This window comes from Alosa pseudoharengus, unplaced genomic scaffold (assembly GCF_046254945.1).
Source record: "Alosa pseudoharengus isolate Yale_2024_CS ecotype anadromous, Long Island Sound unplaced genomic scaffold, YU_APseudo_1.1 YU_APseudo_1.1_scf_24, whole genome shotgun sequence".
NCBI lineage: Eukaryota > Metazoa > Chordata > Actinopteri > Clupeiformes > Clupeidae > Alosa > Alosa pseudoharengus.
In genome coordinates, this window is record NW_027468689.1 from 23,718,124 (window position 1) to 23,845,623 (window position 127,500).

General features: G+C 43.6%; 3 protein-coding genes and 3 long non-coding RNA genes across 7 annotated transcripts in view; 4 read left to right on the plus strand and 2 right to left on the minus strand.

Moving 5' to 3' along the window:
• Positions 1 to 3,749: 3,749 nt before the first annotated feature.
• Positions 3,750 to 19,384, plus strand: ptpn4b (protein tyrosine phosphatase non-receptor type 4b). 2 transcript variants are annotated; one of them, XM_076303525.1, is made up of 12 exons: positions 3,750 to 4,117; positions 4,507 to 4,590; positions 5,128 to 5,184; positions 6,697 to 6,853; positions 7,208 to 7,374; positions 8,910 to 9,000; positions 9,331 to 9,392; positions 10,254 to 10,400; positions 10,723 to 10,851; positions 14,678 to 14,826; positions 15,751 to 15,886; positions 16,661 to 19,384. In XM_076303525.1, exons 1-12 carry the CDS (start codon positions 3,935 to 3,937, stop codon positions 16,772 to 16,774), a joined length of 1,476 nt encoding a protein of 491 aa, XP_076159640.1. In that variant the 5' UTR covers positions 3,750 to 3,934; the 3' UTR covers positions 16,775 to 19,384. The 2 variants fall into 2 exon arrangements, with proteins under 2 accessions (XP_076159640.1, XP_076159641.1); XM_076303526.1 differs by lacking the exon at positions 3,750 to 4,117 and adding an exon at positions 4,287 to 4,314.
• An 8,151-nt stretch (positions 19,385 to 27,535) lies between these two features.
• Positions 27,536 to 49,732, plus strand: mrasb (muscle RAS oncogene homolog b). Its single transcript, XM_076303527.1, has 6 exons — positions 27,536 to 27,717; positions 32,066 to 32,301; positions 43,194 to 43,347; positions 44,621 to 44,720; positions 47,058 to 47,137; positions 47,521 to 49,732. The coding sequence occupies exons 2-6, from the start codon at positions 32,109 to 32,111 to the stop codon at positions 47,618 to 47,620; spliced, it is 627 nt and encodes a 208-aa protein (XP_076159642.1). The 5' UTR covers positions 27,536 to 27,717; positions 32,066 to 32,108; the 3' UTR covers positions 47,621 to 49,732.
• Positions 49,733 to 57,723: 7,991 nt separating this feature from the next.
• Positions 57,724 to 60,578, minus strand: LOC143142562 (uncharacterized). Its single transcript, XR_012990945.1, has 2 exons — positions 60,510 to 60,578; positions 57,724 to 58,838 (listed from the first exon to the last, which is right to left on the minus strand). It is a non-coding gene; the product is annotated as an uncharacterized LOC143142562 (long non-coding RNA).
• LOC143142563 (uncharacterized) lies at positions 59,763 to 60,662 on the plus strand. The gene is made up of 2 exons (XR_012990946.1): positions 59,763 to 60,455; positions 60,543 to 60,662. It is a non-coding gene; the product is annotated as an uncharacterized LOC143142563 (long non-coding RNA).
• A 3,464-nt stretch (positions 60,663 to 64,126) lies between these two features.
• pth2rb (parathyroid hormone 2 receptor b) lies at positions 64,127 to 112,267 on the minus strand. Its single transcript, XM_076302528.1, has 12 exons — positions 111,973 to 112,267; positions 107,296 to 107,406; positions 106,577 to 106,698; positions 106,142 to 106,239; positions 102,516 to 102,699; positions 101,340 to 101,493; positions 98,119 to 98,179; positions 95,986 to 96,052; positions 84,258 to 84,352; positions 82,625 to 82,763; positions 80,676 to 80,717; positions 64,127 to 64,734 (listed from the first exon to the last, which is right to left on the minus strand). The coding sequence occupies exons 1-12, from the start codon at positions 112,265 to 112,267 to the stop codon at positions 64,294 to 64,296; spliced, it is 1,809 nt and encodes a 602-aa protein (XP_076158643.1). The 3' UTR covers positions 64,127 to 64,293.
• Positions 112,268 to 122,195: 9,928 nt separating this feature from the next.
• The window catches only part of LOC143142014 (uncharacterized), a 10,531-nt gene continuing 5,226 nt past the window's right edge, over positions 122,196 to 127,500 (plus strand). The window contains exon 1 of the long non-coding RNA XR_012990856.1: positions 122,196 to 122,278. This is a non-coding gene — a long non-coding RNA (uncharacterized LOC143142014). The remainder of the gene's footprint in view (positions 122,279 to 127,500) is intronic.

Here is a 127,500-nt window from a genome sequence, read left to right on the forward strand (position 1 = left end):
GTGCTATTTCCCTTCCCTGTCTTAGCTCTGTGTGTGTGTTGACAGCAGGAGTTGAGCTGAGCCTTCATCCTGTCAACCCCCCCCCATGTGTGTGTTCTATGCAGCTTTTTAGGTCATCCAGTGCTGGCTATATGCTGCCTGTGCAATCATGCGTACACACACACACACACACACACACACACACACACACATGAAACGCACACATTTAATCGGGCTCCATATGGGGCATGTAGACAGTTGTACATGGTCAAATGGCATCACCTTGTTAGTGGACGTGAATGTGTGTGTAAACATAAGCATTAGCTGAGTCTGATTTTAACTCTTGCTGTCACACACACACACACACACACACACACACACACAGACGCACACACTTACTGCCATTCTTGCCATGGAACTTTCTGTGTCATCATAGGCATGTAGCAGAATGCCTTCACTCCTCTTCTGTCCTTTCCTCCCCCCCTCTTTCTCTCTCTCTCTCTCTCCTTTCCTCCCTCTCTCTCTCCCTCCTTCCCTCCCTCTCTCTCTCCCTTTATTTGTTCATCTTTATCATTTTCTGCCCTGTTTGTCTTTTTTATCCCCTATTATCACACTTCCATCCTCCCTGAGTTCTCCTGCCTCTTCTTATTGTTTGCTTTTCCTTCTCTCTCTCTCTCTCTCTCTCTCTCTCTCTCTCTCTCTCTCTCTCTCTCTCTCTCTCTCTCTCTCTCTCTCTCTCTCTCTCTCTCTCCTCTCTCTCTCTCTCTCCTCTCTCTCTCTCTCTCTCTCTACCTTTCTTTTCTTACAATCCCTCCATACCTACCAATTTCTCTCCTTCGTTTCTCTCTGCACTCTCACTCTCTCCCCATCCTTCCTCTATCCCTCCCTCCCTCTGTCTCTCTCTCTTCGTCCCTCCCTCTCTCCCTCTCTTCCATCCTCCACTCCACCATCCTTCCTCTGAAGCTGTTGTTTGCGTGTGATGTGCTCATCCATGAGATGTGGCTTTGAGAGGACAAACATTTACCCTCCTACCTGCCTCTGCACTCCGGGTCATTATTTCCAGAACCTTCCGCCAGAGATAACAGGCAACAGAGACAAGCAGCAAGCAGCAAGCAGGCAGGCAGGCAGGCAGGCAGAGAGAGAGAGAGATGACTTGCAGTTAGTCCACTCATCAGAGGGATAGAGCGAAATGGAGGAAGAGTTAGAGGAAGGGGGGATGGAGAGAGAGGGACAGATGGAGAAGGGAGGGAAAGAAAGGAGAGACGAAGTGAATGAGAGGGAGAGTGGGAGAGAATGAGAGAGAGGGGGAGGGATAGTTAGTCCATTCATTAGTGTAATCACTGGCCAGAGGAAGCTGATTCCTATGGTCATGATTCTAACCCCTCTTATCCTGAGGCCATGCATGACCCATAGATGGACTCTCTCCCACACACACACACACACACACACACACACACACACACACACACAGCCCAACTCAAACACATACACTTTTTACACCCTCAAACACACACACTTCATGACCTATAGATAGATTAGCACACACACAGGCCAACTCCGCCTCAAACATTCACACTTACACACCCTCCATACAGCACAACTTGGTCTCGTGCACACACACACACACACTGCATAGGACCCAAGTCCGCCTTAGCCACACACACACGCTCACCCTAATTGTTGCCCAAATTGTGCGCGTGTGTCATATCTGTGTTACCGGCTGGACCACCTCACTGCAGGCCAAATATGGAAATGATCACTGCATTCGTGTGTGTGTGTCAAACTTGGTGTGTGTCAGGCCTTGTAGTGTGTGTGTGTGTGTGTGTGTGTGTGTGTGTGTGTGTGTGTTTGGCCTGGTAATGTTTGTGTGTGTCTCAGGCCTGGTACTGTGTGTCAGGGACGTTTAGTATTGGCCCATCTGCTTGGCCTGGCTGGGCATCTCTGATGGCAGCACGCTGCCAGTTCCAGCAGACGTGTACTTACACACACACACACACACACACACACACACACACACACACATGGATAGATGGTTTGTTGTGATGGGGCAACTTTGGCTGCAGTTGACCTCGGGGTGTGTGTGTATGCTCAAGGGTCAGGGAGGAGAGTAGGAGTATGTGTCTGATTTGCGTGTGTGTGTGTGTGTCAGAGAGAGAGAGAGCAAGGGGATTGAGTGTAAAGTGTGTTCAATGAGGCTGCAGAGGGCATGAACTCTGCAGTAAGACATTTGATGTGCTTTGCTGTGACAGGGCTTCTCCATGGGCCTGACACACACACACACACACACACACACACACACACACACACACACACACATACACACACACTTTCTCAGTAGCTCAGCACCACGTCCATGCTTTGACTCTCACTAATACCCCACATGCATCACATAATCTACTGTAGATGAATTACTGTGTGTCCCTCACAAGGGGACACACACACTTTCTCTCTCTCTCTCTCGAAGATGCTTTTAGCGCTGTGTCCCAGATGGGAGCTGTGGCTTCCCCTCAGCTCAAAGCTCAGACAGCCCAGTGCTGCAGGCCTCCTGCGGTTCAAGAGGGGTCCGTACCACACAACTGGACTGAGTGCCGTTCTGCAGAGTTCCGTTTTGGTCCATTTGCTCCCTGTTCTGTTTTGGAGAGGCTTGTCACAGTCTCTTTAGGTCCGGTACTGTTTTGGAGAAACAGTGTTATTGGGCGTTTTTTTTTTTTTTTTTTTTAGCTGGCCCATTCCAGTTTCGTTGGTGCGGTCGTTCTTGTCCCCATCAGCTCGATTCGGTTCTGCAGAGACTCGTTCTGGTCCCTTCGGTGCGGTTTTTCTAAAGGACGTTTCCCGTCTCCGTGGCTCTGTGCTGTACCCATCCCCTCGGCCCGACGCTGTTCTGCGGAGCTCCGCTGGGACGACAGGACTTCCTGCTGACTCAGCCGGCTCTCTCCCACAGCCACCCAGGGGCTCTGATAAAGACGGGCAATTAAAGAAAAAAACGAGAGCCTAAAATTAGAACGTGGAGCCAAGAACCGAAACTCTAGTCATCCTTTTGTGATGTCATGTAGCTTTTTTGAAGTCTGCAGAGTTTGCCTTCTTGGAGAAACTTGAAAAACAGATCAATTTTCCACTCGCTTCAAGCGCGTCAGTCATCCGATACACGATGAGTCAGGAAGACAGTTGTTTTCTTGTTTCTTTTGTGTAGCATTAGGTTTTAAACATCACCATCGATTCAGAGCAATAAAACCATGCAGCTCCTGCGTGCGTGCGTGTGTGGGGATTGTATTAGTCAGCAGGCTCCAGCGTTTTTTGTCTGTCAAAGTTGGACCTCAATAAACAAATTGTGTTGTATTATAACTACATCACATACAGATAATGTAGGCATGTGGACATCAATAAACAGATTGTGTTGCATCATAATTCTTTCACATGGAGATAATGTAGGCATGTGGACATAAATAAACAGATTGTGTTGTATCTAGGGGCGTTGCTAGAAAATTTGGGCCCTATGATGGACAATAATTCTAGGCCCCCCGTTAATATATAGTATTATTACACGGCTCTTCATAATGCTGAAGAATGCTCCATTCACTTGAAGGGGCCTTTCCAACGTTCGGCGGTCTGCTAGCAGTGCCAGCAGTGCCCCTGGTTGTATCATAACTCTTTCACATGGAGATAATGTGAGCGTGTGGGTTAGAAGGTCCAGAGCAGATCATTTTTATCATCGCTTTTTAAGCCGCAGTCCTGCTGTGCAATTACTAAATTAAAATGAAGACTCAGACAGACAGAACATTGATTGTCAGTGGATTATCTTTTCTGTGTGTCTGTCTGATTTTTATTATTGTTGTAATGCGGTAAGTCTCGTTGGGTGAAGCAATGTAATGCTTTTTTGTTCTTCCATTCCATTTGTGTCCGATAATTCCTCCAATAATTAAAATAGGCCAATGCAAATAAAAATAGGTTTAATAACATGGTGTTAACTCCTCTCTCCTCTCCTCTCCCCAGGTCTCCCGATGTGGACGGTCAGCCCCCGGCGTTGCCCCCTAAGCAGTCCCGTCGGAGTCAGCTGAGCCACTCACCCTCGCAGCAGGAGCTAGACAACAACCACGTCAACGAGCTCTACGACACACCCGCGCCCATGGACAAGAGCATGGTGAACAGAACACACACACAGACACACACACACATGTGCCCTCCGAAAACGGCATGGTAGTGGAATACACACACAAACAAACAACGAGGAGTCTAGTCTCTTTTTTTTTACGTTTTTCTCTCTATCTCCTGTGTGCGCACACACACACACACACACACACATACACACACGCACACACACACTCTGACAAGAGCATGGTGAGTAGAACACACACACACACACACACACACACACACACATATATGCCCTCTGACAAGAATACGGTCACATTTCTGTCAAAGCCACAGACAGACCTATCTCTGCTAAAACCAGTCAAAGTAACTGAGACTCGGGTGCTAAAGTTGGTGATTGTTAGTTATAAGGGTGGGTGTGTATGTGTGTGTTTCCAGTTGAATGGAGTGGTCCCTCATGACAACCTGGTCCTGATTAAGATGAGGCCGGATGAGCATGGGCGGTTTGGATTCAACGTCAAGGTGTGTGAACCATAAAGTGTGTGACATGGCTGTGATGTGTGGCTGTGTGTGTGTTTGTATGTATGTGTCTGAGGTATTGAAGAACGCTGTTCTTCTCATTCACTCATTCGTGTGTGTGTGTCTGTCTGTCTGTCTGGGCTGTGATCAGTGTCCTTTATAACACTCTCATCTTCTTCTCCTCCTCACCCCCTCTCTATCCTCCCATTCTCTCTCTCTCTTCCTCTCTCCTTTTCTCTGCCCTTCACTCCTTTTCCTTCCACCCTCCTCCTCTTCTCTCCCCTGTGCTTCCCCCTCTTCTTCACCTCTCTTCCTCTTCCTCTACTTTCTCTACCGGTTACCTTTTTTCTTTACCTCTCCTTCTCTCTATCCTTCCATCCCTGCCCTCTTCTCTCTCCTCCTCTTCTCCTGTGTTTCTCTCCTTCACCTCTCTCCTCCTCTCTCTCTTCTCTACTTCTATCTCTCTCCTCCTCTCCTTCTCTCTCTATCCACCGTTCTCCCCTCTTCTCCTGGTCTCTTCCTCTCCTCTCCTCTCTGCAGGGCGGAGCGGATCAGAAGATGCCCATCATCGTGTCGCGGGTGGCCCCTGGAACCTCGGTGGGTACCTAGCACCTGTAACCACGGAAACCGCAGTGGCATGGCCAGTTGTAGCTCAGCCTGCTGTGCCCATGAACTCTAGTCTGGTTGGGGTGTCGGCCCACCACACACACATACCCACACACACAAGCACGGGCGCCGGATACACACACACACACACACACACACACACACACACATACACACACACACACACAAAATCACGGGCGCTGGATACACACACACACATACCCACACACACAAACGCGGCCACCAGATATACCCACACATACACACACACCCACATTTCCACATGCCTACCAAATATGCCCACACACACACATCCATACACATCTGATATATACCCACACACATACACTCCTGTCAGATATACCCACACACATGCATCCTCATGCCTACAACGTGTATACACACGCACACACACACTTGCATGTTACACATTGCAACCCCCTCTGTATGCTCTCCCTCCCTGCCAGTCTCTTTCTCACTCGTTCTCCCTCACTTTCTCTCATTCTTTCTCCCTCCCTCTTTCTCTCACTCTTTCTCCCTCCCTCCCTCTCTCACTCGTTCTCCCCTCCCCCACTTACCAGCATTCTTATGTACCCTCCCTTGCATGTACAGTCTTGAGCACTTTCTCCTTCACTTCTCTCTCTTGCTTTCCTTTCCTTATCTTCTCTTTTTCTTTCCCTCTCTTTTTCAGTCACACTCTTGTGCTCTCTCTCATACCCCCTCTCTATCTCTCCTTCATTCTCTCCCTCTCTCCCTTTTTTCTCTTTCCCTCTCCCTCCCTCTCTCATTTGCATATTCTCTCTCTCTCTCTCTCCTCTGGGGTGACGGGTTTCGGCAGGCCGAGCGGAAAGGTCTTGTTTTGTTTACACACTCTCCCCTGTGAGAGCCATAAATATTGGCCCTCACTGCTGCTGGCAAGGGAAACACCACACACACACACACACACACACACACACACACACACACACAGCAGAGGGGAAACTCTGACCCCTACAGGTGTACAGAAGCATAGCAGGCCCTCCGGGATAGGTTGTTAAATAAAATGCATAATAAAAATGATTCCAAAACGTATCATGTTATTTGGAAGTGGCCTTGTGATTGCTTCTGATTATTTGCAGAGGTTGCAAGGGGATTTATCTGAGTCATCCTCAGCCAGAAGCGACCTTTAAGAATACAATGCACAGCTAAAAGTCATATGGGAAGAGTCTCCAGTTAAGGAGTGAGATAAGAGAATACATGCCCTTCTCTACCCTGTGCGTTCAATAACCCAGTCTGACACCATTAGCCTACTTTAGCATAACTCACTGGAAGTGTATTGGACCTATAGTTAGCCTATAGCTTGCTTTTTGTAAAAAGGCCTAATGGAAGCCTGTCCTGCTTCCATAGAAAGCTGAAGAGGACAAGGCCTGATGGGGATTCACTCCACTAGGTTGCTGATTGAGGTTAAACTGAAATGTTTTGGTTGAATGTTGTTGACCCCTGACCTTTGCCCCCCCTATGCAGGCGGACCTGTGCGTGCCGCGGCTGAACGAAGGGGACCAGGTGGTTCTGATAAACGGGCGGGACATCTCTGACCACACGCACGACCAGGTGGTCATGTTCATCAAGGCCAGCTGCGAGGGCAATGCCGGAGAGCTCATCCTGCTGGTGCGCCCCAACGGTGAGCAACGCACCTGGTCCCACTGCATGCTGGGATGGCAAACAGACGGGGTCGGGGGGTGCAGGGTTGGTCGGTAGTACTGGTCCCATTGCATGCTGGAATAGCAGGATAGGAAGTAGTGTTGGATAAGAGCGTCATCTGAATGAATTAATGTAAATGTGAATTTGGCAGGGGTGGGGGTGACTCGCCATCCCACCCTTTTGGCACAATGACCTTGACATGATTGGGATGACCTTGATGCACCGAAACATATAAATACACCTACAGGAACCCCAAGACTGTCGTGTGTGTTTTGCTTTCATATCCTAATATATGTGTGTGTGTTTGTATATGTGTGTGTGTGTGTGTGTTCAGCCATCTATGACGTGGTGGACGAGCGTCTGGACTCTGAGCCGGACTTCCAGTACATTCCGGAGCAGGCGAGTGGCGACCGGTCAGCACTGGACCCCGAGGCCTGGAGGATCTCCATGCAGCAGCTCCGAGAGGGGCTGACCAGCGGAGCTATACTCGCACAGTTCGACGTGAGTAAACACACACAAACACACACACACACACACACACACTGACACAGCTCAGAAAGGGGCTTACCAGCTGAGATGTGCTCACACAGTTTGACGTGAGCACGCACACACACACACACACACACACACACACACACACACACACACACACACACTCCTACTGCTCTGAAAGGGGCTTACCAGCAGAGATGTGACGTTTGACGTGAGTTTGCACGCACACACACTCAACTCAGAGAGGAGTGTGTACACACACACACACACACACACACACACACTCAGCTACATAAGTACATTCTGAGAAGACTGAACAGTGGAGGCATGTTCGCACAGTTTGAGTCTGAGACATGAGTCTGTCTGCACACACACACACACACACACACAAGGTAGTCTTGCATATCGCAACACAGAAACATACACCTTCAAAGATGCTTAGTCGTCAATCATAAAGCCACATGTCACACCTTTTGAATTGTGCCGTTTCTGTCAGATTCTATATTCATATGTCGCACGCATACACACCCACGAAAGAATGCGCCACACCTCATATGCTGCAGAGCATGCACGCACACTCCTTTACATGCACCTGTGTGTGCGCGCGCACACACACACCACTCAATCCACTACAGGTCATGCATAGGACGCTCTAGGAAACAAGACGTGCAAGACAGTATGGCAAAGCTAACATACATTCAACATTTAACAAGATTCAAGGGCAGTAATAATGAGGGGCATTTGAAGTCTTGCACCTGTGATCCATGCGCTTTGTTTTCAACCTGCAGTACGGCTCATGTAATTGGCTAGGACATTCTCAGCTGAGATTTTGCTGTTGCACACAGTTATTTGGGGCGCTTTTCGTTTCTCTAAGACTGCATTTCCAAGAAACTGCAAAAGTGTGCTTGCTCAGCTGTAGGTCACCAACAGGATCAGGATCCAATATTGGAATTGGAACAGTTCTGAGCATTGTGTTGAACAAAGCATGGTTGAAAAGAGTGGTGGAATCTGGTCAAATGGTGGAATTGGGTCTTGAGCATTCTAGAGCCTGGTCCTTATGCAGCAGAACACAGGGGAGGGCGATGAGATGAGACGACCCAATGAGCCGCAGCCTGCGGTCACAGCCAAGTGCTTCCTGTTATTCATGTCAAAGCCCCAGGCACTTCCTGTTTACCAGGGTGAGCGTTACTAGTGAGGCTGCGGTTTGAGACACACACACACACACACACACACACACACACCGAAACAGACAATGCTGACGAGGCGTTAACCACTGCCTACCTGAGAATGTGAAGCATTTCCATGGAACTGTTTGAAAGTGGCCTTCTAGTTTCCGTTAGCTGCAGGTTTGGGGCATTTATTTATGGCACTACACACAGATATGTGCACGAGTGGTAACCATGTCTCAGCCTGACTACACTGCAGGCATACAAATGTTTACTGCAATAACATGGGGCTGGGGGGTAGATTTGTCCCAAGTTTGAATGAAAATCGCATCTTGAAACTGTTGAGTACTTTATGGTTTGTTTCTCTCTGTTTTTCAGCAACTGTACCGAAAACGTCCTGGAATGACCATGTCTTGTGCCAAATTACCTCAGAACATTTCCAAAAACAGATACAGGGACATATCTCCATGTAAGTGCTGTAACACACACAGCATTCAGTCATCGGATGTGTCTGTCCCCCTCTGCCCATCTGTCTCCCTTCCCTCGTTTCTCTCTCTCACTCTCTCTTTTCTCTTTCTCTTTGTCCATTAGTTGTATGTACATGCAGAGTCTTTTTTACAGCCTTGGTATTTAATAGAAACGGATGGGAGGGGGGGGGGGGTTCAATTACATCGTTGTTAAAGTGTTCCACAGAGCCCAGTCTTAACCTTACCTCTGAACTGTGTGTGTGTCTGTGTGTGTGTCTCTGTGTGTGTCTGTGTCTGTGTCTGTGCGCCTGCGTGTGTGTGTGTGTGTGTAGATGATGCAACGCGGGTCATCCTGAAAGGTGGTGAGGATTACATCAATGCCAATTACATAAACGTGAGTCTCCCATCCTCTTTCACATCTTCACCACTTCCCTCACTACACACACACACACACACACACACACACACACACACACACACACACACACACACACACGAGACGCTGAATTATGCCAACTTTCTCTTTCACACACGCACACACACACATTCAAAGACACTCCAGTATGCCCACATGCATATGCTTGTGTTCTCTCTCTCCCTCACACACACACACACACACACACACCTGCCTGGGTTCCCGTATTTACTTGCAGCCTCTTTCACCTGTAAGCACTCACTGAACACCTGCGTACCTTTGAGATGATTTTGGGTGTGTGTGTGTGTTTGAGGTTACATCTGTGCTGTTTGTCTTTCTGTTCCCTTTTTTCTTCTCTCTTTTTTTTCTACTTTCTTTCTCTCTCTCTGTCTCTCTCTCTCAAAATGTTTCTGTCTCTGGTCTTTCATGCTCATCTCTCTTTTTCTTTGTCTCCCCCTCTCTGTCCCCTCTCTCCCATCCTTCTTACCTTCTCTCCCTCTCTATCTCACCTGTCCTTTCTCTCTCTCCCTCCTCTCTATCCTTCTCTCCCCCTCTACATTATGGTCTGTGTGCTAATATTGTCTGTATGATTTTATGTTGAGGCTGTAATACTTGTGGCTGTTATTGTTTTGCAGTGATTAAACACCTAAATACTTGTTTAGTAAAGGAGTGTAAAATCTCTCTCTCTCTCTCCCTCCCTCCCCCTCTCTCTCTCTCTCTCTCTCTCCCTCTCTCTCTCTCCCTCTCTCTCTCTCTCTTTCCCTCCCTCCCCCTCCCCTCTCTCTCTCTTTCCCTCCCTCCCTCTCTCTCTCTCTCTCTCTCTCTCTCTCTCCCTCTCAGATGGAGATCCCTGCGTCGGGGCTGATAAACCGGTACATAGCGTGCCAGGGCCCCCTGCCCAACACGTGCAGCCACTTCTGGCAGATGAGCTGGGAGCAGGGCTCCTCTCTGGTGGTCATGCTCACTACACAGGTGGAGCGAGGCCGGGTAAGTGTGACACGCACACACACAAACACACACACACACACACACACACATAAACACACACAACAAACATCCAACTTCACACTCAATACAAACCAGCACACAAACACATTTCCACCATAAACCAATACCTCAGACACACAGACACTATTATCTAACACCCACACACACACCATTTCTCTTTTCCTTGTCCAACCAATTAAGTACAGCCTGCTAAATTTATCCTCCAATTATAGCTCATTTTACCACAATCTGCCCTGTGATGGCTAATTTGGGTGTGCGTGTGTGTGCGTGTGTGCGTGCATTTGCCCTTGCTTATCCACAGGTCAAGTGTCATCAGTACTGGCCCAATCCTTCCTCCAGCGCTACCTATGGCTGTTTCCAGGTCAACTGTTTGTCTGAGGAGGGCAACTCTGCCTACACAGTCAGAGAGATGACCCTCACCAACACTGAGGTGAGTTGGGCACTGGGTCCACCACTACATTAGGCCTATGCGTAGGCGACGGACCATACAAGAATAGGCTATGTAGCACGCAATGTAGGCTAACAACGCAGCCTAGACTACTAGCACCCGTAACAGCAACACACTTCTACCCTCTCAATACGAACCTCCAGATTTTTCATTGGTCTGCCGTCAGATTTAATTTGAAGTCGTTGTTGAAGAGGTAGTTGACCAAAATTGTTTTGTTCTAACAATTCCAAATATCTACCGTCCATAATGGCACTTGCTAACGTGATCTGATCTCAACAAAACTCAAAATGGCACCTAACTAAACGACAGATCGAGTGGAAGGGATAGTCGAGGAGGATGGCTCTCCTTTCTAAGGTGCTCACGGTTTGACAGTATTTCTAAGAATCACAGTTTGACAGTGACCGTGACTATACCTAATTTGATTGGTTGATCATCTTTTTATTTACACATTGCTTTAGTGGTAAGGATTCCAACTCGGGCTGGGTGCCACTTGGAGACGACGGGAGTGTAATACTGTGTTTCACCACATTCTCTACATAACATCTATGGGGGCGATGTTTCACCCATTGCAAAATACTAAATGAAAACAGGAGATGACAGCGTAGCAAGAAAGAGCAAAACCGTGAAACGATTAAATAAAATGTTTTATTTACAATAACAATGATTGTCAGACGAGATGGGGGAAGCCTGGCTTCCCTTGGCCTCCGGGAGAAAACGCCACTGGATTTAACACAAGGTTAAACACTACCACAGTGTTGGGTTAACACCAGGTTTAACACTGGCACTGAGAGGTCTCCCATAGGTTTAAGACTACCACAGTGTTGGGTTAACTCCCAATTTAACACGGTGCGGTGAAGGTAGTTTGGCCATTGGTTTAACACTAGCGCTGCAGTGCAGTGAACAGAGTCTGTAGAGTGCAGCTACAGTGCTACACTCTGGGGGCATGTCTGTGAACTCCAGTACATGCCCCCAGAGTGTAGCGCTGTAGCTGCCTGGCTGCGTTAATTGACCCTTCGCTAAGTCCCGCCCCCCTTAGTTACTGTTGCTAGTCCGACAACCTTGGACCGGAGTTAACTAGAACTTCAATGATGGGTAGATTCTAGCTATGAGTCTGTCTGTAAAAGTTACATCCCAAGAGGCTCTTTTGGAGAGCCACGGACCTGATTTAATTTAGAATCCGTCGAAAGACTCCAGTATGACATGGAAACGTATAAAAAATCATATCTAGCTTTGTTGGGTGACAAACTTTGATGGGAAGCGTGTGATTCACTGATATTAATATTAGCTGTGCTAGATAGACATATGTGCCAGATAAAACATGGTACTGCAAATAAACGGAAACATAGTCTACATTGCAGAGCCACTCCAACTTTATTAATTTATAGTGAATAAATGTTACACTACTGTGCACAGCCCTATGCTTTTCTGACGGATGATGCTAGCACGTTAGCAGCGTTTAGCTAACTATGCTAACGTTATTTATCTACAAGTCTCCTCCAAGTGACAATCATATTATACAATGCTGGCAATGCTGAGAACAATAAACATCCTTGTTTATCTTACTTGCATTGAGTTAGCTGTGTGGCTTAATCTACAGATGTGGTGGTGGAGCACTGTTTCATTATGGTTTGCTAAGGAGTAAGTTAACCCTTTGCTTAAAATAGGGGAGAGCTGGGAGAATAGAATTGAATCTAATTTAACATAATTACAGAAAGCATAATCAAGATTGAAAGCCATTATTCTGTGTATCGGTGTTGCCTTAATCCCATACATTTCGTTTGGCCGTACTTTTCAACTCACATCACTGTAAAAAAACAGACAAAAATCAGCTGCCCCCAATGCATTTCTATGGAACCGTAAATTGAAGCTGTCGGAGAGCTACTGAACTGTCATTGGCTCATCTGCGTTCGATGGGCGGGGCTTGCAATCGGTCAATTGCTGTCTGTAACAACAAAGTTTAGAAAAATTTTCTATCTCTTGAGCAGGGGTCTCAAACACCCGGCCCGCGGGCCAAATCCGGCCCAATTCCGGCCCGCGACGTATGTCAAAATAATAACATAATCCGGCCCTTCAGACTTTTTAATTGCGGCAAACAACGATACTGATTAAAATAGACGATAGTTCCAAGTACGGTGACAAATCTCATTTGTACTCTGCTCCACTATGTGCTAGACATCCAGAGCTTCATTCAAACCCAAAATCGCTGCGCAAAGTTTTCAGGAAATACACAAAGACGTGCATTTGTAATGACGCGGAAGCGATTTAAGCAGAAATAGGCCTACACCAAATGTTGAAAAACGTTTACGTGTGATGAAGTCTTAGGTAGGCTATGTTATTCACCTATTCTAAATCTGAAGGAGAAGATCCTTTTGGAGATTATGGTCGATCGTCTATTGAATGGAGGTGCGTCTGCGTGTACGACGGTGTCCACTAAGCATACCATGCTTATTTCGACCCTCTGCCCAACATAGCTTGGAGGTTGCAGTGGTAATCGTGATGATAGTGTCCGTAATGGACGTGGTACAGACAGCAGGGCTAGTAGAAATAGGGCTCTAAACTACAAAGTCACCCGCAATATGATGCAAACTTCTGGGTACTCAGATTACCTGCGATAGGAACTGATTTGACCAGAATACTTTATTGTAGGCCTTGTGGTTTAGAAACCATATACATCTTAGGGGTTGGTATACATCTTAGGTGTTTTCCTGTTAATTTGTTATGTGGGTAATATGAAAAAAGGAAAGTAAACCTGCTCAAATATGTTCATCCAGTATTTACTGAAAGGTGCATAATTTGAGGTGCTTGCCATCCAGTGGCAAATTAGATGGGTAAATGTACCCCCTTCATAAACTTTTGTTTTACTCAAAGATTTGTACATTTACAGTAGGACTTTATCTCTCACCACTTTCAAGCCATGGCCTTTTGAAATTTTGATATAAAAATCCAATGGTGTTGCTTTCTTAACCCTGACGCCTATAGTTTGCCAGGTTTAAAAAAGTTATGAGAGGAAAATATTTTTATTTGGTGTGAAACACACACATACCTGTTTTTATGCTTTTCATTTGTTTTATAATTTGTATTAATATTTATTTTATCATTATTTTATTTAGAAGCTAAGGTTGCTAGCACAGGTGTCTAAAACTAGATAAAAACACTTGCACTTTCTGTTTGCAGTTTTGTGTGGTATTTGAAAAAAAGAACATTGCATTTTCAAAAATAGCCGGCCCTCCAATGAGATGACGTTGGCCGAATTGGCCCCCAGCTCATTTGAGTTTGAGACCCCTGCTCTTGAGCATGAAATCCATAGACGTGAATGACACTGCCAGTGGGTGTTGGCCTTAAGACTGGTTGTCCAGAGTGGTGAGTTGAAATGAGTGGCTGTAGGTTTGAGGTTGGCACCATGGGGTGAAGTGCCTCTGAAACTTGAGTGCAGGTCTCCAGCGATGTGTGAAGTGTTGTTGCTGCTCTGATGACACACCTGGTTTTGTAGTTGGGATGCATCTAAATGCCTATAGCCAAGGGAGAGAGCAGTCACTTCCCTTATGTAGCCTTGAAACCAGGTCTGGGGCACCAAACCTGCAGCTTGACCGCAACGCCAAAGAGCCAAGCTCACTGGTATGGCAGTCAGAAAGCATACTCAAGTGTCATCACAATGCATTACCATGTAATTGGGATCTATCTGGAAATGAAGCTCAGCGCTACTCTACTAACAAGATAAACAATTGTCCTCACACATTCCATCCTTATCTAGAGGTGTGTTGGGGGTGTTGGTGGTGTTGTTGTTAAACTGACCCCGTCGTCCTCTCAGACCCAGGAGGAGCGGCCACTGACCCAGCTGCAGTACATGGCCTGGCCGGACCACGGCGTCCCCGACGACTCAACATACTTCCTGGACTTCGTGGGTCTGGTGCGCGGCAAGAGGGAGGGCAAGGACCAGCCGGTTGTTGTGCACTGCAGGTATTATTGTTTGTTTGGTTGGTTTATAAGGGACCAAGTACACTTTGAAACGTAGATGTTGCCATTTGATGCATTGTGCCAGTGTTAGCCTTAGGCTAATTTACATAGGTAGGGTCATAGGGGTCTGTTTGTCTTTGGTAGACAGTCCAGTGGTATTGCCCAGCTTCAACCCCCCCCCCCCCCTCTCTCTCTCTCTCCTTTCTTTCTTTCTTTCTTTTTTTCTTTCTTTCTTCTTTCTTTCTTTTTTTCTTTCTTCTTTCTTTCTCCTTTTCTTTCTTTCTTTCTTTCTTTCTTTTTTTCTCTTTTTTTCTTTCTTTCTTTCTTTCTCTTTTTTTCTTTCTTTCTTTCTCCTTTTCTTTCTTTCTTTCTTTTTTTCTTTCTTTCTTTCTCCTTTTCTTTCTTTCTTTCTTTCTCCCTCACTCTCTCTCTCCACCCCCCCCTCTCGTCTCCCTTCTCTTCTAAGTATCTCTTGCTCATTTTGTTTGTCACTTTGTCTCCCCCTCTCTCAGTTTGGCTCTTTCTCTATTACTCTGTCTGTTCTGTCTCCTTTCATCTCTACTTTCCTTTCTCTCCTCTCTGTCTCCTCTCTTTCTCCTCTTTCTTCTCTCTGTTTCTCCCTCTCTCCCTCCGTTTCTCTCCTGTCCCATGTCCAGTGTTTCTCAGTGGCTTGTGGTGCTGCTGGAGGATTTAAGGGCAGCTCTGAGCGCTTACTCATCCGCTCTGCCAGCAACAGAAATGCAGCCAATCTCACACACACACACACACACACACACACACACACGCCTCGTGCTAAATCAATATTTGATAGTCCTCTGCCATTTTCCTCTTTGAGTTTTTTTTAATCCCTCTTTTTCAATGCTTCTCTTTCTGCACCTCCTCCCCCTCTCCCCCAATCTTGCTCCTCCTCATGCTCCTCCTCTCCAGTGCTGGGATTGGCCGGACGGGAGTTCTCATCACCATGGAAACAGCGATGTGTATGATCGAGAGCAATCAGCCTGTGTACCCATTAGACATCGTGAGAACAATGAGGGACCAGAGAGCCATGATGATTCAAACCCCAGTAAGTGTGTGTGTGTGTGTGTGTGTGCGTGTGCGTGTGCGTGTGCGTGTGCGCACAAGCAAGATCCTTAAGGGCAAAATGAGGAACTAACGCCCCCATAAAAACTGCAACATAGCATTTTTAAAGGCTGATTTGCACATCGATGTCGTTTTTTTGTTTTGTTTTGTTTTGTTCTGAGCACCAGCATTAAAGAGCAGCTCTGTTGATGTAAGGGTTGGAGGATATGTGCCCCCCCCCCCCCCCCCCCACAACCGCCCCCCCCACACACACACACACACACACACACACACACACACACACACACACACACATGCTGTAAAGGCGTTCCAGATTATGCAACTGTGTCTTTTGTATGACTTCACTGCACTCGTTGCCATGCCAACTCTGAGGCATTGCCGTGCATCCCGGAACCTTCTGGCAGAACAGATTGTCAGTGAGCTCACTGTCTCTTCCTGAACGTTTGGCTAGTTGTGTGTGACAGATAGAACACTATTAGGTACAGATATATCATTTTCACCGTAACATACCTCTGTCTCTCTCTCCCTCTCTTTCTCCCTCTTACTTCCTTTCTTTTACTCCCTTTCCTTTTTTTTCTTTCTTTCAACCTCTCTCTCTTCCACCCTCCTTTCTATTTATCTCCCTTTCTCTCTCTCTCCCCTTCCCTCCCTCTCTCTCTCTCCCTCCCTCTCTCCTTTCTATTTCTCTCTCTCTCCCTCCCTCCTTCCTTCTCTCTCTCTCTCTCTCTCTCTCTCTCTTTCTCTCGTCCCTCCACAGAGCCAGTACCGGTTTGTATGTGAGGCGATCCTGAAAGTGTACGAGGAGGGCCTGGTTTCTCCGCAGTCGACCCCGGTCGAGGAGGAGCCTGGAGCGGCGGCAGACCAAGCCTGACCGGCCTGCGGTACCACTGACCCATGTGCAGCGCCCCCTGCTGACTGACCATGTAGGGGGAGGACACTGACTGGAGGGGAAAGCGAGAGGGAGAGAGGGGTAGGGAGTAAAATACGAAACAAAAAATCTAAGCACTGATGCACTTTATGTTAACAAGAGAAAAAGAAACAGTCATATGTGGAGATTTATGTTTAAACAAACAAAAACAACAAAAAAAAGAAAGAAAATAAGTGGGGGGTGGGGAATTACATAAGGTTGCATAATTTGGTATTTTCTAGAATTAACAAGCTTTTCAGGGTGATGTTGAGTATGTGTGGATCGCTGTAGTGCCATAAATTAGGACAAGCCCGGTGGAACAACATACCAGAGAACAATCGGACAACAAGACAAGACATCAGCGCTCCTTACTCTCACGGCAGGCTGTCTATTTTAAAAGGATATTTATTATATTTTATTTGTTTAAAAGAAGAAAAAGGCTTATAGATTCTTTATTCTTTATTTTTTTCTTATGCTGACCTTCTAAATTGGGGAAATAAGTATCACTTCTTTTTTTAATTATTATTGTGATATTCTTTCAGTTTTTTTGTTGTTGCATTTCCTGCAATACAGTTGTCACTCATGTGATCATTGACAATGTGGTCATGTGACCTGTATGATCATGTGATCAGGATCGGAATCTCTGCTGAAAGGACGTGAGCTGTTTTTGGGCAGGGAGTGATCTTGTTGTTTTTTGTTTTGTTGTTTTGTTTTTTTGTGTGTGCTGCATAAACTGGATCCTTCTGAAACTGGACCGGAGACTTGTCTCCTTCCTCGTGCTCACTCTTCTCTCTCACACACACACACACACACACACACCAGTCATACCTGCCACTCTCTCTACAGGGAGCTTCACAATCCACCCATTACTTGATGGGCACTATATGTGTGCAGTTTCTTTTTTTTTTTTTTGTGTGTGTGTGTGTGTGTGTGTGTGTGTGTGTGTGTGTGTGTGTGTGTGTGTGTGTGTGTGTGTGTGTGTGTGTGTGTGTGTGTGTGTGTGTGTGTGTGTGTGTGTGTGTGTGTGTGTGTGTGTGTGTGTGTGTGTGTGTGTGTGTGTGTGTGTGTGTGTGTGTGTGTCGGCGGGGGGGGGTTGTGAGTGATAGTGCTAGCCTTTCAAGTGCTCATGGTTTTTTTATGGTGCAAACATCCTCTGCCAGTCGCCTTCAACTTCCACAATGCTTTGTAACGATTCCCCGCCCCACCTAAATTACCAACAAACAAACTGTAGATACACACATCTTGATTTGTTTTTGAAAATTTTCCATTATTTTTTTTACACATTTGCTTTCAAGGTACACAAGCTTAAAAAGCAAGTACTAGCTTAAAAACAACAACGATAATAATAATAATAATAATAATAATAGTAATACGATAATGAAGACAATGCAGTCAGCAACAGCGGTATGACTTGGACTCTAGTGCCGTGGTGCATGTGTACTGTCAAACTTGTGAAAATGTTTCTTACGCTGCCAAAAACCCCCTTTATATGTATAAGCTGTGTCCTGCAATGTAAGCTGATTGGCTACAGCTGACATCTGTGCTTCAGGTGCTGCCGTCTTGCCATTTGTTTAGCTTGTTTATTGTTTCTTAATTTTTGTTTTAATTTGTTTGTTTTTTGGTACAGTGAGTTTTGTGAGGTATGCCTTGCCACAGGGAAATGAAACTTTTTTTTCCCTAAATGTATCTAATTTATCTTATCTTTAAAAGAAAAAAGAAAAAAATATGAATAGAATGACCGTCAATTCTAAAGAGTCTTACTGAGCTGGGTGAGAGGGTATTCGTGTTTTTTCTCAGACAAACATCACCACTCTCACCAAAGTTCTATCACACCCAGAGGGCGCTTCTGCGTCCCTGACTCCCCAATCCCTGTAAACCTGACATGAGTTTCTCACACACACACACACACACACACACACATATATACATATATATGCACACACACGCTTTCTCTCTCTCTCGATCAAACACTGACCCGAGTTGGTGCCGATGCCCAGATAGTGGGCACACGTGTTGAGTTGGCACTGAGGATGCCCCCAGTTCTGCCGGCAGAGCTTCATCCTCAGGGTGTCAGGTGGTAAGGCCTCTGGAAACCTGGTCCTGTCATCTTTAGCTGACTAGTATTATTTTTTTATTTTATTTTATTTGGATTATTTCAACTGTCAATCACACAGACACTTACGTGAAATAAAATAGGAGTGAACAAGTGATACATGACACATGCAAGTCAATAATTCAGATGACTTTAAGGACATTTGCCTCTTGTTTTTGTTTGCTAGTTTTTTTGTTTTTTTTTTGATGGTGGTACAGTACACGGAGTAGGACTGGGGCTTCCAGGACCAACATGTTTTTCATCCTCCTGAATGTTCCGTAACGAGACTTGCTGGGCTTAACTAAGTGTTGTAATGGCTCCTGAGCTAGAGATTTGCTATTGATATCATTTAGTGGGGGGGTGTCGGTCGGGGCTATTTTTGTAAAAGAGACCCTTTTGTGCGCCCCTGGAATGGACAGCACTTTTGCAGCTGACTATGTAGACGACAGCTCTACGTGAGAATTCAAAGTTTGAGAGTGTGTGTGGGGGGGAGGGGGGGGGGGGGGAGTACGATTTTGAAATTTTATTTATCATTAAAAAAATTGTGAAATAAAGACACCTGTAGGGGATGGGGGGTGGGGGAGTCTGATCTACATAGTGTCACATGTTAAATATCTGTAAATACTATGTTGTATATTAAAAAATCTCATGAAAAGAACGAGTGTGTTTAAATGTTGTTTTTATGAAGACCACATGGGGGAAAGTGGTCAAGAGACCTTTTTTAAAAGTTGTAGTGCCAGAGACTTTCTAAACATGGCAGTCATCTATACATATTCCGCCTCTTCCGCCGCCAAAAGTTGACATGTGAATACATCATGCCAATCGTGGTATGTTCTGAATACATCATGCCAATCATGTGTTGTGATGTCGCAGCTGAAGCCATGTTGGTGTCTGGTTGGTGAAGCCTTGCGCACGTGCAGTTCTGCCCGAAATAGATCCCCGATTAGTGCCCAAAATGCGTTGCAATAAGGCCGCCGAGTGGAGGGACTTGCCTAAAAGGACTTTGGTAGAGCTGAGTGGCTCAAAGTTGGGAACGCCTTCACTAGCAAAGAGGAAATGTGGCTATTCCACTATCAGCCTCAGTATTACTACATTGGGTATGTTTGTTTCTTTTCCCTGTTTTATTTTTTGTTAACCCTTAAATGAGTGGGTTTTTGAACATTCTAACATAAGATTCCATTCTGCAACAATTCAAGGTTCTAAAATTCTATGTTGAAATCTTAGAACGTTCATTTTCCAACATTCCCGTCAGGACACCGTTAATGCCAGATAACTGCCTGCATACACATCAGTGTTGGACTAAATCAGTTGGTTGACCTTTGTGATTGAATTTACATGGTTTTATTTCTGATACAGCTCTCCAAAAATGAGTGTGTGATGTACAGTCCATGTGCTGAGACTACTGATAATGTTGGAAGTTTGGACACGCTTAAGATGCAGAGGCTGCTTCCTTAGATTAGCTCTGGCTGTACTGTGGACTTGTGTTTCAGTTCTGGCATGGATCCACCTGTAGGCTGCACCCGATCCATCTCACGCCAGAATCAGAACTGCTACGAAGCCAGCCGCTATTGCTTGACTAGAACCAGATGAGATGTTCCAACTCATGGTGAGATGGGTGAATCTGAGATTTTGTAGACCAGTTGGGTATCTTCCATTATTGTCTGGACAAGACATGAAACAAGACCTCAGCACAACTGTGGTTTTGACAGTGCTTCAAGCAGTGGTGTCATCTTTTGAAGGTGCTCTTTATGAATAGGCATTTGCAATACTCTTTACAGAAACTGAATGTATGGGTCCTGTACATCTATGTAGAGATTGTGTAGTGTGTGTGTGTAGCCTATATATACATATACTCTGTGTATGTGTGTGTGCGTGTGTATATATATATATATATATACATATACACACACACACACACACACATATATATATATGTATGTGTGTGTGTGTGTGTGCGTGTGCGTGTGCAAATAAAAAGACCCATGCCTTACACCTAATGACCGACAATGGGCGTCACCTCACACTTTTTGGGGGGCACGTCCAGGATTTGTGCAAATGTATGTTTTTCTTGTAAATATGAGCAATATCATGTGAGTCGAGTGCCGCTGTTGTGTAAGTGAAGTCTTTGGTTTGTGCTTTCTCTCTGACCTTGACTTCTTTTAGTCTGAGTGGTAGTGATGACTAATGATGAATCACTCTAACTGCCTCCTCATTATCTTTAGTTGTCCCATTTGGTGTGATGTTTGTGTGCATTTTGTTAGCAAAGCAAATTCATTGGCTTCTCTTTGATATTTGACTCAGCTGCAGTGTATTTGGTTTGAGGGCAGTATAGCTGTTGTTGATAGGCTTTAAGGTCTGTGTTCTCACAACAACCTACAGTATACCACTCTGTTAGGCTACTTAACATTGGAAGGACTAGAATCTATGCATCTCAGTGACATTCTTTAAGACCAGTGCTACTGACTGATCACAAGGGAACTTGTCATGCATGCTTGTCATGAGTTGAACATGAAAGAAGCCATGCTATGATTATCTCTTTTAATTTTCGCAATCTCTTAGAAGTGGAATATTGTGTTCAGTTTCAGCCTAATGGACTGTAAATGGTCACACTTGGGTTTTTAAGTGATAATTGTCATGTCCCAGATGTTGTCAGTAGTGTGTTGTCTATGCTGCTTTACCTACTCAAGAGAGAAGTCTAAGCCTAGCCTAGGCTACTACTATGCATCTCCGGTTTCTTGGTTCAGCATAGACCGACGATTTTTTTTAGGTTGTGGGGAAGATCCTTCCTGTATTTACATAAAACTAATGTTCGCTGACAAAAATGCATTACTCTGTTTATTTTTACAACGGAGTCAGTCAGTCAGTCAGACAGACAGCATAATAGACTACGGGCAACCCTCCCCTCTCGTATCCCTGCCCCGCTCTCCGCTCTCGCTCAGTGTGGGTCCCCGCAGCAGAAGAAACAGAAGCTGCGCCGCTAACATGCACATCCAGGTCAGAGCAGTGAACTGGAAACCGCAGCGGAGCCTCCTGCTCGCGCTCCCCCCACTCGGCTTCACTGGATGGGAATGACACATCCGCCACTGCGAGCGCGAGCAGAAGAAGAACTACAACAAAGGGCCACTGAGAGAGAACGCTCGGGCAGGAAACAGCCCTGTGTTCACACGACTGGGGTCAAGGATTTCTAGCTGCACATGAGAAATGTCAAACTTTTTTATGTAGAAAATGAGCGAAATGAAAGTCTCATTTTTGTTACAGATTGTCTTATCTCGTGTAGGCCTATGTCTCCGGTAGTTCTGAGACCCCAATGCAATTTTGGTTTTAAAAGCACAAAAGCACTTGCAGGGGGCCTCTGTAGTGATGCTGGATTAGACTAATGCTGGAGTGGTAGGCCTAGGCTAGTCCAGGCTTATTATTGATCTGAAGTAGGCTCAATGTAGCACCAATGTAGGTGCTCTTTCTTTGAATCTCTTTTTGAGATTGTAACTTCTTTATGAATTAATTCATTGTCTCCTAATTTGATTGTTTTAATTAAGCTATTACGACATTTTGATTTGAAAAGCTTAATTAAATTCAAGGGTAGCCTACGCATGGATTCATTATGATGTGAAGGGATCTTAACATGGATAATGTTTTCCCACATGCTATCTGAAACCGTGTGCTTGAATGAGTATTCGAATTCTGAGAAATATTGTAGGTTAGGCCAGGCGCGCCTGCAGGTGTACGTCCGTAGCACTGTGCGTACCATCAGGCTACTCAACAGCGAGAGACCATACCTTCCCAACTATGCACAGTATCCCATTAGCTGCATGCCATCAGGCTATTTACCATTTTCTATTACGTAAAGTTAGTGAACACGTTATCAAAATTAACGTGCACACATTTTGTTTGAGCAGGAGAGAGAATACGCACGCAGGCACGCAATAGGCTACTTGTTGTTTTCTTTTACTCGGCTATCTATATATGGTTATCAGCACACAATGTTGAGCTAATTCACTAACTCAATACTCATCATGGATATCACAAGTTTTAAACAACGAAAACCGAAAGGATGGAGGCAGCAAAGCTAGGAGTTATTCCAGATGGACAAGAACAAGGTAGGCAATTGGTGTGCTTGTCAGAACGTTAGACTGCACACTGGGTTAGGCTTTCTACTTGCTGCTAAAGAGCTGTGGAAGCGCTGTTGCAGAAAATAGTGAGTCGTCGTGGTGAATTGGAACAGAACGAACAGTGCCATCTACTGGAAGATGTGCGGTGCTCCTTTCGTGTTTTTTCCCCCCTCTCTTCTGTTTGGCAAAATGGTTGAAGAAATAGTGTCGGTCATGTAATTGCATCAACCTAGATTTTTTTCCAATTTATTGCGAGTAGGCCTGCTTAGAAAATGTTATTCCACAATTTAAAAACACCACGATTCAACTTGGCTTCAATGGCACGCGCTACTGTCAGCCAATGCTTGTTGCAGTTCATTAGGCTATCACCAATATCTGTGCCGTCAGCTTTTAATCAGTGTATACTGCCACCTGCTGGTCGCGAAATCTCACCGTTGTCTGGTGTGAATATTTTTTCCTGCGCCGACAGACTGGTTGGTCTTCTCTGTTGTGTGTTCTGAGGTTGCTAACGCTTAGCCCACCACTCTGTTCCCTAGAGACTCTGACACGACCTCTATGAAATCAAACCGAACAGAGCTGATATATTTTCCTATCACAGGTGCCTCCAGAAGTCCTCTCCTGCAGCCCATGGATCGGCTCAGACCATGTGAAGGACAGTGTGTCAGTGTGTGTGCACCACTGCTTATCAATGAACGGGCAATCCATGAATGAATCCGTCAACCAGGGGGTAGAATCTGACCGTCTGAGTGATACTTCCACAACAGAAATATACTATTGGTCGTCAAATGCGTTAGATTTAATGAATGATTTAATCTATTGCTTTGAACATTTATATCCCATTACATAGAATGAATGAGGAAATAGTAATGCTTCTTAAGACACAGTAGCCTAATCTGTATATGTAGTTATCTGAAATCCTACCTCTGAGTCTGAATGCTCCTGTGAAGACCTACTGTGTTTTGCCCTTCTATAATGCGTCGAGACTACCTCTAGACCAAAATCTGAAAGCTTCAGCCTCTACGGGCCAGGGCTTTCATCATTGCTGTTGCCCCTAGTAACAAGGTGTAGAGAGAGGGGATGGAGTCCTTTTCATCATCAGCACCAAGTCAACTGCAGGAAGAGGGAAGCGCATCACATCCTGTGGATGCGGCACGCAGCCACAATCTGCCCAGACAAAGGATCCCAGTTTCGACTTGAGTGCCCTCGTAAGGATTGGCTTTGTGTTGGATTGCTCTATTGTGCCATGCATCAGCACTGTGAAGTGGATAGAGAGCCGTGGCTGCTTCCACTAACAAAGACAAGCACTTTGCATCAAGCACAGATTGTTCCAGCTGTAAGATTGCACTCTGTCGCTTCTCATCACAGACCCTGCATCCAGTGAGGCACAATAGCGTTGTGGGTCCCCCACCCTCAGTGTTCTCTGAGAACACCTAAAGGGTGCTTATGACCGCTGGGAGACGCACTCGGGGGGGGGTGGGGGGTGGGGGATTGTTGGTGTGTGTGTGTGTGGGGGGGGGGGGGGTCTGTTCTGAGAAATCTCTGCGAGAGGCAGCTCACATTCCAGCTACTGTCATGGGGGGATTTGGAGAGAAGCAGCCGTTTCCTAGCAACCCCACACTCACCTCGGTGTAAAGTGGATCTTTTTAGCCGTGCTGAGTCTGTTTCCCGGAGAGCCGGCGGCACACGGTGATACTGGTGCAGATAAATACACTCACCCAACCAACAGCAACACATTTTTTGTGTGTGAGTGTCTGTGTGTGTATGTGTGTGTGTGTCTCTGCGTGTGTGTGTGTATCCACGTGCTTGTTGCATTTAGCAGTACACTTCCAGTGTGTGCTCATTGCATGTTGCCTGATTAATGTGATAGTCATATGTTCCCATAAACCAAGGCTTGTCAGGGTGACATAGTACATCACAAGAGATGTATCCAGAATCAAATGGCCATTTCAGAAGCAAGTGTTTGCCAGATGCGGCCAACTGAAAAGCAATGCACCAAATTTCAAATCAATTCTGTATTCACTTCTTATCGCAGTGGAACAATGATACAAAGAGAAGCGAGAATGTAATATTTAGCAGCAGCCAAACTAACTTTACAAAAACTGCATACAGATTCGGGCCTAACAGAACAGAAGCAAGAGCCAATGACTAGTGAAAGGAAACATGACACCTTTGATGAGACTAGGCTAAATCTTGAGCTATTCTATTATCTTCAGTTCTATGCTATTCCATCATGTTGTTATTGATTCAGAGAGGACCATTAGAGAAGAGAGCATCCATTATACAGCCCTTAATCTAATTTTCACTTTGTAAAGACTTAAACTATACAACATTAGTGCTGGACGCAGAGGAAGTATATGGTTAACAGGTTTTTAAAAAGCGAAAGGGCCAAAAGCAGACCAGCAACGCTGTTATAACCGGGGCAGGACACGACACTAACACTTTTTATTTTTACATTGACATTTATTCATTTAGCAGACGGTTCTATCCAAAGTGACACAGATGAGTAATAACATTCAATCTACAATGCATGAGAAGACCTTAGGTAGCAATTAATACAACATCAATCAATACTATTACCAGAGGGTGAGAGTGCAGAAGATTTAAGTACTAGTCAAAGTGCGACCACTGCACATTTTTCTGATGTCATCCTACGGTTGCTGAGTAGCATTCGAATGACTTGACAGTCATGTTGAAATTTCAAATTTTTAATGATACTCAAGTGCAGCTCAAATGTGATGGTGATGCGGTATTGTTGATTTAGTGCAGTTCAAATGTGTCGGTGATGTGGTATAGTTGATTTAGTGCAGTTCAAATGTGATGGTGATGTGGTATTGTTGATTTAGTGCAGTTCAAATGTGATGGTGAAGTGGTACTGTTGATTTAGTGCAGTTCAAATGTGATGGTGATGTGGTATTGTTGATTTAGTGCAGTTCAAATGTGATGGTGAAGTGGTACTGTTGATTTAGTGTGGTAACTTGATGCAGTAGTACTTGGTAAGTGGTAGAAATACACAAAACACTAAAACAAAGACCCACACACTCAATACTGAATCTGTGTAAGATTGTAAATAGACCAACACACCCCTCAGTATGAATAAGATCATATAGATCCACACACTCGGTGCTGAATCTGTGTAAGACTGTAGATCATATCCACACACCCCTCAGTATGAATAAAATCATATAGACCCACACACCCCTCAGTATGAATAAGATCATATAGATCCACACACCCCTCAGTATGAATAAGATTATATAGATCCACACACTCGGTGCTGAATCTGTGTAAGATTGTAGATCATATAGATCCACACACTCGGTGCTGAATCTGTGTAAGACTGTAGATCATATCCACACACCCCTCAGTATGAATAAGATCATATAGACCCACACACCCGGAATAAGATAATATACATTACATTTACATTTATTGATTTAGCAGACACTGTTGTCCAAAGTGACTAACATATGTGAACTCTATAACAAGGGATTACATATAATATAGACCCACACACTCAATGCTGAATCTGTGTAGGATCATTGTCAGTCTGTGGTTAATAGTTTGTTAAACAGAAGAGCCATACACCATCTTACCTATAACCTCTCAAATTGGGGTCAAACTTGGTGGTGATTGTGTGCTTATTTTAAACAGTGGTTTTATTATATGACATTTTAAAATACTCTTCAGTTCATCATTGTCAGTTTCCAACATCTATAGATATATAGATAGATCTATAGATATATATAGATATATCTATCTATATGCCTATAGATAGATTTAGTTTTCTCTTTTTAAAAAATCTTCTGCTTGTTTTGCTGACAGGTTCATACTGAGGAAGTTGGAAGCGAGCCGCTCAAAACTAAACCAAGTGCAAAACAGAAGAGAAAACGCATTTACAAGAAAGGAACCTATTTCTGAGTCTATTTCTCCGGGGACTATCTGGTCACAGCAACACCTGTTCATAGGCCTGGGGAGGTCTAGGTCTTTACCTTGAGACATTAGGCTACAGCATTTGTGCAGAAATGTTCTGACAACAAAGTAACTGTTTTCTTGAGACACCAGGTAAAATATTTGCCTGCAAGCATGTTCAATATCTGCTGTTCAAATGACACTGGCAGAAGACAACTACAAAAATGTTTCCTTTAAAAAATGCGTTGAAATATTATGGTCCAGTTATACTAAACTTGTATTTATTCGACTTCCACTTTTCCATGGGCTGGACTGCGCCTGTTTCACTTTAAAAGTAACGGGTTGCGTTGAAGGGTTTTGGAAGAGTCCATTCAGCTCTACCAAGGGATCCTCGAGTTAAAAACACTCACATTTCTATCACGCCATCGTTCTTTCTGCGTCGTTTAAAATTACTAAGCATTTTGATACTGTAGAAAAACAATAATGGTGAATTAAAAACTACAGTTTTGGTTGCGCTGCCCGACTTTTCAAAAGAAACGAAACCTTTCCCCCCACAAAGACCTTCTATTTATAGTATCAGCTGTTGCGATATAAAGAATTGGTTACAGCAAGAGTTTTGTTGTGTAGATGAGCTTGGCCTCAGACTTAATCGGGGCATGAAATATGATATTATTTAAACGTTTGTGTTTGGGCCAAAATTGGACGTCTAAACGGAAGCCGTTCAAAGGAAATGGTGAGACAAGAGGCGAGTGAACGCTGAGAGAGGCTGCAGTACACGCGTCGCACATCATCAGTTGGTAAGTTTTGACCATTTCCTCTCATCTCATCAGAAACACAAGACATTTCTTCTCGACATGTAACATCTCATTTTAATAAGACGAGCAGTAAGGGAACCGGCCTTGTGTTTCGACTAACGAGACACATTTACAAACAATGGCATTCGGTGCAAAATCGGATAGAAATCCTTTTTTTAATGTGTTGCTAATTGCGGACGGAGATGTGAAGTAACAGAATGAGAGACGCCCTTGCTCAACCAATGTCATTTGTAAACATTTACATCATTTACAGTCATGTGTTTGACCTGATGCAAGTGGCAGCGGCCTGTCAAACCGCAGGTCTTTACTGCTGTGAGCGCAAAAATGCATTTTTCCACCTCCGGGAAATTCTAATTCTGAATCGGCAGCAGCCTCCCCAAAGAGGCAGCGACATGGCTATTATTTGGCTGCCCAGCCTCAGCCCAACTGTAGGGCAGTGTGACGCGGCCAGTCCCGTTGACTCACTTTTTGCAGTTGTAGACGTCTCACCACCAAAATATGCGGGCCCCTCTTGCGCTGTGGTACGCCAAGCGGCGGGGCTTTGTGAAAGCGATATTGTAGGCTACAGTATATTTTAGTACGAAGATGAGGTCACCATCAAACAGTCTGCCTGTCTGAATGCAGGCACTTTCTTGGCTGGGGCGGGAATAGTGGATGTTCGCTGTCATAATACGGCGGTTGTGGCAAGAATTGAGTTATTGACTCGTCATTTAACCATTTACCCCTCCAACAATCCCCTCATTGATTCATCTATGAGCTATATTTACTACAACCAGCTATGCCAACATCCTCTATAGCATTAGTGTCATATCTGTCTCTTTAAGTTGGAAAGATTGCCACGCCTGAGTTAACAGCAACCTCAATGTAACCTCAAGTGCTGAAGGACATACACTTGAGTGACTTGTGATGTTCTTGTAGCTGAGAAACGTGAATATCGTATTTACACAAAGTGTCACAATAGAGTTAGGCTACTTTAGAAGTTGGAGGAAGGAAGGATTTTTTTAGTCATCAACGTGAGGTTGTATGGCCACTGCTCATCCTTCGTGAGGCTCGTCTTCTGTCCCAAACTTTGCTTAAATGTCCCGATGTCTTGGCTGTCTGTCTCCATGCTGGTATTTGTTACTTGTTTATACTCTGACACTGGGTCCAGACACGGCCCAACCAAGTCCAGCCAGTAACAGAACCGAAACGGCAGCATTGAACTCTGCTGACCCGGATCTCAGATGTGAGAGTGAGGCGTCCAGGAGTGGAGGGGTCGTCGAGGCCTTTTTAACAAAGAGCCTCAGGAGTCTGTGGAGTACTAAAGGGAGGGGTGCAAAGGGTTTCAGAAGAGGGACTGTCCCTCTCCCTGTTTGGCCTGTTCTGGCCTCGTTAGGTCTGGTCTTGTCCTGTTTGTTATGATCTAGTGTGGTCTCGTTTGATTGGTCTTGTATAACTTAGTTTGGTGTCATTGTTTAGTCAAATGTTGTTTGGTTTGGTTTGGTCTGGTTGGATCTGGCGTCGTTTGGTTTGGTCTAATATGGTCTGACTCTGCAGTTGAGTAGCGTTTCTGGGCCTGCGTGGTGCCTGTTTGAGTTGGCTGTGCTTTAGGGGACTTTGTTGGGGACGGCGGGGGGAACACTGAGCCTTGCTCTCCCCCACTGGAGCGTCTTGAGCCTGGGCCACGCCGAAGGAAGCGCAGCGCAGTTTCCTGGTTCGCAGCTGCGAGCCAAGCGACTGATACGCGCAACCGGAGAGGAAATGAACAGCTTCCCTCCATTGTGGCTCACAGGAAAGGCCCCGCTGCCACAACCCGACGCCCTGTTTCCTACCAGCACAGGCCATTGTGCCGTGACTGGGCCTCCAGGGAACAGGGGTGCTGCCAGGCCCCCGTGCTCATCCCACAAGCCCACAGGGGTCACACTGAAATCGGGTCACACTGGGACCGCTCGGGGGTCAGCTGGGGGAGTGAACTCCTCCTAGGGTGTACCAACACACTCAATTAGTTTTGTTTGAACTCAGTTCTGTGCAAATGTTTTTTTGTTTACAACCCTGACTAGTTTGTAAATGATGGTTTCAGTTTGAGAAATTGCCTGCACTTTGCACTTAGGCGAGAGGCCATTCTGAAGACAACGACTACACGTCAGCCTTGGTCTTTGTTTCTGCATCATAGATCCAGAAGAGAGATGAGCAGCATTCATCTGTGCTCTCTCTCTCTCACACACACACACACACACACACATTCACACACATGCACACACACACACACATTCACACACATGCACACACACACACACACACACACTCTGTCATGCCTGCAGTCAGTTTTAGGAGCAGTCTGTGAGAAGTAGAACTAGCAAAACAAAAACACGCTGCTGTGCCGATGACGTTGGCTGATGACCGGCCCTTGCGTCAGTCCTCCACAGTCGTCACGTGGGGGCCGGTTAAAATGAGTCTGCCCGTCGGACACGCAGGCACCCTCAGTGGCCAGCTGAAGCTCTAAAGGTGCTAACAGGTGTCTGCGTTTACCCGACACACACACACACACACACACACACACATACATACACACACAGCCACAGCATCCCGATGCTGCTGGCTCCATGCTCACATAATAGCATTGGTTTGTTGTTGTTATTATATAGGGAGCTGCCCTCTCCATAGGCCGTGTGTCCATTTCATACATTTACATTTATTCATTGAGCAGATGCGGTAGGAGTTACTACTGCATCAATCAATACAATCACTAGAGGATGAGAGTTCAGACGTTATAAGTACTAGTCAAAGTGTGGTACGAGGAGAAAGTGGTCAAAGAAAGAGGTAGAGTAAGGAAGAGATGAGAGGGAAGTGCATGGTAAATGCAGGGGAAGTGCATGGGAAGCGCATGTTAGGTGTGTTAGGTTGTTGAAAGTGTTAGGAGAGGAGATATCATTGTTGTTATTATTGTATAGGGAGCTGTCCTCTCCATGGTACGTGTCTGCTTTAGCTGGCTGTCTGTTTACTTTATTGAGTTGTGTCTGAACCCTGGAATTAGCCCAGGCTGCGTCCCAATGAGCACGGGGGGGGGGCAATGAGCACGCTCAGTAAGAGGCGAGGGGTGGTGGTGATGGGGGGGGGGGGGGGGGTTAGTATTTCTGTCTATTTGGTGGGGTGGCTGTAGTGGTGGTGCAGGAGAGTATTTATGTTTTTGTTTTGCGCCTGTCTGTCTGTCTGTCTGTCGTCTGGGAGACGAGGCGAGGAGACGCTGGCCTGGACGAGGAGCGCCGTAATCCCCGCGTCTAGACCGTACTTCCTGAGTGTGTGTCTCTGAGTGTGTGTGTATGTGTGTGTCTCTGTGTGTGTGTGTGACGGTCTCACGGCAGGGAATGAGGAGGAGAAAAGACTGCGGTCAGCATCTTTCCCTCACTTCTTTCTCTCCCTTTTTCTCTTTCTCTCTTAATCCCTTTCTGTCGCTCTCTCTCTTTGTCTTTGGCTCTCTCTCTTTCTCCTTTTCTGGCTCTCTCTCTCTCCCTGTCTGTCTCTCTGGCTTCCTCTCTCCCTCCCTTTCTGTCTCTCTCTCCCTCCCTCCCTCCCTTCCTCTCCTCTCATTCCCTCTGTCTGTCTCTCTGACTCTCTCTCTCTCTTGAGAGTTGTTCTGTGTTAGCTTTATGACATTGTTTGCTGTGTAAGCATAGTCAGTCCTGCAATTTTGACTTGGCTTTCTGCTCAAGCTTGATTTAGCTGCATACATATATGGGTGTATGTGTTTGTGTGTGTGTGTACTGTATTTGTCCGTGTGTGTGTGTGTTTGTGTTTGTTTATTTTCAGAGGCCTGCTTTGTTTATTGTTTTGGAGCTGATGACTGTTATTGTTTTTGAGCCGTGCTCACACCTTATCTGATCCTCCAGAGATAGAGAGAGGGAGAGAGAAAGAGAGAGAGAGAGAGATGCAGCTCTGGTAGAAGGATGCAGAGATATTTTTCATCTCTTTAGAACAGTCTAAGCAGATAGACGCTCTCCTCTCCTCCTCTCCTTCTCTTTGTCTCTCTGGTCTGCTCTCTCTTCATCGCCTCCTTCATGTTTCTTACCATCTTTCGCTTTGATGGATTCTTTTTTTCTTAATTTTTTTCCTTGTTGAAGGAAGAAGGGGGCGGTGATTGGGGGGTGAGGGGTGTTGGACTGTTGTCATGGAGACACCATGAGCATAAGTAGCAGCATCAGCAGCACCAGAGTCTGACTCTCCTCTCCGTTTCTCTTTCTACATCATTTTCTTTCTTTCCTCCTTTCTCTCTTTTTTTTCTCCCTCTTTTTCTTTTCATCTTTCCTTCCCCCTCTCTGCCTCTCTCTCTCCTTCATCCTCCTCTTTGGTCCAGGTTTTAGGTGTAGCTGTTGCTGCTGCCTGCTGCCGACGTCGTCATGGCGACCAGCGCGGTGCCCAGCGACAACCTCCCCACGTACAAGCTGGTGGTAGTGGGTGATGGGGGCGTCGGCAAGAGCGCACTCACCATCCAGTTCTTCCAGAAGATCTTCGTGCCCGACTACGATCCCACCATCGAGGACTCCTACCTGAAGCACACAGAGATCGATGGCCAGTGGGCCATCTTAGATGGTGAGAAACACTGTCTCTGTGAGTGTATTTGTGTGTGTGTGTGTGTGTGTGTGTGTATTTGTGTGTGTGTGTGTGTGTGTGTGTGTGTGTGTGTGTGTGTGTGTGTGTGTGTGTGTGAGAGACTCCTACCTGAAGCACACAGAGATCGATGGCCAATGGACCATCTTAGATAGTGAGGAACTCTCTCTCTCCGCTCTCTCTCTCTCCCTCTGTGTGTGTGTGTGTGTGTGTGTGTGTGTGTGTGTTTGTGTGTGTGTGTGTGACTCCTACCTAAAGCACACAGAGATCGATGGCTAGTGGACCATCACATTGTAAGGGAACACACTGTGTGTGTGTGTGTGTGTCTGTGTGTGTGTGTGTGTGTGTGTGCATATACATGTACAAGTATGCAAGTTTGATTGTGTAAGTGTTTATGCATGCAAGTGTGTGTTTGTGTGACTGTCTTTGTCCACATCATGACCCATGTCTTATTTATCATTAGACAAGGAATGGAATGTGACATTTTGGTCTGGCCCTGTTCCACTCCGAGCTTATCTAGTTCTGGCTTCTGTGTGTGTGAGTGTGAGAGTGTTTGAAACATTGTTTTCCTCCACGTAAAGGGTTTGAGAAAGTGATTCAGCCGTTGCTATTATCTGTATGAATCACATCCGGGCCTCATTGAGGAGAGAGAGAGAGAGAGAGTGTGTGTTTGGATGGTGTGAAGTGCTGTGAGGTAGAGAAGGAGGGAGAGAGAGAGTTTGGATGGTGTGGAGTGTTGTGAGGTAGAGAGAGTGTTTGGATGGCGTGGAGTGTTGTCAGGTAGAGAGAGTGTTTGGATGGCGTGGAGTGTTGTGAGGTAGAGAGAGTGTTTGGATGGAGTGGGGTGTTGTGAGGTAGAGAGAGTGTTTGGATGGTGTGGGGTGTCATGAGGTGCTCCAGCTGTACACCCGTGTCCTTTTGAGTAGTGTTGCACGGTGCAATACCCTGAAATTAAAAATGTCACGATGCCTAATTTTATTAGTATCGATACTTTTGAGAATGACCGTGTTCTTTTGAAGTAACATGCGTGTGCACAAGGCATGCTTCTAGTGCCTCCTCCCCTAACCTGTGGCTGTGCGTCTTTTCTCCTCACACACGTAAGCGCAGCTTTCGTGCTATAAACAGCGAGACATGCCTGCTAGTTCAAGTGATGCTATAGTAACACATCATAATAGGCTAATATCAAGTTGATTTGCTCACTTGCATCTCACAAGTTTGTGTTGCTAACCTACCTAGGCTGTGGGATTTTGGTCATTTAGGCCTACTATTTGGGTTCAATGTAATTTAGAAATAGGCTAAGCAACCATGGCAAACTTTTACATCTGAAGAGAGATCCTTGCTAACTATCCCGCTAGCTCAGGTCACATTTGACAATTATTGCTCGCTAAAATCATTAATGAACTTATCTCTTCTATGATCCCAGAAAGATTATCTTCGACTTGTACATTTTTTGAACATTTATTTTATCTAATGACATACAAAACATAATTAATTGCATCCACATATCCTTATGCGCTATGTGCAACTTTTATTCACTAGACTAAAACCGTGAGACAAGTTCAATTACCCTCACGTATCTCTTAAAGTGACAGGCACTCAATTGACCTGTCGCTAAGCCCGCCCCCCATTGTTACCGTGTGAAAACTCGGACAAACAAACCAGACTTGATTAGAAATAGATTGTGGACAATGGCAGCTGACAGTATATGAAAGCAGGCTTTGAGGACTTTTTGGTCGAAAAAGGATTTACTTTCCTCCAGAAGCTATCAAAAGGGACTTAATTATGCTATGGAGGGGTGTATTCAAAACTTTAGAATACATACAAGGTGACAAGCAGTTGTGGCGAGTAGCCGTGCAAATCACTGTGCAAAAAATGACTGACGTTAATGCTAGCTAGCTAGCTAGCTAGTGGAAGATTTATACTAAGATATGTTAGGTTACGTTAATATTTGATGTAGTAAGAATATAGTAGTTGGTTAATGAGCATTTTCATCTTGGGATTTAACAGGGAACCTGTGCCCATGTTGTTAGCTTAGTAGCCTACATTACGTCGAGCTGTTGCAAACGCGAGAGACGTCCTGTAGGCTACTGTTGATGAAAATATACCCCGTTTTCTAGCCTCTCATTATTACACGTCCCCCTGCAAAATGTTTGACCATGGTTATCTGTCGGGTTTTTTTGAGTTAATAAACTCCATAAATAACCATTAATTTGTCATTTTATGCCTCCTCCCTGTTGTTTCCAATAGAGTGTGCCAGTGACTTCTGTTTTACTTCCGCTACAAGGGACCTGTCTTTAAAAAAAATATGAACGGGAGTTAATGGAGAGATAACAATTATTTTTTGGTCCAGTTTGAATTGTGCCACGAATTTCACATATGATGTGTGTGAATTTAAAAGATAATTTTTCACGTCAAGAAAGTACTGTTGTTCGATAGACTTCAAAAGTTATGTTGGTTTTGTACGAATCCGCTCAGTGGACTACATCTCTCGTCTCGAACGATGTACGTCACCAACGTAATGAAACGATAAGATTAGAAGCTAGCTGATAGCTGTTATGCTAGTTAACGGTTGCATCTTGCTGCCTGCTGTCACTTAACAGTATGTAATGTACAGTCTATGGACGAATACAACTTACCTGATGTGTTTAATCCTCTGACTCATGGTATTTTCATCGGCAAGGAAAGCCCAATTAAGACCTGTTGCTGGTATGCTTGTACATCTAGTGGCTGTGAATGAGCTAACGTCACTAGCGCGACTGATGGGTTTGTAGTCGTTGGAATTACGATCTTTCACAATGTTGTAATTCAATAGTTACGAAACAAACTGCAAATGTCTTTACATGAAAAATTGTCTTTAAAATTGACAAACATCATATGGGTAATTCAAGGCACAAGTCAACCGGGACCAGAAAATAATTTATTTTTCGCCATAGACTGGCGTTCAAAATTTTTTGAAAGATAGGTCCCATGGAGGCAAGTGGAAGTGGCGTCACTTGCACACTCTATGGAGTTGTCCGAGCTGATGTCATAGACAGTAAAAGAAATGGACGAACAGACTCCGTCGTTCTCAATGGGAGGGTACTGAGTCATTTTTCAGTTGGTCCCCCCAGTACTGCGCAGACTCGCACTTAACTTCGTGACGTTAGCCATCGAACTGAATCTTGTAACTCATATGATAGATAGGCTACACAGAAATTCTTCTCACACTTCCTTCGCCTTCAAAGTCATCAAAGTTAAACATTTATTTATGTATTATTATTAATATCATCCTCACAAGTGATATCAAGTCGTGTTAATGTTGAAACTACCACACATGATCATCTTCAAAAACAGTCATGGTAAAACTAAACAAAAAAGTTATAGCCTTGAGGCTAATCTTCTTTCCACTTTTCTGACCTACGTCAATCCATCGAAAACCTCTGAAATGATTATCGTTAGACTACCTAACGGTAAAACTACTGTTTTTCCATTAGGTTTACTTGCCTCTATGCTTTACCTTAACATAGGCTACAATGCTATTGTAGGCTACATAGCAGTGGCGGCTGGTGGTATTTTTTTTTAGTGAAGCAGTTATGAAATTATGACCCCCCCCCCCCCCCCCACGGAAACAAACATTGTGCCTAACACACCTGCCAAAGTTGGTGAGGTTGCATGTATGAGACACACGATGACATTGAACTGTCTGCAATGGCATAAACAAAAGCTATGTTGTTTGATCAGTCAGAGAGCTCAGAGTAATTTGTTGAGAAATCAAGACCTGTTTACCACCATCTCAAAGTACAGGCCACAAATGGGGTGTAGTAGGCCTAAGACTGGACAAGACAGTAAACAAGGTTTATGTATTATTATTATAATTATTATTATTATAAGTTTGCATATTTTTGTTAGACATATTGCTTGCAAAGACTAGGCTATCTATGGCCATGCCCCCAAAAAAGAGCATCTCCACTTTAGCACTAATTAGTGACTAGGTAAGTCTCTATACTGAAAACAATACCAACTATATTTTCTGATCTTGATAAGATGGATAACACTTGGTTAGACTGTATTAGATAAGCAGTTTTTGCAGTGTAGCCTATTAATGCCAAGTTGTTGATATCCACATCTTGAAACAACAACCTTCCAATAGGCCCTATTCTAAGCTACTAATTATGCCCCATAAGCAATGTCAAATTCAGTAGCCTATTGAGACACATTCTTGCCTCTGGGATACATTATACCATGACTGCTGCTCTGGCATATGTTTGACCAACCGGTTTGTTTCTGTCACAGCCTTCCTTCTATACAGAAGTAAAAATCCACTTGACATTTGCCTCCTGATACACTGAAGAATCCTAGAATTTTTTTCTGAATCAATCAGTGTCTATTTCGTTTTTAAATGGTAGTTGAAATTTAGCTTCAAGTAGATTGTTCTGAATTGTCTTTGACAAAATTGAGGATTTAAAATGGGAAGCCAAGACGTTATAACACATCCATAACATAGGCTAATGTTATCATAACACATCAGTGAACTTACAGGATGGCTACGTTGAGAAGCTGCACTTACTAATCAATGCATAGCCTACTTGGAACAAGTTTATCCTTACCGTAGCACCCACGAACTGTGTTAATTTCACAGGAAGTCTCTTGGTCTCCCCTCTGCGTTCACTCATAGGTCCTCATTTCAAAAAACTGTAAAGAATCCTGTAAATTGCGGTCAACGATGTTCATCGCCTGAAACTTCCGTCGAATCCATTTTGCTAGGACTTAGCGAGTCACTAACGTTAGCTTTGGGGAGACCGCTAGCAAGCTTTCCACCTAGCTTATGTTCGAAAACACAGAGCTACACACAATACTTCTAAATAAAACGTTCTCCCCTACACAGAAAAAAATCCGATGTACCTTACAAAATGAATGTAAAACAAACTATGTGAATGAGTTACACAATTTATAATGAAACTCTAGTGAGGTCACTGAAGGCAACTGAAAAGTGATGGCAAGCTAATGGAGACAGTGATTAGCCAGAGTGTTGCGTCAATCATATTCAACGGCAGGAAGTGTGAAATTCTGCCCAATCGGTCACTGCTTCACGGGTGGGACTTATCTGCCATAAGGATCAATTGAAACGGAAAAAATCCACGAGCCGCCTGGGGTTTCACTCGATTTACATTGAAGTCAATCATAGATATATACACTAGATGTCGCCTTCTGCTTCTCAGCATGCGTCAACACCGCCGCCATCTTTGTACAGGGATCTGAATCGCTAAACTAGTTCTCCTGTATTGTCAGCGTTACCTATTTAGCGACGTTTGGCCATCCCCAGCGATAGAAAACCTTTTTAGCGATTAGCGACAAATTTGGGAACTTCTCACAATGATGGCAGATCGGCTTCTTTGTTGTTGAAACGTAAGAAAATCACCTTTCTCATGGCTTTGTCATTTATGAATTCAGCTACATCTCGTTTGCCCATGGCACTGACCCATGATTATAAAAGTAACGACTGGCGTAGCCTATGTAGTAGCAGAGGTAAATGTTCTACAGATCTACAGCAACTTCTGGTGAGATTACAACTTACATGAGTAAACGAGACGAGGGGTATGTGGCCTCAACCAGAGCCTGTCTACGAAGAGCCTGTTTACTTTCATTGTATCGAACCTGGTTGCAGTTTACTCATTGTTCCTCTAGGGGCCGCCGCTAGCTAGTGCAGAATGAATGGGAGTCTATGGGGCTAGACGGGTAAAATGTATCTTTATTATCGTCTTAAGCTTAGTTTTCTGTAGACTCAACCATAAATACATGCCTGTCAGTTGGAACAACCCAAAAAATTAGATAATTGCTTGAGATTTTGACGATTTATGGTGATTTTATTTTCGCTAGATCTTTGCCCAGATTGACGCTAATGCATTATAGAGGAGTGGATCACTGAAGCAAGATGGCGTCTCGATTGACGCATTCGTTCCAATGAACAGCAGTAGTCAAGGCGACATCTAGTGTATATATCTATGGAAGTCAATGGGGAAAGATATCTATGGTAGTGAAGCAAAACGAAAAGTTGGTGAAGCAGTCTGATTCACTGTAATTCTCTGTTCCACCGCGGGTGACTGATGGCGCTGTTGTCACTCACAGAATTGATTTCAGGAAAACAGTTCGTGTTAGTGACTGTATTTCTGTTTCAAAGGAGTAAAATTGGGATTATTATAAGATTTTTTTTGTGTTTTGTTTTTTACTTTTTTTTGGTGAAGCACTGCTTCACCTGTAGTCTTATAGAAGCCTCCTCTGCGATAGCTTTGTTCACGAGTTTCCGTGCTGGCTGGACTACGCTTATCCAAACAATACGGTTATCTCCCTTCAGTGCGTTAGCTTCCCTTCAACCGGACATGCTAAACATTCTTCTTACGGGAACCTAACGTTACGTACGAGGTAGTTGAGTCTTGTTTTGCCTTTTATTGTTTATGTAGATAACACAGAAGCTAAAATATCGGCACATGATATATGTTATATGAAGTTATGGGAGTTCAAAAAAATCCTAAATGGATGGGCGTTCTATGGGGTTAGCAGAGAGTTGATAACCACCGCTACATCGATGCTTTTACTTCCGGGAATTCGCCTGCCCCCTTGGCTGATGTCCGAGTCCCGTTGAGGCTGGACTGTCATTGGCTCATCAGCGTTCTAAGGGTGGCGCTTAGCGACAGGTCAATTACACCTACACATCACCAATAGGGAGGGAAAGTAATCTCATCGCCATCTAGTGGTTGCGTTCCTAGAGTTTAGCGGAGGGGATGGGATTTTTTTTTAGCAAAAATATATCTCGGTGCACATTGGGATCTTAATGTAATGCCTTCCATATGTTAGGCACTGGGGTCACCTCTATTGCTTCAAGTGGTCATACCTTATTTTTAGGATCAGTTGAATTGTTTTGAGTTTTTGTCGTAACATGGTGATAACAAACTACAGTTGCATGTGACGTCACAGGTTTGGGCGCTATCTCTAACTGATCAATACGGCAATTTGCTTAACTGGCTTACATATTTTTGTAATAACGGAAGGTGATGTAAACCGCGTGGTGATAACCTTTATGTCTGGAAAACTGGTGTTGTGCTTCTACTCGCATGAAGAGCTGGCAGTAAGTGTTATGTGACAATGCTAACCAGGCTAATAAACAAACCATGCTACCGTGAGTAACGTTGAAGGGTAAAATCACGTGGCTTTTTTGTAGTTGTTTATGAAACAAAAGGAGCAATTTCGATTTTTTTAAATAAGGCAAAATAGGGTCTGACATTTTCACAGTTAGAAGATTATTACTGTATAGACACTGAAAAATATTTTTGGTGGATAAGATTTGGCTTCACAGTATTTTTTTTTAAAATAGGTCTATGGGACTTAACATTGGAGCTGCTCTTCGATAGGAACGCAACCACTTGGGGCGCTGGTTTTCACTTTCCCTCCCTAGGTGCACTCAATAGAGCATCACAATCCCGCCCACAGCCGATGCCTGAAGTAAAAATACAATGCAATTTCTCCATTGACAATTGCGGTATAAGCCATAAAAACTTAACTGCACGTGGTAGACTTAAAACCAGCTACGGCTGTACTAAGCGATTGTATGCTCATATAGACGCCAAAAGTTCATGGGGCACTAACCTTGTTTTGAGATAAATGTCTTTTAATCGCGATCTCTTGGATAAGTACTTCATTACTCACAATCCTGAACAATCCCACAATCCCACAGTGATGCCTCTGATTGGTGGAAAGGCCGTTATGATCATAGTTTGAAACTTTCTCAGCGAAAATTATTGCCTATGGCGAAAATCTTAATGTGATTAAAAACTTTCTTGACGAATATTGGTACTTGTATCAACAAGGATTGTGGTTTATACATCACACAAACTTAGTCAGGGCCAATACACTATCAAATAGACCACTGTAAATGTTACTTTAAACACTCAAACTTTTCAGGTAGCCGACAGGCTAACCTTTAGCATTTCCGACATTGTATGTCATTACATAATGCAGCTAACATTAGCCTACATGCTGCAACACAGGTATTAAATATATTATGTTTTAGTGAGTGTCCAAAGGGGTGAAAGCCACTTTAAATCGGGTCACATTATTGACTGTTGTGTGTCCGAGAGTCAGCTTGTGGGTTTTGTAAGGGCAAGCATGAGGGACAAGACCTACAAAGTTGTGAGTTAAGCAGGGAGATTGGTAACGTTAATGCTGCTAGTTAACATTAGCTAGGCCACTGTAGCCTTCATACTGTATGATTCATATCAATCATTAACCTAGGAATACTCCTTCGTGCATTTAATGAACATTTTGTGTAATAATTCACGGCAAATTAATAAACTGAATATGGTGAGGCGCGGTGGTTTATGGGATGAGTAGTTCCTTCGCTCGGAAATGAAAATATGTACAGTCTTGTACCTTTTTTTGGATTTTCTCTTCGTTTTTTCACTCGAAATTATATGTTGTATGCTTATGAGTTATGCCGTAGCTGGTCAGCCTAAGACATGCTGTAAAACTCTTTAGATATTTTTTTTTCCAAAAACGTCAATGGGACAAATGAATGGGAATCTTACTTCCGGCACCTAACCGCATTTTGGCTGTGGGCGGGACTGTGCAGCCCTATTAGACCTACACACCACATTAAAGATATGCCTAATAGTTTAAAAATAGTTATAGTTTTAGAATAGTTTTCAAATTGCTATTTAAATATTAGTACTAGTATTATATTAAATATATTTACTAGTAATTATGCAGAATATATGAAATATGACATAAGCCATAATTTTCCATGTGTGTTTGTGTGGAGAGAGTCAAGCAGAATCTGGGATGGCCACTGGTGTGAATGATCACACTACAGCAGCGGTTCCCAAACTTTTTTCCCCGCACCATCCAACACATAAAAAAGTAACTCATTCTATTGACGCATTCCAGGCATCGTTGTTTAATTACCCGCCCTACATGATAACATAATCAAAATGTGCAACTGGTCTATGAGCTCTCACGTTAAAAAAACAGTGTGGAGAACCACATTAGAATGGTTAGGTAGCATCTCACTGCAGACCACGCACACTGGCTTTGGGCAGTCTGTCTCCGAATCCACGTGAAGCTTAGGGCTGTATGCCTCATCACACTTTCGTTTTCTTCGCGCAGTCTTTTCTGTCTCGTTCTTTCTTTTATCCCCATGCGCTCCATCTCCACCTTCATTAGTCTGCCCCCCCATCCCATTCTATCGTTAACTTACCTGTGTCCTGCTCTGTTTCTCTCGCTTCTCCTCTTCGATCGCTTTAATTAGGCCTTTTGGACAGTGTCCCTGTTTTTAGCCAGTTTTCCATGTTTACACAGCCTTCTACCTAGCCTATACTTCAACGAAACTAACGCGCCAGATATTCTGGCTGCCCGCAGGAAATCACGTGTAGCCTATTGTGTGTAGCTTATTTTTTAATGAAAACATACCCTATTATAGAGTTTACAAATGATTTCCTTTAATTTCACGTTTCCATATCATTATAACCTGATTCGAAATTATGTATTATTTATGAATTAATTATAGTATTAATTAATTAATTAATCATTTTTAACTCCTTTCCGCCATTGCCCTTTTCATCTTGCGTACCCCCTAGTGGCAGCTCGCGTACCACAGTTTGGGAATCCCTGCACTACAGTATATTCAATATTACTAATGATGATTTCAAGGTGGTGGGGCCCCCAAATCAAATACATTTTTATCGAAATCGCAATTCTTGACTTGGTATCGGTATCGAAACATTTATTTTGGTATCGTGACAACACTACTTTCGAGCCCATGTGGACGTGAATCATCAACACTCCAAGCGCTCGACAGGAAGTGGCAGAGCACGCTGCGGGTGTGCTTTCAGCATGAGCCTTACAAAGCAGGAACACAGACACACACAGGTCTGAATGTGAGGTGGTGTGTTTTCATCAGGAGGCTTATGGAGCAGGAACACAGACACACACAGGTCTGAATGTGAGGTGGTGTGTTTTCATCAGGAGGCTTATGGAGCAGGACACACACACACTCACACACATTCACACACACACTACAGGGTGGTCAGAGGAGAGGCACAGACATGGGCAACAACCCAGCACATAGAATGCATTGATGAGGCAGGATGGGTAACCCAAAGGGGTTGTGGGTAGGAGGCAGCTGGAACATTTAGTAGCCCCAGAGAATTGTGGGAGTGTGTGTGTGTGTGTGTGTGTGTGTGTGTGTGTGTGTGTGTGTGTGCTGGAGGGCCTGCATGCCTTTGTGGAAGTTCTGTGTCCCTGTGTGTATGTGTGTGTTTTTTTTGTCCATGTGTGTTTGGCCTCTGAATGCAATACAGTTCAATTCAACTGTATTATACCACATCTATAACGACTGTATTATACCACACCTATAACAACTATACCACACCTATAACAACTGCTTTACACCGCACCTATAACAACTGTATTTACACCGCACCTATTACATCTATATCACACCTATAACAACTGTATTTATACCGCACCTATAACACCTGCATTGCCCGCACCGCACCTATAACAACTGTATTTATACCGTACCTATAACAACTGCATTACACCGCACCTATAACAACTGTATTTATACCGTACCTATAACAACTGCATTACACCACACCTATAACAACTGCATTGCCCGCACCGCACCTATAACAACTGTATTTATACCGTACCTATAACAACTGCATTACACCGCACCTATAACAACTGTATTTATACCGTACCTATAACAACTGCATTACACCGCACCTGTCCCATGGCACTTGCAGATCCCAGAACCCCAGTGTCTTTTTGTCTATGGGTATTTTTGTATGTGTATGTTTCATAAATGTTTTGGTGTGTATGTGTGTGTGCGTGCGCTGCAGTCCTGGACACGGCTGGACAGGAGGAGTTCAGTGCAATGCGGGAGCAGTACATGCGGACAGGCGACGGCTTCCTCATCGTCTTCTCCGTCACAGACAAGGCCAGCTTTGAGCACGTGGACCGTTTCCACCAGCTCATCCTCAGGGTCAAAGACAGGTGGGCACACACATACACACACATATACACACACACACACATATACACACACACACACATACACACACACACACACACACACACACACACACACATACATACACACACACACACACACACATACACACACACACACACACACACACATACACACACACACACACACTGACACTCACTCATCCATACACACACAGGGATGTGGATTTCTCATTGAACATCACGCACACACATACATGCATCTACTTAAAAATCCATGTACTTACACACACACATAGACTAGGTCTGGCCATCTGGGCATTGCAAGGCTTTCTGTAGACATAGTCATGGATATACAGTTCCCCTGAAGAATTTTGTGATTTGAATACACAACAGTAGCCCTGCCGAAACTTAAAGACACACACACACACACACACACACACCTACAGATTCTGCTACTGTATATTCTGAAACCAGACAGCTTCTGGAATGCAAGCACACACTCACATTCAGTCTAAAGAAAACCAAACCCACACACACACACACACAGAGAAGTCTACTTTTAGACTTTGTCACACATCCTCACACTCGTACAGGCGCTTCACAGCTACTTTCACTGGCTTCCTCTGTTGTCTTCCTCCCTGATGGGGCGCTCTGCTGCGCAGCCAATCAGGATGTCCGCTGACGTACTCGAAGGCGGTTAATTGGCCTGTCCACTGAGTTTGTGTCCTGAGGGGCGTGGTTCAGTTCATCTTGATCTATCATCACACACACACAACACACGGATCTCCGCTGTACTGGCCTTAACAGCAGCTGTTTCCTGTGAAAGGCACTCTTGTCAATCACAAGTGCGTACAGGCACAACAAGCTAACAGGATAAATTATACATGTGAATCTTTCTCTCTCCACTTCTCTCTCTCTCTCTCTTTTCTGACACACACACACTCTTTTCTGACCAACACACACACTCACATGCACATCCTTTCAGGCATGTTTATACACATATACACACACACTGTCTTTCTCTCCCTCATCTGACACACACACACACACATCCTATCATGCACATGTATACACATACACACACACACACTATCTCTCTGTCTTTTCTGACACACATACACACTCTTTTCTAACATGCACACACACACACACAAGACACTCTCTCTTTGTTGCTGCTTCTGCTGAGTGTGAATGAGCAGTTGATGTGTTTGTGTGTGTGTGTGTGTGTGTGTGTGTGTGTTAATAATGCATTACTCTGCTCTTATCCTCTGTCCCTCGTACTGGCCTTGGATAGGGAGTCCTTTCCAATGGTCCTGGTAGCCAACAAAGTGGACCTGGTGCACCTACGCAAAATCTCCTCAGAGCAGGGTCGGGAGATGGCCACGAAACACTGCGTAAGTGTGTGTGTGTGTGTGTGTGGGGTGTGTGTGTGTGTGTGTGTGTGTGTGTGTGTGTGTACTTGTATGAGGGAGTGGTTAGATATGTGTGTATGTGGTGTGTGTGTGTGTGTGTGTGTGTATGGGAGGCTGTTCAATGGTCCTTGTACCAGTCTCTCACCAGATGTTTGTATGTTTGTATAGCATGATCAGGGTTTCCCGCAGGAAATGCGTTAGTCAAGGTGGAAGGTCGTAGGTCTGGTATCGGTTGCCATCGGTGGGGGGGTGTGGGTGTTGGCGTCTTGTTTGTGCGATACACTACAGACTCTACAGACTCTGTATATTTAACAATTATTTATTAAACACTATATTATAAATAAATCACCAGCTTCTCAAAAAAAACAGTTAATAAAGAACAAAGTAACAACACCAAACAAACTATACAACAGTATACAAATATTTCAAAATATTTGTGTAATTTGTGCAATTTTAACAAAGACTATTACAAACTATAGAACAAGTGCAAAATAAAGTGCAAAACAACAAAATGTGCAAATGTGATCAGTCACTACTTATGGCAGAGCTGACCACTAGTATTGTTACAAGCCATCCTCCTTGGCTTTAAAAATATCATTTCAAGGGCCCTTTGGTAATTGCACTGTTTTACTATTGGACCATTAATGCTTATCTTCATGCAGGCTGTCAGACTGTTGACCTGCAGCCTGTTCCGATGTCCTGTCCTGATCTATACACCGAGAGTGAATGAAGTTTAGATCATTTTATAGTTTTGTGTAATATGGATGGAATTTGAGCGCGGAGCGCTTTTTAATTTAGAGGCCGGAGTGGCCGCTCTGTTCCGCTCCCATACCGCTCACACCACGAGTCTGAGGCATGCCCACTAATAAAACCAAGACCGTTAAATTTCAAAGATATTGGCCATATAGCCTAAGTTCGTTGATGGGGATGGAGTTAGCTAAATAATTTAGAAAGCATACGCGTAGGCACGGATGGGCCTGGACGGGCCTAGGCCCGTCTATCGTCAGTCTTGCGTGTCCGATTAGAGGCGCAAGTCAACACTGTGCTGAAAGCAGGTGGCTGTTTACTCGGCCGCTTTTCCGGTCAAATTCGCGTCAGGTCAATTTAGCTCCCCGGTCCCAAAGAACAGCAACGGCAATATATTTCACTCAGAACATTTATTTTAAAAGACTGCAACACTGATAGTGCAACAACAAACAAGCTTGGCAACGTTACATACAGGGATCAGTCGGGATTAATTGCCAAAAGAACGAAAATGATCAAGCAACAACTTGATCATTGGACAACCCTACCACTAAACCTTTCCATAGGCCTGCAACGTTTATGACATAAAAAGTGGAATATGAACGCATTTCATCACACCTGACAATTAAACGGAGCTGTGGCTGTTCGCGATTTGACTGATTCTTGAGAACGAGGAGCGAGATATTTGGACCGCTCAGCTCCGCTCACTAGCTCTGAAATTTCGGAGGCATATCACATATGTAAAGATTATAAAATCTGATTATTTTTCGATTCATGACACGTTTCTTATTTTTTTTAATGCGTTTTTTGACGACGTAGTTAAGGCAGCAGGCTTGTTTTGCCAAGGCGGCCGCCTTGACTGCAAAGTGCTGCGGGAAACCCTGGCATGCCCTCCAACACAGGCAGACTCTCCATGCCATCCCATACAGTTCACATTTCAAACATTAAATCGGCAGATCAAAGGAAAAATACATGAAATTGAAAAGCTGCGCTCTCCTGCTATGAGATCTGAAATGTAAAGCAATGTGGTGGTTTAAACCGCATCACATGATGTGAATTCCAGTAATGTTCCCATTAAGTTAGTAACATGCGCCCCTGGGAGATGGAGAAATTAAATAAGATGTCCAACTCCACTGTCTGCACAGGGGGATCAGTGTTCTGAACCTCAAGGTTGGCCTGACGGCCGGCCAACCCTTTGCCAGAGTGACCATCACAGGGTGTTCTCATGTGTGTTACATTTCAGCTGTACGTGTGTGTGTGTGTGTGTGCGTGTGTGTCTGTCTGTCTGTGTGTGTGTGTGTGTGTCTGTGTGTGTTTCTCTGTGTGTGCGTGGTTGTGTGTGTCTGTGTTTGTTTCTCTGTGTGTGTGTGTGTGTGTGTGTGTGTGTGTACGTGGACATATGTAACCCAGTACAGTGTGTGGAACAGAACACCAAGTCCTTTGCTATTGTCCCATATTTGTTTGATTCTTTTCAACACATTTTGCTACTAAAAAACAAACAGACTGGACCTCTGGTCAACCCTAGTTGACCTCTGCATTGAAACAAATGCTGACTGGCTTTGATGTTTGTTGTAGATAACCTACATTGAAACAAGTGCCAAGGACCCTCCCATGAATGTGGACAAAGCCTTTCACGAACTGGTGCGCGTCATCAGGTAGGTCACTTGAAACGAGCTCCATCTCCGAGGATCAAAGTATGTGTGGACAAATGAAACATTTTACTTCCCAAGATAGCCAAACACTGTTGAAATTTTACTATTATTACTTCATGTGTAGCAAAGATTCTGGAGTGTTTTTTTCGTTTTCTACTCGTGAGATTTCAGATCAGTACAGTTTTTCTGTCACACTTAATTCTATGTTTTCTCTTATATTTCTCTCTCCCCCGCTCTCTCTCTGTCTCTCGTCCTCTCCCCCACTCTCTCTCTCGTCCTCTCCCTTTTTCTTTCTCCCTTTTTCTCTGTCTCCCTCTCTCCCTTTCTCAACCCCCCCCCCCCTCTGTCTCTCTTTCTCTGACCTCTAACCCCTGGTGTCCTTCCAGGCAACAGATTCCAGAGCGGGGTCAGAAGAAAAAGAAGAAAGCCAAGTGGCGAGCTGACCGACCTACCGGATCTCACAAACTGCACTGCGTCATCTTCTGATGCCGTCACTACTTGAGTGTGCGCACGTGTGTGTGTGTGTGTGTGTGTGAGAGAGAGAGAAAGAGAGAGTGTAGGAAGTGAGAGCACAGTACACATGGACACACTTCTGTATGTGTGTGTGAGTGCGATCGAGAGTTTTGAAACTCTTCAGTAGTTAAAGGCACCCAGGCGATGTCAGACATGTGTGTGCGCACGTGCATGTGTGTGTGTGTATAATTAAGGCACCCAGGCGATGTCAGGCGTGTGCGTGTGTGTGCGCGCGTGCATGCATGTGTGTGTGTATAATTAAGACACCCAGGCGATGACGGGCATGGACTGTTACCCCACCGAGTGCCTACATCCTTCAGGTCTCTCGTGGCCACTTTGATCACGCACTCCTGCTGGTTCCGTTTGGACCAGCGAGGTCTGCGCCACTCGTCTAACACATCGGAGAGGATGGTGGAGGGGCTAAGATTATTCCCGCCCCCCTTGCTACTAATGCCGCCCCTAACCCCCTGGAACCGTCCAACCAATGGACCTCAGTAAGGCAGGACCCATCCACTCACACACACACACACCCACACACACACACACATATATATCTGAAGAGGCCTTTCTCTTGGTTTGGGTTGTGTTGATGTTGTTTTTATGTTGTCATGTGCTGTATGCGAGGGCAGGACCTCATCATCACTGCGGGGCCCTCATCAGTGTTCTATGTTTTTCGGTGATGGCCTCTGACCAGTGGGAAGCCTGCAGAGCTCAGCCTCCAGCCAATGGGAATCTTGCCCAGCTCAGTCTCCGGCCAATAGGAAGTCGGCACATCTCAGCACTGCTCCTGAGTTAAGCCCAAGGCAAAAGGGTGAGGGGAGGAGAGAGGAAGAGAAGAGAGTGAGAGAGAGTGAGGAGAGAAAGAAAGAAAGAAAGAAAGAGGATGTGGATGTTTGCGTTAGGATCAAGAGGCCTGCCAACACAGCATAGGAAGAACGAGAGAGTTGAAAAGAGCAAGAATGAGAGTGCGACTGAACTGAGACCAACGTGGAGGATGGCAAAGCAGAGAGCAGGATGAAGAGACAGACGGACGGATGAACTGTGAGAAACAGACAGAACGTGTGAGAAAGACAGCCTGACAGACAGAAGGGTTGAAAAATATGAAGAGAGATGGAGAGAGAGATGGAGAGAGAGACGGAGAGAGAGGGAGAGAGAGAGACGGAGAGAAAGCTTGAGCTTGCGAGGTCTTGGATTCCCAAATGCATTCCAGCTGGCTGCTGGGCTTTAGACAGTGTGTCAAAGTCTGGGCCAATGCCAAAGTGCAGCCTCAAAGTTCGACTTTGTGTGTGTGTGTGTGTGTGTGTGTGTGTGTGTTTGGCGGATTGCTGAATAAGCATTTGTTTTTGTTGTCACCTGTCTGAAACACTTGATGTACTATTTTCTGAACATTCTGGGCTTGTAAACAAACAAACAAACAAACAAAAACAGAAAAATAAATGAAAAGTATGTCGCTTGCTAAAAACGGTATTCTGCAAATGTCTTGAAGTGCTTTACATTACATGGATTATATTTGAAACATGAGTTAGAGGGCTGTTCATGATATAGTGGACTATGTGTTAAACCAAATGAGATGAATTTGACCACCTTGCCATACCTGTTGAGTGGTCTGATGGAATATGAAGGTTGCTGTCATTTCTGATTTGTTGTTGTTGTACGTCTTTATCGGAAAAGGTGTATTTTGATGTGTCACTGGCACTGGCAGCTTGGTGGTTTACTTTGTCCTGTTGAATCAAGGTGTGTGTGTGTATGAGTATGTGTGTGAGGGAGAGGGAGAGGGAGAGTGTGTGTATGAGAGAGAGATAGAGAGAGGGAGAGAGTGTGTGTATGAGTGTGCCCATGGGAAATGGTGCAAGGATGTGTTGGTTTTTGTTTGTTTCTTAGCGGTCAACATTTTTGCTACTGTCTTTTTTTCATCATTATTTCTTTAATAAGTAATTTATTGTTATAAATATTACTACACCAACATATTTGATTTTTGTCTAGCAGAGTGCCAGGCTCACTATGAACTTGTGGAAAAAAGGGATTTACTTGTTATTCAAAAATTCAGGTTTGTAAGTAAACTAATAAACTTGGTTGTTCAAAGGAGTGTGGCGTGTGTGTGTGTGTGTGTGTTTTTATATGGATGATTAAACATGGTTGATATTCTAGCTCAACAGCCAATCAAGTTATAACCCTCCATTCCATGCTCCTGTAGCACAACTGTAAAACTAGGCAGTTCTGAGGGGTTACTGCAGTGGGTCTGCCAAATTATATCATCCCAAATTGTAATCTACAAAAATATAATCTATAAATATATGAACCTGTCAATAAGTATTTTAATATCTTATAAATGTTTTTCATGTAGGGCAATCTTAATTATTAGTGTTAGTCTGATTTAATAAACACAATTCTATGTGATATGTAGCTCCACAGGGGTCACAAACCTCCGCTGTGTCAGGAATACGGTATGGCTGGGTCAGAGAGAGTGATTATTTTCCCATTCAAGATCTAGATTATGCACAAACTGAAGCCCCATCCACATGAGAACGACGAAAACTCTTTTGTCTTTGTGAAAACGATGAATGGGCAGTTAGAGGACCATGACCTCTAATGAATTTGCCACCCTTTAGGCCGAACACCTGGGAAGGTGTTCTCTAGCCTACTACTCCATTGGCATATGAGGTACGCCTGTGAGATTAATCAATCGAGTCAATTGATTAATTGCCAATAATGGCTTCCAACAATTACGGAAACAACACATTGAATACATTGAAGGACTGGGCAGTCTGACATCACACACCTCCCTACTTATTCTGTGTGGTTCATATAGAATGATGTAGCGACTATTTTGGAAATACTAGTAGGCTAAAACTAAACAAGGAAGGACAATTAACTCTTTGCTCATAGAAATGTGTAATATAATTGTGTGTACATACAAACTTAAATATGGCCCTCATAGTGATACACAAAGGAGCAGACACTATTACAGTTTTTCTCAGTTGTTTTGGCTCATTTCTCCGAAACTCTTCTCTTGAAACTTTGAAACATATGTCTTGCAATCAACCCCCTCCACACACAATAATGTTTAACTTTGTAGCTTTGAAACTGAAAATATGAGTAAACTGTCATATTGACAACAAGACAAAACAGTTTGACTATCTTGACATAAACAATGGCATCATGACTTGGCATTTTGATTGTACTGACCATTTCAATGGCATAAATATTTGCTTTTCAGGGCATAAACTAAGCATTTTGAGCAAAATATGCACTTCTGCAGGTTATCCACTATGCGGTGCAGTTTGCTACCCTGGAAATCCAGAGTTCTCCCGGGAGCACAATTTTAATTGCAATGAGTAATGACTACAAGTATCTGGGTCTCCACCTGGACAATAAACTGGACTGGTCAGCCAACACTGATGCACTCTACAAGAAAGGGCAGAGCAGGCTGTACTTCCTGAGGAGGCTGCGGTCCTTCAATGTGTGCAGCAAGCTTCTCAGGATGTTCTACCAGTCTGTTGTTGCCAGCGTTCTCTTCTATGCAGTATGCTGGGGAGGAAGCACAAGGAAGAAGGATACGGGGCGAATTGACAGGCTGGTAAGGAAAGCTGGCTCTGTAGTGGGAGCTGAACTGGAGTGCATCACTTCAATATCTGACAAAAGGACCCTGAACAAACTGATCAACATCTTGGACAATGAGTGTCACCCACTCCACAGCACTATTGTTAAGCAGAAGAGCCTGATCAGCTGGAGACTTCGCTCACTGCCTTGCACAACAGACAGACTGAGAAAGTAATTTGTCCCCAGGGCCATTGAACTGTTCAATGCTTCACTTAAAGGAAGAGGAGAGATAGACTTCTCTGCATAGTCTGTCTGCCTCTTCACCCCCTCCATGTTTGGATACTGTCTATCCACTAGCCACTTTTACCACTGTCTTTCTGCCATTACTGTTTGCGTGCTATATTAGCACATTAGCACATATGCATAACCCCTCCCTCCATGCCACAGCCGAACTGTGGCCACACTTATACCTTTTCTTAAAATAGTTAAATATATAGATATATAGACTTAATTTCTGCATTGTTGCACTGTTGGACTTACTCATTTGCACTATCACCGTGACCACTATCACCATTGCACTATCACCATGACACTCATTCACACAAAGCACTTTACCTTACCTTACTATGCATAGAGAATCACAGGCTCAGTTCCTGCCTCAGTCATTGCAAGCGCCTCTGATTGATTAATCACCACTATGTGGATACTGTTTTTAGAATTGATTTAGATTAAGTGTTAGTTAGTATAATTATTATTTTAGAATATTTAGTATATTCTTTATCTTCTACTGTCCTTATTGCTTAGTTGTGTTTTTATATTATATACTTTAATTACTTTTTCTGCTGTTAAAGAATGTGTATGTGTTGTCTGTATGCTGCTGAGACCTTGAATTTCCCCTGAGGATCAATAAAGTATCTTTCTATCTATCTATCTAATGAGTACTATGTCCCTTGTATTGTGGGGCACCAATCACATCGGTGTATCTGATATAGGCAGGCCAGAGGCGAGCTAAACAGATGACTGTCGTAGCGTTATCCAATTGCGTTGAAGTACGGAATCAATCAGTAGTCATTGGTCGTATAGTGTTATCCAATTGCATGCAGTGAGATTTTCAACTGTGTTTGATAATAATAATAAAAAAAGGAACTTTGCTTATCCTCAGATCAGTGCGCTCATAGTGTGATACAAATAACTCTGCCAGTTCCAGCATGTCCTGCTGTGCTTGGACATGGTGTGGGGTAGGCAGCCCTCTAGTGGTTAACGTTATGCATTACAATACGTCACTACTTCATCGATGGCAGAGACGGGAAGCAGATGTGAATTTAATGCTTTTCTCATTTCTGGCCAGATGATGGCAATGTTGCCATACCAGAGGAAATTAGCGTAGCCTACCCTATTTAGGAGTTCTGTAGATGAACCCGGCAGCGAGATATGAAATAATTACTGGCACTCTGTGGGAGATCCATGTGCTCTCAGAGCCCTTTACCACCCCCTTCCCCCCATAACAAAGTTGAAAGGATAACAATAAAGAACCTTATGAATATGCTCTCTACCCTAAGGACTGCGCGTAGGCCAGAAGACGACTGGCCATTTAATAATCTCCACCACCTCTTACGCATCCATGGTGGGTCAACGGACACACAAAGAACATCAGAGAGGAAATCCACGAAGGGCCACTTCAGCGTGAAGAGGGTGAGGTTACCATTCATCCGTCCGTATTCAGGACAGGTTTTATCAGCAGGGCAAACAATTTGATATCATAATTTTGGTAATTTCCCGTGCAGGCTATCCTACTTAAAAGAGTATCAATAAAAACCAATCCGTCATCGTCAGCAAACTACCCCGGGGATCAGCGGGGTCGTGAGGTATAGGCTATGCTAATTTTACCTTGTTTGTGGGTTTGTCGGAGGGAACTGGCATCGCAGATAACTCCAGAGGCCTCTTCTGATCCCCTGAATGAAAGATAATGTGCTTGTGACACAGAGGCAGCTGTGTCCTCATAACGAAAGGCGCCAGCCTTGGCTTTGATTAATGTAAAAAGCTCTTGCGATGGCAATAGCTTGACCCCCCAGAACACCTGTGTGTCACAAGATCAGCACGTATCCTTAAAAATCCTCCCTCTGGCCTGTTGAACAGGTTCTTTGCATAAATGCATTCAATGGTAATAGTATTTATGCAAATAAAATGAGTGAGTGTGAAATTAGCCGCTGAACTGTGGCAGGGCATTCATTTAGCATTGAACACTAGACATTTAAGGGACCATGTGAAAGTAATGCAAATGTAGCTTACTATATCTTTAGAAGTGCAAATATAGAGAGCTATTAGTCAGATAAGGAATGCATCCACCTCGGTGTCATTAGCCATATGGAGTATAATAATCCTCTCCGCCTCAAATGATTAACTTGTGGTTTCATGTATTATTTCTCCATCTTCAGCTTAAACCAGTTTTCTTTCGTCTTACTCCAATCCACCGACCTCTCCATGATTTGTGCTTTTCTTTACTCAGGCTACTGTAGGCTACTGCCGGATGGAATCCAAAATATCAGTGAATATTCAGAGATAAGTTCATCATGATATTACAATTTAATAAGATCACAATTTCAACTAGATCTTTTTTATTGTATAATTCACATGTTTTAACACACATATTGGACCTACTGTAGCGTCGCATCATGGTCTAGATTCTTTAATAAGATCACAATTTCAAGAACTAGATCCTTCTTATTGTATGATTCAGATATGTTTTAACAAACATTGCACCTGCTGTAGCTCCACGTCATGATGGTGATGATCTAGATTCTGGCATATGTCTGGGAGATAACCCTCCTACTCCGATCTAACAGACTGGTCTGGTGGGCACACTAAGGGCTGTGGGGACAACTAATCAGAGTAGGCTACCCGAGGGAGAAGTAACCATCATTGCGTGGTTTGTGTACAACAAGCAAACATAATTATCCTGCAGAACAACAATTTAAAACTTCAAACAGCCTCCGACATTCTGCATGGGGATGTTTGATTTTGCATTTGATCTGTTGGTCTTGTTTGTTTTGTCGCTGGGTTGTGATGTGTGTTTTTATCTGAAGTTGTATGTGTGAGTGTGTGTGTGTGCTTCTGGTCGGCCTTCCTGCTTTGTGTTCGTTTGGTCTGAGGACTGTAAACACCAGCTCATCAGTAGCCCTGCGCTCAAAGGCCCCACTCCCCTAAGATGTAACTGAAAAAAAGGTCTGTATTTTGGAAGAAAAATTACAGCTTTTACACACACACACACACACACACTCACTCACTCACACTCTCTCTCTCTCTCTCTCTCTCTCTTTCACACACACACACACACACAAACACACACTCTCTCTCACACACACTTACACTCTCATATGCACAAACACTCACACTCTCTCTCTCTCTCACACACACACACACACATACACACAACACAAAACTCACATTTTCCTCTTGGGGTTGAATAGGCTTTTGTAAATAGAATGGCGGATGGTGGGCCACACAATGGAGAGTGATCCCAGCAGGAGAGCTGCACAGTGCACAGTGATTGCATATTGTCCTTCTGCAAAGTGTGCGGTCATTTGCAGGGTCGAAAAGGTCACAGATAAATCGCACGTTATCGAAAAACGATGTCTGCACATTTGGCAGAAACAGAGAATGTAGGTCATCCGGATTGCAAGCGAGTGAGGATCTCTATTTCACTGTTTCCCTCTTTGATGTCATGGTTTTACAGAGGACTCTGAGGTTGTGCGTCGTCTGAGGCAATTTGTTCGGACTCTGTTGTGTCGCCCGGCAGAGGAAGCCTGTTGAAGAAGGCTCGCAGGCTCGCGTTGGATGTGCGATCCGGCGATCCGGCCTCCAATTATATTAGAGCAGTCCCAGTTATGAGCATGTCGATAACCTTTGATTTTGACACTCGGGTAGTGTGGCCATTTTCAAAAGCACCATGCTCAATTCTGGACAGCCCACTGCAATTTACCTCAGATGCGCGACCACAAGCAGAAGTCAATCTCTGCGTAGAACTGTCAGAAAACACACATGACGGAGGAAAACATCTCCAAAAGGTGCACGCACGCAAGCACATAATAATGTCTTGCACGGCCCCTCATAACATACACACACATGCACGCATACATGCACGCAAACACATACACGCACACACACATATACACGCATGCAAACACACACACACATGCATGTATGCAAATGCACGCAAATACACGCACGCACACACACGCGCGCGCGCGAAGGCATCAGTGTTGGTGTCCGAGGTGGCACGGCACGTGGCAGCGCTTTTAACATAAATGTCAGGACGGGAGGAGAAGTGGGCACATGTGCGGGCACGGCTGCACGGGTTGCTCATGCCACGTCGTGCGCAGCAGGATTAACTGCTCTGCTGTTGATAATAGCGTTCCGCACATCCGTTAGTAGGGCCTGCCTCGTTCGTTAAAAGCTTTATAATTACTAGTCTGGGGACACGGTGTGCGGAGAAGGTGGTACGAAGATCACTGATGCATCGGATCTCTCAATGCATCCATCACTTCCAGATGGTGAAGTCCGTGTTTGTATCCGTCGCTCATATGTTCAGCGTCTCTGGAGCCATAATTCATATAGTAAAGAGCCACTTGTGGTTGCAGCAGCCTGTAAAGTGATGCTGTGTGTGTGTGTGGGTGGAAATGGCCGGCTTCTTCAAACTGCCAGTGGCATTATCACCCCATTTCATGTGTCCGTGTCTGTCTTGGAGAATGCCATGCTGAATATGAAATGTGGAGAACCTCAGAGGGCGCTTTCTGATTTGTTTTCTCTCGTTCTAAAGTGCACTCGTACACCGGGGAGAGAAGGAGGGCGGCTGGATAAATCGGGTCTAGTGAAGAAATTATTTGGAGTCAGAGCACTTTCGGTACTCGGGAGGAGCAGTATAACGCAACATATTGTATCTCTGGCAGCAGCTCGAGGAGGATCAAAGTTGCAATCACACCTCGATCGATTTTTTTCCCTCCTATACAGCAGGTGATAATTTGTGCTAGTTTCGCATTGCATGCTTTTCGGAAGGGACGCTGCTGTATAATGATAATAATTAGCATCCTGTTGTGATCGAGAAAAAAAGTGTACTCTCTGCACAAGTTAGGTGGAAACTTTTAACGAGGCCTTTTTGCCTTGTGGTCTCATTAGCCACCAGTATTAGTGTGCTGAGTTGGATGGATCTTGTGAAAATGTTCTCCGTAGCCCCCCCCCCACCCCCGTGTGTAATCAGATCCAATGGCCTGTACTACGTGTTTTGCTTCTAAGCAGGCAACGGGTGGCTCACCAATCCTTGGATATCGGTAATGGTGTTCACAGAGGTCATTCATCCAACAGGCCACTGTACCATTTCATCACAGTGACACTGATCATCTTTGACATGTGAATTGTGACAAGAAATTGAAAAACGTCCTCTATCCTTGGCCCCAGCCGTTATCCACGTCAGCACTGTTATATTCGGGTAATTGACCAAACAACAAACAGCTCCTCCGAGGCAGGCACATGAGCAGGCTACAGTTTTTTTTATCCTCAATCTAATTAGCATTTCCAGCTCACTGGTCTGGTGTGGAGAACTACGAAACTAGTCGCTAGCTCACTTCAGCCTCTCACTTAGGTGTTGTGTTCCATCCATGTGACAGACATAAAAATATATCGATAAAGATGACAACCATGTCACCTCTGGCATTTAATAACGCACAGCTGAAGATAAAAACGATTTATTTCCAGTTTATCAGCGATTTAATGTCATCACTCCCTTTGGCATTTCACTCTAGTGGCCAAGACGTAATTGTTTGTGAAACCCAGCTAACACACAACTAAACAGCCACGTTGCCTATAAGTTGCCAGTTGGTCACGGCCAACTAACATTCTGGCAACCTTCCTGCAACGTGGCCACAACGTTGCCACTATGAAGTGGCCATTTGGTGACTTGAGCAACGTTGCCACAACGTGGCGCTAAGGTCATTTGGTAATGTTGCCGTTTGGTGGTGTAAATAACGTGGCCATAACGTGGCCCTATGGTCATTTGGTAACGTTGCCATTTGGTGACTTGAGCAACGTGGCCATAACGTGGCCCTATGGTAATTTGGTAACGTTGCCATTTGATGGTGTAAATAACGTGGCCGCAACGTGGCGCTTTGGTCATTTGGTAACGTTGCCATTTGGTGACTTGAGCAACGTGGCCATAACGTGGCCCTACGGTCATTTGGTAACGTTGCCATTTGGTGGTGTAAATAACGTGGCCGCAACGTGGCGCTATGGTCATTTGGTAACGTTGCCATTTGGTGACTTGAGCAACGTGGCCATAACGTGGCCCTATGGTCATTTGGCAACGTTGCCATTTAGTGGTCTAAATAACGTGGCCGCAACGTGGCGCTATGGTCATTTGGTAACGTTGCCATTTGGTGACTTGAGCAACGTGGCCATAACGTGGCCCTATGGTCATTTAGCAATGTTGCCGTTTCCCAACACCAATTGTTAGCTGAGGTTATATCAAATGCAATAATAATCAGAGATATTATTTATTTATTTATTTTTTAAGTCAAACTATCTTCAAGCCAGAAAAATTGACCACTGGTTTGTACTGTTTATTTACTACCTGATGACTCATCCCCACAAAAATAATGCTAAACTGAGATTAATGTTTACCATCCAGAACTACAATTTTCTAATTTCCACAAACTGAAAAATAGCAATCAAATATATTCAGATACTGAATTGATGAATCGTTTATTTTAAATGCATGTAGGGAACACATTAATAAATCACACTGACAATTCTTTCTATTAACATTTGAAGTAAAATTCATGTGTTTCATGAATTCAAGTGATGTGTACAAACAAACCACGTTGCAGGGTAGGCATTGGTCAACCAGGAGAGAGCATAAAGACCTTGGAGAGGCTGAGGTGGAGAGTAGCTAAACCACTGACTGCTAATCAGAATCCAATCCAAACTATGCTTTATATTAAGTTATAAGAAAATAACAGCAGTGCACATGACCCACAGGATAAGACTGATAACTGACAATCAACCTAAGTTTAATTTTAGTATTCAGTTACCAAGGCTGAAAAGAGGTTAAGCAATTTGAAAGTGTGAGAGTAGGAGTGTTGGGTAATGATATAATCACAGGTGTTTTGTTTGGCTGTAACCTCGAGGTTCTGAGGCCGAGTGGCGAAGGTAACAACCCTGCGATCACAAATGCTGTGTTGATTCAATACATTAATTCTGCCACCGACTAATTAACCTTAAAACACCAGATTATTCTATAGACCTGGGATATTCCCACTTTTGGGAATAGCTGTCTCCTGTCCAATAAGAAAACAAATAATTCCATAGAACCCAAATGTTGTATGAAATCATAGCATGAGAAAATAATTCTACATTACAACACCAGCTTAATTATAATTCAATTATTATTGTATTCACCAAATTATTTGATCAGCAAGTAGGCTAAGTGGTGCCAATCCAACATCAGTTCATATGTCAATTAAGTGTTGCAAGTTTTCTATCAAGCTGAAGTTGTCCTTAAGCCGTAGAGATGCTGGTTCTGCTGTCGCAACTGAGTCAGGGTTATCAATGTTGCCTCCGGTTGTCTCCAAAATGGTGGATCGATCCCTCTTCAGTTCGGTCCCTGGAAAAGAAAAAAAAGGTAAGAATGTCTTAATACTTTCTGTTCACACACTCACAGTTTAATAAAATATCAAGCGAAATGAAAAAGTGTGCATAGACAGCTATACAAGAACAATTGTGTCTAGCTAGCTGAGTTTGACTGCTCCAAAGTCCTTTTAGGCAAGTCCCTCCACTCGGCAGTCATATTGCAACGCTTTTTGGGTACTCATCGGGCATCTTATTCGGCAGAAATACGCATGCACAAGGCTTCACGACACCAGTGTGCTCCAGTGGCGAGTTCACAACACATGATTGGCATGATGTCTGCACAACACAGCACATAATTGGCTCAATGTAGTCACATCACACCACATGATTGGCTCAATGTATACACATGTCGACATTTTGGCGAAGAAGGGGTGGGATATGTGTAGACAACGCCATTGGCGTTACAAACTAACCCCATGCATTTCTATGGAGGATTTTTTGAGTGCTGTCTCCTCATTTGAAAGTCTCTGACTGATCTTGTTTTTATGCCTGTAACTCTACTCTACACCAGATGTGAGGAGTACCACCATGCTGCCCTCTGCAGCCTGTGCATTGGCAATGAGGAGACCAAACATTGTTAATACGAGCTTGCCTTTTAGATGTAACATTAGGTTGAGTCAATTGTCTATGCTTACCTAAATCTTATTTTGCTTTGACATTTTTATGTGCATGCACAAACAAAGTCGATGGAGAAGGGGTGAAGGTGTAACCCACCTAAGCATTGGTTACTAAACCCAAAATTAGTTGCCAATGTTAAATAAATAGGTACATAAATTGAATAAATAACAAAATAATTAACAATCCAGAAGGACATACGATTTTCTAGTCAACGGGAAATGTTTTTATTTTGACAAGCGTGTTGCTTGGATACCAGAATTCGTTTATTTTACACGTTACACTTGAATAGACTTTGAATCAAAACCTTTTACTCCTTGACACCTTTCTATCGTGAATCATTTTTAATACCTCTTAAGTCGTTTTACTATTTCTACTTTGTCCTTAATCTTCCCTCATTGTTTTCACGTCTTTATCCACTTCTTTTGAACGCCGGTGAGTAATTTATCTGCTAGCAAAGATTGTTAAGGCTAGCGAGTGATTAGCATCGCGTAGCAGCAATTGCATTAGAATGGGGCTAGCATGTAGCATGCTAGGATAACTTTGAGCTAATTGAATGATATAAAAAACCAATCGGAGATTTACGTTTACTGTACTGCTTTGTTACTGTACTTTACTGTACTGTAATGTTAGTGTTTTAATATTAATATGATATGTGAATGTTATTGAATATGACAAGTGTAATTAGTAGATGGTGTGCTATGATTTTATATGAAATATATGCAGTAACGGACTCCCCAGAGAAGACGTTAGTTTGGCATGTTTTAAGACACGACGAGCTAGTAGCCTGTGTGTGTGAGATGAAAGTGGAACCCTTTCTCTCATGGTTGGTGACCGAAAACGTTGGCTATGTTGTGCCTCTCTTAATTGAAATGTTGTTTTCTGTAGCCCACACTACTAAATTTGGAGGCAGCAACCTGAAGGGGAAGGAGAAGCTGCCACTGCTCGGAACCCGGAGTATGCAGCACAATAAAACGTAAGTAAAACTTCGGGACAGTCTGCACAAATTCAAAAAAAGTGCAGCTCTTACCTGAAAGCTAAAGGTTTTCTTCTTTGCTTGCAGGCCCGGCAGCAGCAGTAGGAGGAGGAGGAGGAGGAGCAGCAGCAGCAGCAGCACATCAAGTCATCGGCAGGAACTCCCAAATTAAATGAATTTAAATAAATGGTGTAATCAAATGTGAAATGTCGCTCTGTTCTTCCTAAACCAAGTGAGTGGGCAAATGAGGACTGCATCTGCAGATCCGCCCAGAGCTGTTTTTTTTAACATCCTGACAACATTCTGGCGACCTCCAACATGGGTTTCAATGTTGCTATAAAGTTGCGGTTACGTGGCCATTAAGTTGCAGGAAGGTTGCCTGCATGTCGCCTATATGTCGCGGTAATGTTGTCAAATAACGTGGCGGCAACATCAAGGCGTCTTTCACTTTTCCGGTTGCCGCCACGTTGGAAATTAACGTGGCGGCAACGTAAACATTGGTTGGAAAATCACGTTGCGGCCACGTGATGGCCACGTTAGTGTGTTTGCTGGGAAGGCAATGAGATGAAGTGTCATCGCATAATCGGGGGGATCGAGGGATAAAACTAGCCAGCGACAAAGCAGCATGCATTTCGCCTGTTCGTTTTGCTGTCGAATGTTGGAACAGTACACAGGTGTGGTTGCCGAGGAAATTAAAAACAAAGCTCCATTGGGCTCCCTGCTCATATCCCTCTGCAGTGTTATTACTCTACTCTACCTCCTCACTCGCCACGTTTCCGCTCATGTTAAAAAGTCTCTCCTGGCACACTGTGCTCTACTTCCAGCATAATCATATGAAATATATATAAAGACAACCGAACCCTTCCTGAGATAAACAACCAGACAGCTGCACCGTTCGTGGCGAGAGGAACATGTTGACATAATGGCACTATATCCCCTGAGACTCTACAGGGGCTCTCATGTGGTTGCGCTGGATATTGGTGATTTCAAAAAGGTTTCATTGGGTTGTTTGCCTGAAGAAGACCCTGTTGGGTCGAAATGTTGCTTTTTTGTTGTTTGTCTCTTTTGTTTTTACCATATAGTATATTTTCACCTGCACCTGGCCTAAATATAGTGGGGATGTGCACGCAACCACTCTACCAGACATTGTGCACATCGCTCTCCCATGTCCACATCCATTGAGGCGGCCCTGAGGAGGACGTCACCCAACCAACAACCTACAGTAACTACCTGAGCGCTGCCGCAATGGCTACCCACTGCTCCAGGTTTGTGTGTGATCACTGCTCACTGTGTGCTGTATATATGTGTGTGTGTATGTGTTCATAGAGAAGGAATGATAGTAGGCTACCTACCTACCTGCCTTAGCCTTGATGAGCCCAGAGGGGGGTCGGTTAGAGTTCCTCCACTTCTTTAGCCTCACAATAACTAGCGCAGGCTGCAGATTTCCTGTTGTTCGCTGTCGTTTACAATAATCAGTGCAAGCTGCAGATTTCCTATTGTTCGCTGTCGTTTACAATAACCAGTGCAAGCTGCAGATTTCCTATTGTTCGCTGTCGTTCACATAACCAGCACAAGCTGCAGATCGCTATGGTTCGGCAGAGGAAGAGTTGGAGCACCAGCGTTGTGCTAGCATCAGACAATTTCAGTGTTGAACTTGGCTCAACTTTCAAAGAATAACGCAAGGCTCATCAATTGTCAGTTTAGGCAACAGAGCATACAACTTTTGTAACATTTGGAACATTTGTGTAACTTAAGAACGAGATAGAACTTCTTGAATTATTATGGTCTGCGTTGCGTTGCGCTACGCTTTACTGCTGCTGCTTGGTTATAATCAATGTGATCTCTGCCTAAGAGGCTTTTTCTTGTTTTTCTTCTCTGTTCTGACCCAGCTAGTGACCTGTAACAACACCAGGAGAAGTGACCACAGGGACTCTGGGGAAGGAAGCATCAGACAGTCTTTCTGAATTTAATAAATACAAATATTTCAAAATTAACTAAACTGAAAGGAACAAAACCACAGGGGCTCTCAGTGCAACGTCTCTGGAGTTGGGCATCATTTGGCGGGAAAGAAGTAAATCTCAATTCTCTCTGGGGATCTGTCAGGTGCCACACTATCTCCGTTGGGTGTGTTTGGGTTGTTGACAAACACAAACACACGCGCACACAGAGACACACACACTCGTAATTGCTATCCTCTTTTCCTTCATTTTGAGTAAATCTTTCGTTCGTTTGATAAGATGGAGGAGTAGCTTTGCACAAACATTAGGTGCAACGCAAAAATACCCACCTCAGCCCCACCACCACCACCTTCTAGCACACTTCAAATACTTTAAGTAGTGCAGATATTGGGACAATACTAATGCTTGAAAAGTATGCACTACGCAAGTAAGCACTCAGTGCACACTAGCAGTGTACTGACAGAAGTATGCGGTTTGAGACACTGCCTGAGACTCGTTTTCTCTCAGTTGGGAATATTTGGAGATCCAGCTTGAGCCCTGCCAGTTACCTATGCTAAGCGTTTCAGAACCACAGACATGCACACCTGCTAACTATGTGCACATTAGAGGCTATGAGGCACATTAGGAAGTCTTGTGAAAGTCCACTCATAGAAACCATACATGGCTGGACACAGCGGCTTCATGACTTATTACAGGAAACATACATACGGCTATTTACGGATCCATAAGGAGAAATCCATTCATCAGTACAGGCTGCGTTTTAAACAAACACTCAGACCTGCCAGATGACACGACAGCTGATTATCGCAGCTTTGTCAAGTGTACATGTTCCATTTCAGTACAGGATCGTTTATGTAATGGGTGAGAAGACATGTTTATGTAAGAGATCAAAAGGTTTGCATTTATAGGTTTGCTGTCAGTATACTGTATACACAGTCGGTGCAAGCTGTGGTGGTTGTTTTTTTCCTGTCTCCTTTTGTGGTTGTGAAATTATCAGGATATGACATTAATGGAAGTTTGTTTTTGCAATTTGCATAGAAATTCTTACCAATTAAGTTAGTCAAACAGTCATTTATTTTGTACAAACATATGCAAACATATGCACTCAAAATACAAAAAAGAACACGGCTATACATTTTTTTTGGCAGTGAAATGTTTCTTGAGCAAAAACATTTGAAAACATAATTTAAAGACTAATCCCTGTGTCGAGTGACATCTGTGCACGATATTAAATAAACAAACATATAAAATAAACATATACACATATAAAATATTAAATAAACACACAATAACTCATTTACACAGACAGAAGGTGATGACGATGGCCATGACGTGGATAGCACACACACAGACCACACGGCCGTCGACATGTTACAGCACAGTGTGGCGTCAAAAATATGACACATGCTTGGATCACGATGCAACCGGTCACAGAGAGGAGGAAACGCAGTAGCCCTCATTGAAACTTCCACAAAGTCATGGACATGGATATCTACATGACAAGGTAAAGCATCAGAATCCACACAATCATGCTTTTCTTTATATCTACAATCAGTAATGCACTTCAGCCGTTTTTGTTTTGTTTTGTTTTTGTGCTGCATTTCGACGCCCTGACGATGCCAGGCTCAGGTAAGAGTGTGTGTGTGTGTGTGTGCACTTGTTTGCTTGGGTTTGTGTGTGTGTTAGGGAGAGAGTGAGAGACAGAGAAACGTCTCCTGATATAGTTGTTTCAATTTCAGTCTGAAGTTGAATGTTTCCAGGCACACCAGAGGTGCTAGACAGGGAGCCGGACCATACGCTGGGCAGTTTGGCTTTTTCATATTATACGCTTGGAAAATGTCCTCATGATGGCCACTCCTTCTCTCGCTACACTCCTGTGGCTACAGAGACTCCTCGACGTCCTCGGCCCGGGTCGGGTAGACCGCGGCCGCAGTGGCCCCGGTAACTCTGGTGGCTACGACAGCGGCCGCGGAGGAGGCAGGCGAGGACTCCTTCAGCGAGATGTCGTCCACCTGCTTGGTGCTGTCCTCGGGCTCCTCGGGGATGGACGGCGGCAGGCTCTCGATGTCCGAGCTGCTGAAGACGTACCCGGGCAGCGTGGCGTGGGCGCCCACCACACAGGTGCCACTCGTGCTCAGGTACACGCGGCTGGAGAAGAGCGCCGTGCTGCGCGACACCGACGGCAGCTGCGACTGGCTGCCTGTGCTGTTGTTCAGGCTGGTTAGCACTGAGCCGTAGCGGTAGTTGGCACACACCACGGGGTCCTTCCAGTCGAAGGCCAGGTTCCAACGGGTCCACATCTTGCGGATTTCTGTTTGGACCTATGGAGGTTTTAACAGGAGGAAAGATTAGGGGTCTGTGTGGATACATTTTGGTAGTTAGAGGTGACAATTGCTAGCTCGATTGTGTTTTACGCCCCCGCCGTTGACTTCAAGGCAGCACTGCGACCGTCGACTTCAAGGCACCTAACCATAACCATAACCTTAACCAGGGTATCTGCACATTTTCAAGTGCAAATTTAAAGACTTTTTCAAGACATCTACATAAATGAAAAAATTAAGACTATACCACTCCAAAAAAGATAAATATGATAACTTAAAACTGTTTTATGCAATGTTTTTTTTTAACTAACTTTAACACCCATCCCATCCCATTAAGGGCCACTGGATGACCTCCCGTTATCATAGACGACCACCCCGACGATAGTGGTGAACTCGGTGAACAGGGTAGTGGTGAAGATAACGTCATACACCCGTGGCCGTATTTGCAAGGAATGTTTCTGTACATTGGCAGCTTTCTGTGAAGCTGAACACTCTGCTACCTGCCTCAGCGGCATGTGAAAGGCTTTTTAGCATCGCAGGACTTGTCTTCAGTCCAAGAAGAGTAAGACTGAATCAGGCCCGGGGTGGAAAATCGGGAGAATTCCCGGTTGGCCGCTTCACTTTTGGACCGGTCGAGGAAAAAAATATTGACATTTGTCACGTTAGCCTATCTTTTCTTAAAGTAGGACACGTTCCGCATTCTGTGCATGACACCAATGCAATGCCTCTGCATGGGTTGTAGCCTAAGTGAGGGAGTTCTCCCCTCCCAAAAAGATTTGGTTGGGTCCATCTAGCCCGTCTTTTCCAAAAAGTTTTCTCAGATAGGATAGCCGAGCCGGCCCTACAGTAGACACAAGCGCCAGGAAGGATGGATGGTAGAAAGAGGCCAGGAGAGACTGAGCAGCAGATCAACCAGTCGACCACTGAAAATGATGAGCCCGAAATTAGTGATGAGGAGGCCATGACTACAGGGACAAGTAGAGAGGATAAATTAGTTATTTAATGTAAGAAAGAGCAAATACCTACATGATAAACCTATATGCCTTGTTTGCTCAGAAGAGGGTGTAGTAAAGGAGTAGGCTAAATCACCAAACAACAATATAGCCTACCCATGCAAAAAACAGCCTAAACATTAGTTCTATATGCCTCTTTGTGGAAGCGTGGGATAGGCTACATTTCTTTCTTTCTTTCTTTCTGTTTTTGTTAACTTGTGGAATAGTGGAATATTTTTTGTTAACTTCTTAGTTGAAGTGAATTATTATATAACCTTTACACATTTGTTGAACCATGGTACTAATAAAAACTACAGGATAGTAAGAGCTGAAATGTTGCTTCATTTATCCAATTTCCACCACTATGGAAAACGTGGGCCGGTCTTGGGCCTGAAACTCCCAAGCACTGAATTCTGGCAACTTTGAAAACCAGCTTCTTTTGAAGATGAACAGACACCTTTTCAGTTTCAACTAATGACTGGCATATACAAGCAGGTCATTTTTTTTTAAAAGAAATAAGTTATTTATTTTTCATTTTTACCTGAAGTTCATACAAAAGTGACATTTCTGTTTCTGATTTTTTTATTTGATGTCAGCTCTAAAAATATGCTGTTTGTTCTTTGAACTTAAGAGAATTGTGCCTGAAAAGTCCTAGAAAAGAATGTGATTTTGATTTGATGAGTGAGATTAAGAAGATATGGGAACCCTGAATATGCTTTATGCTTTACTATAAGAAAGCCAAAATAAAGTTCACAATAAAAGTTCAAAATAAAACCGCTTGCTTTTTACTTTTACTTCAAATACTTAAGTACATTAAATATCAGAAAATGACTTTTGATACTTAAGTACAGTATATATCAGATACTTTAAGACTTTTACTTAAGTAATATTCTAAAAGGTAACTTTCACTTCTACCAAAGTCTTTTTCTAGTGGGATACTTGTACTTTTACTCAAGTATTGCTTTCTAGTACTTTATACAACACTGCCTAATAGCCAGCTGAACAAGAACAAGAAAACAAGAAAAATGTCACAGAAAAAAAAAACATGAACGGAATTGGCCAAAAAAAAAACAGCAGTAAGGGCAAAATCAAATAGGGATTTTCAATTTAATTTCACTTATAGAGCGCCAAAACATTACACATGTCTCATGTGGCTTTACAGAGTGTTAAACATTCAGAGAGAGCCCAGAGGGGTATTCCAGAAAGGAGGTTTAACAAACACTGAGATAAAACTTAACCTCTGGGTTGTCTGAACCTGTGGCGACTAAACCCGAGCTGTCGGTTCCAAAACACTGGTTACCAGTTAGTTCAATCAACCCTGTGTTAGATAGAGTTGTGCGCGTTCACGGCGAACTTATAAAGGCATCATCTATTGAGAGTCGAAACCATGAGTGAAACCGGCGAAAGGAAGAGCACCGTATTTTTCAGAGGCGGAGTAGTCGAGGCTTACGAGTAGGGTTGGGTATCGTTTCAATTTGAACGATTCCGATTCCAATTCCGATTTCTTATTTCGATTCCGGTTCCTAACGATTCTCGATTCCGATTTTTTTTAAAGGCAGGGTCAAAAAAAGTTTAGGATATTTTAAATGAGCTAGCTAACCAACGGTCTTTCTCAGGGTATCTGCACATTTTCCAAGTGCAAATTTAAAGACTTTTAAGACCTTTTCAAGACATCTAAATGAAAATTAAGACTATACCACGGCAAAAAGATATATAAGACTGTTTAATACAATAGTTTTTTTTTCATACTAATTTTAACCCCCACCCCATTTTGGATGTCTACAGAAGTTACCAAAAATATTTTGGCGAAAGAAAATAATTGTGTGTGAATTACCTTCACAGCTATAAATGCCCAATTTTAGGGTCTGGACTGCTTGCTTTTGAAGCTGGCTGTACTGTACATATTTGGTTTTGCTTACTGCTGAGGCTGTTCTTCACCTGTGTCTGTAGTAGCCTAGGGCTACTTGCCAAAGACATGTGCACTGGACTGGATTCCCTTAAATATTTTTTTCAAAGTTAACTAAGCTATTTACATATTTTAATAAGCCTACTTTATATAATTTACTATGTGCATCTATTGTCCATATGCAGCACAGCAAATTAAAGTTAATCCACTACTTTACATTTTGCATACCAGTTGTATCTAAACCAACCAAAGCTTGACTGAAACATTGTAAAACCATTGACTTGTTTTAAATTAATTAAGAGACAGGTCCTCTTCGCATGATCCTGCTGAAAACTGCTGGTTTCATCTCAAGCACGCACATTATGAACGCACGTATTTTTATGTAGCAGTCGCCGACATTCAAAACATATGCGGTTATATTTCACAACTTTTGCTAAGTAGGCCTAGCCTACTGGGAAACGCTGGCAAGCAAGCTGCTGGCAGATATTACAGGTAGGCTATTATAACTTAGACAGATATTTTCTTCCCTAGGCTAGGCCAGCAACACACGCTGGAAAGATGCAAACAGATCAACTTAACATACCGGTATACAGTATTTCCTCCTGATTGCGAAGCACTGCACATAATTTCACCAGCAGTCTTCGCGTCCATAGTTTGTGAAACGATGCTGCGTCCGAGCAAAGACTTTAGATGCCAAGCGCAACTCCAAAAAGGAGACCAAATAAACGTCCGGCTTGAGGCTGCGCCGGACGCCGGACAGGGCTTTTAAAACCCATATGTCCGGCCTAAATTCGAACATATGGCCAACCTATCGCTAACTGGCTTACCAACTCTTTCTCCCGCTCATTCTACCGTAGGCTCCCTCATTCCACGTAGGCTACCCTGTCTATCTCTCAGGCCTCAGCTACACCACGAAAACGCCAGGCATATTATTTTGTACATAGGCCTACTGTATTATTACCGTTTTCACACCTTTAACCAAACCCGTGAAAAACATCTTCACTCTGTAACCACTACACTTCCTCCCGTAGCCTAATAGCCTATCACGTATACAATTGCGTTTTAAATACACGAAACTGGATGGAGACATCACTCGCTCTCTTGCACTCGCTGGCGGTCCCATTCGCACATTTAATACCTCTCTTTCGAAAATTCAGTTGTAGCCTATTTAAGACTTTTTAAGGATCCTCGGGAACCCTGCTTTCTGAATGAAATAGTCTGACCTTCTCCATGAATTTTAATTCTATTAACTATGCGCTTCTTCGTTGGTGTTCAGACGTTTCTTCTTCCTGTCGGCAGACTGGGAATCGAAAGTAGGAATCGAAATTTAAACTTTTGAACGATTCCGGGAAAATCGCAAAGATAGTCCCGGTTCCAACCAATACTCGATATTCGATACCCAAGCCTACTTACGAGGAGGAGAGAACTGTAATAACAAAAAAAAGAGCAATACTTAAGCGCCTGCGTCCGAGACCTTGCTTGGCAGAGAATAGCCTAACTGACTGTGTAAATGCGTATGTTTAAAGAGGCCCTATGCAACAATTTTAGCAAAAATGACCTTAATTATGCAGGTTGAGAGTCGTTGTGATGGTTCTACAACACTTTTTGGGTCGTTTGGTGGGTGCTTAGTCTCCCTCTAGTGCTTCTCCGCGAAAAAAACGAATATGCAAATTTCTGGTCGCGGTCCGAACACATCCGGATGTAACTCGGCGGAAATACTCGAAAATGTAGTCAGATTGTAGTTTCTAAGAAGACTGCAAAACGGACTGCGACTTGGCTTTTTTGCTGTTGAAATTGTAAGTAGCCTACCCTTGGGTGAACTTCGTTTTTGTAATGTGATTTGATAGTCTCTTGAACAATGTGTTTGCTCGACCATTTTATTGTGAGCCCTATGTGTTTAGCTTGGTTTATTGATGGCTAGCTCGCTAGCTAGTGGGGGTTTAGCGTAGCAGTCACCGAAGCTGCAGGGGGAGCTATGTCGTAAAAAATGCGAGCCCAAATCAGGCGAAAACCCAGAAACGGCGAAGGAATAACCAGACCTGCATAGGGCTTCTTTAAAATAGCCTATTTAATGTCAAAAGCACAATTAAATAATTCACTGGACATCACGTATTGTAGGCCTATAGACTGCTTTGAATGATGCTTTGTTAAACTAGCCTACCTTGTCACAGATTGAGTGGGCCATAGAATTCTTTGAGAATCCCAAATGTAATGTTCTATTTTAACGCGGGTTCTGCAGCTGTGGGCCAAGTTAAACTTTTGCGCTCCATCATCGGAAGGGTGAATGTCAGAAGGCATGGGTAGCCTATTGGACACATTTCGGTGCACATTTGGAAAATTTAATAAGTGATGCTGACCTGCCAGTTGGTAAAACTACCGTAAAACTTCAAATAATCGCCGAGTCCCTAAGAGACGCCTGTCTCTTTTAAACGCCTGGCGTGGCTACAGGTTTGGGTTAAAGGCCGGTCTCCAGTAGAGGCCTGGTCTGTTTTTTAGTTTCGGGTTGTATTTAATCTTCTAAAACCCGTCAGATCGTCTGTTTAAAGATTCGCAATGACACGAAACCGTTATAGAAAGGAGGTTACTTACAGCAGTGTAAATTAGATGTTGCACATCGTTACAAGCCGTCGCAAAGCATTCACATGTCTGGTCACAGTTGCAAGGTTTTAGAATGTTGCATCAAGTTGCTGCTCATCTCATTGCGAATCTTGGGTGTGATTTGGGCGCAGACTGCGCACGTTATGATTAGATGGCATTAAAAGACTGCGGTGGGGAAAAGCTAGAGTTCCAAATTGTATAACTTTCCAATATGAACTATGCCTATATGTCCCACTTCGTCATCGTTCAGTTCATCCCTTGTGTTTAAAATTTGCGGATAGGCCGATGGTAAGCTTGTTTTTATGCTGGCAACAAAACCAGAACGGTTCGCGAACGTTATTCTTTATTCTAAATGCGATGGCGATGAAGAGAAAGTCAGAAAAGGAATTTACCTTAGACTAGGCTATATCGGAGCCCGTCTACGGACATTCTCTGGCTATATAACCTACTGAAATAGGTTAATGATGTAAAGTCAAGTGCGCTTCTATGGGACTGGTGTGTGCGCGCAGAGTTTTTATTGATGAGTCGGAGGGGCAAGTGCTGCGCATAGTTGCAGTGGAATGTGGCTGCCCAGGGCATTATAAAACTTTTCACTCTTAGACCTACTCATACACGGCGGTGAAATGGCGTATTTAGCTGTCTAAATTCGAATCTGGGGGAGAAATCGTCGGACATCCATGATTATTTTGTCATTCAGCACCCCTGGTCAAAAATATGTTCTTGTGAGCCTGGAAGTAGGCTTTTGAATGATTTGAATGTAGACTGTTGTCAAATTTGGCAAATACAAAACGGAAGAAACAATATGGTTCATGCTCTCTCATGCTGTTTCATTCGTGCCGAAAAGGAGAGAGAATGAAACATTAAGCACGTTCCACTTTTGCATAAATAATTCCTGAACGGTTTTGGTCAGGGCTGATAATGCAACTGTATTTGACAAAGGACCGATATAGGCTATTTGCTAGTGACAAAATATGAGCTTTCAGTGTGATGCGATTACGTTTAATTAAATCGTGTTTCATCTATTCTGGCTTTCCCCGCTATTTGGATCTTACTGTATCTCACTCAATGAACAAGATCTCAACACTAAATGAATGATGATCCGTAAATGTCATCAGATAGCCTAGTCATATAGGTAGACATTCAGTGTGTTTGAAATAATTAATTTGATAATATTTTCCATCTTTGCAGAGGAAAAGTTTTGTGTAAAGGGAATTAAAGGCCAGTCTCATATAGACGCCTGTCTCTAATACTAGCCGGTGCAGTTTGGCGATTTGGGAAAATAAAAGCCCAGGCTATTATTTGGAGTTTTACGGTACACTATAAAGCAACACCAAATAACTTTTACTCTGTCACACGCATGCTAATGTTTATCCAGCACTGGCTTTGCAAATAACGATGTCAGACAAGGTAGAATATGTTGCATGATTTTATGAAAGTACGATGTATTGCGACATCAGATGCAAGTCAAATTTGTAGTTTCTTATGTCTCATTCCATCGAACTACAGAACCGCTACCCGATCTGGCAAACTTACATAGTGCGGTTATAGCCGATAGAGGGCCGCGAAGTGCCGTTCACCCTGTTACGAGTTGATTATCCACTGAAACGGTTTTGGAAACATGATTTTAAGGTACAAAAAACTCTTTGTGGTTGCTTTAATGATCCTCGTGGGTTTGTGTCCAGGAAAACAAATTAAGTTGCGCAGGAACTGCTTTAGCGCAAGGCAAACTTTACGCACCGACCGACAGCTTGCCGATATGCTCTGCGTCTCCAACACTACAAAAACTCCCAGTCGGAGAGCGTGTGTAGCATATTAAAAAAAATATTTTATCCCAAATGCCATCAGCATTCTTAACCAAACTTAGTGACAACATGCATAGCCTACCCGGCTGAGCTACAGCTATATTTAAACGTATTTATTAATTTTCTATAGGCTATTTATAATTAATTTTTTGTACTGTACTTGTTTTAATTATATCTTCAATGTGTCTGAGATGTTGTTTTTCCATCTGTCTGGTGAGCCAAACACAAATGTCCACTATGGTGTAGGCTAGCTACATTAAAGATTTATTTTATTCTATTCTAATCCACCATGCGTAATGTAGGGATGGAGAATGCTTTTCAAGTAGCCTATATTTAGGATTCAGCTGAAAAACTCTAGCGCTCTTGAAAAACTCGTTTGGAAAAGAATGGATAGGCTATCATGTGATGTCGTGGTCTTATCGCACTCTCACGGTGAATTGCACGGATGAATATTACATGATTTTGTGCTTCTTTGTCAATCGGACCTTCGTCAAAATGAAACGCCATTGTGTGACAAGTGTAAAAATGGCGGCCTGATTGAACATGCACTAAAATAACCGAACATAATTGAACATAACCTGAACAAAACCTACCCCTTACCAGGTTAATTTCAGAGCCTGTGTTACCATAGTTACTTACATAGCCTGATCATTTTTGAGCTTTCTGGAACTGGTCATAGGGAGATCAACTTGTACAGGTCCACGAAGGCGTCTTTGTAAGGCCGCATAAGGGATAAGAACTCCTGGGTGCTGTTGACGGTATGTCCCTGCTCTTCCTTCCTTTTGAGTAGCTGGCGAACCTGGTGGAATTCTGCAGACAAGTTCTCCTCGCTGTCCCCATAATGACGAGCCATTGGTAGAATGCGTTGTTTGTCAAAGAATGTTGGGTGTTTGGGGCTTAGGGCTGGCAAGCCTCTCAGTACAGGCTGGCAAGCCTCTCGATGCCCTACCATCGCCTGTTGCTGTCCCCTTGCCTGGATTCCTGGCCCACGTGTTGAGCCGCGTTGCCGCAGCTCCATTAACAACCAGATCCAGATGATTTTCTCCAGTTACTGAACCCATTAATGGTGAATGCTGGCTCCTGATGAGACAATGCCGGCAAGCATAGCAAAAAACTGCATTCTTATTTACACTATATTTCAACCGCGCATACTGTTTCATCCAGCTTATGCAAAAACTCCTTTGTTGGACTCCAAACAGGCAAGATGGATATTTCTTAAGGATTGGTCTTCTTGAGCCATCCTGGACGTTCATGCCAATGTCACCGATGCTAGCACCCTCAGCAGCGGTGGAGGATTGACTTCCTTGTCGACCACGTCCATCCACATCAGACACCCCTGGCATTTAGAAATCAAAAACCGATGCATTGTCTCTACACTCTAGCACCACATTACACTGTGCACTCAAGCACTCAATGTTCACGCTTGCGACTTGGGTCAAAGGTTAATGACAGAATGGTCATTGCTCTGTGTCTAAAACAAACTGTTCATGGATTACTTTTTTTATAGCTGAAATATTACTGTTATCACACAATAAATATAGAGAATATAATTAAATATTTTTAAATGAGATATTCCATTATTTTCTTGGGGGTGCTACAGGGGTGCTATGGCTAATCCAGGGGGAGCTATAGCACCTCCTAGTGCCCCCCTGGCGCCCCCCGCTCCCCTGCACTCCAGAAGCAATAGTTAGCTACTAGTTGTACTCCAGAAGCAATAGTTAGTTACTAGTTGTTAGTAGTTACTAGTAACTCGGAAGACTCTAAATTGCGTTCCAGGCCAAGGTGATCTAGTCTGACTTTAAAGTCGGAACTGAAGTCTGACCTCTGACTTCGGCGTTGTCTGAAATGTGTCATAAGGTGAAGCTTCACGTGTCATTTCTGAATCGTAAAAAAACTGATTGGTAAACAAGCTGATTTGTAAACAAGCTAATTGGCAAAAACTTCAGATTAAGACACCTCTCTCTTGTGTGTCACCTGTGTGTGTGAAACATGCCAGTACACCAGGAGAAAACGAACTAAAACCCTCGGGCGAAACCCGGCAGGTAAATGACATTGCCCTGCAGCTTTGCCTATAGCACACACACACACACACACACACACACACACACACACACACAAATTCAAGCATGCAAGCTCCACCACGCTAAAGAGATAATGCATAGGATTTGGTTACAAGCTTCTGTTTAACTTACAATTAGGGAAGGTCTTGAATTAACATTTTTAACGAAAGCCCTACAGTGTAAGAGGTTCACCTTTAGTGACTACAGCTTAGACATTTCTTGGTTCCTTTCAGTATGGAGGCAAATAGTAATTATTTTCCAAACAGGTTTTTCTCCAGGTGGCTTAGGAGTCCTTGTTTATGCTGAGATTGTGTTTTCCTGTTCTAAGCAAATTCTACCATAAGCTTGTTCATGCTTTTACAACATGCTGCATAAACAGCAGTAATCCTATCATTCATTATCCCCAAAGAAAGCCCGAAATGTGTTACAAAATGATACAGTGTTCCACAGTCTGAGCCCTGATAAAGCTATAAAAGAGAGGTGACACACATTATACTGTGAATATTGTTATTGTTTATGTGTTTGGGAACAGCAATATAAACAAACACAGAAGCTTGTGTGTGGGATGCTGTTTCTTTTTTTTGTTGTTGAGCTCTGAACATCTGAGTTTACCTCACAGAGTGCTTAGCAGATGCCTTGAGGCTTAGATTTTCAGACATAACATTTTCAAGGAGGGTTGGTGACAACTGCTGCCGCTCTCCGACGTGCTTGAGTTACCCTAGTTTAGTTTCTCACCTATTGGAATCATTCAGAAGCACTCTTTTACCCCTGGACCAATAGAGGAGCCCTTTGATTATTATTATTATTATTATTATTATGACCGCCACTAGCGAAGCTAGCGAAGCGGTCATATAGGGATTGTCAAATTTTTTTTTTTTTTTTCCCCCGTCATCTACTTCCTGAATTTTTGGTCAACGATACCCGGGACAAATTTGGTGGGTATGTAGCCCCACTAGACTTTTACAAAAAAAAATTTCGTTTCGTCCCCGGGGGCCACTCTACCCCCGTGCTGGGCCCCCCGAACCGCAAAAAAAGCAGTTTTTCCTAAATAACTACCTGAACCGTGGCACTGAGGATGAAGAATCTTTTATGGTATGTTGGTCTCAAGGGCCCACATCAACCTGGCCCATAATTACTCATTTGTGATTTGCACCCCCCGGTAAAAAATGAAAATGCAATATTATTCTGCTTTAATCGCCCCTATCTTCAGTTAAGATGTTCAGAACTGCACCAAATTGTATGTGTATGATTGACCTGGCATTCTCTGGGGGTATGCCAAGTTTCGTAGAATTTCATCCATGGGGGGGGTCTAAAAAAATTAGGTTATGTGTACATTTAGTGACTGTACACTCATTGGCCTGTAGATGGCGGTGCACACATATACACATGCACACACACACAGGCACCCACATACTATCGGTATTAGAACGGCCGATACATAATTACAAATTCAGTAGGATTAAAAGAAAGCCATAATAAATATTCATCACCATCATCATGGCTGCATTTCCAGTATTGGCGATAAGTAGTCGTTTGTCCACTAGATGGCGCATCGTTGCAGTGAGACGTAATTTTGTTGGAAGTTAAAAGTGGGTTGAAAAAAACAATGGACGCTTCCTACAAGGACTGTAATTTACCGCAGAGAACGTCTAATAAGGATAGGACGATGTTCACATGAAATGTAATTCCCATTTCTCCTTGAAGCCGACATAAATCTGAGGATGTTTATCGGACATGCTTGGTTTTTACTGCAGGTACGTTAATCTTATAATATCAATAAGGACCTAGGTAATGTTACCGTTAGCGTTGGTTGAGTGATGGAGGCCAATTTGATTGATTGCATTTGTAGAAAACTAGAAATGCGGATATACCAAGCAAATTGATAGCAGCACTGTAATTGTATCTTTCGACTGTCATTTGTTGCACGTGCTACAAAAATCATTCTGTGCAATGGAAGATTTACCAACGTTACTGATACAGTTTTGCCTATACATGCGTGAGACTAAGACGCCTGTTTATTTAGTTTTAAGTGCGTGCAGGGTGTGTGAGAGGGGAATCGATGTGCTTTGATTCCAGCTTGGTAGTTGTAGTCTGTGAAATTAAAAAGCACGTGTGTGTGAAGTATCCAAACAATGACACCTTCATTTCATTATGGTTGCTTTAGCAACACACCTTAAGCTACTGTGTAGTGGGTCCCATTTAGAAGTGGCTACTTCATTCGCGCTTTCCTTAACTCATGGAGCTGCATGAATTTTATTACAACTTTTCGCCACAATATGGCAGTTTAAGTCCGCTTGATACTGTAAGGCGTAAGCCATTGGTTTCCAAAGGAGATTTTATTTGTGTCGCCAGCATAGCCTATTGACAATTTATGTTGTAAATAGGCCTACCTTATAAGCCTACCTGTAGCTTAGGGAAGCTAACAGCTTTCTATTAGGATCTAGTTTGTTAGTTACAGTTTTGTCATAACTCCCTGATGCATTTTTGCATTTAGAATAGCCAGAGCGTGGATATCTAAATCGGAAAATTAAACAATATCGGGTGCCATGGACTAGGCTGAGTGAACCCAGCCTTATCTGCCCGCTATTTATTTTTTGATTTCTTAAAAGATTGAGCTTGGTCTGGTGAAAGCCAGACTAGCCATGGACCTCAGTTACACAATGCAAGGGAACATCAATCAGCCTATATTTGCACGAACAATAACGGACAACAGTTCTTCAACTTTGGCCCGTTAAAATGTGTATGAACAGTCTAGCGACGCATTTCATCAAGGCCCATTTGGACATGTCAGTTATTTGCACCACTGGTTACATGTAAAACAGCATTTCGTTTCAGACTACTGTTACTTAATTTGTGCATTAACAATAACGTTTCAGACTACTGTTACTTAATTTGTGCATTGACAATGAAGTATTACATGAACTAAAGATGACTAAAATCTTATGTAGAAGAAGAAACATTCACAAAAAATCCATCCATCAAAAAATGACCTTTGTTTTTGATAGCTGTTGAAAACGGCATGGAACTGACAGAGATGTTTTTGTTCATAAACAAACAAACAAACAAATAAATACATAAATAACATTATGCTGATACCTTTTGCTTTTCCCAAATACAATGTAGCCTACAGGTGTAAATGACCTTTCATCAATCAGTTGCAATGGATGAACTGTGATGAACTGCCCTACTTGTGAATGTTTAGAGATTTTAAAGGTTTTATAACAATGCTACATCTTCTTTGGCTATTCTACAATCTATTCAACTTTTCAGCACCAGTAGGCTACTTTCTGTGCAGCCGCACACACACACTCAGGCATGCCAAACAAGCATACACAAAAGTTTCAAGAGTGGGGGATGGAGTAAAATATGGAGGCAAATTGAAGTGTGATTTATTTTCGCGGAACGGCTGTACAGGACTGAGCGGCGGTCATATTTTGTACCGCTATGCGGTACATCTAGTTTTATATATAGAAGCATTTTTATAACCTTGAGTCCCTTTAGAGCAGCTGTTTTTCTTTTGGAACTCTTTATTTTCTCACCCTAACTGAATCCATCTTCAGGCTGGTCTCAGACGGCTCTCGCCTCCTCCTCACTCTTTTATCTTCCCACATCGCTTTATTATTTTTGCCTTGTGCCTTTTATCCAGTTCTGTGACCTTCAACACGACTAATCCCACTCATCCCTCACGGGGCGCCGTCTTAGCTGTGAGCCAGTTCGCACAGTTCAGGACTTTTGGTCATCAATTTGAACTTATTAGGACTAAATATAATATTGGCGACCAACAGAGAAATTATTCTGGAATCAATTCTATTCTTTAGTCAACCAGCCCACATTTCCACCACTTTTGAATGGAACTCAGGGATTAAAGTGAAAAAAAATCATTTGACTGAACTTTTTTCAGGCCATAAGTCATACGTTGTTCATATCTACCTATAGCGATAGCACCCCTTTTGCGGTCGCGACCTATTGGTTTTTAATGTACAAAAAGATGCAAACAGCAAAGTAAAGGGAGTATTCGCCTTATTCACACAGCGGCCATTGTTTAAACCAAAACGAGGCTACAGGGTACACTTACTATATAATTAATGCCACCTACAGGTGAATGCATAGAACATAACAATCCTATGGTTTGTGTACCCTGTAGCCTCGTTTTAGCCGCCAATGGCCGCCATGTGAATAAGGCGAATTGAGAGTGTTCTTGATTGAGATTGAGTTTTCCTGATGAACAAAAATATATTTTAGTACCATCCCTGACCATTGCTGATTAGCCATTGCTGTTCTTTTCTACTGCAGCAATATTGTAGAAAGGCTTTAACACACTCTTATTTAATTACTTCAGGCCAAAAGTGTTTAAAGGGGAGATTTTTTTCTTGTTAATATGCAATTCAACACCAAGTAAAATCTATAAAATCAAGTTTGCAAGACTTCCCATTTCCTCATCAAAGTAACAAATCAGAACATTCTAGATATTGTTCATATTTCCATTTGTTGCCTCATCCGCATTTAATGATAACATGGTAATTTTGAGTTTTACAGACAACTCAGTTTTCCAATGAGCAGCAATACTGTGTGTGCTCATGCAGGAGGTCTGCGCATTTGTAACGACAATCTGGAGACGGCGCTTTTGTCTTCAGCAACAGATTGTATAAGGTTGACAAGAGGTTGCGATATGGTTAAGGACAGGTCGTGTTGCGCTATGAAAGAACATGCGTAGCCTACTTTCTAAACGTAAAAACGGTCAGCCATAGATAAACGTAGCCTACCTCTGTCGTGGTGGCTAGTTGCACCAGGTAGGGAAGATGTCCTGAAGTGCACGAACGTTAACCTTATGGCGGTCTTCTGATTGGTGGCGTGCTAAAACGTTTTCCTATTGCATCCATAAACAATTTTCTTGCAGCGAACCGCGCAAAAGCAAACTCCTGGCACTTTAATTTCTTTACACCATGGCTTGTTAGTTCTCCCCCGTTTCCAACAGCTGCCCATCTGCATTTATTTTTTAACTTTTGACACCTGCCTTCCTTTAGCAACGCATCCATGACAGCTAGTGGCCTTGCCAAATAGACGCACACAAATCATGACGCTAATATGCGAGGTTCTGGTAGGCCCACTGGTTATGGTTTTGTGCTATAAATTAATAATATTTTATAGCAAAGTTTTAAGTTGACTATTTTAATTGTATGGTTATTTTTTGTCAACATACACTCACAACCTATTGTCGTTAAAAGTGAGGCCTAAGCAAAATAGGCTACAAGGCTGTCTGTGCGTCACAAACACGACTGACCCCCTTACTCGACACGCTCAGTCAAAACCTTCCGTCGCAAATTGTGAAAAACATTGTTGTATGTCATAACAGACGGGATAATAAATTGCATATAGGCTACGGTTTATATTGCGTCGCTTTACACATAATGTTAGTTGCATTGATTAAAAACTGTAACAATAATTGTAGCCTACATCGGGTGGCATAGCAGGCTATCTGTTCAAGTCATAGGTGACACCCAAAATGAATGACCTCCCCTGACAAGAGTTCGCGATAGTAAGTGTCTACATTGATGCACGGAAAGAACACAGCCTCCGAATTCGCACATAGAGCTCACAATATCATATCCAAAAAAGTTAAACGGATTGGCCAACCTCATCTCGATTGTGTCACTATAATCCAACTTTTAGACCGTTATAGTCCTCCATACGTGTTCTTTTTTTTAAGCAAACGCCCGAGACAAGTGTGTAGCTACAACATACAAAGCGAAACTCATGGCTGACGTAGGCCGTATAGGACGTATCTTCTTGAGCGGTCACGGATTGAGACACAGAAAGTTCTCAAGAACATTAGGTCTTTAAACATTTACCTAATATTTGTAGTTGCCTTAAAAAAGGAAAAGCAAAGGTGACAGTCCCCCCCCCCCCTCCTATTTTTTTTCTCATCGGATCTGCATCGATCTCAAATATGACATTTCTAAAATCAAATTGACGGAAATCCGTCCTATGACGGAGAACTTTAATCCTTGATGGAACTAAGGATGTGTCATCAACAGAGGGTTCTGCATGCATAACTGGACTAGAAGAATGATGCCCACTCTGGTTCATATAAGAAAAAAATAATGATTGGGTGCCAGGCAGTTCCAAATCAACTTTTCAGGTTCTGAACTGATTTTTTTGGTCGAAATGCTCTGAATGGTTCAAGATCTGGAGTGTGAACTAATAGAATGAACTGAATAGAGCCAGCTCTCTGTGGGTGGGAAAGGCCATACATAAGAGTCTGATTTAATTCACTGAATGTCTGCCGAGGTGAGAGTCTAAGGAGTGTCTGGAGCAGTGACACCCCTCCTGACACCCCCCGTCCTGATAACACTGCATCAGATGTATTACAATAACGACGAGCCAATGTTCACCGGTGGCGTGTGACATTTACCGCGGGGATGCACTCTATAGCCAGTCGCTTCTCTAACTCAACAGGCTATTCACACGCAATGACTTCAAAAGGTACCTTTCCGGTGATGGGATGGGATGGGAGCCGGCGCAGGACAATATAGACTGGATGGGAGGGGAGTCTGATAATGGACAGGTGTATTGGGTTACTCACCTCGCCATTACAGTAGCAGTAGATTATGGACACAAAGAAGCCCTGGAAAGTAAAAAAATAACCTGTGAGTGCAATGCATGGAAGACGAAAGTGGTCACTTTTTCTTTTCTTTTTTTTCTATTTTTTAGGAGAGAAAAAGGGGAGAGAAAACAAAATAATGAAATAAATAAGTAAAATTACACATGAAGTGCTTTGTTGAAGAGGCATCCTGGGAGGCAAAGTGACCTTTAAAGTTCGGCACTTTCCCCGAAAACACAGTGAGGGCTCGGAGATGAGAGATGATGAGAAGCACACAGCGCAGAAAATGTTTTTTAGCCTCATGCAAATGTCTCATCTTTTTTTGTTATGTGTGTGTGTGCATGTGTGTGTGTATGTTAAATGTTCCCTGCACAGCAACCAAATCTCCATGCTTGAGAGGCCTAACGCATTAGAGACAGCACAGCTCCCTCTGACTACAGCATGCGCTAAATTGGAGCTGAAAGCTTTCACAGAGAGAGTAAGGGAGGGAGAGGAAGAAGAAGATAGTGATTCATTCAGCTCTATTAGGACAACCTCGTTGTAAACCTCAGAGATACTGTGTGTGTGTGTGTGTGTGTGTGTGTACAGCAGCACAAACTGATGAGGAGGCAGAGTGCTGTCCCACGGCTGCCTCCACAGGTAGCCTTACAGGGCGTCACTGTTAGTAGACTCCCCGGGCCTCACCTCACACACTGTTTTTCTTATCTGACGTAAAGCATCACAATGTAATTCTTTTTACCTTAAGGCGGGGATCACATTGGCAAGCGGCAAGCGTAATGCAACACTCGGACCATAATAAGTTCTATCGTTCCTATGGTAACACAAACAGTTTGCCTTAACTGACAATTAAATGCGCTCGCGTTGCGCTTTGAAAGTTGAACCAAGTTCAACATTCAGCTTGTTCAACGCTAGCGTTATGCCTCCGCTGCAGAACCATACTGTAGAGAACAATAGGAATCCTGCCACTTACCGCTGGTCAATGTGATCCCCGCCTTAAGCTATAATGGCTTTAAACTCACAAGAATGGATTTACAGGCAGCTGATAACATAGCAAGTGTTCGCTATCCTTCCATGTTTTTAAGTTGGGTTGGCTACTCATTCATTCTCTACATAGTTTTGTGTCTTAATAGAGTTCCTGATATCATGACTCCATCCCACATAAAACCATTCGGATTATTGTTTTAGTCTGATAATTAAAATGTTAAGGTTCAACAAGCACTTGTTCGCAAATTTTATAACAATTAAATCATAGCCTTAAAATATAGTATCATATAGTATATGCCATGAAAATGACTCCTGAAGACAGCACTTGATAAATACAAAGTTATGAAAACTACCAGCCACTTTGGGTATATGCCAAATTAAACCTTTTCTAGGTTGTTAAAAATGATCAATAACTATCGATCTTGACTGATATGAATCATTTTAACACGATACATTGTTTTAGCCATATCGATCAGTCCTATTCCTACATTGTGTTGTGAGCTGCAGTCCGCAATCCGCAAGATTTTTTTATTAAATATATGTTTGCAGACATTTTGTCTGTGGATTGGCTAGTAGAGACAGACTGGAAGCAAACGGGAGAGGGAGACGTGTGAGAGAGACGGGGGGGATCAGGAAATGACCTCAGGCCAGATACAGACTGCATCTGTAATTTCATCGTCTTTCATCTTCATTGATGTCACTGCTTTGTCTACTACCCATTTCACAATTTCATTAAGGAATTGCCTGGTCGATTAATTAGTGGATTCATTGATTGTCATAGCCTAATCGTCCTCTCTCTGCCGCATATTCTGGTGTCCCAAGGGAATGTGTCACAAAAGTCACCATCCCAAGGGGACGAATGGCTCGAGCCAAGAAGATGAAAGAGGAAGAGAATGAGGAGGAAGAGAAGAAAGGGAAAAAGGAGGACAGGAAGAGAGGAGGAACACCTGGAATGAGTTGAAGAACAGCTCGAAGTACATCCTGACCTCCCACCCGACCCCTTTTCCTGTATGAGGCATCCCAACGAACACAATGTAGTGTACGCCGAACACCAGCACCAACACCAGTGTTGACTTGGCCAGCTTCCTGTTGGAGGAGGAAACACAAACAGCCCACTTAAAACATGTAATCCACAATGCATTCTGGGAAATGAAAAAAAGAAAATATTGAACGGTTAACTCCAGCAGCACAATCAGCAAAGACTTGGCTGTCGTTATGTGTGGGGAAAAGCTACTTGCTAGAAACCGAACTGAACCCATCACAAACTCTGGGAGATTAGAAGGAAATGGGCGAAAAAAACGCAACAACAAAAACAACCTTTTCATCTGGGTGCTGCTACGCTTATACAAACCATTCATGAACACAGAGTCGGTTACAGATAGGGAGTCCATTTGTTCAGCATGAAAGCCAAAAAGTGCATTTTCATTGCTGACGGAAGTTATACTCTGTCTGCCTCTATTACCCTGGAACATTTTAAAGCCCTTTCCCTATACAGTGAATGGAAATTGAATTGAAACTGCAATTGAATCCAACAAGGACGAATTGGGGGAGGGGGGTGGGTGGGTGGGTGCACTGAAAAGACTTCTTTCTGAGAGGGAGGGGGAGTCAGTGGAGGTTCTTGTCACCCTCCGAGGAGAGAAGGCTCTCTTGGTGGCTAATGAATGCTTAGCTGTATGTGTGTGGGAAGGTGTGTGTGTGGGGGGGGCAGGCACATGCAGCGCTGCAGGGCTTGCTCTTGATGGGGGCCCGTCACCTGAATATCGCCACCATCTGAAACCCCATCCCTGAGGATGCACTTTTATTTTGACAGGCTGTAAAATGGGGAAAAAACATTCTCTCTGCACCATGTATGACACCCCCAGTGCCCCCCCCCCCCCTCCTCCCCTCATACATTCTCATCTCCATGTGTTTCGAAACATCATTTGCGAGGGAACGGGCGCCTGTGGCTCCACAGAGCCGTAAGTGATGATGTTCCTGAGCTGAACTGGAAATGTGCGCTCGACTGTCTGCTCCAAACACCATCACACACACACACACACACACACACATCATCACACCAGAGAGAGGCCCTCCTGGAGGAGACGACGCAGACGGCAGGTCCCACTCCCAAACAAGTGGTAATCACTGGTGTGTGTGTGTTTGTGTGCGAGAGAGAGAGAATGACAGAAAGAGAAGTAGAGAAGAAAATAAAGAGTGGGAGAGGAAGCGTGTCCAAACAATGCATCTAGGTCACCCATACTTCTAACAATTCCCACCAAAACTTTCACCCAGGCCAGCTTAGTCACAGACACTGACAGGGGCTGAGGAGGAAGGGAATGTTTAGTGTGAATTTCACAATCAAATGCATGTGTTTCATCTTCTCTGGAGAATAACGAACCCCGTCTGCCGTGCCCACCCACACACTCAACTGCACCGTCCATTTCCATTTTTATGCACGCCCTTATTTTCAGACGAGGGAAAAAAGTCATTTGCAGGTAAATAAAGGTGATTTATAGCGAGGCAATGCCAGACCTACCTAAACAGGTCCTGCAGTGACCTTGTTGGCACTGCCCTTGATGGAAAACAAGCTACCACACTCACCTGTACTGCTTTCGGGTGTCGTAGCGGCCGGCGTTGGTCTCGCGGATCTTCGTTGCCAAGACGCGCACGATGTTGACAAACAGGATGAAGTTGAGCTGCAAGACAAGACAAGACAACAGATTGATACAGGAAATGACCTTTCCCTTCAACGACTCTCCTTAAAGAGATGAGACACCATGGCCAGGGGAATAGGAAATTCACCTTTTCCCGCTCATACATTAAACATGTTTCGATGGCGTCGGCTTGCGTTTGAAGGAGGGACTCTGTGACAGCCGCTCGAGTGTCAGGAATCAAAGACTCCGAAGCAGATCCAAGTGCCTCAGCCAGAATGCCAAGTAGCTCATTAAGCTGAATGTATGTTTAGGTCTTAACTTTTTCACGCAAGCCTGCCATCTTCCATGTGAATGCACGCTATAACATATACACACACATTGACAAACACACACACATACACACACTCAAACAGTTACACATAGATGACTCATGCACATACGATTAAGCCTGTAATAATTCTTAACCATGCCATGCCTTTCATCTCATTTTCAGGTCAAATAAAAATGCACTATAAATGAAAATATGGAATGAGTATGAATAATATTGGACTAAACTGTATATGTAAGTCCACATCTTCCATGAAAATGCATGCAACATAAATACTGTAATTTCCCGCCTATTTACCAAGGTTTATACATTGATTTTGCACATTTTCTTCAACTATGAGGTTAATACATAGTGGCGGACCCAGACGCTTACACTGATACTATCATAACAAGCATACACACACACTCTCTCTCTCTCACAGACACACACACACAAGTGCACAGACACAGAGGCTTACAGCGATACTTTTACATACAAGGATACTCTCTCTCTCTCTCACACACACACAGCCAAACTCACACACACACACACATTCTATGCACGTCTGGTTGAGAAGAGGATGTTCCCTCTCTGCTGAATCCCCAGACCGTTCCCGGTATCCCATTTCCCAGCTGAACCCCCGGTCAGCCACTAAGCTCTCACAGAGGGCTCATCTCAGGTGCTGTCCAGTAAGTCAGCTTTCACAGGGTCTACATTTAGGTAGGGACCGTAGAGAGAACATATTAAGAACAAGGGGATAAATCCTTTACACACAAACACGCATACTGACACACACACTATATACAGACATAACACCCTTCCCCTCTCTGATACATAGGAACACATTCACTCCGATACAAACAGAGACACACTATACAGACAAATGCTATACACACCTGCCCCTCCAATAAACATATACTGTAAGGAAACTCTCTCTCTAACACACACAGTCTGCTAAACTGATGCACAGAGGTTTCTGGTTTGTAGAAATAATCAGCTGGAGGCTGCAGGACCTCCGAGGCCATTCTGGGCTATTAATGTCTAACAATCCCCTGAATTCACTTCCTGTCACCCATACCATTTCCTGACCATATTTTACCCCTTTAGGCACAAACTGTTATTTAGTTTTGGACAAATCAAATGTCACAGAGAGCGCAGCGTGTGCTATTAGAGCAATCCCTGTCCTGTAGGGGAACGTAATAAGCCCTGGGGCCGTATTCACAAAGAATTTTAAGGCTAAAAGTAGCTCCTAAGTGGCGAATTTAGGAGCAACTCCTAAAAATAATGGGTGTGTCACTCCTAACTTTAGGACTCCTAATTTTTTTCACTAAAAGTAATTCACGAAGCATTTTAGACCTAAAAGTAGCACCTAAGTCTGGGACAGCTTAAAAGAAGTCAAGAGGACTCCTAACTCACTAAGACCTACTGTATTCACAAACAGCTTTTTGTGGCATTTCACGTTGCGATGTTTTGAAATGTGTATGCGGCAACAGGAGCTTCCAATCGTGAGGGAACAATTTCGCATTGTAGGCATAAAAGGGATGCAATAATGCAACCAACAACAACCAAAACTGCTCATTGTCAACATGTACATTAAATGTAACGTTTCATTGTGAATCAAATTAAAATGTTCTCCTCTTTGCAAACATAGGCATATGGTGACAGATTAATTTTATAATGTTGCAAAGATACTGCATCAATCCGTATGTTTCATTAGGCTACTAGGCTATTTGTTTTGCCTTACTCTTCTTTATTCATTTAGGCTAGGCCTTTTTATTCAGTTATTCATCATCTTCCGTCCTTCACACTACCTATGTAGCGCACGCATTCTCAGACCTGTCACCTGTCACTTATCATCATAAGGGAGGTGTTTGGAATCATTCCCGCGTTACAATCATCAGCCAATCAAGGTGGCCACTTCACTCAAGCTCGTGCATGAGTAATGACGTCATCCATAGCAACGAAGACTCACTACTAGTTTAGGAGTTGTCCTTTTTCCTTACTAAGAGTAGGTCTGAAAGGCTTTGTGAATAACTTTTAAGAGAAAACTCCTAGCTAAAATCTTTTAGTGAGATTTAGGAGTACTCCTAGTGGTAAGATAAAAGGCTTTGTGAATACGGCCCCAGGTCGGTGGTTGACCTTTCCTGCTAATGTGGGGATTATCCGGACACTCCTCCTGTATCCTCCTCCAGCGCTCCTCTTCTACAGACCTGTTTACCTCCACAGCAGCTGAGCCCAAGCCTCATGAACGTAATGATGATGCCCACACACACACACGCACACACCTTCTGTCCCGCACAGTGACACACACATCAGGATATAACTACTGTCAGAGTAGACCAACGGGGGTGAAGCACCAAGCAGCAATTTCAGTAACATATACACATACACACACACACACACACACACACACACACTTCCCTCCCTCTCTCAGGCTAAGGCACCTTATGTACCGCACAGTGACACACACATCAGAATATAACTACTGTCAGAGTGGACCCACAGGGGTGAAGCACCAAACAGCAATTTAGGTAACATTACACACACAGAAATACACACATACACACCAGTGCAGACAGAGAAGCAGACACATACTCTTACACAAGCACACACACACACACACACACACAGGCATTAAGATAACTACATGTGCCCTTGGGTTATTAGCCGACACTAGAGGCCTCCCAAGTCTGAGTGCCATCAGGAGCTGCCCACAGAAAGCCTCTCACAGCAACACTATGCAGCACTTTAGCACTTCCACAGGTAGCGAGGCATCTGGGATTTTGTAGTACTTTCAAATTCATTTCGTTGTTACTGTATATGTGATCGTGAAAAGGATCGCTAAACGCACCTGTTGTCATCATGAGTTGGCCAAGTATCTGGGATTTGTTTTACTTTCAAATTAATTTCGTTCCTTGTGTCATGCTCTGGAAGTTGAACCAAGTCCAATCAAGAAGGTAAGTTGAGGTATGGAGTTTGCATCCCTGGTGTGAATGGAGGTGAGAGCACTGCAGATGTGAGTGGAGGTGTGAGTGGAGTGGAGGAGGTGTGAGCGCCCCTCTCGGGGAACTGCCTGGGCAGGTGTGGGCGCATGTGGCTGAGATCCTAGTTCCCCTTTCTGCCCACCCCACCCCCCACACGTCCCTGGGGAAGACCAATCAGCAGCGATGCCAGAGAGAGGGACACTCCGCCAGTGACAGCAGGTGACAGCGGCTGACCGCAGGGAGTCCCGTCCAGGGACCAGGGCTGCGCTTCGCTCCGCTGGCTCGACTTGCCACCAGGCGTCAACGCCAGAATCATTATACTCACCAGGCATGCACTCAGCATCACAACGCTCAGCAGGAATAATAATATTCTTTGGCCTAATAAATGCCATTACTGTATGCTTCTATTTTAATCGTTAATGGAGCAATTTACACAGACCACAAAGCTAGAAAAAGTTTATGACCAAGTAAAATTTTGCCTCCACTTCCATATAATTTTGTTTCCTCCTTTCGGCCATTCTGAGTCGCAACTGTTGGAAATTGCGAAGCTGCATGCAGTACCGACAGGTCACTATGTTCCATTTGTGCTTGTAGCCCCAGACAGACAGACGGTCAGACTGGCGCGTTCCTCCAGACTCATTGCCCCTGGTGCGTAGCATGCCAACACGGTGGCACATTTTACTCAGTCCTTCCTCTGAGCTGCAGAGTGTTAGGAATGCAGAGAGTGCTTTTAAGGCATACCTCTTATCTGTTGAACCTCAACATAACAGAGAGTGCTTTTAAGGCATACCTCTTATCTGTTGAACCTCAACATAACAGCTCGTGCTTCTTTCAAAACACATTTGTGTGACCAAAAATGCAGACATTTCTATGGCTTACAAATTCTCAAAGCATAGTGTCATGTTGCAGTGAGATTTATGAGTCTATCATATTCGTTCTGGCTGCCCTGCACTTTCTTTCTGTCGCTCCCCCTCATCTGTGCAACTGATGTGAACGGAGAAGCTCGGCAGTCAGGTCACTGTGTGCTGTCAACCCCAAGGCAGCTTAAGACAGACTCATTACACCCCAGCCAGGGCTATGCATACTAATTGCAGCAACGCGTCTGACAAGGAGCTCCAACCTGTGAGCATTTAAGCAGATAAAAATTATGACGTGTTGAAGCTAATTGTAAAGGTCTTAAAGCTTTGTGCTATTCCACGCCCGTGACTTCATCAAACTTACAGTATGTGTGCACCTATTACTCAATGTCTGTCAGCACCTGAAATATTCCAGTTTCAATGAGCTTTTCTGACCAAGTTGGTTGAAAACAGTTGTCCAAAAAAAACACTGTTTTTGTTTGATAAGTAAACAGCTAGCCAGTTAGCTTCCCGACAACTTTGCAGTTTGCTACGGCAGTGCGGTTATATATGAAGAGCTCTTCTCCAAAACACTCTCTTTCATTTTCAATATATATTTGTTTTATTTTGTTTTCCAAGTAATTTCAATGGAGCTGTAATTGGTTAATTGTTATTTGATTTATCCTTACTCAATCAAAACAACTGCACTTTTATTGATTTATTACCTGAAATACACAATTAAAGAACATGACTTATTAATGATCTCAAAAATGGATTTATAGTGTTTTGGAGAAAGGCTCTTCATATGTAGCCATCATAACAAGCTCACAAGGCAGAGTTTGTGCTTTGAGTCTATTACATGAGCTGGATGTGTCCGACTGTGCAGCTGGTCTCCTCCATGGCCGAATGAAATTGAAGAAATTAAACAGAGAAGAGGTCAGGTCGCTGTTTGCTGTCTGTGATGAGAGAGACTAACGTTATGAGGAGACAAAAGGCGGCCTGTTACTCCAGACTCTGGGCACACCACCAGACGCTAAGCAGTGTAGCCAAATACTACAGGTGCTAAATTAGCTTGCCTTTCAAAGGGCACACATCCACCATTGATCACAGCGCCTCCAATTAGGTGCTATAGCATTGTTCAGACTCCCCATAATTCCGACGACTAGATACAGTGTAGCTCCACAAATGCCCCATTCCATTGGTCCGACAGCATGTTAGTCCAACAACACAAAGCCAATTACTCCGACGTCCCATTGGTCCGACCATACACGTAATAGTATGCCCTTAAAAATGGACGTAAAATTGATGTAAAGAACCTTAATTGCAAATGACCTACCTGTAACAATTACATGCAAATGCTAATCTGAGAGCGTTGTCAACAAGGTTACCTTATTGGTAGCCTAGATTCCGCAAATATGCTGACGATGTGGTGTCTCCGACCAATAAGCTGCTTGTCTGAAAACTCTAGCTCTAGAATGCAATGTGTTTTTAAATAGGCTTGCTTTTGTGAGGATGCCTGTGAGCTCTGCTATGTAGCCTAGCTGGTATCTGCTTAGATGTTCTTCTGGCTCTCTCTCCTTGCCGATTTTAGCTGATTTGTGGTAGCAAAGGTTCATAAAAAATGTAGTAGAGTAAAAAGCAGATTACTGGCTCAAAAACGTACTCCAGTAATGAGTAGAAGTACAGTTTTTAAAAAGGAATTTGAGTCCTCGGTTTTTACCCATGTATGTTATTAAGGTCTCTCCGCACCCGAACCAGCAGGCTCAGAGGAAGCTTCTTTCCTGCGGCTGTCACCCTACTGAACTCCGCCCCCAACTGATGCCTCCTTGCCTGTGCCTGTTGAGGTGTCCACGACCAAGGAGGCGGACATCCCCTGACCCCCCCCCCCCCCCCCGGACAATTGCACTACCCTATCCCACCCATAGTGTTCTATTTATTTACAAATGTACATACAGTACTGTAAGTACACTCACACTTATAGATAGCCATATTCTACTGCTCTTCATCATACTATTCATCCTGCACATACAATTATTCTTAGTACTCTTATAATGTTACTGTTTCTGCACTACAATGGTATTGTTACCACACTGCACATAGCTGTACATTCTGTACATATCTGTCTACATTTTTCATACTGAATATCCATATTTACCGGTATTCTGTTTTCTTATATTATATTCTGTTAATACACTGCATATCTATTATTCTTACTACTATTATAATGTTACTGCTACTACATTGCACATATCTGTACATGTTGATCATACATTGCTCATATTACATAGCCATATTTATTCTGCTCTTATAAGGTAACTGCTAATACACTGCACATACTGTAAATCTGTATCATTCTGTAAATCAACACATACTAATGTATAATGTCTACACTGCACTATAATTCTTGACCTGTCTATGCACACCACTGTCTATACTTTGTATCACATTGCACTTTTCTGCTTTTTTGCACTTCTGGTTAAACGCAAACTGCAATTCGTTGTCTTTGTACTTGTACTCTGCACAATGACAATAAAGTTGAATCTAATCTAATCTATTACACACCCCTGCATTCACTATGAAACAAAACCCCTTATAAATGCCTTATAGTGGGGTTGTTTAAGGCTCAGTCATTTCAAATTTGTGTTAAAGTTTGGTTTTCACTTCCAAGTTGAAGTTTAGGGTCTATAGAACAATTTGAGTCCGAGTGTGAAACACACAGATAAAAAATGGCCTCTGGGGGGCGCCGTAAAATATATAAACTGCTACAACTTTTCATTAGATTATCCAATTTTAACATATGAGGTATGTATGGATTCAGAATTAAAAGGAGAAACTGGTGTGCTAAGCATTTGGTTACCAGATTAAAAACACACTTTATAATAAACACACTTTTAGCCCATGGACAGCAAAATTGTGCTTTTTTTTAGATAAAGGGTGGAAATGCCCTCAAAGTTGCAATGAAACATCATTTTTAACTAAATTCTTTGATGCAACAGTTGCTTTTCTGGACCAGTGAGTGACATTTGGGTAATTTTCTGCGGCACACCTGATGATCTCTCACGGCACACTAGTGTGCCCCGGCACAGTGGTTGAAAAACACTGTCGTAGGCCTAATCCCTTGCATTGCCACAAACAAACATTAGGCCTATGATATCCCATGCATGATAGATAGATAGATAGATAGATAGATAGATAGATATACTTAATTGATCCCTAGGGGAAATTCAAGAAATGAATTTTTTCATGTAGTCCAGGCAAAGTAAGGTAAGATTTCTCATGCTTATTTCAGACTGGTTTGTTGCAAAATTGGTGTCTATTTTTACATGTTGGCCCTTTAAATCAATGGAAATGGTTGTTGATGGGGATTGACTGATAGACTGTCTGTCTACTCTGCCTCGTTACTTTGCACAATTTTGGCTAAAACAGTAGACAGTATGTTTATGTAAGTGAATGAAGATAAATTGTAAAGGTTGAAGATGGGGTTGAATGGGCCAGATAATATCGGTATTAAACCGATGATGTATCATCTTGGGGTCACCAAGTCCCCAAAAGAATCTTCAAAAGTGACCTCACTGCTAATAGCTTATTTAGAGGGCATGCAGGTAAAAGCCTGTCCAGCCATTTAACTATTAATGTAAACGGCAGCAGTTACTGAATGGTACAGTGACTTTATCTGGAAGTGTGGTCTATTGTCAGATGAAATGAAAATTGAGCTCTTTGGCTAGAAACTTTAGATGTGTTTGGTTGAAATAGAAGAATGGCTATACTGAAAAGAACCCCATGCCTAATGAGAATTATGGTGGAGGGGCTGTGCTATTGTGGGGCTGTTTTTATTCCCAAAGGCCTTGAGAACCTAATTAAGGTGCATGGTGTCATGAACACCAAGAAAAACCTGAACATTTTCAAAGGAAATCTGCCAATCTCTGCCAAGACACTAAAAGTTGGTCATTATTGGATCATTCATCAGGTCAATGAACCAAAGCAAATGTCCAGATCAAAACAGATATTGTTTGCTGAACACATAATCATGCTTTAGACATTGCCATCTCAGTCCCCTTATCATAAATTTGCTTCCCTTCAAGGTTGGATTTTTTCTAATTTCTTTCATTGTGAGATTACAATAAATCACCAACAGATTGTTTTTTTATACCAGTTTTTAGTCAACTTTAACCGAGGTGCCAATAATTCTGGAGGTTACTGTATATAATTGCTATAATTATTGCTATAATTTTAAACTATATTTTCTGATTCAAAGCTGAACAACTGAACAACAGCTGAACTACAGCTATAAAACTGAATAAAAGCGAGATTCATGTCAATTCAGGTTGGTTTTTACAAAGTTAAATTGTGTTTTGTTTTATAAAACATGATATTGAATTATGCAGTGCAAGATGCCTCAAAGACAGTAGACAAATGCAGAAAGAAAGCCACAAAAGGCAATGGATCTCTCTCTCTCTCTCTCTCTCTCTCTCTCTCTCTCTCTCTCTCTCACACACACACACACACACCACACATACAAACAAATAGATAAAGATTTCACCTGGTGGGGTAAATGATCTATATACTATAGTATGATGTAGTTTGTTGTTAGCCTGGAAATCTAGTTGTAAGATTCCATGTAGAATTTTGTTTCAATATGGGTCACTATAATTTAACGGATTGAACTGTAAATTATGCTGACATATGTTTAAAAATCTTGTTTCACGTGCCCCTTTTTCAATTTGAGCCCCTGGCCCTCCAAAGATCTCTGCACGGCCCTGATATAGAGAGCTAGGCAATGCCCATGATGATGACTGAGCTGTGTAATGGGTCTGTTGCCTATTAGACTACTTTAGGCTATATCACGACTACTTCATGACTACCTAAAAGCGTCTTTATTCAGAAACTATGTCATTGGTCATTGATTTATGTACTCAAAAATTGCCCTCTAGCCTTTTTCACAAGCCTGTATTAGGCAATGGGTTCCTCAAAATGTCACGCACATTATTATTGATTTACTTTCTTCCAGATATAAAGTTCTTTTGTGAATGTTTTTGTGAATAAAATGATGGCTTGATTGAAAAAAGTTGGTACTCATGATCCTAAATTCATAAACTCAAAGTTGCAAGTTGGGTGCTTAATATCACATCGGCTTTATGCAGCCATATTTGTGTATGGGTTTCCTAGGTATCTTTGTGCTTCAGGGATATTCTGAACAACGATCTTAAATCGAGTTGAGTGATTACCCAGGCTTTATTTACAATAACTTTAAAAATGATGTTTCATTGCAACTTTGAGGGCATTTCCACCCTTTATAAAAAAAAGCACCATTTTGCTGTCCATGGGCTAAAAGTGTGTTTATTATAAAGTGTGTTTTTAATCTGGTAACCAAATGCTTAGCTCACCAGTTTCTCCTTTTAATTCTGAATCCATACATACCTCATATGTTATAATTGGTTAAACTAGTCAAAAGTTGTAATAGTTTAAATATTTTGCAGCGCCCCCTAGAGGCTATTTTGTTATCTGTGTGTTTGACACTCGGACTCAAATTGTTCTATAGACCCTTCACTTCAACTTAGAAGTGAAAACCAAACTTTAACACCAATTTGAAATGACTGAGAAAAATTACACATACATACGACCCCACTATTATTTTTGACCTTAAAACCCTTATATAATTAAGTGTTTTTTTAAGTAGAAATGTGCATAGATTAATGTCTCCCCTTAATTAAGGTGTCCCCGAATTAACACCTTAAAATAAAATGAAGATATGCTTAAATTGTCCTTTATAAAATGTTCATAAAATAGACCCTGCCAATGCAGCAAAAAATGCATTTGGTGGATCCAGGGATGGCCAAACAAAGCTACCCTCTTATTGATGATCCAGAAAAGGGTCCACTAACGGGCTAATGAAGAGATCATTGTAAAAAGGCACGGACAAATAATGGGCTTCGGCTGAAATAGGATTCAGCCTTTAAAATTCTCACGAGCCTCATGGTGCTTCTGTCAGCTGATGGTATTTGCTAATAATGCTTAAGCCGTCATATGGACAAAATAATGCTAAAAGCATCATATGAAAAGAATACATAACATGGACAAATAAGCCCTGCCCAATTACACCAATTATCATGGCCATTCACCTTCACAGGAATAAAAGAGTGCACAGACTGGAGCGCACACTGGTCAGTACCATTAATTATCCCACAGAAAAGGACATTGTGAGGGTTAGCATGAAAAATGGAATGACCCATTATAGATGCACATTTTGTTACATGTAGAGTCAAAGGTACACAGGGTTGAGCTGAGTCTTGTTTTTACTCCTTTGGTTCTTCTCAGTGAGGAAAGTCATGGACTGAAACTTACAGCACAGCACAGTTATGTAATTTAATGGTCAATGGAATTGTCAATGGTAGGAATGAACTTCTGTATCTCTATGAACTTTGTGGGTGCGGGCGGGTCTCCAAAAATGGACTCTGCGTCAGACTGGTAGAACATCTGCAGCATGTTGTTGCAGACGTTGAAGGATCTTACTGTACAGGCTACACAGGGTACATAACTCAAGCGTTCAGTTCTCATAGCATCTGCTACAATAATTTACTTCCACTATGATCATTAGAAATGGCTACACCAGACGTGACAGCGGCACGTACTGTATGTTAAAAAAAATGCACCAGTCTTCTAAAACTATGTTTACACGTCGCAAACGAAACGCTTCGGTTACGCGCCCAGTGTAGTCTCCCTGTTAGTCGCTGTAGGAAGTGAAGTCGACTTTGTCCTTTCTTGTAAAGAGTGCCTCAGTGTTTTTAGACCACTCCAATTTGTCATCTAAGTGCACTCCAAGGTATTTATGAGAGTGTACTACCTCCACATCTACTCTGTTGACGGAGACAGAGGCCAAACTGCTTTTCCCTCCGGAAGTCTACTACCAGCTCGCTCTATAATCGGCTCGAAATAATCAGAATGCTGTGAATCAACCTGTCAGAGCAGGGAGATATCCAACCAATCAGGACGAAGATCTGTCTATCAATCATTTGACAAGGAGATGTCCAACCAATCAGGACAGCAATCTACCTGTCAATCATGTTCCCAGACAGCATACCTGCGGTGGCCCGGGGTAGGGACTCTGAGGTTGGGTAGGGCTGACAGGTCGTGAACATCTGATTGTCTCCTTCACTGCCTCACCTTCCACCTCAAGCTGGTATGTGGTCAGCGATTTGGCGCATAATGGCTACTGTTATCACCCAGGTGGGTGCTACACAATAGTTGTGGTTAGCGAGGTTCCCCCTTCACTGTAAATCACTTTGGGTGCCTTGATAAAACACTATAGATGCTTTTCTCCTTTAATAGAGTAGCTTGTAGCTTAGCCTGCCCATCGCTGTCCATTACTAATACTAACACGGTAATGTGTGTCCTTGCACAGCTCTTAACCATCACACCACGCTAATAGCAGTGATATGAAATGGACTATTAAGAGCCTTAGCCTATCAATACATCTCTGTTTTTTGTTTTTTAATGTGATGCATTAGGCTGATGCCCTGGGGATTTCAAGTTTCAAGAACATTTACTTACTCCGATGGCAGTAAGAATAGGAACCTGGTAGATCCATTTGACATTCCCTGCGCTTAGCTCCCAGCATCTGCAGAGAACAAGAGAGAGAGAGAGAGAGAGAGGGAGAGAGAGAGAGAAAGAAGAAAGAATCAGAGTCACAGAAGGGGAATGGAGGGAGAGATAAATAAAAAGAGAGAAAAGAGCCGGTTGTTGTTCCACACCTGAGGGTGCAATGCAAAATCAAAATGTGCTACTGCTGTATTTCTTTTCCATTACTGACATGGTGATGGTGAGGGGGTCTTTTGCACACCACAGTAGCTTCTGTAATAACTGGAACATTTATATAAGTCTTTAGGAAGAGCCATGCTGCTATTCTAAATTAGAGATTGGTGGATATTTCAGCAAATGAATAAAAATAATTCTGGAATAAACGTCTGTTCGATTAAACTTATTCACTCGTGAAAGGTACTGTGAGAGATCCTCATTCAGTGAATGACACGTAATGCAGTCCAAAGTAGTAGTCTACAGTAATTTATCTTTTAATGGCTGTAGAACCACAGAGAGCCGACAGCGCTTTGAGTGGGCTGATAGTTCTACAACCAGTAATTATCCATACAGAAGAGAGGTAAGCACACATATCCTGAGGAATTAAATACCGTTTACCATATTCAAGTTGTCACTTGAAGGAGGGCCTTTGGGAGATCTGCTGTTGCATTTAACATACGGAACGTCAAGAACAAAGTTTGGCCCCTTAAACTTGTCTCATTTCATCACAGGAAATAAGGCATGGGTGGAAATATTCTGACTTCATTTAAAACTAAATAGAGATTGCTAAGGCGTTCTCTTTTCATATGGGCAGTTTTACAATTAGGGTAATTTCACAATCAGGTGCTTGACATTATACACAAACATGTCTGTACATCAAAATATGTGATTATGTTAGATAATCAGTTATTAATAACTAGACCTAGCAGCACCTAGACTATTGGAAAAGAGGTCCAAAAAAAGAATGCAATGAGTAAAAGTAAGTAAGTATATATACTCTTTTGATCCTGTGAGGGAAATTTGATCTCTGCATTTATCCCAATCCGTGAATTAGTGAAACACACTCAGCACACAGTGAACACAAAGTGAGGTGAAGCACACACTAATCCCGGCACAGTGAGCTGCCTGCAACAACAGCGACGCTCAGGGAGCAGTGAGGGGTTAGGTGCCTTGCTCAAGGGCACTTCAGCCGTGCCTACTGGTTGGGATTCGAACAGGCAACCGTTTGGTTACAAGTCCTAGCGCTAAGCGCTAACCAGTAGGCCATGGCTGCCCCCAATGTGTTTATGCCCCCAATGGCATAAAACATATTTTTAGTCATTTTCATCCTAAAATTGACATTTAATTTGAACTGGACCAAACTAGGAAAATCTGTCTGTTGTGATGTTGAAAGAAGCACAGAAATATTTAGAATATTTTTTCCAGAAATACATGGCATCATACATTTGTGCTTTATTGAAATAACCTGTGTATCATATGACAGGTAAGCGAATACTTATTCACTGTTCACGCTTACTCTCATGACTGCAGGAAGTGATGTAAATACATCCATTTCCATTTAAGGGTGCTCCACTACCCTCCAGCCATAATAAGTCATTACAGGAGATTAGTGTCATCATGACCACATTTTGTTCTGTCATGTGCTAGACCTAATTACCTTGGCCTTTACACACATTGACAGGTTTGAAAAACAAAGGAAATGATACTCTAATCAACTGGAAAGTGGAATAGAATCATTTACTCATAATAACCTCTGTACTGAACAGAGAAGAAGTACACAAACCCATTTCTAGGTAGATCTACCTGACACTGTCTCTCTGTCTCTTTCTCTACAGTTTGATGAGCTACTGTAACAGAGTGTTCTCTTCCCTCCACCAGAAGTAATGATAGTTAGACGCACACACGCACACACACACACACATACACACACACACTCACACAAACACACTCAGGCACAGACACACACACATTCACACAAACACACACACAGAGAGAGAGAGAGAAAGCGAGAGCGAAAACACAAAATCCTTAGAAACACCAGAGTCTGAGAGGGACTTCGTCCTTCCTCAGAAGCTCAGGGGTCCGTAAATAGGAATCGGAGGTTCTTACCGAGCATCTGCCAGCGTTGCCCTGACAACTGCCCATGCGGACACGAAGACGGCGGGCACACCTGCAATCAGAGGGGAATGCCGTAAGATCTAGACGGCAGAATTCTGTGAGAAAGTGTGGCAGTGCTGAGATGTGCAGAGATGGGTGGACGGATGGATGGGTGGATGGATGGATGACAGACGGATGGATGGCAGTGTGAGGGTCACAGACTGTCGGCAAGATCCAAAAATAACACAGTTCCTCATGCCATTTAGAAGCTGCATAGGCTTACATCCCACTCCTGAACCCCTGAAGCAAGGAGGAGAGGAGATGAGAGGAGAGGGGAAGAGAGGAGAGGAGAGGGGAATGGAGGGGAGGAGAGGAGAGGAGAGGAGAGAGGAGGAGAGGGCGGGCAGAAAGTTACAGAGAACAAAAAAATTGTTTACGAGGCTGCAATGCACTGCAACATAGCACACACATGGAAAAAATATCAACAAAACATGACAATGAATTAATAAATATAAAAGCATGAATAATACAATAAAGAACTACACTACAGAAACGTATAAACTAACAAAGACAGAAAAGACAGAAAGAATAAAAACACAAATAAATAAATACAAAATAAATATATAAATGCTGAACAAACAGAGCAACCAAAAAAATCATTTCAGTTCTCTCAGCTTCTTTCATGTGAGCGTCTCTCTTCTGAATTCTTTTGTATGGGTGCCACTCAACCCAGATGCAAGTCAATAAAATGGATTTCATCCATAATTGCTCATTTTGTGGAGCTGTGATGCTATTTTTGAAGAAATTTATGCATGTCATGCGTGTAAATTTTTATTTTTTTGCGGGGCTGTTGTTTTTGCCGTGCCCCCACTGTTGTGACTGGCCATAACTGAGCGTGTCTGGTCAGAGCACGCGGAGGAAAGTCTTTTTTTCTGAGTTATTAAATTTAATTGTATGATTTGCACTTCAAAGGTCCGGGGGCTCCTTCAACACTGGAGTAAGAGCATCAAAAACAGTGACAGTACACACACACACACACACACACGCACACACACGCACACACACACACTCACACACACACACACACACACACACACACACACAAACACGCACAAACACAGTCCTGACAGCGTAATGCAAACAATATCTCCCCCCTCCTCTCCCTCTTTCTCTCCTTCCCCTTCTCTTCCTCTCTCTCCATCTCTCTCCCTCGCTCTCTCCCTCCCCATCTCCTCCTCCTCTCTCTTCCTGGCTCTTAAGCACGGTGGTGAAAATAAACAAGCGAAGCTTCCCTGTGCACACGAGTGTCAAGCGGGTAGGGACATGCAAGCCGAGAGAAGGCCGACTGCACCCTCCCCCGCGGATCTTGTTACGGAGAGCCCGGGCTATCAGGATCCTTTTTAATGGCCACATCTCAATGATTTCAAACCTGATCTGTTTGCGTTTCATGCTGGACGCGGCCGCGTTCCCGCCAGCCACAGGTTGTTAAACGGCTCAGACGGGGCCGACGTGGAGGGGCTGATTGCTGGGGGAACTGCGTGGGAGAACCGCCGTCGTTTGGAGAAACATAGCGTGTCTGTGTGTGTGTGTGTGTGTGTGTGTGTGTGTGTGTGCGCGGATTGAGGAACTGAACTGGGGCATTGAGTGAACAAATGTCAGCCAATTTGTTCAGCCCACGTGTCCGACCTCAAAACGCCTACTTGCCCACCCCCGGGAGAGGGGAAGAAAGCATGCAGTGGTGAGAAACGCCATATACTGCCTGATAGAGCTGCGTAATACTGAGCCAAGCAGCTCCACATGGAATATCACTCACATGTACACACACAGACACACGCACATATAGAAAAAAGCTGGCCAACTCTTTGAATCATCATAAAAAAAAAGATAGTTATGGACTTCCACTAGAAAGCAGCGGCAGCAGTTATTATGGTGGTGTGTGCACAGTGAAGTTGTGTGTGTGTGTGTGTGTGTGTGTGTCTGTGTGTGTGTGTGTGTGTGTGTGTGTGTCTGTGTGTGTGTGTGTGTGTGTGTGTGTGTGTGAGTGTGAGTGTGAGTGTGTGTGTGAGTGAAGTTATGTGCATTTGCAAACTGCCTCCCCAGACTTGGCATGTGAAGTGAACTGCCATGTTCACACCCCCCTTTGAGTGTGCCCGCGTCTCAGAGGGTCGGTGGGTTGGGTATTAATTGCTGTTTTCGTTTGCCACAGCATGGGTGGATAAAGTGTGAGGGAGCCTGGGTTAGCGTCCTCCTCGCACCCACACCCATTAGCATTCAACACAATACACAGAGGCCCACAGCACAAACACACACACCTCACAATACGCATACTCTACAATGTACACACACACACACACACACACATAAGCCAAATACAACAAAGATGCATACTGTACAGATAGACACACACACACAAACACACACACACACATATTTCCATTCAATTTCTAACAAATACAAACTGCACAAAAAACTCTCCTTCCCATGACTTCCCAGTGAGACCTACGCATCAGTCAAAGCTTGCTACAATAACAGCGTTTTTAGAATGAACTGTGTCTATTTCTAGCTAACTCTCACAAAATCCAAGCATAAGAAAGCCAAACAAATGATGTTTATCTGCAATTACGGACCATCTACTGAACTCCGGGCGCCATCTTGATTTATTCTTTGCTCATTAGCATAACTGCAATTTGATTGGCATCTTTTGACTCGATGCCACAATTCTGTTCATCATGCAAAGCATCATGCTCATGAAAAGTAAATGAGAAGCGCCAATGTCGAAGACTCCACTGCGTACGTGTGACTAGGGCATGAGAGCTAGATTGGATCTAGCCAAGGTCAGTGCAAATGCACTTTAATCAAGGCCATCTGCAATGCCTGTCATTAACCCCTAGCCTCCTATGAGCAGCCTTGAGTGAGTCTATACCGCTCAGCGTATGAAGGTTTATGAGGGAGGAGAAATCATACTGTCAGTTCAACGGAACAGGAATTAGGATTCACCTTAACCAATCAAAGAAGGAGGAGGAATAGGATTAATCCCAACCAATCAAAAAGAAGGAAGAGGAGGCAAAGGATTCATCCCAACCAATCAAAGAGAAGGAGGAAGAGGAGGAACATGACTGAGATGGAGGAGAATGACAAAAAGTAGGTGTTCCAGCGGGGTTGGGGTGGGGGGGTGGGGTGGGGGTTAGAGGGTATTAGGAGATGTTTGCATGGAGACAGGGCAGAGGACTTACCCCATCCAATGAGGGTGAACCCCCACAGGTACTTGGAGTCGGAGATGAAGGCCATGAAGATGAGGCAGTGCAGGTAAAGCCCTTCCACCAGGATCCAGTAGTAGTTGGTCGTGAGGAAGTAGATGAAGAGCAGGACCGTGATCTTACACCCAGTCTGATTGAGACGACAACAACACACAACAACACAGACCACACACCACCAATCAAATGAGCATCGCTTTCCAGTCGACCCCTGACCTCAGTCCCGCACGGAGATTTAATTAGTCCAGTAGTCGTGGCGATGGAATGTTTATTCCTAGGTATGTGCCTCGACAGTGGCGTAAGCTTGGACGGTTGCGTAAGCAGTCTACTGAGCCCCAGTGTGCGATATTTCTGGGGCAAGGCGAGACAAGTTTATTTATATAGCACAATTCATACACATTGCCAGTTCAATGCAGCCTACTTTATAAAGGAGCAGATAAGTTGCTTTCACCCATATTTATTTTGCTGTTTTCTACATTTCTGCACTGTATGTTTTATCCTTTGGCAGTGCTATGTCTTTTTAAATGGTCATGCGAATAATGTGAATAAAGCACTTTGAATGGGATTGAATTAAAAGAACAGAGAAAAATAATTAGCTGAGGAGAGACATAATCATCTGCTGTGGGCTCCTCTTGACTGCTGGCCCCTGTGATATGTGTGTGTGTGTGTGTGTGTGTGTGTGTGTGTGTGTGTGTGTGTGTGTGTGAGTGTGTGTCACACTGTGTTGCATTGTGCATCATCGTTTTCATTGCAAAGTATGTTGATGTGGGTGTTGCAGTGTGCATTGTGGTGTGTGTGTTCTGCTGTGTGTTGATGTGGGTGTTGCAGTGTGCATTGTGGTGTGTGTGTTCTGCTGTGTGTTGATGTGGGTGTTGCAGTGTGCATTGTGGTGTGTGTGTTCTGCTGTGTGTTGATGTGGGTGTTGCAGTGTGCATTGTGGTGTGTGTGTTCTGCTGTGTGTTGATGTGGGTGTTGCAGTGTGCATTGTGGTGTGTGTGTTCTGCTGTGTGTTGATGTGGGTGTTGCAGTGTGCATTGTGGTGTGTGTTCTGCTGTGTGTTGTGGTGTGTGTCAGGGCGCTCGTTGCAGGTGTGCGTTGCAGTGTGCGGCGTGTGCTGTAGTGGAGTTGCATTGCATCGTGCTACTTAGTACTTACATACTGTGACTTGTCCAGGGGTACCATGGAGATGGTCTTGAGGTTGTCCATGAGGGCTGTGTCGAACTCAGGCAGCCCCCCGTTGGCGTGCACCACGCGGTCCTTAATGAAGATGATGACGGCCCGCAGCATGAACGACACAAACAGGTGCATGTGGATGTAGTTCCTAGTACAGTGCAGACGCCTGGGAAAGGATCCAGCAGAGCAGGTAAACACTGTGTATGTGTGTGTGTGTGTGTGTGTGTGTATGTGTGTGTGTGTGTGTGTGTGTGTGTGTGTGTGTCTGTCTGTGTGTGTGTGTGTGTGTGTGTGTAAGACACAGAGAAAGAGACGTGAGTGGAGTGCAGACGTCTGGGCATGTGTACAGAACACGTAAACAACACTGTGAAATACAAGGAATACGTGTGTGTGTGTGTGTGTGTGTGTGTGTGTGTGTGTGTGTGTGTGTGTGTGTGTGAGAGAGAGAGAGAGAGACATGTGGGTGCAGTGCAGACACCTGGGCAGACAATCAGCAGAGCAACTTTTCCTTTCTCAGGAATAGAGGACAAAGAGGGAATATGTGTGTGAAGTGCATAGTGTGTGCACATGCATGTGTGTGTGTGTTTGTGTGTGTGTGTGTGTGTGTGTGTGTGTGTACGCACTGAAATTTCTGAGGTGGATAAACTGTGTTTGCTCAAATACTGTGTGTGTGTCAGCGGCGTGCAGAGACCTTTGAAGGGGCAGGGGCTCAAATTTAAAAAAAGGGCACATGGAACAAAATTTTCAGAAAACGTGTTAACTTTATTTAAAACTTAATTTTGATTACAACCCAATAGAGAATACATTAGGCTACATGCAAATTAGGCTATATCAAAATAAAACATCTTCCATCTTATTGATTAAATTCAAAGCTAATTTGAATAGCCTAGAAATCTAGACGCACCCTAGCAGCAGCAAATATGTTATTGCCTAGTCTGGCTTGTCAGGCTATAATTTTAATGTTTATCACAGTGAACTACCACCATTAGCAAGCTGGTGTCTTGCAGATTCACGTGCTGTGCGTGCGGCCACTGAGTGAAATGACGCGTAATGTAGCCTACTGTAAACAGAGAACGACGTGTGGAATTGGGTTAGTTAAACAACTAAGGTAGGGTAATGTCGTCGGCTTATGATGATTTAGAAAAGGTTTGCCTACTCTTTTTACAATTACATTTGGACCCGGGCCAATTTTTTTTCAGACAATGGGGGGGTCTAACTTTTAAAATGCATTTAATTTAAAATGCATTTAATTTAATTCCATTAAAAACGTTTATTTGCTTATGTGCGCTGTTTTTATGCCGCCTGCTGCATTTCAGTTTTATGCCGCCTGCTGCAACTTTCAGTCGCGGTTCCGAGACTACTGCGTCCCAAGGGAAATTGTTGGCTTTGTCCGCGACCCATTGTCCACGCGAAGCGAGGAATTCTCCTCACTGGCCAAAACAACCATGAGCTCGTTGGACGAGGCAACGCTTCAGTCGGAGCTCATTGATTTCCAGTCAAGCTCCCTCGTCCGTGATACGTTTAGTGCGCATTCCGTGGAGGATTTCTGGATCGGATGTTCAGAAGAGTACACAGGGATCAAGAAACTTGCCCTTTATGTGCTGACGATGTTTCCATCTACCTACACGTGTGAGTGAAGCTTTTCCTGAAGCTTTTTCATGAATGCAATCAAAACACACGAGAGGAACCGTCTGACCAATGCAAACTTGGAGAACTGCTTGAGGATAAAAGTGACATCCCTGTCGCCCGACATCCACAAAATTGTGACCGAAGGGAGGAGCCACTTTTCCCATTAAGTGAGTACTGGCTTTTTTAAATAGTTAAAACAATTGCCCAGTTATATTGTTTTGATCTTATTTAAATTGTAATTTCCTTTTTTCTGTCTTTATTCAGGAGCAGCGCAGATCCTTCTCCCACGCGGCCAATGTGCATTCATCTTTTCTTTCACTTGGGCTTTCACTTTCACTTCTTTCTTTATGTTTCATTTTAATTGGACCATTTCATATTTGAGCAGACCTTGTTATGTTATTAATTTAACGAAACGTAGGCTATTTTTGACCTTGCCCACTGGAAGAGGGAGACAGGACACTTTTGGTTTTTTTTTTGCACAAGATTACGCGCACTCGCGTGCAATACCGTTCCGACCTGTGCGTCATGGATAACTGCAAGGATGTTCCACCTGTTGTTTTGTCACTTTAGTAGGACTATCATCTATACCTCAATAAATGTTTCGAAATTGATGGGATTGCTGTAGGCCTTTTTTTCTTTTTAAAAACATGTTTTTTTTTTGTAAAAACATGGCTTGTTATTTTTGTAAATTTCTAATTTCATAAACTATTGATGAGACATTTTAGCGAATATTCACGTTGGAACTAGCGGAAGTATTACAAATTTTAAAAAGTAAAAAACGGGTCTTGTCAAAAGGGCACTTGGACATCAATGGGGCAAAAGGGCAGGTGCTAGAGCCCCTGTAGCCCCCCTTCTCTGCACGTGCCTGGTGTGTGTGTGTGTGAGAGAGAGAGAGAGAGAGGGGGGGGGGGGGGGTTAACATGGTCCAAAACATTAAATATGATTATGTATGCAGAATGCAATGATTATATGCCCCAAATGATGTGTATGTGTGTGTGTGTGTGTTGGTATGTATGTGTTCATGTGAGATCGAAAAGGAGCAGATTGTGTGTGTGTGTGTGTGTGTGTGTGTTTGTTTTATCCTTTGCCAATGCTATATACATACATTGGCATGTATGTGTTCATGTGAGATCAAAAAGGAGCAGTGTGTGTGTGTGTGTTTGTGTGTGTGTGTGTGTGTGTGTGTGTGTGTGTGTGTGTGTGTGTGTGTGTGTGTGTGTGTGTGTGTGTGTGTGTGTGTGTGTATGTGTGTGTGTGTGTGTGGGTTGTGGTGGGGAGCAGGAGCAGGGGGTTTTGTTGGAACCCATCTCTCTAGAACCTTAGGCAAGCGGCTTGGCTTGGCAGCTACGCTGAAATTAAGTACCATTTAGGATGCTGGACTCCAGCCAGTTCAGATTTCCTTTTGAATATGCAGCGTTTTACGTCTCGCTGAAAGCCCCGTGTTATCTCCAAACAGTGTCATTTCACGGCGTGAACTGTCTGGCCCGTGAAAGACGCCTCCGTTGAACCAGGCGACCTCGTCCCTCTGGCCATATCCGGGGCGTGCCCCCTCGGAAACTCTTTGGGTTTCCATAGCAATGTTTTTAATTGCATTCAAATATGGAGCCGAGAGGATGAGGAGGATGAATCATAGAGACAGATGGTAAGGAGAAGTGCATCACATCACCATGTGTGAGTGTGTGTTTGTGTGTGTGTGTGTGTGTGTGTGTGTTTGTGTGTGTGTTTGTGTTAGTGTGTGTTTCTGTCAGTGTGTGTGTGCGTGTGTGTGTTTGTGTGTGTATGTGTTTGTGTCAGTGTGTGTGTGTCTGCGTGTTTCTGTCAGAGTGTGTGTGTTTGTGTTAGTGTGTGTTTGTGTCAGTGTGTGTGTGTCTGTGTGTTTCTGTAAGAGTGTGTGTGTTTCTGTTAGTGTGTGTTTGTGTCAGTGTGTGTGTCTGTGTGTTTCTGTCAGTGTGTTTGTGTTAGAGTGTGTGTGCACTCACCTGAAGTAGGCAATAATGAAGATAGCGATGAGCAGGGAGGTGAAGGACACAGCGTAGCCCACAGTGTACATCACATACAGCCGATCGAAGAAGTCCCTCTGGACAAAGAGTGGGGACACTGGCATGAGTGTGTGTGTGTGTGTGTGTGTGTGCAAGTCAATGTAGAGATTAAATTGTACATAAACACACACAGAGGCCCTCACACACACACACACGCACACAGAGGCACATAAACATTCACAGACACAAACACACACACACACACAAACATACACAAACTCTCTTGGGAGAGGTGTGATGAGTGTGTAGGTGTCACACAAGATCACACAAGAAAATGCTTTCGCTTCTCGCTGAGGTCAGTTCGACTCTCCCTAGACTAACTGCTATTTGGCCTAGCTTGTCAACACAGATGTGTCCCCTTGGTGAGGGACTTACTTTCCCCCGTTCGTTGCCAGGCTGGAGAAATCTCAAGCAGTCAGAGTAGTTGGACCAAGTCCTATTCAAGGCCTCCACGAAGAGCCAGGAGCCATTGTTATCACATTTCCTGTAGGCGAATCCTAATAAAAGACATTTAAGAAATATTACCAAGTGGTCAGAGCTTAAAACTAGGAAAAATACTGTCCCTGAAGATATCAGAAAATAAACCTCTCATTTCATTCTAGGGCTATTTCCTAGGGTTGCCTTATGGCGCATAGAACAGCACACGGGCCATTTTCAGCCCAACCAATGTTACATACCCTATTCGGAAACCTTAAGGAACAGCGTGAAATATGATATTTAATCATTCTCACTCCTTTATGGCATTATACATCATTTACTATTTTCAAATCTTACTTGAGTGGTGCTTTATGGCTTCAAAATGATACATTACATAACCCGTAAGAAGGTATAAATAAAGAGTTTGGTTCCAAAACGCCATATCCACCATGTTAATGAATTTTCACAAATATTTTTGTTTTTTTGTTTTCCAAGTTATTTCAGTAGAACTGTAATTGGGTATTGTTATTTGATTTATCTTTGCTCAATCAAAACAACACAACTGCAATTTGATTGATATTACCTGAAATACACAATAGACTGACTTTTTAATGTTTTTACAAAAAGGAAATGTAGCCTTTTGGAACCGAACTCTTCAAATGTTACGCTTTACGCACCATTATGGTTGAAGTCGTACACATAGCTGGGGCAGGGGATCTTAGTGACCAGACCTGGGAAGCCTTGGGGCCAACAGATGAGCCCATCCCAGCTGGGAGGACAGACATCATCTGGGTTTGGAGACAGGAGAGAGAGAGACAGACAGAGGGAAAGAGAGAGAGAGAGAGAGAGATTTTGAATTGTACTTTATTGCGATGCACAGCAGCACAAAACGTCAATCAATCAATGATGAGCAAATGTTTAAAAAGCACAACACACAAAAATAAATAAATAAATAAAGAGAGAGAGAGAGGGAAAGAGAGAGAGAGAGAAAAAAAAGAGAGAGAGACAGACTTTTAAGTTTGTTATCAAAATGAAAGCAACAATAAATACAATCAGCCCATATTAAAACCTCAAGCCCACCCCTCTACCCCCAGCACAGAGAGACATGGAAAAATCAGACAAACAAGTGGATCCCACGTGTTTGGTTAAATTGAGGGGAAGTAAAGCTGAATTGTTTCCGATCAATGGCCGGTCAGGGCGAGAGTTTGAGAGCCATGGGCGTATTCGGGGACACCCACTCGCCTCCTCGGTACAGCTTCCTGTCCGAGGCTCATTGATCTGACACCTTTGTGCTGCCCGGCGGTAAGTGGCAGCCCAAGGAGTCATCGACCCTCTGAGTGCACGAGTGAGGAAAGGGCAGCGCTCCTTTGAAACCTGCTCATTGATCCGATCCGCAATAGAGGAATTCTGAGACCCTAAATCCTCTGAAAGACACTGAGCACAATGACTTTTCAGATCACCCGGCAGTAAGAACTATCAGCCAATTTCACTACAGCTTTTCTCTCCCCCTCAAAACTGCCACCATCCTTCCCTCCATTTGGATAAAAGGATCCCAGAGAAACAGAGTCCTCTAGCCTGCAACCTTTCTGCAAACTTGACTCCTCCATTTTTATCCAAAGCGACTTACTTATGTCAATTTTTACAAAGGCCATTCACCCCAGAACAACTCGGGATTACATGCCTTGCTTCAAGGGCACAGCAGTTGCAGTCCGAATTCTAATGCACAACTTTTCTGCCTACTGCACTGCATGCTAGCCCAGCTCCTTAGCCAGCACACTATACCACCGCACATTTAATAGACTACGTGCATGAAAGCATAGATATGAGAAAGCTTGATACTGCATTGTTAATATAATTAGTGTCTACACGGACCAGATTGGGTGTTGCACTAGGAAATCAGCATGTTACAATAAAGAAGGACTTATGGGTGTGTTAAAAATTGTATTATTTGGCAAACAATATATTCAGAATATAACAGAGGATGTCGTTACAACACAGTTAGCGTCCCACCGGAAATAAATAAGCATACAAGTCAAGTCAAGTCAAGTCAAGTCAAGTCAATGCTTTATTGCCAGTACAATGGAACATCACCTGGAATTTGGTTTAGTGCTTAGGCTCGTACAGTACAGACAGACGGAACAAACAGTAAGGCAGTACTACAGTGCCTCAAAACAGACTCTGAGGGGGACGAAAGCAGGTACTCTGCAGATCAGATACTGTGGGATGATGTGTGTTGAGGGTTCTTACTGTCTGGAAATATGTGCTGTTGGGGAATCGTGAAGTTCTGGCTGTGATGCTTTTACACTTTTTCCCTGAAGGGATTACCCTGGAAATCCAGAGTTGTCGCGAAAGCACAATTTGAATTGTCTCTGCGAGACACTCTGGCAATGAGTAATGATGCACGTTACTTTTACCCCTTGCATCGTGAGGAACCAATCACATCGGTGTTTCTGATATAGGTGGGCCAGAGGCGAGTTAAATAGATGACAACAGCGCTGCAACGTATCAGTCAGAAAACATTGGTCGTAGTGTTATCCAATTGCATTGAAGTCCGAAATCAGTTAGTAAACATTGGTCGTAGTGTTATCCAATAGCGTGCAGTGAGATTTTCAAATACATGCTTGGTGCCGCCCCTCAGGTTGCGCCATTTTCATTATTCGTGGCCAGACCCTTAATCTTTCTAGATTAACAGGGTCTGGATTTTCCACGCTATGAAGGAAGAGGGGTGAATAGGGCATTGGCAGGATGGGAGGGGTCCCTGACTATTTTCTCTCCCATTTTAAGCAGTTGGGTGTTATATATGTCCTTGATGTCAGATAGGTCCAGCCCTATGATTTTTGCTGTCCTCACAACTCTGCTGTCCTCACAACCCTATTTAGCAGTTACCAAACCAGACTGTGATAGTGAATGTGAGAACACTCTATCACAGCTCTGTAGAAGTCCCTCATCCCAGACTAAGACACCTTGAATTCCCTCAGTTGGCGAAGAAAGAACAGACCCTGGTGAGACTTCTTCACAATATGGTTAACATTAATGTCCCATTTGAGGTTGAAGGAGATGGTGGTAACTAGGAACTTGAAACTGTTCACCCACTCTACGGCTTGGTCAGTGATGATCAGAGGTGAAAGCCTATTTCTATTTTTGGACAAGTCTACTACCATCTCCTTAGTTTTGGAGATGTTGAGACTTAAATTGTTTTCAGTGCACCATCCTCCCAGTAAGAATACTTCTGCTCTGTAAGCTGTTTCATTATTATAGTCAATCAGGCCTACTAGGAGACTGATTTGGTGGAGGTGTGGGGGGTCAAACAGAGGTGTGTGAGCTCAGAGATTGCAACATGAAACGGAAACGCTGGATTTGAATGAGCAGGGATCTTTGTTTTGCCTGTAATTAATTCAATATTTCCCATCATGCCTCTGTCTGACAATGCCACTGCTTGAAATGCTAATTGCATATTTACACACTGTCGAGTTTGACACAAGTGACTCACGCCAGAATGAATCACTTTCAGTACGCCGCCTTGAACGCATGCCCATACATATTACGCCTGACAGAACAGAGCTAGGCTTGAGTTTTGGTGCCTTCTGACGTCAGACGTGCTCCATTATCCGGCAAACAAAGGTGCATCACATGACCCGTGTGCTGGCAGGATACGGTGGGCCTAATGAAGAATCAACAGGTGATGGCTCAGAGGGGAAGCTGAGGCCCAAATTCATTACTGACATCAGATGTTTGCTCTGTTTCCAGGAACAACACACAAACATGTTCCCGAAGAGGAGGTGTGTCATCGCCAGCCACAGAATAAAAGCACTTTGCAAACCCGCCATTAACACGGAGTGGAGAAAAAATAAAGCAATTATTCAGAATGAAAAGGGGGACAGCTGTACGGCCAATGGAAGCCAAAGGGCTGTGGATGATGGAGCCGGACTAAAAAATTAATTACTGCTTTGCGTGTCACAAAGTCAGCCCTTTTAGAGCATCTGCGCTTTCCTGCACCCCTTCTCTCTTTCTCTCTCTCTTTCTCTGTCTCTCTCGGTCTATTCAATAGGCACCGAAATTGCAGACGGACCAGAGAAAATATGATTGTTTTGATCCGTGAAGCTGAGCAGGACTGTAGCGGGGAGTGGGAAGACACTGGGAAGATTATATGAATGCAGGAGCTAAAAATGGGATGGTGCCCAGAGGCAGAGAGGGGAGTTTAGAGCTGGCGCAGATTCAGACAGAGAGAGAGAGAGAGAGAGAGAGGGAGAGGGAGAGAGAGAGAAAGAGAATGATAGAGAGAGGGAAGTGTCTGTCTGTAAGAGAGATAGAGGGAGAGAGAGGGGGAGAGAGAGAGAGAGAAAGAGAATGATAGAGAGGGAAGTGTCTGTCTGTAAGAGATAGAGGGAGAGAGAGGGGGAGAGAGAGAGAGAGAAAGAGAATGATAGAGAGAGGGAAGTGTCTGTCTGTAAGAGAGATAGAGGGAGAGAGAGGGGGAGAGAGAGAGAGAGAAAGAGAATGATAGAGAGAGGGAAGTGTCTGTCTGTAAGAGAGATAGAGGGAGAGAGAGGGGGAGATAAAGAGAGAGAGGGAGAGAAAGAGAGGGAAGTGTTTGTGCGAGAGAGAGATGGAGAGAGGGGGAAGTGTTTGTGTGTGAGAGAGAGAGTGAAAGAAAGAGAGAGAGTGGGGAGAGTGTGTGTGTAAGAGAGGAAGAGAAGTAGGTGGGGAGAGAGAGAGAGAGAGAGAGAAGTAGGAGGAGAGAGGGTGAGCGATGAGGGGAGAGACTGAGACAGCAGGGTGAGCGAGAAAGAAAGAGAAAAAGAGAGAGAAGAGAGGAGATGAGAGGAGGAGGAGGAGAATATCAGTATCAAGATTTGCTGCCTGTGCAATTGATTCAGCTCTGCAGTGAATTCCCACTCATCCACTCACTCACTCACTCAGTGAGTCCCTCTCAGTCAAGCAGCAATCTGGCTTCCAATCTCAGCCTATAGCGCGGAGCCTTATCAGCAGGTCACAGAGGGGGAGGGGGGCACATTTGGGTTTGGGTTGCACACACTCTCCTCACATCAAAGGGGGGAAATCCATGCAAAGTGTGTTTGGAGCGACCCAAACCGCTCCCCATATTACATATTCATATTACATAACCAGACTATAAAGGTCTGTCAAAAGTCTGTTAAAAGTGTCTATTGCTTAGAAAAAAAAACTTAACTGCAGTGAAGTGTTGTTGTGGTGGAGGAAGGCCTCTATTCATTTGAAACATTTCTGCTGCAATCCTGATTTGCCAGCATGTTTATTTCCCTTCCTGACAAACAGACCGTTTGGAGAGGCGCCTGCATGAGAATAACCTAGCAAAAGGGAAAAGGAAATTGGCTGACCAGCGGGGTTGTGTGCAGAGATGTTGTGCTGACACTGGAGTTTGACGTCGTAGAGCAGGTACATCTGCTCCTGGGCCGTGAGGCTTCCATCCGCATCCACCTGCAAAAGACACCTGTGGTCAACACAGTGCTGACCAGAGGGGCAAACTGGCGATACAGACTTATTACACAGCCAACCCTCTGTGCACTGCCTACCAAAGACTGTGAAGGAATCATTGATAGTCAAGACAAACAAACTCACAAGCACAGCACAGGTAGGCTTCCTTGTTGGATGGAATGACAATTGCCTGCACATATCTAGGGTGAGCTGTTTGATGCATTCCTAATAATACATATTTATACAGTACACACACAAACAACCCCCAAGCATTGTTTTTTATACCGCTAGAGTTTGTTTTGTAATGCTTTAACAGACTTAAGGTAGGTCCCTTGACACGCGTATTTGAGTCGGTATCGCGGTGTGAAATCACACTGTTATTATTATTATGCAGAGATCAGTGATCTAGAATAAACGGCTTTTTAGACTTCAGTAGCACAGAGAGGCGCGTGCTCCCCGGGGCGTCAATGGAGGCGCAAATTACATATTGTCCCGTTGTAATGAGCTTCATCTAGTCCGCTGTAGAAATTCAGCAAGAACACACGGGTTTGGCGTTTCGTTTATGATGTTTAGCAGCATGTAGTGCGTTGGTGAAACTCGTGATAATGACAAATAAGAGAGGAATATTTGACACCAGAATTCTCTCTGTACACCACTTCTCGACGGATCGGTCACATGTATTGCTGATTGATCTGTCAAATACTTCAAATTATACAACTAATCCCTTCATTAAAATGGGATTATAGGTCCAAGATAGATCTTGGATCTCACAAGCAATGTTACAGCAAACTGCAACACCTCATACCCGGGGCTCGAGAATAGGGCCACAAAGCCAATTAACCCAACCACCTAGTGTTAATGACCGATCCTTCTGATCCGTCCACTACCTGAAAAGCCATCCGTTTTCTTTCTTGCCAATGTAGGCTATTTTTGGAAAGCTAATGGCACAGGAAATGACCTTTACGTCTTGTTCACGTCTAGCCTGTGATATGGTAGGCTAGTGAAAGGCTGCCATGTGTCATGAAAACTAAAATAGGCTACTTTTAATGTGTGAAGTAGTTAAGAGGAAAGAAATTTGCACTTACTTGAGCATCGACATAAATCCAACACAGGGTGATTTTAAAAAAGATGTACAGCAGTGACATATCTATGCATTTAGTGACGAAAATTTAGTTACGAAATTACAGTTGAGTGATGGCAGCGTTTGGGATTCCCACTGTAGAAAGATTGATTTCCGTAAATACCATTCCGGATGATTAAAACTTGTGCGAAGCAACGAAATTGGAGATGTCCATTTGTTTTCGTCACATTTCCAAAAGATAGAAAACCGCCTAATACTGGCATTTGAATCGAAATATAACCGAGTTTAAAAGCCGTTGACGTGTCTGGCAAGATCAGTGAATTGTCCAAAGAAGCAGTATTCCGTTCGTGAACTTGACCAAGAGAAGTTTTCAAATCAATGTCGGTCTCAAATAATGCAAATCCCCGTGAAAAAGACAAATGAGACAAAACGCAAAAACACGCGGTAAACACGCGCCCACTTCAGCATTGCGCTTACTAGAGTCGCACTAGTATTTAAATAGAGCGTAATGGCACATGTGTAGTCTCTCACAGACACATCGAGATCCACTTCAGCAAAACCAAAAACTCCCGAGATCCACAGCTACTGATGTCCGTTGCCTTTCAAATATAAAATAGCCAGTGCAGACGAGGCTCAGGGCTGTGGTGACATGAAATACCACAGAGACAAGTTTAAAGACAAGTAAATCGATTAGTTTGGGAACGCAATGAATGAGGTATTGTTGATGTTTCAGTCGCTTTAAACTCTTGTCCTTCAAGCACTACCGAAACATAACTGTCCGAGGAAGCTGATTTCAAAAGACTCTGAGAACTATCCTTGGTGCTGAAATGATGCTCTGTTCGACTCCGGCCCGTTGATGCAGCTACGGAGAACTACATCTCTCTCTCTCTCTCTCCCTCTCTCCTCACTCTCACTCTATCCAACTCTCATTGTCCCTCAAAATCTCTGATTTGGCTTATGGTGTTTTAGAGCGGCAGGTAACTTTGATGGGGAAATCTTCAACAGAGCAAGTCCAATGCACACCGTGTCTTTTCAAACGAAAGCGGGATGGGGAAAATGGCAAGAATTTTGATTCCTACCCACTCAGATGCGTTTTACTCACTAATTCAGCAAATACTATCCAAAAACATGTAGCCTACTATGCTGTGAAATCCCCCCCCCCCCCCCCAAAAAAAAACACATTAACTAGTCGGATAAACAATTTTGACTCTCAGCACGTCACGTTGCCTCCTCGAGCAAGAGCTAGTCACAGTCCTGAGACTCCATAAGAAACCAGAACACCATACGGTTCAGATGCTCCAAGATTATTCTTGTCAAACATTGTGTCCTCAGCATCACACTGAATCCCACTGAATGTGTAAAGAAGTACACGTGATTTTTAACCTGGCTTTAAAGCAACACCAAATAACCTTTCCTCTGTCGCACGCATGCTAATGTTTATTCAGCACTGGCTTTGCAAATAACGATGTCAGACAAGGTAGAATATGTTGCATGATTTTATGAAAGTACGATGTATTGCGACATCAGATGCAAGTCAAATGTCGCAAAAGTTTTGCATTGAGCTCAATGAGCATCAAACCAGCTAATAGGCTAACTGAAATAACACCATGCCAATCTCTAGGTCTGGTGAAGGGTATGTGATGATGTGGGGCTATTTTAATTCCAAAGGCCAAGGTAACTTTATCAGGATGCACAGTATTCTGGATCCATGAAATAACTGGCCTTTAAAAATAAAAATCTGCCTGTCTCTATGGGAATTTAACATAGGGGTGGCAATACTTATGACCCCTGTATTTTAAGGAAGAACATTTATTTATTTATGATACATTATTCATTCACTAAGAAAATTGGTGTCCTTAAAGGTTGGATATTTCCTCATTTTTCACTTAAGGCATTAAGATCAATTTCCAAAAGTTGATTTTATATTCCTTTTTTCAGTCAACTTTAGCATGGGTGCCAACACTTTTGTCCATCACTGTATATCATAATAATTAACATAGATTACTATTACATACTATAATGCAGCAGGCACATGTTGTGTGTAATGCATATGTGAGATGTCATGTGAGAGCAGACTGAAATAAATCTCTAATCCTGCCTAGATATCCTGGCATCCCATTTCCAAGTGATTCAAATGAATAAAGCCCTCTTTGCAGCCATTCTTATTATTGATTCATTTATTTCTTTCATATTTGAATTATTCCTTCCAAGGGGCTCTATTTATAGGGAATAGCAGGCGACACCACTGTCCCATAACCTATTAACTAATGACCCCGAGATGAATAAAGGTGGACGAATGGACGGGGAGCTAGAGCTTATAGAGGGATAAATTAAGAGGTTTGGAGAGGCACATAATAATGGTGGCATTTTCCATTGACTGTTGATGAGTCAGTCAAACCGCATGTGGACGATGGCGGTGAGTCAGTCAGTCAAACCTCATGTGAATGTAGCGTCAATTTTGCCCTATGGTTTTAAGAATTGCACACGAGGGGATCTGTGCAAAACATCCTGTTTTTGTTAGCCTTAAACACACACTCCAACAAACACACATACAGACATGCACGCACCCACCCCCCCCACACACACATTCGCACAGAGCACACTATCACACATATGGAGAAATTTCCAGTAATTAGACAACACTTTAGCTGTTAAATGTCTACTGGGGTGGTTGTTATATGCGTTTGTGATGTATACAGACCTTACTGTCATGTATCTGACCCTAGGCAGATGGGTCTGCCCCTTGAGTCTTGGATCTGCTCGAGGTTTCTTCCTATATGTATCTTCCGAGTTTTTCCTCGCCCCTGTTACCCATGGGCCTTCTTTTCTTTTCTTTTCTTTTCTTTTCTCTGATTGTCTAACACTCTGTAAAGCGCCATGAGACATGCGTAATGTTTTGGCGCTCTATAAGCACAATCAAATTAAATTAAACTAAATTAAATTAAATTGTCTACTGGCCTACTGATTAGGGCTTCGGGCTTGTAACCGAAGGGTTGTCGGTTCGATCCAGTGGGAACGGCTGAAGTGGGAACGGCTGAAGTGCCCTTGAGCAAGGCACCAAGGCACCCCTCACTGCTCCCCGAGCGCCGCTGTAGCAAGGCACCAAGGCACCCCTCACTGCTCCCCAAGCACCGCTGTAGCAAGGCAGCTCACTGCTCCGGGTTAGTGTGTGCTTCACCTCACTGTGTGTTCACTGTGTGTTCACTAATACACAGATGGGACAAATGCAGAGACCAAATTCCTTGTATACGCAAGTATACCTGGCTGAGAAACCTGATTTACATTTACAAAGATGACCTCAGTTATTTTGGTTTTCTCTTAGCTGTGACCTCCAAGGTCAACCTCCCTTGGGAGTCTGGAGTGATTCTCTTGTCCATGACCTCTGAGGTCAACTGCCTTAGGGAGTCAGGAGAAACAACAGCTTTCTGATGATTAACTTTCTTTATCATGACAGTTCTATTTTACTTTCATTGTATAACCCATCAAGAATACCCTGTTTAGTCCTATAAATAATGGTAAGACTTTGTCTACGACAGACTTGTTGCTCTCATGTTTGCCTAGGTGCTTGTGTGTTTGTGACCTGTCTCCAGCGTTGTGAATAAAGTTGTGTACACTACCATACGGTCGGCTTGCCTGTGCGCTACTTTGTGGATTAATACTTTATTTTTACCACACACACACCCACACATACACACACAAAACACTAATTTGTTGTTTTTCCAGGGAAGGGATTAGAAATAATAGTATATCAAAATCAGGAAGGAAACTATGCAGGGACCAAATGAATGATGGCCACAGATGCTCTTACTATCCGTGCATAGATTCTGACTGAGCTGCACCATTTCTGTGGTTTCAGGTCATGAAACAGATGACACAAGCATATTGTTATTTTTCTGTTTCTATGCAATTCTTTCCTCATAACAGAAAGACAGACAGACACTTCCCCTCCAGCTCATGTGTCCTCAAGAGTCCTCATCTTATTCTACAGCCAAACACACACACACACACACACACACACACACACACACACACACACACATTCACACAGAGCTCACTATCACACACACCCACAAATCCACCCACAAAACATCCCAGAGAAGAGCCAGGGATTAGAAATATTAGTATATCAAAATCAGGAACGGAACCATGCAGGGACCAAATGAATATGATGGCCACATGCTCCTACTATCTGTGTGTCCATTCCTACTGAGCTGCACCATTCCTGTGGTTTCAGGTCATGAGATCTGTTTCTATACAATTCTTTCCTCATCACAGAAAGACAGACAGACACTTTCACTCCAGCTCATGTGTCCTCAAGAGTCTACAGGCAAACACACACACACACACACACAAATACACACACACACACAAATACACACACTAATTCCTTTTTTCCTATGCCGAAAAACCAATTTGCATCACAGGTTGTTGTCGAAGTCTTAAAAAAATGTAGTGTGCACACACACACAAACACACCACACACACACACACACACACACACATAATCTCTCCCTCTCTCTCTCTCTCTCTCACACACACGCACACACACAAAATGAGGAATAATATTCAAGCTACATTACAAAGGAGACCTTGGGTAACAATAAATGCTACTACTACTACTACTACAACTACGTGCCCCTTTTTGGTTGATTGAAAACCAGACACACTACAGCTTTCTGGACCATCTGTAGCAGTTTCCCCGCACATGCTCGGTGGCCCATTAGGAGGGCGTTACAGAAGTCGAGGTGAGAGATAACCATGGTCTGTACCAAAACCTGGATGGCGCGTTGGCATAGGTATGGCCTAATTTCCCTTCCTGGGCGCTACGCATGTCTATCAAATGCGTCTGTATGTAGCTCATAACTGCTTCGGTGTCTCAACATCGTCTTGCTGTCCCCCCTCTGTTCTGTGATTGGTTCCTTCGTTGAGGTGAAAACGAAGTCCATGGAATCCAGGCTGCCTAGCAGCGTGAATAAAATCGCGTGCATAAGGCAGCATGGGAAAACTCAGGCTAGTGCAAAGCGGCACGACCAGGCGATGGAGGGGACATTCAGCTGGTCAGCAATCATGACACCCAAGTTTGTTGCAACTTTGTAGGAGCAAGATTTAAAGGAGTCAGTTTTTTTGTTGATGTTTTGGTTTGTTTGGCTTGGAGGACCAGCAGTTTAGTTGGAGGCCATGTTCCCTCCTCCGTGTGGATAGGTCAGAAAGACAATCAGAATTCCGCGCCGAGACCGCGGGGTCGTCAGGTGGGAACGACAGATAGAGTTGTGTATCATCTGAGTAGCAGTTATTTGAGAAGCCAACAGGCACACACACAAACACACACACACACACATACACACAAACAGAGCTACACCCGGCTGTCTCTTCAAAGACATTCACCTAGTTTTAAGGTGTGTATATAAATGCTTTTGTGTTTGTGTGTGTTTATGCGAGTGTGTTTGTGTTTGTCTGTGTGTGTGTGTGTGTGTGTGTGTGTGTTGTGCATCTGTAGTCAGACACTCTTTCATCCTTCCGTTTCCCGACTACAGCATCCGGAATGTTTCTCATAAGAGCTGTCCTTCATACTCTGGGTAATTGTCATTTCATCTGCAGATCAGCCTCGTGCTCACACTCCCTACTAGCTTCGTCTATGAGCCACCAGGCTGGCGCCGGGGAACACCGGCACTATCTTCCAGCCACACACACACACACACACACACACACACACACACACACACACACACACACACACACCACCACTATCTTCCAGCCACACACACAAACAGACACACAGACACAGACACACACACATGCGCACACACACACACACACACACACACACCACTATCTTCCAGCCACACACACACACACACACACACACACACACACACAGACACACACACCACCGCTATCTTCCAGCCACTTTAAATCCTTCATCTTGGCCAATTGTGTCGTAATAGCAATAGCACTATAGGTCGTGTCTTCTGGCCGATGGTGTCTAAAAACAAATGACCACGTGCTTTTGCTTGGGAGTTCTAGTTTAAGGTTTACACTTTTTTACACTTAAGGCGATTTGCTGTGGAATATGGTTCTTTCTTATCAGGTCGAAATGTCCCCGGTGACAGACAAAGCACGCTTGGCCTGACCTTTAGAGGAGAGGAAAGGAGAGGACAGGACAGAGAGAGAGAGAGAGAGAGTCATGTGGAGTGGGAAAGAGAGGAGAGAAGATGAAAAAGAGAATGGAGGAGTGGAAAACAGGTCAAGAGAGCAGAAAAAGGAGAGAACAGAGTGAGAGAGGGAGTTGAGGAGAGAGCGAGAGAAGAGAGAGAGGGAGTAGAGGAGAGGAGAGAGAATAGAGTGATGAGGAGTGATATGGAAGGAGTTAGGTGCTGCCCTTGGAGTGTAGTGGGCATGGGTACAGGGCTTAGCGCAGCGCAGCACAGCGGTGTGTGAGAGTGTGTGAGTGTGTGAGAGTGTGTGAGTGTTGGGGCAAGCTGGCGGTGCTAAGGCTAAGGCTGAGGGTGAGTCAGATCACTCACATACCTGTCTGTGTCTGAGCCCTAACTCACGCTTTTATCTCACTGATCTTTCATTTTCAAAGGCCCTGAACCCGCCCCCAACACCATATACCATCCAGCAGCACTACCACCAGCATCTCTCTCTCTCTGTCTCTCTTTCTCTCTCTCTCCCTCGCTCCTCTTTCTCTCCCTCTATCTATCTCTCTCACTATCACTGTCATGTCTCCCTCCATTTACTCTCTCTCTCACTCCCTCTCTCTCTTTCTCCCTCCATCTCTCTCTCTCATTTTCTCCCTTGTGCTTTCTCTCCTTCTCCCTCTCTTGTGTCCTTTCTCTCTCATGTTCTCTCCCTTTTTTCCACTCTCATGCTCTTTCTTTTCCTCCCTCTCTCTCTCCCTTACTTTCTCCCTCCCTCCCTCTCTCCCAATCCATAACATTCTATCTGGTATCTTGACTTGAACACTTGCAGGAAAGGAAGGGCATGGAAGGCATACAGGCATACATAAACAAACACACACACACACACACACACACACACACACACACACACACACACACACACATATCATCAGGAATACAGTTGTGCCTTCCTCTCCAAGCTTGCCTTAGTCTATTTGAACATTTATTAAATTATTGATTTCAGACTAATTGCACAGTAAATTATGGACAGTAATGACTCTGAATTTGTTAAAGGCCAGACACACACACACATACACACACACACACACACACTCGCACACACACACACACACACACACTCATTAATTATACATTTGCCAATAATGTAATAAAATAAATACATTCTGTGCTTTGGCAGACTGACAGTGTGATTCTGTCCAACCAAAACTACTGCAAACCAACTCACCAGACTGTGCTGCCTAACAATATGGAAATCTTTTGCTGTCTCAAACAGTGTCTCCTGTACTTTTCAGGAGTGTGGCGTGTGGTTTATTAAATTGAGAATTATATTAGGAAACAAGTGTTTGTTCTTTGTAACTGTTTTGTGAGGTTACAGCTGTTGGCTAATTTTCTTTCCCTTCGCAGCATGTTGTGCTTGGAGCAAGAGAAAAAAAAACTTATGTAAGATGGCTATTAATTAGAATGGCCTCTACAATCTGACTGATGATAGCGTAAACACTTTGTTTGCAAAGGCTGTTCGAAAGTTGGCAATGGCCATGAAAATACAGCTCCAGTTAGGAATAACTTTTGTTTTTCTTTTAGATAGTCTTGGTGTGTCTATTCCTCCCTACCTCTGCTTTATTCTCTCTCTCTCTCTCTCCCTCTCTGACGCATCAGAAGGGGAGAGTGGGAGAGAGACGCAAAAAGAAACGCAAAAAGAAAAATGAAAGTACATTTGAATATACTGTATATAAATTACGTTAATTTTGTCTTTCCCCTTGTTTATGGCAGGAAGTCACATATTGTGCAGCATGGACAATTAATTAAAGCCTCTCCTCACTGCATGCTAGCAAGAACTCAGGAAGTACTTTATCAAACTCTCTCTCTCTCTATCTCTCTCTCTCTCTCTATCTCTCTCTTTCTCTTTGTGTGTGTGTGTGTAAACCTCCTCTATTTTTTTCTGTCAGTCTAATGTTCTCTCACACTGGCCAGAAACAGGAAACGGTGGATCTCTGATCAACTGCGTTGACAACTGTTCCCAAATGTGTGCCAACTGTGACCACTGTGCTCATGTGAGATACTAAAAAAGGGAATTAAGAAATAAAAAGAAAAACGAAGAGTAGAGTAATGTATGAAGAAACAGTGGAAAAAGCCAAGCTGAGAAAAATCTAAAACCAAAGAAAAAATCACTGAAAAAAAGGAACATTACAATGTAAACCATGACTATTACATCATACATTATGTGTTATATCACCTCATATGTGACCTTGTGACCTCATTGTCCCTAAGTGACTTTAGCCTTAACTTTTGACCTCTAAGTCATCAATCAAAACAAAAGAATGCTTCCCTGACAGAAACTGTGCTATATTCTCTCTCATAAGCACGTAGGCCGATCAGATAGTGAGTGACGTATCTCAAATACATCTTGGCTCTTATCTGGCCTCTTATCGGGATCCAAGAGTGCTGGGGACGTTCAAACCAAACGCGTCCCGTCTCTCCTCAAGCCTGGAGGGTTTATGGTGTAGACCACTTGAAAGTAGAGGGGATGAACATCCCAATCCCTCGAGGGCGTCTGCCCTAATTCCTGTCAGCCTCTGCCTTCAGCGCAGTGTTATCTTTCAACACCAGCAGGCCCCTCTCTCCTGCTCCAGACCCAACCCCCCCCCCCCCCCCCCCCCCGCTCTCTCCCACTCCAGACCCCCCCCATCCTCCTCACCACCACTCTCTGCTCGAGAAGGAGCTAGCGGATTGGGAGATCCTCTCCAAGCCTCCTCCATATTCTAGGCATGGATTCACTTTCACTTTCACACACACACACACACACACAAACACACACACACACACACACACACACACACACACACACACACACACACACACACACACACACACACACATTGTAAGCCATTGTTCAGTTTTAAGGGAGCATTTCGCTGAAGGGTGGCGTGGGCAGATGCTGATCCTGGAGACAGTGGCTTTGGATGGTCAAACCAGGCGTTCAAGCAGGTAATGTTTACTCGTTCCGTTTGCACAAAGTGCCAGGTGTCTGTAGAGTTGTGTTGGTTGTAAGACAGCAGTAAGGGGAGACTGTATTGTAATGGTGAGAGAATTGAACGGCATGCTCACAACCATGTTGTGCGGGCAGCGGGCAGTTAGAAGTAGATACAATCTAAACAGCAATAAGCAATTTATTGAAATGCAAAAACACCAGGGTAGTCACTTATACACATGCATTGCACAATAAGGGTAAACAGTCACATCAACAAGAGGATCAGCACAGGTCATTACTATGACAGAGATGTAAATTTACAGAAACGCAACATGCATCTGTTACATCACAACATGGCAAACATTTACATCATTACATTTACATATTCATTTAGCCGACGCTTTTATCCAAAGAAATAACATAACAGTATAGGAATAACATTAAAGCTACATTGCAGAGGAGATCTTAGATAATAATAAGTACTGCTACAATAAATGCTAGTACCAGAGTTTGATAGTGCAGAGGTTTAAGCACTAGTCAAAGTGTAGTCAAAAGGAGATAGTGGTAGAATAAGAGGAGGAAGAAGGAAGTAGAGGAAGGGAAGAAGGGGAGTGTGTGGTAAATGTTTGGTAAGTGCATGTAGGTATGTTGGGCTGTTAGATATATTAGCAGAGACTTTCTAATGAGGAGACACAGCACTCAAAAAATCCTTCATAGAAATGCATGGGGTTAGTTTATAACGGCAATATCTACACATATCCTGCCCCTCCTCGGCAAAAAAGTTGACGTGAATATATTGTGCCAATCATGTGGTGTGTTGTGAATACATCGTGCCAATCATGTGTTGTGATCTCACCGCTGGAGAAAAGTTGGTGTTGTGAAGCCTTGCGCACGTACATGTCTGTTGAAATAGATGCCCGAAGTGCCAGATAAGTGCCCAAAAAGCGTTATGGCCACCGAGTGGAGGGACTTGCCTAAAAGGACTTTGGTATTAGGAGCGGAGGTGCTCTCAAAAGAGTTGGGTCTTAAAGAGCTTCTTGATTCGATACTGTGCATCAGCTTTGCTTTGTCTGTCATTTGCTGCGACCCCTTTTGTCACAAGTTAAGGGTATTCTGCCTGAGGCAGCAATATTCTGACAGGGAATAGGCTATGGTAAGAAAATGCTGAAGGATGTACATGTATCTTATTGACCAATTATCTTACTTACTTGGAGTAGCCACATGACTTGCGTATTGCATATGGATCACATGCTATGTCCAAGAAGTGTATTGTTGTATTTCTGCATGTATGAGGAGTTTTGGAAAAGAACATTGTACTCATGTGATTTGTATTACCATAATGTATCTAATGTGTATCAGATGGGGCAGTAACACTTTACTTGCAGTATCGACATAAGAGTGACATGACACTGTCATGACACATGGACCCTAACCCTAACCCTAATCCTAATCTCTAACCCTAATCCTAAACCTAAACCCTAACCCTAAAACTAACCCTAATCCTAACCCTAACTTGTTATGACAAAAACCGAATGACACTTAATGACAGAAGCGTTATGTTATAAACGTTTATGACTTGTTTATGACACGTTCATGTCATGTCACTCTTATGTCGATCCTGTCAAGTAAAGTGTAACCAACAATGGGGCCTTACCCTAGAGAACTTTGAGTAGTATTACTGGAACGTGCTGTTGCTAGTGACCTGCTCCAGGTATCGTGAATAAACCTGCAGTGATTTTCTCACACCTGAGTGTACCTGGAGATTTTTGACCACAAATGTCTGGATTGCCGCGTGTGTAGTAGGGGCAGCAGTGCCAGACGACGTTCGTTCCTGGCCCGGGGTTAACATAAGCCTTTATAAGTGGGAACAGACCCTGCAATCACTTTGTAAGCAAGCATTTGTGACTTTGATACAGGTGGCAAAGGGTAGCCAGTGGAGCTCAATGAACAGCGGGGTAACGTGCCCTTTTTGATTGGTTGAAAACCTAATGCACCATTGCATTCTGGACCATCTGTTTCAACACACAATCCAAGAGGCCCATAAGGAAGGCGTTGCATTTGTTGAGCGAGAGATATCATGGTCTGTACCAAGAGCTGGGTGGCGTGTTGGGTTAGGTATGGCCTGATTTTTCTTATTAAATAGTATGAAGCGGCATGACTGGGTGTCGGGAGATGAGGCTACATGGTCAGAGCAGGTCAGCTTGAAACCCAAGTTTCTCGCAACGTTAGTAGGAGCAAGAGTTAAGGAGTCACTTTTTCTGTTTATGCTGTTGTGTATGGTTGTTTGACTGGAATAACTAGTTCGGTCTTAGAGAAGTTTATCTGGAGGTAATATTCCTTCACCCATGTGGATATGTCAGAGAGACAATCCGAGATCCGTGGCGAAACTGTGGGGTCGTCAAGCAGGAATGACAGGTAGAGTTGGGTATCATCTGCGTAGCAGTGATATGAGAATCCATGCGAGCAGATAATTGGGCCCAGCGAGGTGGTGTACATTGCAAAGAGAAGAGGCTCCATCATAGAGCCTCGGGGCACCCGTGTGGCAAGGCAGTGATATGCAGATGTTTGTTCTAGCCATTGAATTGAATCCTTGAATGATCGCTCACTGAGGTAGGATTCAAACCGGCAGTGCGCTTTCTCTGTGAGGCTCAGGTTTGAGAGTATAGATAGGATGCAGTGGTTGACTGTGTCAAAAGGAGCCGAAGGAGACAAATCTTGAAGGTCACAGGCAATAGAACTGTTTCGGTTGAGAGGCTACCTTTAAAGCAGGATTGATTAAGATCAAAGAGGCCATTCCGTGAGAGGAAATTTTGAAGGTCTTAGAGAGGAATGGGAGGAGTGACATGAGCTGATAATTCTCCACTTGAGTGGGAGCAAGAGAAGGTTGTTTTTTTAGCAGCGGTGTTACCCAAGCCATTTTTCAGTGGTGAGATCTACCAGAAGCCAGTGAGCATTAATCCCATGTGTGATTGCAGGTGTGATGGTAGGAGGTTGGTCGGGATGGGGTCCAGCAGGCATGTAGTAGGATGGCAACATGTTAGGAGACTAGACACCTCGCTCTCAGTGAGAGGGCTGAATGAAAGGCATGATGCATCATTCACCTTGGAGGAGGATATGCAGTAGGACTGATGCTTGTTATGCCCTAAGCCAGGGGAGACAGAGAGGGACACGTAGTGGAACTGCTACATGTTGGAGGGCTTAATTGATTGGGGGAGACAGGTTGTGACTGTGCAGTTCAGAGAATTTACTACTTATAGCCACTAACTTTCAACATTTTTCACTTTTTGTCAGTGAAAAATGAAGCACAGATGTCAGCTCAGACCTTACCAACCTTCAGGTTTCCAATAAATCGGAATTAAATCATGCTTTAACTAGATGTACCGCAGAGCGGTACAAAATATGACCGCCGCCCAGTCCAGCACATATGTGCATATATGATTCTAACTGTCTCACTGAATTGCATTATGCACACTCAATTCTCACTGGTATCTGCTAGACAACAAGTACCAAAACATGATTAGTTCATAGATTTCACATGTAATATACATTTTATACAACCCCACCCCCATCTTGCCTGTTAATAATTCTGAGAAATTCTTGAATTGTGTGCATGTGTGCGTGTACATGTTTATGTTTATGTGTGTGTGGCTGTGTGGGTGGGTGTGTGTGCGTGCATGTGCATGTGTTTGTGTGTTTGCCTGTTTATGTGCCTGTGTGTGTGCATGTGCATGCATGCGTATATATGTCTACTGTGTGAGTATGTGTCATACGTAGGATTACTGTGAATGTATGTGTGTGTGTGTGTATCTGTTTATGCACATGTGTGCATATGGAATGGGTTTACATGACCCCTGGAGGCAAACATACGCAAAAAATTGGTCATCCTAGGCCCTACGGTTCTCCAGATATTCACAGAAAACTGTGTTTGCCCTACCCTCCTTTTGGGGGGTCCAGTCCAGCGGGGGGGCTACAGATCAAAACAAAAAGCGATGGTTCCATGCTATCCATGTGGAGTTATATGCCCACCAAGTTTTGTGTACCCCGGTCTTTCAGTGTCCCGGGAATCCTTGTTGGTGTACGGTCACTAAATGTACACATAAATGATTTTATTGTAAGGCCCCCCATGAACGAAAGTCCACGAAACTTGGCATGCATTCGGAGAGTGTCATAATGATCATACACTTTCAATTTCGTGCAGTTTTGACCATGTCAGCCAGAGATATTGTGATGAAAACACCTAATGTTTTGCTTTTTAATTTTTAACTAGGTGGCGCTATACATGAAATAAGTGGTAATGGGATAGGTTGACATGCCCCCTTAAGACCAACATACAAAAAAAATGTGGACCTCCTAGGCCAGAGGTGGGCAAACTGCGGCCCGCGGGCCGAATCCGGCCCGCCAAGCACTTTCATCCAGCCCGCCGAGCATTTTATTTAGTTATCAGGCTGCTCGCTATTTTTTTTCCTGCGATAGAGACGACGTTGGCTAGCTTTACTGCAAACTGCTTTTCACTCTCCTTAGATAACGTTTACAATGTCAATGTCAAAACATCATCCAAAAGCAATCCATTTAATTGGGAACGCGTCTGCACTCACGAGAGGGAGAGAGAGCCGCAGGTTCCAGCTGGCTTGTGATTGTTGATAATTGATATCTCCTTCTTATAAGAAAGTTTTAAAAGGAAATCATGAAGGCAACAGTAGTTCCCACTACTGACCATTTAAAAACTGTGAGAGGGCCCAGCTGTAGGTACAGCACTAGCCATAGCGGAGCAGGCAGAAGATCATTGAGAAATAAACATGAATTAAAGCGACTGTCTTAAAGCGACAGTGCACAATTTATACATTTGTTAAACAGCATAAAATTAGCAGTATTTTTAAGCAATTAATATTTTAAAATACTTTTCATACTAAATTATAGGCTATAAACAATGTATTTTTTTATGCGTGTGTCAGGGGGCGGGGGGGGGGGGGGGGGCGGGTTGTTGTGCGGCCCGCCGGCCAATTTTCCAAACCCAATGTGGCCTTTGAGCCAAAAAGTTTGCCCACCCCTGTCCTAGGCCCTACGGTTCTCGAGATATTCACAGAAAACTGTCTCCGGCCATCTACAGGCCAGTTGGTGTATAGTAACATAAATTAATTTATTGTGTGGCCCCCCATGAACGGAATTCCACGAAACTTGGCGTGCATTCAGAGGGTGTCATAATTATCCTACACTTCCAATTTCGTGCAGTTTTGACTAT

What these genes read in the sequence shown, in the direction of transcription:
- mrasb (XM_076303527.1), top strand. Translation starts at nt 32,109, where the DNA reads ATGGCGACCAGCGCGGTGCCCAGCGACAACCTCCCCACGTACAAGCTG. An exon ending in CCAGTGGGCCATCTTAGATG is followed by an intron (nt 32,302 to 43,193) that starts GTGAGAAACACT and finishes CGTGCGCTGCAG; the next exon opens with TCCTGGACACGGCTGGACAG. An exon ending in ATCCTCAGGGTCAAAGACAG is followed by an intron (nt 43,348 to 44,620) that starts GTGGGCACACAC and finishes GGCCTTGGATAG; the next exon opens with GGAGTCCTTTCCAATGGTCC.
- ptpn4b (XM_076303525.1), top strand. Translation starts at nt 3,935, where the DNA reads ATGGTGTTAACTCCTCTCTCCTCTCCTCTCCCCAGGTCTCCCGATGTG. An exon ending in TCAATGCCAATTACATAAAC is followed by an intron (nt 9,393 to 10,253) that starts GTGAGTCTCCCA and finishes TCTCCCTCTCAG; the next exon opens with ATGGAGATCCCTGCGTCGGG. An exon ending in CCGGTTGTTGTGCACTGCAG is followed by an intron (nt 14,827 to 15,750) that starts GTATTATTGTTT and finishes CCTCCTCTCCAG; the next exon opens with TGCTGGGATTGGCCGGACGG.
- pth2rb (XM_076302528.1), bottom strand. Translation starts at nt 112,267, where the DNA reads ATGTGCAGGCAATTGTCATTCCATCCAACAAGGAAGCCTACCTGTGCT. An exon ending in CTGGCAACGAACGGGGGAAA is followed by an intron (nt 106,240 to 106,576) that starts GTAAGTCCCTCA and finishes CTCTTTGTCCAG; the next exon opens with AGGGACTTCTTCGATCGGCT. An exon ending in GACACCCGAAAGCAGTACAG is followed by an intron (nt 82,764 to 84,257) that starts GTGAGTGTGGTA and finishes CTCCTCCAACAG; the next exon opens with GAAGCTGGCCAAGTCAACAC.